This window comes from Lontra canadensis, unplaced genomic scaffold (genome assembly GCF_010015895.1).
Source record: "Lontra canadensis isolate GAN:19392208 unplaced genomic scaffold, GSC_riverotter_1.0 scaffold40, whole genome shotgun sequence".
Taxonomy (NCBI): Eukaryota; Metazoa; Chordata; class Mammalia; order Carnivora; family Mustelidae; genus Lontra; species Lontra canadensis.
In genome coordinates, this window is record NW_022631034.1 from 12,206,727 (window position 1) to 12,350,905 (window position 144,179).

Sequence of the window (144,179 nt, forward strand, 5' to 3'; positions counted from 1 at the left end):
GGAGGTGGTGTAAGATGTTAATGAGTGGTTCCCTTTCTCCCCATCCCTGGTGTCATTAAGGCCCACTTAAGGAGAACTGAACTGCCTTGTCCACGATGCCACACTAAGATACTGTGATACAGTGGTCTGAAGCAGGGATTGCCTCACTCCTGTTTCTATACAACCCCCCTCCCACCCCACTCCAGCATGGTTGCTGAGAATCCACCTCAGGAGGTGTGAGAAAGTAGTAGAGGCAGGACTAGTTGAAACTCCACTTGTCCCACTTTCCTTCTCATGGTTTCTGGGAGTAGGGGTGATGGTGAAGAGGGCCAGTGAAGAAGTGAGCTTCTCCATCTTCCAGCCATCAAGCAGTTTTTGGCCTTGAGTCCTTCACTTCCCACCTCTTTGGTGGTAGCTAAGACCAAGGGAAAGCTGATCTACCCCTCTGCTCAGAGGTAATGAGGTGGTATGAATAGGTGTCCTATATTTAATGATAAGGAACAGCAGGGGCAAGGGGAAGCTATCTTTCCAGCCCAGCTATGTGCCATGAGTGGTAGGAGTCAGGGCCCACTCGTGCAGGAGGAATGCCAGCCAGGCATGTGGGAAGACGGTCACGCACCCACAACTGGCCTCATGTGACACCTCACCTGGGGACTGCCTACTAAAACAAGTTAAATAAGATTTAGAGTCTCATAGGATAATGTCAAGTATTTCTAGAAAATAGTAAAAATATAAAACTGTTCGTCATACTAAGAACCAGGAAACCACTCCAGGAGAAAATACAATCGACAGATGCTAACATGGAGATGAATCAGGTGTTGATGTTATCTGACAGGATTTTCAAAGTAGCCATCAAAAGGTGTTTCACCCAGCAACTATAATTCTTTTGCACAAATGAAAAAATTGAAAAATATCAAGAAAGAAATATCTAGGTATTTATTCAAGCACATATCCATATGAAGGTTTGTTCAAGAATATTTATAGCAGCTTTATTTGTTCTGAGAAACCAGATGTCCCACAACAAGTGAAAGGATAAACAGATTCTGGAATATTCATACAAAGGAATACTGCTTACAATAAAAGTGAACAAACTTTAGATGCATGAAGTACCATAGGTAAATCAAAATGATTAAACCAAGTAAGTAAAAAACAGACTACATATTTTATTATTACTTTTATGTAAAGCCTTAGGAGATGCAAAATAACCTACGGTTTCAAAAAGCAGATTAGTGGTTATACAGGAATGGGAGGGGCAGGAGACAGGAGGCAGGGATTACAAAGGAGAAGGAAGAAACCTTGTGAGGGGGATGATATGTTCACTGTCTTGGTTGTGGTGATGGTTTCTCAGATCATAATGTCAAAACTTATTAAATTGTAACTTTAAGTATTTTCAGTGTATTATTTCAAATTTGCCTCAGTAAAACTGTACAGGTTAGAAAATGGAATCACTCAATTTTGCAAGGAAAAATTGCATATCAATGTTTCAGAGGTCACAAGAAAGATTTCCTGTTATGAAACCAGAAAGCTGCCTTCTCTTTCTGTGAGCCACAAACGTCACACTGTTTGCCCCAGATAATATAGCTATAGTTTTTTTTTTTTTTCTTTTTTAAGATTTTTGTTTATTTTGACAGACAGAGATCTCAAGTAGGCAGGCGGAGAGAGAGAGGAGGAAGTAGGTCCTCACCAAGCAGGAAGCCCAATATAGGGCTCGATCCCAGGACCCTAAGATCATGACCTGAGCCAAAGGCAGAGGCTTTAACCCACTGAGCCACCCAGGCGCCCTTCTATAGTTTTAACAAAGACATTAATTTTACCATTTGCCATGCTAATAGTGGGTGGATTACATCAAAAGATACGCTTGGGACATCTAAAAACGCTATACCTAAACCAGAATAGGACTGCAGTCTAAGAGTTAAATTTTCTTTTTCGATAATTTAAAATATTACATGACCATGATTGTAAACATAAAACAACTATTAAACTTTTCGAACATTTAGGATTTAAAAAGTCTGAAGGGAAAATACTTACATTTACCAAGGGTTTCTTTGTCCTGAATTTGTGCTAGGAACTTCAAGTGTATTATTTTATTTGACTCACACAGAAATCTGAAGTTGATGCTATTATTGTTTACTGCAAAAAGCTGAGAATAAGACCAAATCAGAACTTCAGTCAAGTTAATAAAGGTGGATTTAAAAAAATTTTTTCAAGGCCTTTTGACTTCAGAATTTATCTATCCTGCCAATAGATTTCCATCTTGCCAGTAGTTTCTGTGAATGATACATATAAAGAGATATTTCACAGACTATATGTGTATATAGGTTTATATATATACATTCCACAATTTAAATTTTTATTTTGTAACAATATTTGTGAATTTTCTTAATTTAACCGTGTTTAATATACACTCAAACTTATCTAATCACCTCCTAGATATAAAAAGTAAAATAATAAATTGGATGGTAATTTCAACCACAATGCTCAGGATAACATTGAAAAGATGCAGCGGCTGCGCTAAAAACAAAAGCAAAAAGTAACTCCATCCCCATATGTCTTCCTTTCGCATTTCAAACATTTAAGTTTATAAATAACAAAAATGTAGAGGATAAATAGAAAATCATGCAGATGGAAGGAAGCATCAAACTCCCTCTCTTCCTCCCTTCCTTTCTCTAAAATGCAAGCAAGTAGGACAGAAAAGAAGAGGAAACCAATTCCTTGAAATCATCTTATGATTTCTGCGAAAGTCTGAGGGATCAGGCTTGGTATCTCATAAACCACAGCTCACTTTTGTGGAGATTCCTTTGAGATTCTCTTAATGTAGAAAACCACACCTTGGTTGGAATATTGTCTTTGTAGTTCTAAAATAGCAGAAAGTACCCCAAATCATTTTTGAAGCTTTTAAAGCTTTCATTTTAAAAACCAACAATCTAAAGCTACAAAAAACCCCAAAACAAACACAAACCAACAAACAAAACAAAACTCGCTCCAAGGAACTGGGTGTTTTTACAGTTCCCATAGGTTTCATGATCATTAGAAAGGTTTCATTTCAAATGTTAGATTATGAAACTAAAACAAAACCACAAACCTTAGTGGGTTCTTATAGTATCTGGATTTTCTCTCAAACTGGAATTGAAATAGGAATGAAGTATTGAATGTGAAACAAAACAGAGACTGTAAAAAAACTGTATTTTTTTTAACCACTGTGAATTTTGGAATTGTTCTAACCAAATCTGATCTTCCCTATTTCAGTATTAATAAACAATGAATATACAATATGAAATTTTTATATTTGATTACAGGGCACTATGGAAGTAAACCCTGGAGAACAGAGTAATGGGTAATAATGAGTAAGAAAAAGCTTCCTAGAGGAATTAACAGGTGATGTTTAAATAAGTGTTAGCTACTTTCTCCAAGGAGGAAAAGTAATCTGAGAGTGGGGGGTGGGGAAGGCTCATGAAACCCATGATATTTGTGGGGATATTTGTATAGCGTGGCTAAAGGGGAGGGTGAATGTGGGCAACAGGAGCAGACAACAGAAAAATATGGAATGATATTTTGAAAACAGTTAAATAGTTCACTGAAAGGCTTTCAGCAGAACATTAATTTGACCAGCTATGTGTTTTGGGGGGGAAACCTATTTGAGGGACAGATTTGAGACAAGGAAGCCAGACAAGTTATGAAAATATTTCAAGACAGACTGAGTGTTGGGTTTTGGAAACAGAGAGGAGGAAAAGAGTTTAAGAAGCAGAATCCATACAACCTAATGACAATGGGTGAGCAGAAGGAGAGAAGGAGACAGTGGAGAATAATTCCCTGGATGACTAAGTATCAGTAGATGGACAATCTTTGCTTAGATTCTCAGGAAGTTTTGGGGGAAAGATTAAAAAGCTGAGTCTTGGACATTTTAAGTTTGATTAGCCTGTATGAGTATTAGGAAAAATCTGGAAAGTCCTATTATGACATTATATTATTATATTATATTATATTATGACATAATAGGAAATGAGATAAAATGGTGAAACAAGAAAAATAAAATAAAACAGACATATTCTTTCCTTCATGCAATTAGCTACCCATGGGAAAATACAGGGCAAACAATCATAAAATTAGTGTTAGTGCTGTGTTAGTGTTGCATAGGGAAGTAGAACATGTTATAAGAAGTTCCATGGGTAGACATAACCTAGCCTGAGGCACAGGGTCTCAACTCTTCACTGTGACAGTTATACCTAGTTTGGCCGTGGAGGTGAATGGAAGTTGACAAGGTGATGAAGGATGTGCATTGCACAGAGGTAGAAGCAACTTTGACATGTTCACAAAACAAAGATGGACGGACAGACCAATGACCTTGGTCTTATAGAAACATGGACTGAGTTCTAGAAACTATGAGAAAACTTGGAGGAAATTCAATAAGAAAGTGACATGATACAGAAGTTTAGAGCTCAGAAATATTAACAGTCCAAGTTCATATGGGTAGAATTAGATTGTTAGAAAATATTTCCAGGATAGTAAGGTAAGATTCTCTCCCTCTCTCTCTCTCTCTCTCTCTTTGTTTCAGAGAGAGAGCACACGGGGTAGGGGGAAGGGCACGGGGAGAGGGAAAGAGAGAATCTTAAGCAGGCTCCATGCTTGGCATGGAGCCTGTTGTGGGACTCAATCCCAAGACCCTGTGATCATGACTGGAGGCGAAGTTGAGTCAGACGTTCAACAGATTGAGCCCCCAGGTGCCCCAGATTCTTTTTGTATAAGACAAAGTATATGGTAATCCATTTTGCCAACATTACATACAGAGATGTAATGTTATGAGATGATAAAAATCCATCTAAGCAGAATATCAATAATAAACATATTAAATATTAATATCCATGATATCAATATTAATAACTACATGCACTAATAGGGATAGCTAATATTTATTGACTATAGAGAATTATGTTTGAATCTTGGTCTATTTATGGTGATGAGGTAGTTATCTAAATTCTTTAAGCTGTTAAAATTTAGTTGTTTTTGTTTTCAAAATAGGGATATTAAAAGCAGCTTTGCCATGTGGTTGTGTGACATTAAATACTATGTATAATAGGTAAAAAATGCTTAGAAAGCGCGTGTTAGCACAGGAAGAGCTCAGTATATGTTCTCTATAATTGTTGTTTTTAATGCATACCTATCCCTCAGAGAAGTTTACTCATTAGACTATCATTCAATATCACCTCAACGTAATCTGGTTTATCTGATTACTTCCCATCTTGAAATAAGACCAGAAGCAGAATCTTAGGTATTGCTAAGAAGATGGAGATGGTTGGCATTTGCTTCCTGTGTTGTCATGTGATGTGGCACATGGAGTTCCACCAAGTTTAGTGTTACAGTGAAATTTAGAGCATACATAGGCATGAAGAGCTTATACATCAGAAGGAGTCTGTATGTCATGGAGTCAAAGTGACCACCTGGTTCTCTGCAGCAAGGGTCCTTAATTTTTATCCCTGGAAATATCCTCTTTGATACTAGATACAATCAAAGAAGGAGGGGTGGACTTTGAACATTTATCTAACTCAGAGTTCAGAAAGGCTTAAAGAGACTGGAGCCCATTGAGTATATTCATATAACTCATCATTAGTCTTACATATATATTTTTTTCATATTTAATGTAGACAACAATCTCTCAAGGTGGAAATTATCATCCTCAATTATTCCTGATGAATCAGTGTCTCAGAAATGAGGAAGTTTCCCAGTATCACACCATTGTAACTGCAAGATACTCGATTTAAATCTAGTTTCTAAGGCCTCCTAATAAAGCACACATGTATACCAGCCCCTTTTGTTTCTGGTTTCTGCTGGTTCCCATGCTGTCTCGTCTCCTTTTCCATAGCACATTACTGTATATCGGGTGCTGTCTTGATTCTTAATCCCTCCCAGGAGTACCACCACCATGAGTGTATTTGTGTGTGTGGGGGTGTGGGGAGCAGGCTTAGCTAAAGTTCAAAGATTTGCAGATGTTTCAATAAAGCATGCTAAAGTGATACCATTTTCAAATGTTTCTTGGCCATTTCCCCAACCAGAAACTTGTCATTAACTTGATTGACTCAAAACCATATTAGGCTCTTGGCTCTTCCTTTTTAGTCTCACTCCCCAGTTCCCAAAAGCTTTACCAACAGGTCAATTCAGCCTTGATTTTTCTTTTTCTTCTTTTTCCTTTTCTCCTCCAGGATATTGAAGCCATGTTCATCATGGTTTTTAAAAAGTTATATTCCCAGGAGGAATTTGTCTTTTTCTGTTTGAGACATATATAAAGCATTTGACTAAGCATAGAATAAAAGCTTGATTCTCAGTAGCTTTAAAAATTGTAGGGAAGAAGCTTAAGGATATTGACTAATAATGTATAATTCTAATCCTTCTACCAACCCCTTTTTCTCCCACATATGAATACATGAGAAACTGAAGTGACCTTTTTATAGGGGAAAGTTTCAAGTGGCTCTAATTTATGCTACAAAAAGTTAATTATGTGAAAATTTGAAGGTAGTCTTTTGTGCAATTTTACAAAAGATTATAATACCCGTTACTTGAATAGCACTTTGAAATGTAAAGATAATTTTCATATCTATTATCATGTGTGAACTTTGGCCATTATTATCTTCAGTTGATTTTAATACCAAGGTAGAGCAATGTGTTCATGATTGAACAGCTGGTAAGCAGTGGAGAAGGGTCAGGGCACAGCCTGTGCCTTCTGGGCAGGTGTTCTTTCTTCCACATAATGTGGACCCAGCCAGTGTTGGATGGAGTAGATTGTTGCAAATTTTCAATGAATTTGTCAAAGTGTCTAGCATAGTCTTTAAACCAGGAATAATCTAATAGATGAGATTTTTGTCCCATTTCTGTGAGGCTCTTTATTGAAAGGGTAAGGTTAATGTTGCATTGAATATATACATGGATATTTGAGAAAACTGCTACTAACGGATTGATCAAAAGCTGTACTCAACATTTTAAAGGATTACCAAGAGAAAAGTATGGAAGGGAAGAGTGTCACCCCTAAAAACTAAGCAGGTGTTTAACACTGCTTCCAGCACGATACCAATAGGAAGAGGGAGGAAAAGGAGAGGGGAGAGAAGGCAGACTGGCCGGAGGATGGGAAGGGCTAGGAAATCTTTTGAACAGATAGAGGAGCAAGAGTGATCTTCCCGTTGAATCCTTGAATCATGGATAGACACGGGTAGGCAATGGACAGTCCAGAAGAGGAGAGGAATAAGACTGAAGATATGAATGCTGGCATTCACAAGGATATTCAGGAGGCAAGCAGAATTAATGTGGACTACATGTTAAGTAAATGTAAGCAAAATGAAGTCTAGAGTCATTGTGCAGCTCTTGATCCATATTTACCTTGTGTTCTCTGTTGTATACAGTATCTGTTTTCCCTCCTTGAGCTCCATAGATAATGTGGCTTCATTACCATGGATAATTCATTATCTACACTTCGGTACCTTCTGAGATGGTTTTGAGAAGTGACCTTCCAAGTGGAACTAATTTTAAAACGATCTAAATAAATCTCCTAGGATTCCACTTTTCAACAGTCACAAATACTTTGAGGTTTCATCTGTTCTTCTATAAATTCATGGCAATGCAACTTTTCCTTTCCAAGAGAGTTTCTAAGCACTAACACTGTAGGATAATGACTATTTATGAAATTCTGATTGAGAGATAAAATTGCCGTCAGAAGCGTGCTTCCTGCTCACCGACTTAAGGGTATTTAAAATGTTTTCATTTATGTTGCTCACCCAACAAATACATTCACACGGGTTCTAGAGAGACTTTCTGTAGCTGAAATAACACCCAGGCAGGGCTTTGCTACTAATAAAATATGTAGGGAATATCGCAGAAAGACTAACATTAAAGAGGTATAAAGTGTAGGCTTTTCTAATACAATGATCTAATATGTTCCTATTACAAGTCTTCCTATTATTTAAACAGCTGAACTGGCAGCTTTAAGACCCTTTAAAAGTTAATAGTGGAATTTCAGTGAGACTCTTAAGTCCATATGTGTTTTAATGGATGTTTTAATTACAGAATTTTATACTGGTTCTTATATGTGTCTAGAATTATATGTTTATAACTGATCATATAAGTTACATTATTGTAAATCCTTATGTTTAACTTTTTGCCATTAAAATGGCATTGTATTTCACCTTTGTTATTTTTCAGGATGTCTGTAATGTTTTTCAGTTGTACAATATACAATATTTTCACAGCTTTCTGAACTCACATAAAGAGTCCTTCCAAACACTATGAGCAAAGTGACCTGCCAAATCTTTTAAACAAAATGGTCCCTTCTCTTCTCTTTCCTTTATGGACTCATGCTTTCCTTCTACTGTATTTTGGCTTGAAGGAAAAAAGAAAGCAATCTCTTTTAGAAATGTCTCAGCCATTTTACCAGAATTTTTCAACACATATTCATTTGGTATCTACTGCAAATAAAGCTGTGTTTTCATAGCCTGTTGGCTTTAATGAAGTTGTCTGTACTTTTTATGTTCTGATTTTGTTTTTTAGGGTTAGATTAAACTAACATACATAATCATACTACTAAAGGTATGTGAAAAATCTGTAAGTGATTTTTCTTTTATTTTTCCCTCTTTTTCTCTTCCTTCCTTTCATCCTCCCTCTTTTCCTTCCTTTACTCTTTTCTTCCTTCCATTTTGCCTTAAAATAACAGTTAATAACATGGATCCTATCATCTAGAGTTTTATTTATCCAAGTATCTGCAGCTCAGATCATGTACTTAATGGAAGCACCCTTGATTCAATCTCCAGAAAATTTGAACCCTTTTATAATAGATAAAAGAAAAGAGTTTTAACATCAAAACCTGTAAAATAATCCATTTATTTTAAAAAGAAAGGCTCAGTTTATGGATACTGATGATGATGCTTGTTATCAAAGACATTTAATATGTGATGATCTATGTCAATATAATTATAGGCATCATGCATCAGAAAAGCTGTGGTAACTACATATAAGTAAGTACTGTAAGTGCATTCAGTCAGTGGCTATATTTTGAATGGTACAACATGCATTTTAACCTATGTGTGAAAAATGAACTATGTCTTTTTAGTCATACAGGACAAGGGCTAGAAACGATCTCTTATATAAGGAGAAACCAAAAGCTGTGATGATGGAGAGTTGGGGCACATTCATCAGGTATTGAAGGAGAAAGTACTTACACTTCTGCAATCTAATTTTAGAGCATGAAAAAGGGAAAAAGGATATGTCCAAATTGCTGTAAGTAAATTCGAAATCTAGTAATTGAGATTTAAGTCTTGATATGCTTGAAACCAGAGATGCATCTAGTTGGATTTATCATCCTCCAACAGATTTTTTAACAAAGAACAACTTAGATTTGCACTTACAAAAATAATAACAATAATCATAATTCTATAGAGAACATTGGGCTCTGGACTCTATTTCCTGCAAAATGATGTCACTATGATGTATCAGTATGCCAAGGAAAGAGTCAGTGGAGGGGGCCGGGAGATGTTGATGAAGAAGGTGCTGACTTAAACCTTATCAGCTTCTAAAGATTGTTTGGTCTCTTGTTCTGGTTCCTTCCTCAGGAAACTGAGATATGCATGGCTGTTTCTTAGATGAGTCATCACCAAACTGTGCTGTGGCATGGTAGGGAAGAAACCTATGTCAGGAAATCTGGGGCATGGAAGGACACTCCTGCATGCACAGTTGATTTGGTTCTACACATAATGAGGCTGAGGTCAGGGGCTCAAGCCCTGGATGGACCAATTAACTCTTTTCTCTGTGCAGTTGATCACCAACTGCATATCTAACCTGGGCCGACCAGGTGTTTTGCACATGAGACACTCATAAGAGACTAAACAAGTTACTATATACACAATAACACAACAATTCCTCTTAGTCTTGGAAGAACAACTCAAATGTACTATTCTCACTTTATTGGCACCAATTTCATTCATTAGAGAAACCTGATCAGACTCAGGAAACTAAAGTCATTTTTCACATGTAATTATCATTTTCAATAAAATAAGTACTCTTAAAATCATGTTGTTAAACTTGTTCTCAAAATAGTGGCTTGTGGCTCTAATTTCAGATGGGTAGGTATAATAATTAATATTTTCTCCACATTACTACTTTGAATTAGATAAAATTAAATAACAAAAGGCTAAAATAACAGCCTTTAAGACCATCAATGATCTTTAGAAATAGTTTAGACACCTCTTGCAGAATTGTAATATTGATGAAATTCCATTATTAAAATATACTAAAAGATTGGATTTATCTCTGGTGAGATTATATAGTAGATATGTGTTATGTAAATAATATTTGTATTTTCTTTTGGGAAATTACTCTTTCACTCTTAGTCCACATCTTTATGTAGGAGATCCTCATTTCTGAGATCTGGGAGAAGCCACAGATTTTATGCTGACCATTGAAGTATCCTTTTTTTTTTTTTTTTTTTTTGGAGAAAAAAAACCAGTAACTTTTTTTTTTTTTAGAATTATTGAAAAGAGGGATTTTCCCCTGCCATGGGTAGCAGGATGGAATGTGGAAAATGCCAAGACCACTAGGAGGAAAGTACCTACCTGAAAACAAAGCTAACATGGAGAAAAGCATGGTCCTGGTTAGGGGGGGTTAGGGGAGCAAAAACAAAAACAGAAAGTCCTGATGACTTTTTGAGCCCCTGGATATAACCATATCTGAAGGTAAACTTTGGGACTTCAGCGTTTTTTGAAGTCAATAATGTCCAGTCTCTTTTTTGTACTCCACTCTATTTGGTTATATGTCTATAACTTTCAAACTTCAAAGAGCTAATTAATAGAAATAAGAATCAGAATCAGAACTTTGAGTTAATGCAACAGATGTTTATTGAACACCTGCTTTGGGCTTTGGACTTAATCATTCAGCTCTGGTTTTATAGAATCTGATACAATAATATTTTCATATTCTATATGATGTAAATTATAGTGATATATAGAAAGTGGAAAGGATGATAAAATGTACATTAATTTAAATAACATAAAAAGTAACATCTCCAAGCAAAAGGAATGTGCACACTGATTTTCCTTCTATTTTTGCAACAATAGTTTTGCCATTTTTGTTTAAAGACCTATAATTCTAACAAGGGCAGAGAGGTGTTTTAAAATGACAATGTAAAATTACACATGAATATTGAAGGCCTGGAGGGCTGGATGCTTTGTAAAAAATATCTTTTGTAGCACTGATCTGCCATGTTGGCCAAGCTTGAATGAAGCAGCAAGCTCAGTGAACTCAATCACGTGGAATGTCACATCTATTGCAAACAGATTACGTATCATTATAGGTACCTTTGTATTTGATTGATTTTTACTATGTTGCATGAATGGATAGGTTAGTTCTTAGAGACAGAGGTCACACTGTAGAAAATAACGTTTTTATTTAAGAAACACATAATGTAATGTTCTTGGTGTGGATTAATCATACGGTATCAACATACTCTGTAAATTACAATGGGTCACTAATGTTGAAGACATCAGGATGAAATATCAAAACCACTCCAGGGCACCTGGGTGGCTCTGTTGGTTAAGCATCTGCCTTCAGATCAAGTTGTGATCCCAGAGTCCTGGGATCAAGGCCTGAGTTGGGCTCCCTGCTCAGTGGGAAGTCTGATTCTCCCTCTCCTTCCGGCCCTCCCCTCTGCTCGCACTCTCTCTCTCCCTCTTAAATAAAAACAAAACAAAACAAAAAAAACCAAACCACTCTAATTTGAGGAGGAAATACAACTATTTTCATTATGAAACATTAACATCCAAATAACTTAAAAAAAGAGGGAACTTCAATTTTAGTTTCTTCTTTCTATATTGGCTTCCTAAAATACATCAAATTTGATGAAAACCATAAAAAAACTTAAGAGATGAGGTACAGTGCTAAAGGGTGAGTGGCTAGAATAAAAGTTGAGTATAGTTTTGATACTGCCTTTTGTGTTGTTATTCTTTCCTCAAGGTCTTCTATGAATGAGAACACTTAACAGAGAATAAAGTGGCATTTTTTTTTGTCTCTTCCTTCCATCTTTTACTTTATGACATTATGTCACGTTTCCATTCAAACTTTCCCTGTCAACCTGAATAGTTAGTAATGCAGAAGGTTCTTTTATGTGGCTGCTGGTGGGAGGAGTAGGGTCATAATTCAGATGTTATGTTTTCCTTTGGGTCAGTGCACAACTTTCTTTCCTATCTAACAAACAAATGATGACTCTAGATCAGAGGGATCAAGATCAAACTCAAACACACTAAATGGATGGGTTTCCTTTTTCCTCTTACAAAAGAGGAAATGCCACTTCCCACCCCTTCCTCTGAAAATGCATGACCTGCTCTTCTCCTCCTGGGAGTTGCCAAGAAACCGGGTGGACACAACAGATAGCTCATCTATCTGGCCACGGTGTTTTCTATACCTAAATTAACATGCCTCTTGACCTCACTGATAACCCTTAAAGGAAGATTTAAATCTATTTCCTCAGGGTCCAAATCGAGAGATTTTTGTCTAGAATAAATCTGAGAGCCCTAATGACAAAAAGAAATTGTTCATACACAAACCAATGAAAAACAACAAAACCACCTTAGAAAGAGAATGACCTTTTATCCGATACAAGACAAAAAAAAGTGTGTGTGTGTGTGTGTGTGTGAGAGAGAGAGAGAGGGAGGGAGGCAGAGAGAGAGAAAGAAAGAGGAGAGAGAATCTTGATTTCTTTGTATCTTTTGATAGGTGGATGATTGCCAAGGACAGCAATTGTGGTATTAAAAAACTGTCTCCTCAACCGTGTCATATATGTCTAACTACTTGGTTCATTTTGTTTAGACAGAGTAATCATTAGTTTAAACACAAATCTAAGTCCCATTGTTGTTTTTTCTCCGCTTTGTTTCATGATAGTAGGAGCACGACCATAACAATGACAGCTCATTATTTCATGTGAAATAAAGCCTTCTCATTTCTTTAAACACCAATCATCATCCCCATAAAAATGAAAACTAACTACATTAAAAGCAACTCAAAGAACAAAAGGCAGACATCTCTGATGCACAATTTAGAAATAGAAACCAAATTGGAATCCGACAAATCTGAAGTTGCCTCAAAGTTTCCCGTTCGAATGCCGGAAGCTCTTCATTTTTAAGAAGGGAGAAGAGGAACCATGAGTATTCCATGAGGCAGAGTTATCAACACCTGTGGCTCATACCGTGCACATGCAAAAATGTTAGTTCTTTCTAATATTATTTGAAAAGACTTTTGAAAGTCTCCTATGTGCCAGACACAAAGACTAGCAGGGTGAGTAAGACAGGTGAGGGTGTGGTCCACTCAGAGTGACTGATCTTTGCAAAGCCTGGCCCGGGGTGGGGACACCACCAACTGCTGGGCAACTATAGCAACAGTGTCTGTTCTTCTCTTCTAAGTGAACACTTTCCTCAAGGCTCTGTTTTCTACCCTCCTCTCTCTCACATTTTTTTCCTTCTGTGGTATACTTGTTTATTCTTATCTCAACTCTCTGGAGCTCATTTCCAAACCAAAACTGGAGTTTCTTTCAACTCTCAAAAGCAACTCCATGAGATTATGGATCCTGTAATTGGAAATATAGAAATAGGAACTCATCTTTGTCTCTGCCCAGAATGGTTCCTTCTGACATTGAAATTTTGCTAAGGACTGTAGCATGCATGCCACTCCCCCAGTTAGTTATAAGAAATGAGAGAATTATGGTGCAGTGTTTAAGAGCAAGCTTTATGGGGGAAGGCTGCTCAGGTCCATCCTAGCTGTGATTGGAATAATAAAGTAACTTAACACCTTAATCCCATGTTGCTGTGGTACGGATGAATTTTTATAGTTAATAGTATTATATTGTACATCTGAAAGTTGCTGAGAGAGTGGACCTTGAAAGTTCTCATCGCATGTAAAAAAATTATGATGATTTACGGTGAAGGATGTTATTGTTATGATTGCTTTTCAATACCTACAAATATTGAATCATTATACTGTTTGCCTGAAATTATATGATGGTACCTGCCAGTTATATCTCAATATTGAGATATAACTCAATGCACTTAGGATATAACTAAGATATATGTATCTTGATATACATATCAAGATATAACTTGAGATATAACTCATGCACTTAGGATAGTGCATGGCATATAGTTAGCAAGGTAAAGACAGTTCATATTGTAGTAAACACATTTATTTGCTGTTTTTTTAAGTATACACTCAGTATTTGTACCAGGATGGAATTAGGCTCCTATCCCTTATATTTCTGCCTATGTGATCACCTGATGATCGTGAAATTCTAATTATCATTCTCAAACACCCAACAACCTGCTGACAGCTATATCTAACAGATAGATAAGGTTTTTTCTTCTTTACCCTCAACATATTTAATAATTCCCATGTTTTCAGGACACCTGAGTGGTTCATTTAATTAAGCGTCTGCCTTTGGCCCAGGTCATGATCGCAGGGTCCTGGGATTGAGTCCCACATCGGTCTCCTTGCTCAGTGGAGAGCCTGCTTTTCCCTCTCCCTTTGCTTGCCAGTCCCTCTGCTTGTGTGTTCTCTCTACCTGATACAAATAAATAAATAAGTAAGTAAATAAATAAACAATCTTTAAAAAGTAATTCCTGTCTTTACTGCTTCATGGTTGTAATACTGTTTGTGTACTTAATTGTATCCCTCTTAATTAGTAGATCTTAAGGTTGAGAAACTGTTTCTTACCTGTTTTTGAATCATCAAAATATGTTGTTTTGAATCCTCAAAACAAAACTTTTTCATTGTAGGGACTGGATTGTAAAACTACGTTGAATTGAATGAAAAATATTCCTTTACAAAACATTAAGATTGAATCATTCGTTACTAAATTTTAAATTGGATGTCTGCCATTTCCTTTAGTTGTAGCTGCATAATTTATAAGAGAAAAAAACTATTTGGGATTTTACTATGTTATTGTGAGTGAATACCACTTACTTGAGAATGTGTAGTAAATGGACACAATGAGTTATGGAGGTAAGGTTCTGGGGCACTCATGTGGAGTGGTTGATGAATTACTTAACCCATCAATTTTATAGCCCTATTCCCCCCTGAATAAGACTACTAATGACAACTGGTGACTTGAATTTATTGATTAAGGAATTTAAGTGCATATTTAGGAGAGAGATCCTAGGATGACTGATGTTCTTTGCTTGGTGTGACCTTTATGATGTTAAGTCTTTTTTTTTTTTTTTAAGTTAACACAGGATTGTTAGGGTAGGGGAATATTGCAATGAGTGCTCTCCACTCAGTGTAATATTAGAAAGGATGACAGAGCAGCCTACAGAAGGAGACAGAGAAATGAACCAAAATCTGGCAGAGACAAGTTCTCTGGTATTGGGACACAGAGAATGAGCAGTAACAAAGCTTTCACCAGCACTTCCACTTGGGTTTGTATATCGTAAGAGATACCTGATGTTCCTTCTCAGCTTTCACCACAGCTTCTTATCCTATGGTGGAATCATGTGGTGTTCTCTGTCTGGGGCCACTACCAACTTATCCATTTATTATTTCACTAATTCCTTTTCCCAATATATTTTAGGCACCCACATCGTTCATACATAACAGTAGGTACTGGGGGTATGATTAATGAGATAGGGTCCCTGCCCTCACAGATTCAGAGACAGGATTAATTTTAATTAATTAATTAAAGACAAGATTAATTTCAATACTCTGAGATAGTCTCCCTCCTATTTCCAAAGTAATTATAATTTTCATTCATCCCAAAATGTGAAAAGTGATGAGTCTTGCTTTATGAGTGAGCTTCCTGGTTCTGTAGATGTTGTGTTGGTCTTTAGCAAAAGACTTCACAGACATCGTTTTGTTTTGTTAGATTTTCGGAACTGTCTTGTGTCATCTCATTTTCCATTAACAGTTTTTAAACCCAATAGTTTTTGAAAACAAATAATATCATCTCAGCATTCAAGGATCCTCTCAAAAATTCCACTTAGTAACAAGAGCCCTGCATAGCTTGTTTTTCTTCTATTTGAGTATATCTCAGGACCTACCTGTGGAAATGAGATCTTGGTGTGAGCGCTGGCAAATTTCAAAAGCATGTTTAGCCTCAAATTTGTGGAGATGTTCCTCCTTTGATAAGAGACAGCTGTATGGGCACAGGAACTGATTAGTCTTGAAGTGGCTCTTAATAGCTTCCTTGTTATTTTGCTAAATTTTTTTCAAAGGCTATACAAATTTAGCTTTCTTGGAATAACGGTGGAAGAAACGTTCCAATGGTAGATTTCCTGAAAACACTGTGGGAGATATCCTGATGCTATAATGAACACGTGGTAGCCACAGATCTGGTCACACAAATCTTTTGGATTAATGATTCAGTCTGCATCTTTGCTTATGCAATAACATCCACTAATCCAGAAGATGAAACGGAGAAATGATAAACAGAATAGAAGAAGCAGAAAACAAAAGTAGAGTTTCTGAGCTGTTTAAAGGGAAGTTAAAAACAAACAAACAAACAAACAAAAAGCCTTGTCATATTTGCCACACTGCCAAAACAAACAGTCAGAAAATACCCATAATTTAGCCCAAATACTCATGTCTGGTAGAGTAACTGCACAGTATAGTGTAAATAGCTTAAAAGTGAAAGTGGAATAGAATTAGGTTTAGATTCCTGTCCTGCCACAGCCCTACTTTTGTTGGACATTACTTAAGACCTTCACTTTGCTCAACTGTAAATTTAGAGAACACAATACTTGCTTGTTATAAGTCTTAAATAAGAATAACTATATTATATACTGATGACAAAACACCAGATGTACTTGATAAACAAATGTCATCCCCAATCTCCCAATAAAGGAAAAAAAAAATATAAATCACCTGTAAAGAAAATTTTGCAAAATAACTTTTTTCCTATTAAGATAAATAAAACTGTTGTTTGTGGAGAAATAGCATTTAAAAACTATGCCAAATAATTAAATGAGGAAAATAGTCTTTCTTATTCATTTCTAACTCTGTTCAGGAGTGGATTTCTGAGCAGCAATGTGGCTTTTATTCTATGTTATTCCCCACTGGAATAAGCACACTTTCAAATGTATCTTGTTGATCGGGAATTGTCTTGACTCCCATGAGCAATCTTTTCCCAGCTGTGTCTGTATAAGTAAACAACACAAAGACTTATGAAATTCCTTCAGTTATTAGACTATATCCAGGAGTTCCCTGGCTTCTATTTTGAACTAATATGCATCAGTGGTAGATAGAGAAGGAACAGCTAGGTTAAATATAGCTGTCTCTTAAAGAGCTGACCTGAAGAATTGAACACACTGTGGTTAATGGTGACCCTCCCTGCACTTTGCTATTGGGTGTGAATTTCAGCAAAACTTCATATCCAGTAAGGTCTCCCTGGGGAAATCAGTTCTGGACATTGGAACTCTGCCCTCAGCTAGATGAGGCCATCTTTACAGATACACTCCATCAAGACTCTCCCAACGGTAACCCCCATTTGATAAAGTTGAAGAGCTATGTCCTCAGATCACCCAGTCTAGAGAGCAAAAGAAGAAAATAATAGTAGATATTTGTTATATTGGGAAAAAGTACACACATGTGCCTCATGTCATGAATTCTTGACAAGAATTCTTTTAAAGAGGCTTCACTAGATATATAGAAATATATGTCCATTCACATTTTTCATGTTAAAATTGTTTCTGAAATTGCATCCTTTATTCCTGGGTTGAAGAATCACTATTAGCAACTTCATGACAGTAAATGTTTATATAGCCCTTACTATATGACAGACACTGAATATACAAAGCCCTTAAGTCTATTAATTCATTTTAATTCTCTGCAACCCTGTGAAATGAGTATGATCAGTCTCATCATTTATGAAGGAAGAGTCGGCTGAGAGGCAGAGGAAGAGTCATGTCAAAGTCATTCAACCAGTGTGGTGCCACTGAGATCTCTAATTGTTCTTCTACCCCAAAACATCTTTTCAAAAAGTTACTTGATTCTAAAGTTGTAAAAAAAAGCCTAGGTAAGGTATTCTTCCAATTTAGCAGGAAAATATTTTACCTGGAAAGTTCCTTCTGTAGTCATTCAACTGTTTTTTTAGGTGTATTGAAAGACAAGATAGTGGAGGTTTCTTTGGGCAGTGGGCCAGGGGAGGTGGGAGGGGTGAAGGTGGTAGAATTAGAAAAAGGGTATAATTGGCACCTTTCTGGTTAGAGGCAGTTGGCAGATTGGTTGCCAACATTTTAAATCCTCCCCAAATTACTTAAAAGTAAAACATCATGCAGTTACCCCATCCCCCCACCCACCTCCCTTTCCACAACCCTCAGTTTGTTTCCCAGAGTCAAGAGTCTCACATGGTTTGAATTTAAATAAAAATAAATAAATACATAAAAGAAGCATTGTATTGAATATTAGGACACGACAGTGTCTGTAGACACGGTGACTTCTTTCTAATCAGCACACAGCGATTAACTTTATTTTCCACAGTTACATGAAAGAATTGATCACATAGGTGGGAACTAACTAACCTGGAAGGGCTGTAAGAAAATACACTGTCAACGAATAGAAAATGTGTCTGTAATCCTTGAGGGATGCAATGACAGACCGGAAGCATTTCTGTGGACATAGCAGGACCTGTCTTTTCTATGTTAATAATAAAAGGGGTTATGGACACAGTATTTTGACTTCAAATAAACTTGAAGAGGTAAGAAGAGAATATATATTGGAAAGAGAATAGATGCAGATGTTCTCAGGGAACACCAATAAAGGGAAAATGACTGGCAATGTGACAAAGCAGTATGGCAGAATTTTATTTTATGTTATTTTTTATTTTTATTTTTTTAAAGATCTTATTTATTTATTTGAGAGAGGTAGGGACAGAGAGCAAGAGTGGAGGGGAGACACAGAGGGAGAGGCAACCATAGACTCTCCCCTGAGCTTGGAGCCCATGCCTCTGGGCTCAATCCCAGGATCCTGAGATCATGACCTGAGACAAAGTCAGACAAAGTCAGACTCTTAACTGACTGAGCCACCCAGGCCTCCCCTAAAGGAATAGAGTATCAACAAAATTTAACATTTTCTCCAACTCTTCCTACCAGGACAAAGATCCAAATGCATGTTTTATGCTGTAATTTTGAGTTTGACAAAAGGACAGCTATGTTCTAGCCATGGACTAAAATGCTATAATGACATGTCTCTATTATTTTCATTCTCATGTTACCTTTTAAAAATATTCTTGCAAATATCTAAAAATCATATGTATCATTTAATTTTTTTTCACTCTTAAATACTTACTTCTCCCTAAAATTTTAGGCATTCTGATCTGCTCCACATGCCATTCTGAGACTTCCTATGCCAGAGCCAATTTTTGGTTTTACTTTATTTCCTCTGATGGGAATATTTTTATGCATTTTTATGTTGGAAACTATAGTTCATTTTCACTTCCATTAACTATTTTCAGAGAATTAATTTAGGGTCTGTTCCTAGGTGGGACTTTCAATTGGTCTTTGCAGTTCAGTTCAGTTATTTTTTTTTCTTGCAGAATTTGGATTTTCCTTTAAAAAGATAAAATGTAGTAACAATCAGAATGGGGCAGAGGAAATGGAGAATTTCACTAAAATGTCTGCTCCGATTTGTGCATGCACTTCATAACAGAAACACAAAATATTGTGTTTCTAAACTTATTCCATATTTTTTGAGGAATTGCTTTTTTCACAAGTTAGAAGATTAAGTCACTTTATTTTACTTTTGTATGTACATATTTTATAACCAAATTTTTTGTTATTTTAAATCTTTAGGCTTTCCAACAAAATGCATGCTATGGAGGACAGTCTCTTTTGGGGCTGCCTGCTGTATCCCCCCACACTGACGTATCCCCGCAATGAAAGGTGAACCTTTACCAGTGCATGCCAATGTAATGAGGCAAGGAATGCCTTATAGACTAAGTGTTTTCTGTTCTGGTTTTCATATAAAAATTATTTAAATGAAGGAAATAGTTTTTGAATACTTGGCTTACAGTTTTGACCTTTATATATATCAATGTTCCTTTTTTTTTCCTTTCAGTGGTTGGACAATAACTTCTCCAAAGGCAGAAACTTACTGTAGTAAAAAAGATACGGTTAGAATACAGCATGATTACTATATAGTTTGATTTCCTTGATAAATATGCAGCCAGCAGTAATTCAGTATAATGAAAACAATCTTGGAGACTTTTTAAAGAATGATTACCATACAAATTTGATGCAGTACTTAATTCAAGGAGCTGTGGGCCAGGATAAGTTAGATCATGTATGACAGGGGACTCTAGAATGTTGACCAGTTTGAATGACAATAATGGTAAAAGGTGGAAGAATTGGGTGCAGAAGAGAGAGTGGCCATAACAATAGTATCAGGATGAGTAAATTCAAACCAAGTTATCTTTCTCAAATCTTATAAAACATTCATATTTTAAAGTTTATTTATTTAATTAATCTCTATATCCAGCAGGGGGCTCGAACTCATGACTCTGAGACCAAGAGCCTCATGTTCTACTGGCTGAGCCAACCAGGCGCCGCTACAATTTATTTTTTAATTCATTTATTCAACAATCATTACTGAACCCCTACTTGGTTTTAAGCACCATGCTAAGAGACAAAGTACTAACCAGAACAAACACATTATCTGCCCTCATAGAACTTATAACCTGGACTACTATAATTTCTGAGCCATGATATTTCTGGACTTGCTAAATGCCTATAAATTCACTGTGCTAGAGTACATCAGGGAAATAAAAATGTTCCCTAGACAATTTAATTAAAGCTGAAAAAGTGGAGAGCCAAGATTTATGAGCAGAAACACAATGTGCCAATGCATATTCTGGAAGTCTCCATAAGTCTAAAATCAGTCATCCCCAGGACCAACTATCTCATGGTAACTCCCACGGGACCTATGGCTTAGGGACTTCTGATATTATCTTAGAACAACAGTCATAATTTGAGGATGCAGCTGAAAAAGAAGGGAGGATTACATCATCTGACATCTAAAAAAAAGAAAATAACAACAACAATAAAACTCTAAAACTTGTAGACAAACAACTAGTTCATAACTATCTGTTTCACTCCCTTCCCCATTGTGCATCAGAAAGAGGATAAAAAGTAGTGAAGCACGTGGGCTCTGGCATCAGACTGCCGGGTTTTCAGCCCTGCCCGCTACTTTCCAGCTGTGTGATTTTCCTCATTTATAAAATGAGACTGGCCACACATTCCTCATAGGGTTGTGAGAATTAAATGCATGAATATCTATACCCCTGCTTAGAACAGTGCTTGACACAGTGGTCAGTAGCTTGCGTTACCTTTGTTATTGAAGTTATTCAGTGAATGGACTAAGTTTATCTCTAGACTCAGGTTTTTTGATTATCCATAAACCCCTCGTGTGGCTAGCTGTGCTTTGGAAAAAATGGAAAAAAAACAAAAACAAAAACCAAATAGAAGAACGGTGATTGTCTCACGCAACACGTTTGGGTCCGGTGATAGAAGCACTCATCTTTCCGAAGTCAAAGGAAGTAGAATATTAGTGTAGATCTGCTTCTCTCCATCGTACTGGAGGCTCTTGGACTAAGAGCAAGAGAAAAACAGGGAGGTTCGGGGATTCTCTTGTACAGTGACTTCACTTTGTTGTCGTCGTCGTTTAGAACAAAGCTTTGGTCTTAGTAGCAAACAGATACAGTGTGATTTACTTAGAGTAACGGTTCTTCACCAGACCATCCCCTGGAGGTCCTTCCGGAAATGCGTTAGGGCATTTTGCTGTTATGGCAAGTGGAAGAACACCTCTGTCATTTAGTAGGCAATTAACTGCCAGGGATCCCGGAAGCTCTGGACGTGTACGGAAAAGTCCTGCACAAGGTCTGGTCGAATGTCCCTGTCTGACTTTCTTGAATGCTCCACCGAGTCTCCAGGAAAGGAAAGACCTTTTCATAACCAAGCCTAGGAGAATCAAGTATTTTTGTGAATCATTTTAGTACACGCAGATTTTTTTTTTCTCCCAGTATTGCGACCACTGTTTGAATTGAGGAAAGATGATGGTTGGTTTTGTTAAGAACTTTACCAAGAGTGGTTCCCCATTTCCCGCAAATACATCACCAATGGCATCGTGTTTCTCTGGCTTTTGAAACAAAGATGCAACAAAAAATGAATCAATTTGCATTTTTATCGGTAGCATGCATAGCGGAAATACCTATAGGAGTGAGCATTTGCCTATTTCATTATGACTGCTTGCACAGTCATGTCTAAAATATTCAGATTGAATGTATAATATTCTGTTATAAATTAATTTACTTTTCTCCATTAATGATTTATGTTTTTGAATTGGTATTGATGGATGACAATAACTAAATTTCATATTGGGAGAGTAAAAGTGGCACTATAAATACATTTGTTATATAAGAGAGGTATTGAATTGGTCGGGTCATCTTGTACCCTAAAGGATAGTTCGAGATACTAAAATTTCTAAGAATAGTTCTGTCTATCACATATTTTCTTCTGCAGCATAATATGTTCCAGACATTTCTTGTCTCTGATTTTCATTTGTTTGTTTCTGTGTGTGTTTGTGTGCATTTCCAATGATAGAAAATCAGTGAGACAGTTAACGATTTCACTAATTTAATTTATTGTATTCACAACTTGTTTTGTCTTCACGGTCTTCAAACATGAACTGATAAAAATAGCAAAATACTAGAGTATTTCATTGATCTTAATTTTTAAGATAATTTGAGGGTATTATTAGACATACACATTTGTGACTAGCTCCAGCAGGCAATGATGATGCTGGGAAAACTAGAAACCTGATTATTAACCAGAAATATGATCACTCAGGTCATTCAATATCCATTTATAAGTTTGCTTTATGAAAACAATGCTCCATCAGGAAACCACCATCCTTCTACTCTCTGATATTGTCATGTTTTTATAAACTGCTCTGCAAAAATTCCAAATTTAAATCTTTGCAGGGATATGAAAAGCTCTACAGATGCATTTGTATTTTCAATTCCTATAATAGTTTTATAAATGAAGACAAAGGCAATAAAACCAGCCATAGTATGTTGTGAAGCAATCATTACAGACCTACGGAAAATTGATTATATAGAACATCAAAACATTTTAGAATTGACTTTATAAGAAAAATCTTATTAAAAAACACTATTGACAGAAAGGGAAATATGAAAACAATAGGAATATACATGACGACTAGTGAAATAGAAAATGGAATATAAATGTCATATTAAAATGTGAACTAATAAAACACGATATTACTTGTTTATATTACTATGAGTATCTTAATGGAGAGAAAAATCTTGAAATGGCAAGGAGATGAACTGGATGCCTCAGATTCATTTTCTGTGATTATTAATGAATAATTATATTCCATCTCAGAACCATATCTTTCCCAGTACTTGCTTGTGTGCTTTGCCCTTTTTCCGGTTAAGGTATTTCCCGGCAACACCGTGTGTTCATCAAGTCTCAAGAATGACAGACTTAAAAGCCATAGACCTCAGGCTGGCAAACCACAAATTCTAGCAAAACCCCAAAATGCTTGATGAACCCGTCCTGAAGTCAAGGGAGAGCTCCTTTCTGTTCTGACACTTTTGATCTTTGCCCCAGAGTATTTTCTTTGTCCTTACATGAATCTTTGTGTAATGTTCCTATTTCTTAATCAATAGTTGTTACCTTTACTGTTCCTCCATCATTATTCGAACCCCTGTCTAGAATTCAGCCTAAAGAAAAAAAGAAATCCTGCAATAGGGAAATCACATGGAAGGATCTGGAGGACATGGTGCTAAGTGAAAGAAAATGGTCACAAAAGGACAAACACAGAATGATTCCACTTCTATGCAGGATCTGAAAAAGTCAAACTCATAGAAGCAACGAATTGAAAGTGGTTGCCAGGTGCTGGGGTAAGGAGTTACCCCATGTATAGAGTTACTAAACTACAGGGATACAATTTCAGTTACTCAAGATGTGTAAGTTTCAAAGATTTGATATACAACATCATGTCTATAGATAACAATAGTGTATCACACACTGAAAAATATGTTAAAAGGGTAAATACCAGTGCTGTTACTACAATAAAAAATAAAATTCCATAAACTTTTTACATTTCAACAGAAGCTCATTAAACAGAGAAATTCAAGCCAGTTCTTTTAGACAATCTTAGAGAAAAATATCCACAGAAAATCCTGTTGATAAATAACAACTTCCATAATGCAAAGGGAATAAAGTATCACCATCAACAATAATATATATAATATAGATTTATATTTATATAATATTTATATATGTATATTTATATATATATATGAAGAGAAAGCAAGCTTTCTCTCTTGAAATACTTTATAATCTAGTTGCTCCTGGTGGTGTTTTTACATGACTAAAGCAAAATTGTTCAAGCCATAATTCAAATACTACATTAGAAACTTTATGTTCTGATAAATACTTTTGTTCTATAATAGCATGTGATAGGGAAAATTCCAGTCAGGTAGGCTTAGTTTGTTGACTTGGAAAATATTAAAAAATGCTTTGGAGATTAAACACATAATTTACTAGATTATATTATTGTAATTATGTTGTTGTAGTTTCTCTATTTTATTGATTGTGGTAATTAGGGTCCTAGGACAAAATATTCATGGGAAAGTTTTTTTCCATCACCCCATGTAAAGGGTCACCACTACCCCCTACCCCCTGCCTGATTGCCAGCTCCAGCCATCCTGACTGCTACCTTCATCTACCCAGTGAATGTATCTAAATTTTAACCTCATGACAGAATCAGAAGAATTCATGAGAAATTTAAAAAAAAAAAGTGACTGTAGAAATACTGGAATAAGAAGGACATGGAATATTTCCAAAGCAGGCCTCTCTTCCTGATGCTCTCTGCAGCCTGAATTTAAGGTCAGCCTCCCAGCGGGACTTAAAGGGACTCAAATTCTCCTAACCATGTTTGAGCAATCAATGGTGACCAAACAGCTGCTATGTTTGCCCACATTTTCTCCTGCCCTGGGACCCAACTGCTCTCTCCTTAGGTCAGAAGGAAAGCTCTGATTGATCTCATTGGGAGCTTTGCCGGGGAAAGGACAATAGTATTGGGCTCCAGACATCAAACTAATTTTTTACAGAATAACCAAGTATCAGATTACATTTTCATCAGCATCGTGGAGACTAGAGAGAGAATAAAAACCAGGCGGGTACATATTTGAGAAGAATGATATCCTGGGCAATTAATAAATTGCTGTAAAAAGGTGATACTCCTTTGCATTGCCCCAAAATGAATGTGTTAAGAAAATGCAAAAGTTATGAGAATCGAATCATACCTCAATTATTTTATATGTAAAAATCACTAAGTTTTTTGAGACCATTTTATCTAGAAGAGCAAAGATGTGGATGCGTGGATATGTGTGTGTGTCCAGGACATGTTTGGAAAACTTCGTCTTTCCTGTTTGAGCTGTGGATCCATGAACATCTCTATCCTTCATCTGTACCAGGAAAGTGTCCCCCACTCCCACTGCTGGTGCGCATGATTTGATAGGGTTTGTTCCAGCGTGAAAAACCTCTTGTTTTCACCCCATGATGCCACATACTATTCTGTTTCTTTTATGATGTGGTAAGAGAAACAATGGGGAAGGAGGCTGTTGGGCCTCACGATTTCAATAATGCCTGACGTTTATTTGGCCCCAATAAATGTAACTATTAATGGCTGTTTAGATTTTCACTTGTTCAGAAATTAACATGAAAGAATCTAGAAATAACTTTTCATTCTAAGAATCAATGTTTCTGACTACATGAGGTTCTTTACATTTTGTCCTTGCAGATACATGCCCACATAATTTTATGTAAATACAACACTTAAAGCAGATTTTATACATGTGTGGAACTTTGAGGAGTGTTTTGTTTTCTGTTTCATCTCTTTTTTTTCTTCTGTCCTTTTTTGTATCACCTGACTCATTACCACAACTTATGTTCACAAGTTCATGTTCCTCCAGGCTTATAAGATTAAATATTTTATTTATTTATTTGACACACAGAGAGAGATCACAAGCAGGCAGAGAGGCAGGCGAGCCAGAGGGGGAAGCAGGCTCCCTGCTGAGCAGAGAGCCTGATGCGGGGCTCAGGCCCAGGACCCTGAGACCATGACCTGAGCTGAAGGCAGAGGCTTAACCCACTGAGCCACCCAAGTGCCCCCAGGCTTATAAGATTAAAAAAAAGGGGGGGGCACCTGGGTGGCTCAGTGGGTTAAAGCCTCTGCCTTCAGTTCAGGTCATGGTCTCAGGGTCCTGGAATGGAGTCCCGCATCGGGCTCTCTGCTCGGCAGGGAGCCTGCTTCCTCCTCTCTCTCTGCTTGCCTCTCTGCCTACTTGTGTTCTCTCTCTGTCAAATAAATAAATAAAGTCTTTAAAAAAAAAGATAAAAAAAGTCTAACATCTCTCTTTCTCTCATATCTCTCTATCTATCATCTATCATTGTACTAATCATCTATGTGCAGTCATGTAGAGAAGTTATCTTTGTCATTATTTTACAGACTTGGGATCTCATACAGACTTTATGGGATCGTACTCTCTTTTCTCAGTGCTGGTGTGAAATCTGCCATTTCAGAGAACACCACAGGGGAGGGGGAGTATAAAGGCACAGTAGCTCCACAGAGGAAAGCACTCATCTACTCTTTCCACTGGTGTCCTTGGCAGGAGACACAGGGTCATTCGAGACTATTGTAATTAAGAAATTTGGCTCCAAGGTATCTACTACTCCCAGTGCTGTTTTGGGGACTAAGCTCACTGTAGCTATCTTTTTTTTTTTTTTTTTAATTTAATTTTTTTTTTCAGTGTTCTAAGATTCATTGTTTATGCACCACACATATAAAAGTACAGAAACCAGTTAATCTTGTTTTGAGTATACTTCCCCCCAAATGCCCAGGTCCTGGTGATTGGGCTGGGCCTCATCCCTTGGCAGAGCCCCTGTCCTCTCTTTCTGGGCTTGCACACTATGCTGGACACCAACAGACCCCTTCTGTAACAACCACTTTGGAGGAAGAGGTTTAATTAACATAATGCATCCTGGCAGTAGTCGGTAGCATATGGAAAGCTGAAAATTCCCATGAAACCTGGCCTGTTCCATGTCCTCAGCCTCACTCATGCTCAGCACAGGGGCAGGGAAGGATCCTTCTGTCTGCAGCTGTGGGGGGCCCTGTCTCACGCCCGGTTTCAGTACTGTGAGCACCATACTTCTGGCAATCTGGCCTCTCCCTGGGTTCTTCGCCCCCATCAGGTAATGGGTTTTCTTCTCTTTGATGCACTCTCAGCAGAATAATCCAATCCCTCAATTACCCTGAAGTTGGAAACACACATCACTGCTCTCCCTTCCTCTTTCATGTGCCTTTCTCAAGTGGAAAAACTGCAGTAACAACAAAAACCTTATTGGAAGACACCAGGAAACCTTCTGCCGCTTTCAGTTACTAAACTTTTTGGCTCCCTCCTAGGATTAGGGCCAACAAGGTCTCTACAGTGGTCGTATTTTACAACCAAATATATCATGTCCATTTCCTTTCTATTAAACAAATGTTCTGATCTCATGCAAATAAGACGAAAACGGCATTATAAGGGCTAAAAACAACTGCCCTCCCAAATATTTTCAGGCATTGGTAAAGGAAGATGAGAGTAACTTAGAACGAGAGCATAGAGACACTATAATAGAATGTCACTGAGAGATCAGAATTGATGGAGAGAATTAAGATCCATTCCCTTCAAAGGGAAGGTTGCATTTCAAGAGAAGTTAATAAAATCGGAAGATACTATTAAAATAATACCAAAAGCCCCGCAGCTCTAAGGACACAGATGGCCCACAGTGAAAATGACAGCCACCTGGATTCTTTGCTCTGAGCTATAGAGTATTCCAGTACTTTCCAGGAGCTTACGTCGGACCTGGGGATGACATACGTCTGTTTTATTGAAATGTGATATCTCCACACTCACCCAGCTGCATTTGTACATAGTTGGTTATCAGGCAGATGTCTCTCTAATATGTCTAATAATAATAATAATCCCTGATGATTCCTTAGAATTCTCCCTTTTCCTTCCAAATATATTTTTTCTTTTCAACATATAGATGTTTTTAATGATTGTATTTCCTTATTTATTTTTAACTTTCCCTCCTAGTTAATCAAATTCTGAAAATTAAGTGAACAGGGTTAGAGATTGCAGATTTCATCTGAGTTTATTAAATAATTCAGTTAAAGCTTTTAAAGATTGATTATCTTTGTTGAAATGGACAAAAATGCTGAGAACAACTAGATGATTTAAGAAGGGGTGGAATTAAAACCTCTCTCATGGTAGCTTGCAGAATATAATCACACATTGTCCCCATTCCGGTCCATCCCTTTGCGTATGGGCTAAGGTTGGGATTCTCTTCAGCCCATAAAATCCAGCTGGCATGAGTCATGTGATCCAGGGGCGGGGTGGGGTGGGGTTGGGGGCGGGGAAAGTCATTCTGTAGCTCCAACCATTGCCCTTTATCAGGGGTGGCTTCTGGGCATGTAGCCTGTGAGGTCCTACAAGGGCCCTTCTCAGAAAGGCACACACTTGGTTTAATGCTCTGCTCCTTTAAACAAGGGGCCCCATATTTTCACTTTCATGGACCCTGCCAATTCTGTAGCCAACCTAGCTTTTTGAAGCTCTGAGATGACCATGTTCTGAAGAAATCAATGGAGACCTCTTGAAAGACCGCCTGGGAAGAAAGATTAACCTGCTTCAGCGACCCTAGCTGACCTCAGCTGCTGGTTGACTAATAGTTGAAATCAACTGCATGGGTGAGTCTGTATGGGACCACAGAAAAATTGTTCTGCCAAGCCAGGAAGTTGTGAGAAATAAGAAATTAAGGTTGCATTAAGCCAGTAAGTTTGGGGTGGTTTGTTGCATAACAGAATCTCAAATATTCATAGTAGGAACATCTATAACTTTAGAAGAATGGATTTTAATTAAAATATGAAGATAATTCCAAACCACATCAAACTCTTAGACTCTGTTTCACTAATGAATATTAATGCATTACTTAGGAATGCAAACTAAACAATAAGTGGTTGCTTTAAGTTTAGTTTTAAATGGAGAATACATGGAGACTAAAAATATATAGATTTCAAATTGTGGATTTGTGGCCCGACTTAATGCTTAATTATTTACAATGAAATTCAAACACATTATTATGTTGAAATTTGCAGGTAACACCTGTTTCTGGTGGCGTTTATATAGATTTTTAAAAATATATATATATAAAGTTTATTGAATAGGAGTTCAAGTGGCACTAGGAAAAATCTTTATAAAATATTATTTAATAGCTTAATGAATGAGAGAAAATGGCTTTGCTTTAAAATTGTCATAATTTAAAAAGAGCAAAACGCAAAAGTGAAATAGATAGACATAGCTCTAAAATTGAATGGAGACAGACTGTAGTGAGTTGACACAATTAAGCATTGTTCAAGTAGTGTAAAATCCAAATACTTTTAAACCATTTTTATCAAAATGTGAACACATCCTCGTTGGTTTTTGCATGTTTTCTAAAGAAATTCTTGGTAATTAATGTAAAGTCTTTCCTCAGTTCTTCTGAACCCTTAAGTCTTAAAAATGATATTACAATGATGGAAATAAGAACTGTTGTTACAATTAAAAATTAAGATGGTTAAATTAGGTCAGTCTTTGTCCTGTTAAAAAATAATTATGGGTCTGAATCCTTTCTAATCGTATTATCTTGAGACAAAAGAGGTAATCTAGATGATTCATTAATAGAGGGCTGTCTAGACATTTTAGAATTTCTCGTGTTTGAAAATCAGACTCCATAGTGAATGAAATGGAGTGGAAATATTTTCAACAGAAGTATTTTGGTATTAAGATAAGTCAACAATCAGCAGCACAGGCATCTTCAAGAGCATAGGTCACAAAATTTCATTTGAATATATTGCCTTTAATGTTTCTGAGCTTATTGAAATAATAGCTTCTCTCAGTACACATGAATTGGTTTGTAAAAATAACATATTTGTATCTAGTTAGGAGAAGCAAGACCCATGTAGAATCACTAAGAGATATTCTGAATAATAAAATAAATGTTTAATTTAATTTTACTTATAGATCTTTATGATTATCCATTTAAGAGGCTTTGTTGCACACTTAGAATCTCAATAATGCCTTCTTGGTACAGGACATTAGCCAGTCTCACATAAATACTTCTCTGTATTCTAATTCACACCTAGAGTAATGATCCCAGGTCAAGATGAAAAAGTGAAACGCTAAGGAGTCTGTTTTGATTCTTCTAAATTGTGAGCAAATAATGCAAATTGTTTTTCCAGATTGATAGCACATTGAGTAAGTCTACACAGAATAGTTATATATTATTTAAAAATGTTTCTTAATGTTCCTGGTGACTGAAGCCAATCTATGTTTATATGAACTTTGGTAGTTTTACAGAGTTGTGAAGTATGGAATATGTCAACATAAATACTGTTACATTTGGGGTTTGTTGGCTGAATACATGAGACAAATTCTGAAGCGTGAATAAAATATATGCTGGTGTACAGACTTTTCATTGCTTTAGTAACTCGGAACAGTAAGATATAAAATTTAAAACCTAATTCTTATATCTAGCCAGTATTCAAAATGGTGTCCAATGGCCTAAAATAACATAATATCTATATAGAGGAAAATATTTTCATAAATTGTAGCACAGCCATATAAAGTAATGCAATACAATAGTGAAAATGTTTGAACTGGGGCAATGTATTTTAAAATGGTGAATACTAAAAATATATAATGTTGAGTATAAAAAGCCACTGCAGATGATAAAGAATGTTACAATCACATAATATTTTTAAAAAATGAAAAACAATACTATATTTTGTTTATAGAAAAATAGTTTCATAGTAGAATTATGAGAATGCTTAAGGATAATAAAAATGAGATTGTTGTTATCTCTGGAGTATAGAAAAGAAAGGGAATTTGATGATAAGTTATACACAGAGGCTTCAAATATTTGGAATATTTATTTCTTATGTTGGTTGGTTAGATATACAGTTCTTAATTTTAGAATTACCAGTACTTTATGTTTTCCTGAAATATTTTATAAAAAGTTTTAAAGGTAATGTATCAAACGTGTACTGTCATAAAACACTAACAATCTTAAATCTCAATGTCTTAAAAAAATAAGCATTTATGAAGTGTACAAACTCAGGATATCATTCCTATTTGTCTCATGTAGGCAATTTTCAGGTCCACCTGAGCTCATTCAGGTGTTTGGGGATCAGCTTGATATTACCTGGTATAGACTGGTCTCAGTTTGTAAGACTAGGGGGACTCAGCTATCCTCTGTGTATCTCTAGTCTTACTGAGCATGTCATCAGGATGATGGTAGAAGCTCAAGAGAGAGAAAACAGAAACCCATAAAGCCTCTTGAGTTTGGGTCTCACAGTTCTTTTTGTCAGAATGGGTCACATGGATGAGCTAAGAGTCAGAGAGAAAGATCACCACAAATTCATATGCCAAAGAGTGTTAAGTCCGGAGAGATGAAGAGTTTGAGCCATTATTCAAGGCCATAGTCTGCTCTTAATGTGACAGTTATTCATATCTATCTCTTATGCAAAATATACTAACCTCTCATACAATCACACGTATGCTCCAACTCCAAGATCTTGTATCTACATCAATTTGAATGCAGTGACTTTTAATCTGGAGTCCTATGAAACAAAGAAGACACGTTTTCTTTTTCACTCAATCCAACATACAGGCGGTGAAACAGCAGCAGGGTAATAACAATAAATACTGCTATTTGAAAAGACAAAGACTCTGAGGCTCTTTAGAGGTCCCTCATCTCAAAATTAGGAAATCGCTCTGGGCAATGATAGCTAGGCCCTCTATTCTGGGATTGGAGAATGTTCTTAGGCCCAATTCTGATACCCAAACAAAATTTTTTCATTTTGTTATTCTCTACAGCTTTTGGCTCTGCTCTCTGGGATGTCTTTCATTTCCCATGAGATCCTTTGGTACTTCTAAAGATACTTGGAGTATCTTGCTCTATGAAGATCATTCAAAGCTTATTTTCTGGTCATATAAATTTAGGAATCTAAAGATCTATTTACATTTTGCAAAAGCTCAGTCCAATGTCGATTAGCTGGATTGTCTTTTCACCAATTCATCTTGTTCATGGTGCTGAGGTTGTACAGGCTGTTATGGAACTAGGACATTCATTTCTTAGAAGCCATTTTGCCAGGTGAAAGGGTTTACTATTAACTGCTTAATCCTTTCTGAGGCCCTAGTAAAGGGACTTATTGCCTCGATTTGGCCTTATTGCTTAGGCCATGTCTAGCATGAAATGCTGGAGATGAGAAACAATTTTATCTTCCAATTTAACAAGTTCTGGCCCTTCTATCTTCCTTCTATTTGCACACTTCCAGTATCAATTTTGAGCTCATCCCTTGTAGTACATGTTCATATATTTAATAAGAAATAATTACTGTTTTCAACTTTTTGACTGGAAGTCTCTGTGTTCAAGATTAAATATTTATTAGTTACATTTTTAATCTTGGAAGTTAAAGTAGGCAAGAGATATACTACTTGGTTTTGCAACTATGTAGCATGTCACCATATTTTAGCTTTCCTTGGCAGCTCTCTCACCATTTTCCCAAACTTCTTTGTAGTCTCCTCATTGTACTTACAGCCCTCACCTCCCACTTGGTCCCTAAACCAGTGCCCTATATTAGATTTTGTGTTGCAGCATCACCCTACTCCTAGTACCAATTTCCACATCAGTTGCTTGTTTCCACAATAATCCTCAATGGGCAGCCATTCTGAAAGTGACAGTAACAATCTTACCATTTATCTAATGCGTCTTGTGCTGGCAATTTAGATTTGACTCTGCTTGGAGTTCTTTAGGTTTCAGACTCCCTCCCATGACTGAGGGTGTGCTGACTGTTGGCTAATCTAGATTGGCTCTGGCTGGAGTGACTCAGACAATTCAGCTGTATTCCACATGTCACTTACCCTCTGACAAGCTAATCTGAGCATGTTCTCATGGCAGTGACAGAAGTACAAGTGTGCAAAGAGTGATGAGACCCAGACAGAACTGACACACTTGCCATTTCTAATTGTATTGGCCAAGACTGAGTAATTATAAAGTAACTATGAAGTTACTTGGCCAGAGCAGGGACTTGGGAAAGGTAAAATCTGGGGCTATTAGCTCATTCTATCATACATGACATTATCTTATCATCAAAACTAATTTATAGGTTTACCTTGACAATGCTTATATGAATTACTTTTGTAGAGGGGAAAGCTTTCCCAAATTTAATTTTAAACAAAACCATTATACTTACTCCTATATAACATTTTACCTTCCCAAAGAATTATCTGTACTTCAGAACAGAGCCATAGCTGAACACACTTGAAACATTTAGATAGTTAGGATTGTAAACATGCATTTGTAGACTAGTTACTTCACAACTCAAAAAATTTCCCCATGAAAAGTAATGGTATGAATCTTAAACACAACAAAATTATTTCTTGGAGAATTAACTGCCAGTTTCAAAACAACCTTCACGTAAACGACACCCAAAAGCCCATATCAAAATGTGCTTTTTCTGAAAATGGTTCTGTGTTGTAGAAATGTGTCATACATTAAAAATGTCAGCAGGCTGTTTACTACTTCTCTCATGAATAGGTGGAATGTAATTTTCATCACCTTAAATCTAGTTTGTAGTGACTTCTTGGACCAGTTGAGTGAAATAAAAGTGATATTCTGGGATTTTTAGAGCTATGTCATTAGAAGTCTTTAATTTCCATCTAGATATATTTTTTAAAGATCTATTTATTTATTTCAGAGAGAGAGAAGAAAAAAAAGAGAGAGCTTGTGTGCGCCTGTGCTGCCTGCAAGCAGGCGAGTGGGGGTGGTCAGAGGGGGAGGGAGAGAAGCAGACTTCCCACTGAGCATGGAGCCTGACCCTGGAGCTCAATCCAGGGCTTGGCCAGGGACTTCATCCCAAGACACTGAGATCACAGCCTGAATTGAAACCAGGAGTCAGGTGCTTAATGTACTGAGTCACCCAGGTGCCCCTCCATCCATATCATCTATAATGTACTCTCTCTGGAGCCTTAACACACTATGGAAGAAGTCCTTCTATTCTAAGATTGCTAAACTTGATAGACCACTTATAGGAACCTTAGTAGACAGTTCCACAAGAAGCCAGCTTTCCAAACATCTCTGTGAAGGCTCTGGAGATATGAGTAGCCATATTTGAACATCTAAACCATCTTCTGCCAGCTGAATACCACCAAGTAAATTCAGGCAAAGTAAATGAAGAATTTTCAGAGTCCTGATCTAATTCCTAACCCATGAAACCATGAGATGTGATAAAATAATTATTGTTTTAATCTTCTAATTTTTGTGTTATTTGTTTTGCTGTGATAGATAACCAGAACAGAATTTGGCAGCCAGAAGTGGGAACCTTTGAGCACAAGTTATAGGTAGAAGCTGGAAAAAAATTCAAAGAAATTTTTGAAAGTTGGAAGAGCCTTGAAAAAACTATTAGTGAGGGATTGAAGGACCATAAGTAAAACATTTAGAGGTCAGAGCAAAAAACACAGCTTTTATATAGCAGCAAAGATTTGGCACCTCTGTTATCTATAGTAAGATGGAAAATAGGAAGGTCACTAAATGAACTCATTGATCTCACTAGAGAGATTTCCAGGCAAAATATAGAAAGTGCTAATTGACTTCTCATAGGTCCTTAAGATAAAATATGAAAAGAAGAGTAACCTATAGATAAAATATTTCAGTCTTCCAGTAGAATTTAGAGGAACTATAAAGGGACCACGATACGCTAGACCTGAGATTAAAACTGTTTCTCATTCTCTATTTCTCTTAGTAAAATATTCTTGAAGTAACATGTAATCTTTGGGTAAAGAAAAAAAAAATCAAGAGTAGGGATGAAAACCTCTTTATAAATCATCACAAGATTTAAGGGTATGATTTATAGACCCTCTTCTTTTAGACAAAATGATTTCTAGTAAACTTAAAGATGTGATTTCATAATGGTCTCCTAGGTGGCCAGTGATGGAGAGAGTGGCTTATCTCAAGGCAATGTGTGAGTGTATTTTTTGTTTGAGTGAATTCCAAGGAAGCTTGTAGAAAACCCACAGAATCTTTAAGAGAATTATACCACCAGCTTGGATTGAAAGAGAGACTGATAGTACAATAAGAAAAGTGACTTTAGGATTTCAAATTTCTACAAAAACAAAGCAGGATGAAAAAGCTACATAGTGTCAAATACTGGCTATTATTTTATGGAAAAGGAAAGGTGACTTCAAGGACATTATAAAGAACCCAGGGAGCAGAACCAAAGAATTACTTCCAAGTTCCATTAGGAGGTTCCTAATAGGTGCATTGTCAACATGTGCCTAGTTGTATTTCAGAATTTCTATGAACCATAATGACTGCCGGTGGTTCTGGTTCTCTCTGTGCTCCCAAGAAATAGACTGTTGATTGTAGTTATCCTACGCTATCTCATCAATGGTTTTGGATGTATGTGCAAGGAGGTCAGATAACTTATTTCATTAGTTCACTAGGTTTCAGACTGAATATCTACGAGGGGATGTACTAGGGAAAGCATACCCAGGGAGCCTCATCCACACTTGAAGCCATTTAGATGACAAGATCCTTGAGCCTGAACATTATACTATAATTTGGTAAGACCATAGGATGTCTTTGGAGGACATGAGTATATTTTGGTATTTAAAAAAACGTAAATAGTTTGTAACTAGAGTTGGGACTGTGACAGATTAGACATGGCTACAAATTATTTGACACTTCTCTCATGGGTGTGGTGTGTATTTTTCCATTGAATTTGAGCAGCTTCTGAGTAATAGATTATGGTGGAAGTGACATTACACTGGTTTCAGTTCTGAATCTTAAAGGGCTGGTAAATTCTACTCTCTGTCTCTTGGAATGTTCTTTCTGAGGAATGTCAGCCATTACATAAGAAGTCCAACTATTCTGCCTTGAGACACCCAAGTGTTTTCCACATGGGAAAGTATGGATGACCATTTTCCAGTTTTTCAAAGCCTCCCACCCAAGCACCAAACTGTGAATAAAGAAGCCTTTAGGTAACTCTGTTCCCAGGTCCTGTCTGAATGTTATAGCATGGCAGATATTGAATGAGAAACACACAACTGGGCCCAGGAAATCTATAGAATCATGAGGACTAATAATTATATTTTTAAGTCAATATGTTTTGGGTTAGATTTTATTTTATTTTATTTTATTTTTAAGATTTTATTTGTATGTGTGAGAAAGAGAGAAAGTGCACACAAGCAGGAGGAAGGGGCAGAAGAAGAGGGAGAAGCAGACTCCCTACTGAGCAGGGAGCCCAATGTAGGCCTTAATCTCAGGCCTGAGATCATGATCTGAGCTGAAGGCAGATGCTTAACAAACCAAGCCACCCATGTGGCCTGTTTTAGGATAGATTTTAAGTAAAAAATATACAGCTGGAACATAGTTTAGGCACATTCTAAGATGGACTTGATTTAGTTATCAAAATCCTGGAATTTGAACTTGAGCCCAGTATTATAATGAGATGACAGTTTAGGGGGTTTTGAGAGGGCCCTGAGTGTATTTTGCAAATGGTAGAAATAGAAATAATTGCAACACCAGTCGTCAGACTGTGGTAGACTAGAGATCGTTGCAAATTCTTTGTTACTCTTCCTATTAAGAGAGAGAGTCTAATTCCCTAGTAGAGTGTAGCAAAAGTGACAGTCTACAATTTTCAAGGTTAGATTGTAAGAAGAATTTATCCTCTACCCATTTCTCATGGAATAGCTCCTTTAGCAGTCCAGAGTGATACAGGAAGTTTGACTATCCTGAAAATATATATGTGGGTGAAGCCATGGGTAGATGGTTTGGTGGACAGTCCCAGCTATGCCCCATCTTCCAGTCATCCCTGCAAAGGCTCCAGACATATGACTGAAGCTATTGTGAAGCCTCAAGATCAGCCCATCTGCCAGATGAATAGCATCCTATATTCGACACTATATGGAACACAAAAATCTTGCAATTGATCCTTGTTCAGATTGTTGAACCATTAAAAATATGACAAAATTGGTTATATTTGTCAACTTCGAAATGTTAGAGTGATTTTTAAGTAAGTAACAGGTGACTGATGGAGAACGCAAATTATACAAAAAGTAAGTCAATTCAAAACAGAATATTTGTTTAAAGATGAAATAAGAAAATGAAACCAACTCAGGGAAATTCTAAATTTTCATAAACAGATCCTTATAGATATCACTGGATTATGGAAAGAACAGAGGAAGATAAAATCACATCTTATTTAGTGTAGTTTCTCCTCTTGAAAAAAAGAAATATTGAGTTATATTTCACAACCATTTTGGCCTGAAGCTCTCAACTTTACAAGTTGTCTTTAACACAAATCAGCTGAACTTAATTCCCTAGGCATAGGCTCTCCACAGGCCCACTTGGCTACAGTGTCCTGGGGAAGCTAACTGAATAATCAGTAGACATTAAGAGATGACCCATTAAGATCATGCTCACAGATACTTAAGTGAACTCAGGAGAATTATAATATTAGCACATTCAAAACTCTAATACACATTCTATTACATTAAATCTTCAAGTCCAGTACAACCAAGAGGAAGAATATTTTACCCAAATCCTTCAGAATTAAACCATTTATACCTCTCTGAAATTAAAATCACCCTCTAAGTGATTTTGAACCTTCTGAATTCTTTACTTTCTAACTCTTATATTTAGGAGTTATAAAATCCTATACAGAAAAGTAAAGGAGAATATTACCTGCTTTCAGGATAGTATCACTTGTGAATTTCCCTAGAAGGCATTACTTGCTCCCACCTCTGTGCTCCCTTTGGAGATAACCAACACTTCAAATCTCTACCATGGGATTTATCACATAGGAGCACAATTGTTGACTTCTGTGCTCTTCCTAAAATATATATTATAGAAATGCATGAACCAATGTTTGCAACAAAAAGGGAGATCATTACAGAAACTGTGTGAAACGTATTTTTTCCTAATATCAAAAAATCTTTAAAATTAGGAGAACATCTCATTCTTTTATTTGTAGCGTAGAATGCTACAATTTGGGCACGTAGAGAGCCAGGGAAATGAATTGAAAGCAGAAATTACTTAATTGGCATTAAAAAGAAACAAGAAGGGTAATGAAAAAAATAATAAAGAATTTTGAGTTTCTTGAGTTATCTAAAATGGAGGAAAGGGGACTAAGGGTGGTGGATTGAGGGAAGAGGGAGCTTCTTGGAGCTCCTGAATAGAACTGGTTGTTGGCTACCTCTGAGAGTGCTCCAGGGATCATAACAAGTTTTATTTGCAAGGAAGTCCTGCAGACATTCATTTTCTATCTTAAATCACCAAACAACATTAGAGTAGCCAAATATATCTTTTCTGAATTGTTATTTTCAAGTAGATAGCTTTGTTTTAACACTACGTTTGTGGCTGCCTTCACCACCTTCCCCCCTTTTGAGGAAAATTCATTCTATTGTTAAACAAACTAAAGATAGAACCAACTTCTGGATTCTATCCCAAAACAAATTGATGAAGGGTTTTCCTTCAGTCAGTCAGAATGGGGATATACCAAGTACTCAATGATACTGTGGTTGAAATTCCTAATGGTGATCCGGAATGATACTTTCCTCTAATAGAATGTGCAAGAACAAATACATAATCAACTTAAGGCATTAAATATTCAAAGAAGAATCAAAACAATGCTTAATATAATTTCAGTAGTCAAGACTGGATTATGAAGAACAACTTCTGGAATATATATGAAGTTTAACTCCGGTCTCTGCCATTGGATTGCTGCTGTGCAGCTGGAATACTGCTGAGTTTAGTTAAATGGTTTGTGTTAATTATTATTTCTTTGTAATGCCTTCTGAATTTAAGCCCTAAGCAGAAGCAATGTGATATTGTATGGTTCTACATTTTTATTTTATTTTGTTTGAAAACTGAAAGCATGTGGATTCAGCTACTATATCTTCAAAGTCTGTGGCACATGACATTTCATGCTAAAAAAGCTAACAGTGACTTCAAGTTCAAAGAAGTTCTGCTCTGCATTCTAGATTAGCCCTGGTTTTGAATGAAAGCTAGTATAACCCCTTAGCTACAATGTCCTGGGGAAGCTTACTGAATAATCAGTAGACATTAACAGATGACACCTTAAGATCGTGCTCTCAGATACTTAAGTGAACTCGGGAAAAATAGCTATGCCTTTGAAACAATCAGATTGCAAAATCAAAAATAGCCATTTGGGAAGCCCTCTATAAAACTGAAATTTCAAAACCACTATCTGGACATTATTAGCTGCAATTTGGTGTTCTTAAATTCTGAGTGGGGACAAAGTTTTCTTCAATCTTTACCCATACATAAAATTATTCATGAAATCAACATATAGGTGAGTTTATGGACTGAATACATCTAATTGCCATAGTAATATGTTTAGTTTCTGTTATGAAAATAGAATGAATTGCATAGAAAACAAGTTATTCAACACAATTTCATAGTTTAACATATTAATTTCTTCTTCCACTGGAAGTGTTGGGGGTGGGTGTGTGATTTTACCAAATAACTGATTCTGGCATTTAGAAATTGTGGTTATTACCTAGCAGATCGTGTTTCTTTTGTAGTGACTAGCTAACTATTACCACCCTTCATTACCTTTTACTCTTTCAGAGATCTTTTTTAGACAAGCTCTAATTTAGGATTTTTATAAGTTAAAGCATCATATTAATGGTACCTAAGGTGACAGAGTATCTTGATTTTGGCATGTATGCATATATATTTGCAATAAAAATATTCTTGGGCAAGAAGGGACCATTAGTACATGCTATAGAAAGAAAATTTGTTCTTACTTGGTTTCCTGGGTACTTGAAAGGAAAGGTAACTTGAAAAGGAGCCAAGATATCTTAATGAGTGAAGTATTCATTTAAAAGAACTGATTATTTTACAAATTTTCGGAAATTGAGTTGAACGGGGGACATTTCCCCCTTCAATTTGTAGGAGTTCAGATTGTAAGATATATAGCATTTACATTTAATTATTAGATATTTCCTTTCCAATTATTTGTCATGTGTAGTATATTCAAATATGCCATCTTGAGAATTCACCTTGATTTAAGCAAAGCCAGTATAAAACTCAGAACAATTCTTTGGTAAGAGATTCATAATTTCCCTTAATAAAGAGCATTAGTACATGATATGATTAGACAAATTCAATTTGCGTAAAACTTTCCAGGACACATCTATTGCATAAAAGGAAGGTAAACTTTATTTTATTAATGAATCTATTCTAAACCCTTGATCATTGTTTGGTATGTGATTTGTGTTTTTATTTGGATTCCAATTATTTGGAGAATCTAACATTCCAGAAATATAATCTGCTGCTTTGACATTGTTCCTATTTTATTCTTCAATTGAGCAGTTAGGTGTTTGATTCTCTCCCTATTTTTTCATGGCCTATTATTATCTAGCACACCTGACTAGTCAACGAAGCCCGGGAATTTAAAATGAAAGGTCTTCCACTTCACAAGAGATAAAGTAACATTCTGATAATTACGATCATGGCTCAAACAACGGAAAAATAGGAGATGTTTTCTCTGGATTCCAAAACAAAGTTGCTTTTATGAACAGGCAATAGAAATGGTCTAATGCATTCTCAAATTTATAACATCAGGGTAGTTCCTAAGACAACCATATGCCTGCATAGTGGTTATTTATTTATTTATTTATTTGACAGATAGAGATCACAAGTAGGCAGAGAGGCAGGCAGAGAGAGAGAGAGGAGGAAACAGGCTCCCTCTGAGCAGAGAGCCCAATGTGGGGCTCGATCCCAGAACCCTGGGATCATGACCTGAGCTGAAGGCAGAGGCTTTAACCCACTGAGCCACCCAGGCGCCCCCTGCATAGTGGTTCTTAAATATTTGTTGAATAAGTGGATAATCAGCAGATTTTAAACTTATCCCAAATAAACTTCTGTTGCTTTGTATTTTAACAGCTACAAGCAAGGACTACTGTTTGTTGTTAGTTTGGGTTCTCCAGGGAGCAGACACCAAGGTGGAATTAAAAGTGAAAGATATTTTGGGGATGGGGCTGCAGTGGGGGTGTATGTGTGTGGGAATGGCTTTTAAGGATATAGGAGAGGTACAAGAGGAGTAGGCGGAGAGAGCCTGTAATGTGGGTGTAATATCTGTGAAAGAGGGAGGGCAAAGAGAAGAAAGAGAAGGAAGAGCCCCAAACTATAAGGAGCTCTGAGAAAATCTTAACCAGCCCACTGGGGACTCCCAGAGCAATGATTTTGCCTTAGCTCTGGTACTCCAACATGGTTAATTTATGGGAGTGGCCCAGCAAGAATGTGCCTCATCCTGGACATTGTGGGAGATTCCAAAATTATGGCAGGTTGTCAGCTGACTATATTCCTCATTACGGGTTCTCCCTTCAAGGGAGACTGAGTGACACACTCCTAGGACAGCCACAGTTTGTGTCCTCCAAAATATTTAATTAGTCAATATAGGGTTTCTGATCCCTTGAGTTTCCTGAATTTATGTCCATTTTGTTCTCTGATGTCTTGAAGGTGGTATCTATCTGTTATACTCTCTGTTCATTCTCTTTTCTCACATGGGGCAAACCCAAAATTCAATCACACACTCTTAATTCTGCTGCTGGTGGGAGCTAAGTGTAACAATGTTGTTCCTCCTGGGATATACTAAGTGTAACAATGTTAACAATTGTCTCAGCAAGAATAAGGGCTAGAAGGCACACAGGAATACTTGTGGTTGAGTAAAATGACAGATTCAGACCAGACCATGTCTGTGGTGAAAATAATAAATCTTACTTTTATGGTATTAATAGAAAAGCAAATGATGATGAAAGTTCTTTAAAAACACAGTAAGTAAAGGCCAGAGGGAGAGAGGGGAATGTTTGCTAGTGAGTGGTATTTTCATAGAGGGTGCTCTGGTAACAGGATTTGAGTAAAAGAAAGAAATGCACAGTTGTGTGTGGAGGAGCCATCCAGGCATAGGCACTAGGCAATCAAAGCTCTTGACCTAAGCACATGTTCAGTCTAGTCAGAGAAAAGTGAAGAAGCTGCTGGAAGTTGGACGGAATGGCAATGGAGACAGTGGTAAGAGATGAGCTGAATGGAGCAGCCGTTGTCAGGGTAAGCAGGGAGATTCTCCTGTAAGGTCTTGAATTTTATTCTAACTCAAAGGGCAAACATCACAATTTTCCACAGAAGAGCAACATGCTCTGATTTATGTTTTAAAAAAGAACACTCTGACTGCTATGTGGTAAATGGGCTGGAGGAGATATAAAGGATAGAGCATCATAAGCATCAGGGAGGGTTACTATATAAGAGTAGAATGTCCAATTCACCACGAAAATATAAAAATTCTAAACATATATGTAATTAATAAAAAGGCCTTGCAAGATATGAAACAAAAGATATACACTTAGTATATCCCAGGAGAAATTAGAAAAATTAGCATAATCAAGAGAATTTTAGCACTTTTAAATTAAAAAAATTTTTTTTTTAATTTTAAGAAACAGGCAAGGGTGCCTGGATGGCTCAGTCGGTTAAGTATCTGCCTTTGGGATTAGGTCATGATCCTAGGGTCCTGGGATAGAGACTCCTATAAGGCTTCCTGCTCAGTGGGGAGCCTGCTTCTCTCTCTGCCCCTCTACCCACTCATTCTCTCAATCTCTCTCACTCTCCCTGTCAAATAAATAAAATCCTTAAAAAAACCCCATAGAAACAGACACAAAATCAGGACAAAAAAAGTTTATCTGAAAGATATTAAAAAAAATTTCACATCTAACAACTAGAAAATGTTTCTCAGACCCACATGAAACATGTACAAATACTGATCCTGTAAATAGGCCAAAAAGCAGTCCTGAGAAAACTTTGAGGTTAAGATAAGTATGGGATAGGTATATGCAGATCATATTGTCTGATTACAAAATGATTAAGTTAGAAGTACATAGTAAAAGGTATATGACAATTTGCTGAATAATTAGAAATTATTACTTTACACTGATATTTAAATAATTATACACTGATTTTTAAGTAAATCATAGTTGAAAAAGAAATTCTAATGGGAACTTAAAACTACTCAGAAGTGAATAATAAAAAATACACTACATATCAAAATTTAAACTGAGGTAGGCAAAGCTTTTTAAAATAAAACAAAAGTATGTGGCTGTGGTAAAAGAAATTACATTTTACTATCTTAAAATTATTTTTCTCCCTTTTTTATTAAAAATACTGGGGCACCTGGGTGGCTCAGTGGGTTAAAGCCTCTGCCTTCGGCTCGGGACATGATCCCAGGGTCCTGGGATCGAGCCCCGCATCGGGCTCTCTGCTCAGTGGGGAGCCTGCTTCCACCTCTCTCTCTGCCTGCCTCTCTGCCTACTTGTGCTCTCTGTCTGTCAAATAAATAAATAAAATATATTAAAAAAAAACTAAAGAAATCAAAACTGACTACTTAAAACTAGGAAATACTTAGAGTGCCTATAAATAAAATGAATTGTTAATATCAGGGGTGTCTGGGTGGCTCAGTCTGTTAAGCCTCCAACTCTTGGTTTCTGCCCAGGTCATGATCTCAGGGTCCTGGAATCCAACCCCATGTGGGGCTCCATGCTCAGCTCAGAGCCTGCTGGAGATGCTCTCTCCCCCTCTTCCTCTGCCCCTCCCTGTTGCTCCCTAAATAAATAAATGAATAATTAATTAAATAAATAAATCTTTTAAAAATAATTATTAATACCAGTAATATACAAAGAACTTTGTGGATTTGAGTTTGAAGAACTAACAAAAACATGTGTGGAAAAGATATGAGTCAGCATATTATAAAAAATGTGTGATTATGAAAAATATATCAAAATCAAAATGAGATACTAGTTTATATTTATTCTACTGAAAAATTTTCTAAAAATCTGATAATATTAGGCGATGGAGATACGGATCCACTGACCAACTTCTGTATTTTAGTGGGAATGTAAATTAATATACCCCCTTTGAAAAACAGATACCGTCTTGTAAAATTGTACTTTTTATACCCTACAACTCTAGGCTTGTTTTGGGTCAAATTCCTTTGATAGGAAGAGGCAGGGGTTCTTGAGCAATGCTTTGTTAAGCTTTTGCCCCTAGGAGAAGATTATAAGACAGTTGGGATGCAGAATAGGGAAAGCTGGGGAACTGAGCAAGGATGTAATAGAGGTGATCTTTCTGCAGCCTTTCCTGCCTAAAGGCTAGGTCGTTGGTATTTGTACAATTCCATTGACTCCAGATGCTTCTGGTGGGGAAGGGGTTGGGGAAGGTACATAATCCAATCAACTCAGCTGATGCTGAACTTATTTCCCAAGAGCAATTCTCCAGGGCAGGTTGTAGTCCTAAACTTTTAACCACAACCAGTCAAAGGAATCCCTGAAAATCTGGGTAAGGCAGTCACAGCATCTCCTACAACCTGAGAGAAACTTTCCATATGTACGAGATTGTTCATTCATGCATGGATCACAGTGGCCAAAGACTAGAAGCAGTCTCTGGGTTTATTGATATGAGAGCAGATATATCAACTGTGGGATATTCACATAATGGAATATTATGCAGCTGCCAGAATGAATTAACCCTAGCCTCATGCAACAATCTGGATAAATTTCAGCAACATATCAAGTAAAAAATAAATTTACATATACAAAAAAAGTCTTTTTATGGAGTTAATAAATAATTAAATATGTAATAATACATATTGATGAGTTTAAAAATATATAAAGCTACAAAAAGGAAATGTTCTTAATGGTAATTACTTTGATGGTAGTTACTTTGGCTTAAGAGTGGCAGGAGGTTGGGATGGAGGTTGGGGAACACGTATCTGAAATATCCACTGAATGCCAGTTTTTATATTGAATGATAAGTTCATGAGCTTATTACACTATAAAAGACAAAAAAAATAAATATAATTAAATTTTGAGACGTCTCTGGATGAGTGAATGTGTAATGAATAAATAAATAGGATTAACAAAATTGTGAGCACCTATAATGTTAAAGAAATAAAATTTTCTAACTATAATATACAGTTTCTGTTTAGAAGATGAGTTAGAAATGGTCTTAAAAATTTGCTTTGAACCACTGGAACAATGACTATCTTTTACTTAGGTGGGAAGATAAGAAGGAAAGAAAATTTAGAAGCAGGTAGATAGCGGGAATCGAGATCCTGGTTTTCCGTAGGTGAAGTCTAAAATGCTTATTCAAAACCTAAATAAATACATCAGGTGGGCAGTTGAATTTTGAGATTGGAGGTAGAGGGACGGTTCTGGACTAACAATACTATTTTAAGTTGCTACTATATCCATAAAGACATACAACTGGAGAAGAACACTCAGGTGGTGAATGTGAAGTGTTAAGATCTGAGAACTAATGCTTGAAACACTGCGACCATTAAAGATAGAGGAAAAGAGGATCAAGCATACTCAGGCAAGAAGGGGTTTAAGGCAGAATGATCTTCCAGGAACCAGGTGAAGAAAGCAGATAATTCATTGTGTCAAATGTTGCTGAAATGTATAGTAAGGGAAGGACGAAGGACTGATCATTAGCTCATCAACATGGAAGTCATTGGTGCCCTCAGTAGGTGGTTTTGTGGAGTAGTGGGGTAGATGCAAAGAAGATGGGAAGGAGTGAAGTAGGGGATGGGGGACAACAACCTTAGAAACATCTCATTTAACGTGTGTCTAGTGGAAACAAATTTAAGTTGATGCGCTGGCCCATTTTCTTTCCTTGAGAGAGTCAGCTTCAGTGTTAGAAGTAATTACACATATACAGATTTTAAAACCTAGAAAGCACCCTAGAGATGAATTAATGCAATTCCATCATTTTGCACATGAAATACCTGAGGCCCAGAAAAATAACACTAGTTGCATGAGGACATAAAGCTTATGAGTTAATGAGAGAGCCAGACTGAAATAGAAATTTTCTGAATCCTAATTCAAGGTTATTTATATCTTACTGAAAAAGTCAGCTAGGTTATAATTTTAATTTTTTTCATGCAAGCAGGAGTAAAATGAATTTGATTTAGCTATCAACATAATAGAGAGCTTGGCTGTTGGACTTAATATAAGATTTATTCAACTACTTCATTTCCAGGTTGTACCAAGTGCCACCACTTTCACTCAACCAAGTCCTACTCATCATTCTGGTTGCAGCTTACACATCAGGAAGGTAAAGTCTCTGCCCCAAAATTATGTATCACAAAGCCAAATATAATACAATTTGTTATTATTCATGCTTTTGAATTATGCATGAATTTACTTCTTCTATTTGCAGGAATAATTGAGACGTTATAAGTATATGAGAGCAAATGACTCCCAGCTTCTCTGAGAATCGGGAAGAGCCCTTTTCTCCTGCTAGCATTTTTTTCTTTAGTTATAAAAATGCAAATATAAGTTGAAAAACTTAGAATTGTATTGTTGATTACTTATACACTTAACCTGACAACCAATTCAGTCCTTGTCAAGGGGCTTTTGCAGGGAAAAATATAATATTCCAAACAAATTATAGATAAGATATGTACATTTTGTGAAAACATTAATTTATATGTACATTTGGGTCAGGATACATATCCACTTATGAGGAATTATAAGATAATTTCTCTTTCATGTCAATTGAAGGTAAAAAGAAAAGCTTTTTTAAAGAAATAACATGTCATGCTCTTTGGGTGCTTTCATTCAGAAGAAATTTAATACCCTAGTAATAAAATCCCCTATAGTGTGTGATATGTGTGATATGGCTAATGTCATATCACACATTTCCCTTTCTCTCTCTCTCTTTCTCTGACTCTTTTGGAAGTCATCCAATGAGAAAAGTAGGGATTTGTTCCTTTCAGTGCAAGAAAGAGACAACTAAAGCTTATCCGATATTGGAATTGGAAGTTAATGCAGTTAATTCAGTGCTCGTTAATAGTCCTCAAGGCTAGAAATAAGTATGGGTCCTAGAGTAGACTTCCCTCTGAAGAATGAATGTACTGATTTCATTGGCATAATGTTTAAAAGGGTGGTTATTCGCTAACTCTCTTCATCCTCTTTTTTTTTTTTTTTATCAAAATTGAGGTTTTAGCACATGTTTTAAAAATCTCCTCTGCCTTTAATATTTTTCTTTAGCTCTAGATGTTTGGTGTATTTCAAAGAAAGTTTAATATGCTCTGATTCATTTATACTATAATTTTTGATTCATTTATACTGAATTTTTAAAAAAGATTTTATTTATTTGAGAGAATGATAGAGAACACAAGCAGAAGACAGAGGGAGAGGGAGAAACAGACCTCCGGCTGAGCAAGAAGATGGGTGCAGGGGGCGGGGCAGGTGCTCAATTCCAGGACCCTGAAGTCATGACCTGAACCAAAGGCAGACATTTAACCAACTGAGCCACCAGGCACCCCTATACTGAATTCTTAAAACTGTTAAGTTCTGATATTTAAGAAGACTGAAGAGAACTACTGAAGCCTTTACCCAGTGAAAATAAAAGTGTGTATTTTACCAAAGAAAATATTTGTTAGAATCCTTAAAACTTAAGTGTTCTTAATATAAAAACAAATCCATAAATAAATATGTATTTTATTTTAGAGTTTGAATTTACTTATTTGAGAGAGAGAGAGTGAGAGAGCGAGTGAGAGAGAGACAGAGAGAGAGAGAGAGTACGTGCGCGCACGAGAGGGGTAGGGTCAGATGACAAAGCGGACTCCCCACTGAGCAGGAAGCCTGATGTGGGACCCTATCCTGGGACTCCAGGATCATGACCTGAGCTAAATGCAGTTGCTTAACTGACTGAGCCACCCAGATGGTCCTAAAGATGTATATTTTATTATATATTTTATTACAGAAATTTCACTCCCTTTTCAAGATGACCCAGAAATCAAGGGAAAAAGATAGAGGAAATTAGTAATTTGGGGGTAGCTATATGCACCTTGGTGCCAGGTGCCTTTTGCATATGTCCTATTTAATTCCCACCTTGACAATAATATTATTGAACATATTTATCTGGTGAGGTGACCAAAGTTCAGACAATCTAGGTAATTTTCCCAACAATAAACCCAATTAACTAATGTGCCCACCAAAGATCTCTGAATCTAAATTTCAGCCTTGCTACTATAGTGCTATACCAATGAATAAATTAATGAATAAGTAAATACATTAGCAAAAAAGAAAAGTTCCCATAATCACATTTAGTATAAGTCTTATTGTTTTTGTATCATTATCTAATTAATTGTCTTCCCCACTAGAATGTAAGCTCTTTTTTGAAACACACCTATTTCTGTTTTTCCAAAGAATTTAGCCCAGAGAAAGGAATCTGTCTATCTATGACATATCCATCCATCCATTCATCCACCTATCCATCAATCCATCCATCTATCTATCTATCTATCTATCTATCTACATGAATGATTGACCAATAATCAATGTTTACTCTTTCACCTTCTGGTGTGGAACTCCATCAAGCTTCAAATACTATCTATTCTTTCAAAGTGTTACAAATCTGAACTTTCAGGCTTGGCTGGTCAATCTATCAATTTATTTCAAAAGTAGTATTAAACACTACATTTTCCAATAGTGTACATATAAATCATGGAAAATTAAACTCTGTGTGTGTGTTGTAATACTTAGGATGATCACTCATAGTGTTTTTACATCTCAATTTTTGTTCAACTACATTCTACACTACCACATAGACTTTAGTTCATATCTGTTATGAAATATTCCACTAAATAAATGGTCGTTTTATTTAAATATTCTCTTATTACTAAGTAAAAATGTTGCAAATAACTTTCCTATAAGTCTTTTCTTCAGTATATATATTCCTAGAAATGGATAAGTGAGGGGCACCTGGGTGGCTCAGTGGGTTAAAGCCTCTGCCTTCAGCTCAGGTCATGATCCCAGGGTCCTGGGATCGAGCCCCACGTCAGGCTCTCTGCTCCGCAGGGAGCCTGCTTCCTCCTCTCTCTCTCTCTGCCTGCCTCTCTGCTTACTTGTGATCTCTGTCTGTCAAATAAATAAATAAAAAATCTTAAAAAAAAAAAAAAAAGAAATGGATAAGTGAGACCAAAGCCTGTGAACACTTTGTAAAACTTTTTATAAGTATCACCAACTTGGCTTTTTAAGTTGATTTTCTAAATAATGTTGCCCTTAGAAATATTCAAATATGTCTGCTTTTTTGTAAAGCTGATCACATAAGGTATTACTTAATACCTTAATGTTTAAGTATTAATGTTTAAGGATTTATTATTTTAATATTTAAGTGTTTAATGTTAATGTTTAAGTGTTTTTTATTTTAAATTAGTGAGGTATAAGACCTTCACATCATTTTTTACTCATTTTATTTGTTTTAGAACATAAACTTTTGAACAAAGATAAATAAATTTGTTGTCTCATTGTCCATGACTGAACCTCTTTTGTTATAGAAAGGTATTTGAATAAGTTCAGTAATAATGCCTCCCCAAGAATATAGATTGAAGCAAATTATTTGATATCCAACATATTATCAGAGTTCATGTACCCATAATCAGAAATTCTGATGAATGGCTAATTTAACTTATCCTTAAAAGTCTTCCGTGAAATAACACATTGCGCTTGATTTGAACATGTAAATTGGTATTCTTTGGGTGAAAAAAAAGAATCTTTAGGTTTTAGAAATGACTGTATTCTTTTCAGAAAAGGAATGGAGATATTTGTAGTGTTTTTAAAAAAATAACACATTGCCATTGTTAATTGATAATTGTTAATTAATCCTAAACTAGAACCTACATAATTAATTTATTAGTGACTATTTCTATATCACCAGGGATCTAAGTTACTGAGTTTAATATTTGTAGTGAAGCAATATCTAAAGAAGGGAGGAAAGAACCTGAGACAGGACATAGAAGAACTAACTTATTTATGATCATAGCAATACAAATAACCAGCCATAGAGTATTAGATTTTCTTGCCTAAATTCCGAGTAAACGTTTATGCCCTTTCATAATTCACAAGGATATAAAGGGTCTACAGTGTGGTACTGCTTATGAAAAGCTCTTTGTAATCTCTCACAGCTTAAGTATTATTATTGAAAGAATTAAAATTATAAATTTCAAAGCTTTATACTAGTAAAATGTCAGATAACATGCTTTCTATACTTGTATATAAATTGGTTTTTCTCCTACATCATCTTTGTTAACAAAACGAGCTCTGCTGAAGTCAGTGTTAATATTGAGTTAGAGATGCTTAGAACCTGAGACAACTCCACCAACGTGGGGAAAACAATCAGCTTATACATAGACAACATAGTTTATTCATTTAGATTATTCACTCATGCACAGAATCTGTTCAAATACTATTAGAGCACCTAGAATGTGCACCATTCTAGGGATTGAGGGTATAATGATAAGAAGAACACACATTCCTTTTCATTTCCACTGACAGGAAAAGCATGAAAGTGAGTGCAGCACTAAAAAAGGTTCTAGTCAATTTTATAAGAATATAGCAGAATTGTTTACTTGAAGATTTAATAAGCTTAGCCAATTTGAAATATTTTGCCATTACCTTTAATTGGTAGCTGTGAAATTACCTCCATTCATGGTCCAGTCATGCAACATTGTCCTCTCTCTCTCTCTCAGGTGGAGAGCGGTTTTGATGCAATCATTTGGGGGCTGGGGATTTCTATTTCTGTCAATACATACCATACAAAAAAGGGGAGAACATCCCCTCAGAAGCACTTGATGTGTACTAAAAAGAAAATAAAAAGTACATAGATTTAGGATTACTCAACACGTTGAGCACTGAAGCTGGAGTTAGTCTTGAGGACATTTGCTGAATTTGCTTAACTCAAACTTTGATTGTCATGGATTTGTGGGACACAGGGTGACAGGAGACAATGCTCAGTGCGCCTAATCATGACAAGATGCCTATTAGGAAAACATCACTATAAATGGGTTATCCTAAAGAGCTACACTGTTATCCTCACTATACCAGTGAATAAGGAAAATCCATCCCCTGAGCACCACTTCACCCAAAAGATGAACCAGTACTTGAATCTTGATATTGAGCAACAGAAGAGTCTGAAAAGTTGTAACAGTACGGAGGACCTCCTAGATTTGTAGCCTATATTTAGAGTGTCTGAAATACCTAGACCATATCTGAAGAGACTGGGCAGATTTGCTAAAGGGAGTGAGCAGTTATGATAAGGTGATCTCAGAGTGGAAGTGCCTTGAGTCACTTCCAGGAGAAAATGTAAATCCTCTCTAGGGGAACTCACATTTACAATGTGCCTCATGGAAAATGTGCAACCTGTAATCAAAACTCAGTAAGCACATCTAAGAACAAGGTCAATTTATTCATTAATTTGTTCAATAAGTAGTTATTGAACATGTGCTATGCATTAGGCATTCAGCAATGAAGAAAAATAGTTGAAAATCCTTATTGTTATGATGCTTACATTCAAGTGGGAAGAAAGAACAAGAGAACAAAATAAAATAAGAACAAATCAGAGAGGGAGACAAAACATAAGAGACTTTTAATCATAGGCAACAAACTGACGGTTCCTGGAGAGGAGGGTGGTAGAAGGGGATGGAGGGATGGGGTAACTGGGTGATGGACATTAAAGAGGGCATGTGATGTAATGAACACTGGGTATTATACAACCTGATGAATCACAGGCCTGTACCTCTGTAACCAATAATACATTATATGTTAATTAACTGAATTTAAATTTTAAAAATGTTTAAATAAATAAATGAATAAATAAATGAATGAATAAATAAATAAAAACAGGCATGAGGAAAAAATAAGAATTAGTTCACAAAATATATATACAAATAATTTTTTAGGAACATTCCTTTTCTTTCTCTAGCAGGGTGAATTTTACTCTCTGTAAAAGCCTCAATAAACATTTCTTAAAATTTCTTAAAAAATTAAAAATCTTTAAATTAAAAAATAAAAATCTTAAGATTTCTTAAAAAATATTTATAGGGAACTAAAAATGTTCTCTGAGAGCTATATTATAAAACATATAAAGGATCAGAACAGAGATAGACAAAGAGAAAATCCCAGGAAAATATATATTGATGGTTTTAAAGATAGAGGATGGCGCCATGAACCAAGAAATTCAATCAGCCCCAACATCTATGTATCTACATCTACATCTATATGAATGTAGAATAAAACCACAGTGGGATGCCATTCCAAGCAAACTGGCCAAGACAAATCAGAGCATTGGTAAGGATAAAGTACAACGGAAATGATTGCTCTTTGTGTTAGTTTTATTTTGCTGCTATAACAGATTCTCACAAACTTAAAAGGACATTAATTTATTACTTTACCATTTTGTGGGTTATAAGTTCAACAGGGACTCAATGGCCTAAAATGTAGTTGTTGGCAGGGCTGCTTTCCCTTCTGGAGGCTCTAAGGAAAAATCTGTTTCCTTGCCTTTTCCACCTTCTAAAGGTTGGTTAAATTCCTTGGCTCATGGCCGTCTGTGTGTGTGTCATCCTTCTTCAAAACCAGCTAACGTAAGTTAGATCCTTCCCTTGTTGAATCAACTCTTCTGTCTCCCTCTTCTACTTTCAAGGGCCCTAGTTTATTGAGTCCACTGTGGGGATAACCCAGGATAATCTCCCAATCTCAAGGTTCTTATTCATACATTTGCAAATTCTTTTTGTCATGTAAGGTAACACATTTACAAATTCCAGTGATTAGGACATGGAAATCTTTGGGCTGTAAGGAGCATTATTATGACTACCACTGAGGGGAATGTTAATTAACACAATTATGAAAAAACAATTTGCATTACCTAGAGGAGTTCAACAGGCACATGTTCCAAGACTTAGACATTTTACTTCTAGGTGTATATCCTAAGAAATTCTTTCACATTTTCATAGGGACACATGTACAGAATGTTTTTAGCAGAATTGTTTTTAATAGCACCAAAGTAGAAAAAATCCAAATGCTCATCAATGGTAGAACAGATAAAGATATTGTGAAATATTATAAAACAATATTATACAGCAGTGTAAATTAATGACTTAACTGTAGGCATCACTATTAATGAATCTCCCAGATATGATATTGAGGTGGAGAAACAAGTCATAGAAGAATATGTAAGGCATTATACTATTTATACAATATTCAAAACATTCAAAATTATTCAATATATTCTTTATGGATGTATAATTATTTTAAGTTGTAAATAACAAGAGGATTTTGAACCTGAGATGAGCCCACATACACAAGTGTTTTATTGATTTTTCTTTTTGTTGTTTGTATGCTTTAGTTTATTTTCATTTTTATTATTTTTATTTATTTTACAGAGAGAGACACAGCGAGAAAGAGAACACAAGCCAGGGGAGTGGGAGAGGGAGAAGCAGGCTTCCCACTGGGCAGGGACCCTGATGTGGGGCTCAATCCCAGGACCCTGGGATCATGACCTGAGCTGAAGGCAGATGCTTAATGACTGAGCCACCCAGGCACCCTATTTTTATTATTTTTAAAGATTTTATTTATTTATTCAAGAGAGAGAGATTATGAGCAGGGCGGAAGGGTAGAAGGAGAAGCAGACTCCCTGCTGAGCAAGGTGTCCCATGTGGGACTTTATCCCGGAACCCTGGGATCATTATCTGAGCCAAAGGCAGCTGCTTAACCAATAGAGCCACTCAGACATCCTTTGTGCTTGATTTTACATTTTTCTGTAAATTGTATTTTTCTTTACTTTCTTTAAGGATGTAAGGTATATTTTATAATAATCTTAAAAAAAAATTTGTTGGGATGATCTTAGTTTTATGTTTTTGGTCCAGTTATATCATTGAGTTTCAAGATTAATCATTTATAAAATGGAGATAATTATATTTACCAATGTAAAAACAAAATTAAATAATTCATGCAAATGTTTGATAAACAACACATTATATGAAATAATCCCTTATTTAAAATTGATATAATCAATAATTATAAAAGAAAATTTTTAATTACATATCTGCACATCAATGAACTGAGGTCATTAAATAGTTAAGAGGTAAAAATAGATGAGCTGCCATTATGGCATATCAGGGGATGCTTAATTTTGAGCAAACAAAAAGAATGGTCTGATTGTAAAAATTTTAAAAATTTTTATGCTCCACATTTTTGTGCATTCTAAACAATGGGTCACAGATCTCTGTTAGTCTGAGTTGACTTTCTGCTAAGACATCACACATATTTTCTTTTATTTTACTTCCCAAATATTCGGAGTCTCATTATTAAATTCCATTATCCAAAATAATCCAAATATCCTTTCAAATCATTCAACAACTATTTATTGAATGAGCCATTGTTTCTGATACAAGGGATATAACAGTGAACAGGCCATACAAAGTCTTTGTTCTGATGGAGTTTGGAGTCATTCTTGTGGAAGGAGACAGAACATTAACCTATCCATTATCGATTTGCTCATCTGTCTGTCCATATGCCTGTCTATGCATTCACTCACCCATCAACCCTTCCATATGTACATGGAATTTAGATAGTTACATGTGACCATGATGGAAGAGAATGGACTGGATAATAAGACAAAGAGTAAGAATAGTAAGTCAAGGGTTGGCTAATGGCAACAGGGCTCTGAGGGAGGTTCTTCTGAAAAGGTAAAGGCTGATGAGTTGACTGCAGTGAGGCAAGATAGGATTAGGAAACTGTGTTAGAAGGTGTGCTACTCTTCTTTATCCAGTGTCCACCCCTTCCCACCTGATGTGTGCTTTGGGAGACTGGCATAGACCATATCAGGAAGCACATTTCCCTCTGGCATCCAGTGGAGTTTAGCCAGTGGGTGAAACTAGCAAGAGATTAGAGTGAAGTGGGAGACTGAGGTATAGGGGATATTTTTTTCTTGATTGGACTATGTGAGCTGGCTTTATCTGACTAGAAAAAATCCAAAGTCCTATCAAAGTTCCTAACCACTCCACTTTCCCTCTATTCTTACTCTTTCCGGTCTGAAGTGATAAATTCTTACTCTTTCAGGTCTGAAGTGATAAAATCTACCACTATCTGTATCACTGTCACTATCCCATTCCTTGTTACTTTTCCTAAACCCTCCCCACACCTTTGCAAATAGTCTTCTCAATTAGTTTGAGGATGCCATCTCTTTTCTGCTGTGGTCCTGACTGATGCAGATGCTGTTGAAGTATACCATGGGAGCAAAGCAGGAGAGGGGACTAGAAGTGAATATGGTGGGAAGAGGTCGTTTCCTGTATATATTTTGGAGATACAACCAGATTGATGATAAATTGAATGTTATATCTGAGGGAAAAAAAGAGAAAGACTCCCATGTTGGTTGTCATTAAGTATGTGGATAGACTATTAAAAGAGAGAAAGAGCAGCAGAGAAGAAGCAGTGGAAAGCCGATAAGAGGGAGAGGGGAAGCAGGTTTTACTTCTTGAAAATGTTACATTTGAGATTCTTTGGCTTTCTCCTTTCTGCTCTTGTCTTCAGAGCATGAAATTTTTTTTTGAAAATTTCATATCATTTTATTTATTTTTAAATTAAATTAAAATTTTTTTTCAGTTTTCCAAAATTCATTGTCTATACACCACACCCAGTGCTCCTTGCAATATGTGCCTTCCTTAATACCTACCACCGGGCTCACCGAACCCTCCCACCAACCTCCCCTCCAAAACTCTCAGTTTGTTTCTCAGAGTCCACAGTCTCTCATGGTTTGTCTCCCCCTCCGATTTCCCACAACTCACTTCTCTCCATCTCCCAATGTCCTCCGTGTTATTCCTTATGCTCCACAAGTAAGTGAAACCATATGATAATTGACTCTCTCTGCTTTATTTATTTCACTCAGCATAATCTCCTCCAGTCCCGTCCATGTTGATACAAAAGTTGAGTATTCATCCTTTCTGATGGAGGCATAATACTTCGTTGTATATATGGACCATATCTTCTTTATCCATTCGTCCATTGAAGGGCATCTTTGTTCTTTCCACAGTTTGGCAACTGTGGCCATTGTTGCTATGAACATTGGGGTACAGATGGCCCCTCTATTCACTACACCTGTATCTTTGGGGTAAATACCCGTAGTGCAATTGCAGGATCATAGGGTAGCTCTATTTTTAATTTCTTAAGGAATCTCCACACTGTTTTCCAAAGTGGCTACACCAACTTGCATTCCCACCAATAGTGTAAGAGGGTTCCCCTTTCTCCACATTCTCTCCAGCACTTGTTGTTTACTGTCTTGTTGATTTTGGCCATTCTGACTGGTGTAAGATGGTATCTGAATGTGTTTTTGATTTGAATCTCCCTGATGGCTAATGATGATGAACATTTTTTTTTATGTGCCTGTTGGCCATTTGTATGTCTTCTTTGGAGAAGTGTCTGTTTATGTCTTCTGCCCAGTTTTTGACGTGATTATCTGTTTTGTGTGTGTTGAGTTTGAGTTCTTTATAGATCTTCAATATCAGCCCTTTGTCTGTAGTGTCATTTGTGAATATCTTCTCCCATTCTGTGGGTTGCCTCTTTGTTTTGTTGACTGCTTCCTTTGCTGTGCAGAAACTTTTGATCTTGATGAAGTCCCAAAAGTTCATTTTCACTTTTATTTCCTTTGCCTTTGGAGACATGTCTTGAAATAAGTTGCTGTGGTTGATGTCGAAGAGGTTACTGCCTATGTTCTCCTCTAGGATTTTGATAGATTCCTGCCTCACGTTGAAATCTTTTATCTATTTTGAGTTTATCTTTGTGTATGATGTAAGAGAATGGTAGAGTTTCATTCTTCTATACAGAGCTGTCCAATTTTCCCAGCACCATTTATTGAAGAGACTTTTTTCCACTATGTATTTTTTCCTGCCTTGTCGAAGATTAGTTGACCATAGAGTTGTGGGTCCATATCTGGGCTCTCTACTCTGTTCCACTAATCTATGTGTCTATTTTCGTGCCAGTATCATGCTGTCTCGGTGATCACAGCTTTGTAGTAAAGCTTGAAATCAAGCAATGTGATGTCCCCAGTTTTGCTTTTCTTTTTCAACATTTCCTTAACAATTCGGGGGCTCTTCTGGTTCCATACAAATTTTAGGATTGTTTGTTGCATTTCTTTGAAAAATCCCAGTGGAATTTTGATCGGGATGGCATTGAAAGTATAGATTGCTCTAGGCATTATAGACATTTTAATAATGTTTATTCTTCTGAACCATGAGCATGGAATGCTCTTCCATCTTTTGGTGTCTTCTTCAATTTCTTAATGAGTGTGCTGTAGTTCCTTGAGTACAGATCCTTTACCTTTTTGGTTAGGTTTATTCCCAGGTATTTTATGGTGCTATAGTAAATGGAATCAATCCTCTAATTTCCCTTTCTAAATTTTCATCGTTAGTATATAAGAAAGCAACTGATTTCTATGCATTGATTTTGTATCCTGCCACATTACTGAATTACTGTATGAGTTCTAGTAATTTGGGGCAGAGTCTTTTGGGTTTTCCATGTAAGTATCATGTCATCTTCGAAGAGAGTTTGACTTCTTCTTTGCCAATTTGAATACCTGAATAGACCAATATCTAGTAACAAGATTGAAGCAGTGATCAAAAACTTCCCAAAAAACTAGAGCCCAGAACCTGATTGATTCCCTGGTGAATTCTAACAAACATTCAAAGAAGAAATAGTACCTATTCTCCTGAAGCTGTCTAAAAAAATAGAAACAGAAGGAAAACTTCTAGACTCTATGAAGCCAGGATTACCCTGATCCCCACACCATGCAAAGACCCCATCAAAAAGGAGACTTTCAGACCAATATCCCTGATGAATATGGATGCCAAGATTCTCAACAAGATCCTAGCTAATAGGATCCAACAGTACATTAAAAAGATAATCCACCATGACTAGGTGGGATTTATCCATGGGATGCAAGGATGATTCAACATTTGCAAATCAATCATTGTGATGAAAAAATCAATAAGAGAAGAGAGAAGAACCACATAGTCCTCTCAACTGATGCAGAAAAAGCATTTGACAAGATAACACCATCCGTTACTGATTAAAATGCTTCCTGAACTTCATAAAATCTATCTACGAAAAACCCACAGCAAATATCATTCTCAAATGGGAAAAGCTGGCAGGCTTCCCTTTAAGATCAGGAACATGACAAGGATGTCCAATCTTGCCACTCTTGTTCAACATAGTACTAGAAGTCCTAGTAATAACAATCGGACAGAGCATGAAAGTTTAAAGGAGATGGAAAATGGTGGAAAGGGGCAGAGTCATGGAGATGGATACTGGGCCATGACATTAAGGTCAATATTTGTTTTAAGCCAGGAGTTCAGGGGAGAGATCTTTTCTGTAGATATATATTTGGTCATTGTCAACATATAGATGTTATTTAAGCCAAAAGACTTTTTGATAAGATCCTGTATGAAGAGTCCATGTGCCTATTCCCTAAAACCTGCAAGTTCTTAACAAACACATCTATGTTCTTGGTCCACTGCCACTTAAAAAACTCTCTGGGGCACACGGGTGGCTCAGTCATTAAGTGTCTGCTTTTGGCTCAGATCATGGTCTCAGGGTCCTGGGATTGAGCTCTGCATCGGGCTCCCTGCTCAGCGGGAAGCCTGCTTCTCTCTCTCCCACCACCCTGTGTTTGTGCTCCCTCTCTCCCTGTATCTTCTATCAAAGAAAACAAAAAACAAAAAACAAAACAAAAAAACATTTTCTGTACTCTGTTTAGTTTAGGGAGTTCGGAACTATGGACCTCTATTAGCAGTGAGTAAGTGTTAAATTACTGCTTTTTCTATATCTTTGCTTTCTTTCTTGAAATAATTACAAACAACCTTTCTTCCTACTCACTTGTTTACCTGAGCTCTCAAATTTTGTATGAGTTACTATATTTCTTCTCACCCTTCTTTGTATATTTTTCAACTACTCTCCTTCTCTCTGTTACTGTTAAAACACTTTTTCTTTCAGTTAGCAAATATCCTCAGCCACAGCATAATGCACAATCTTTCTTTAGCTGCCTTCTCTCCCTGAATTCAGATTTGCACTTTCAATTTTTTCATCTATTTTTATGTTTTATTTTGTTAAGCTTTTTTTTTTTCCCCTGAACTAACAAACAGCATCATAATGGATAGGTTGGCTCTAGATTTCCCTTAATTAATTCTCTGCCTAGAAAAAAGGCAATATTTTCCTTCAAAAAAAAAACATCATTCTGAAAGGATAATAATTATTTTTTAACTGGAGTACTACCAGAAACACCATCCACAAACAAAACAAAACAAAACAAAACAAAACAAAACAAAAAACTCCCTAAGGTGCCTTCCATTTTTAAAAAATAATTAATCCTTATTCTATTTCATCTATGAGATGAGCTGGGAAACAATCAATTTGGAGCTTTTTGGTAATGGAATTGCGTCTTTCTTTTCTTCTACTGACTTTTATGGGTTAAATTTAGAAATTCCTTCATAAATTTGGATCTATGGGGGTGACCAACTATCCAAGTTTTCCCAGGACATTTCCCAGTTCTCACACCGCAAGTTCTGAATCCAGTGAAATCCCGTGGCTCCTGGCAAACCAGAATGGTTAGTCACCCTGCAATAGGCCAGACTATCTGAACATTTGAAAAGCACACAGATCCAATGCAGAAAGACAGAACTTGTTTTAGGCAACTGGAATGATTTCAAAGTAACAATTATATACGGACCTGACAGATTTCTCAGCTATGAGGATGAGGTTCTTAGAAAATAAACTATTTTTAATAAACAACAAAATTAATGGCATCTTTTTCTCATGTTTTCATTCTGTTAGATAAAGATAAGTGCAATGTTTTTGTTTTCTGGCTAGGATGCACGATTTACATGGTTCAATATTGTATAGTATTTGGGGTACATAACCATAAAAAAATAACACCTCAACCTTCTTGTCTACTACGTCAATGGCAGATTTACTCATTTTCTCATTCAGGGTTCTAAACCCCCAGTTTTGTCTGCATGTCTCATGTCCTTGGCACTCTGAACACTATTTTTTTACTGATCTCTGTCTTATTATTTTTCTTTTCTACAGCTCTATCAAAATAAATTGTTTCCATGTTTCATATTGCATCATCCTTTTACAAAAAAGGAAAACCTTCATTTTCTTATCTCTATTAAACTTTTTTTTCTTATACTGCCCACCCCTCACCAAGAATCACTTAAATAATTACATATGTTTTAAGATTGTGAGTGAAAATGGCAAGGTTTGAGTAAATTGCCTTCTTTCTGCTACATAATTCAAGCCACAAAATGCAAGTTCTCTTATAAATATGTAATATACTTACTTTTTAATTACCCAAGCTTGACAGAGGAATGCGTAGATATTAATCTGCTCCCTACCTATTGTCCCCTTCCCCCTAATTCAAAGTGGGGAGAACATTTTTTATGAGAAATGTGTCAGAATTTGCCCTTTTTTCTAAAGATAAGATATATTTATCTATGAAAATCTACAAAATACATGACACAGTAGAATTTTTAGTTAAACCCCTTGGTTGTTTTCTCTGCATTGTTCAAATAATCAGAATTCTGAGTCAGAACTGATGTTTGGTTTCTTAGTTTAATCCACAGTAAAATGACATGCTTCTGCTAAATTCTAAATCCCTGTCTTCTTTTTTAAGTGATCCATAGAATATTTTCTGATTAATAACTTAGAGAATATCAGGTATTCAAAGACAAAATATAGTCATGAAAGCCAAGTTGTCTTTGAGGCAACAGGATTAAAAGAAAGAAAGAAAGAAAGAAAGAAAGAAAGAAAGAAACAAACAAACAACAAAAAAGATCTTTGTTTCTTCTTTTGCACAGTCCCTGATATAATGGTGCATGACTATTGGAGACTGTAGGCATTGTTTTCTGCTTTTAAAATTCTCTCTTCCCCTCACAAATCAATTTGCTGCTAGGAAATAAATACATAGTGTATAAAGCCAACTTACAGATTGGTATAATTGAAAGGAGAACATGAGTTTATTGGCAAGGGACCATATTTCGCCTACATGACAGCTCTGGTGGTGGAAAGCTGTTTATAATGTTTGATATATGATCCATTGTGTCTGCTACTTTGTGAAGGAATGAAGATATGGTTGAATAGGACCAAAGAAAAGTTCAGGAATCCAAATCCTCATGCTTCTTTCCCCCATTCACATTAGATTCTTTATCACAGTTTTGTCAAAACTGGGAATTGACTTGTTCTGATAAAAGTAATTTCAGGGGCACCTGGGTAGCTAAGTGGGTTAAGACTCTGCCTTTGGCTCAGGGTCCTGGGATCAAGCCCCGCATTGGGCTCTCTGTTCAGCAGGGATCCTGCTTCACCCTCTCTCTCTGCCTGCCTCTCTGCCTACTTGTGATCTTTCTGTCAAATAAATAAATAAACAAAATCTTAAAAAGAAAAAAGTAATTTCATTATATAAAGCCATTGCCATTATTTTACCAAAGTGCTATTAAGTTTCATATTTGTTACCTGATTTCATTATGATATTTATATGAAAAATGGAAATAATTGATTATACTTCAACATCAAAATAACATTTCACATACTTACATACATTTTTAAGGGTCTCTTTTGTGAGTTCTTTTGTTGTGTTTGTAGCATTGGAGGGCCTCTCTGTGAAGTCAAGGCCAGACAGATGTTGACTTAATATGAGCAAGTGTTGCTTCAACAGTAGATTTCTAACATAGAATTTTAACATATAATGTTGCTTTTTGAAGTTATAGATTTCCTATAAAAGTAAGTGTTTGAGCAGATGCTGGAAGACCCGCTGATGAGCATACCATTATGAAATTTCCACATTGCTTCCAGGATGAAACTAGATGTCCTCAAAAATCCCTTTCAAATCTAACACGCTAACCTTCTCAATAAGGATTCCATAACAGATATTTACCAGTTATATATGACATATAGTCAACCTGACACCAACACAACTTTAAAAATTTGAAGATGATTTGGGCTCTTTCTGTGGAGGTAGATGTGATGACGTTAACCTCTCTTAAACATAGTGAGTAATGTGCTTTTTCTTGAAAAAAAAAAATATATATATAAAACCTGTCTGGGGCTTTTTAATAATTCATGCTCTTTTTCATTACAAAACCAAAAAGTCAACTTAAAAACTTAGTAAAATTTTTATGAAAGCTGGACCTTATAATAACTTTGACTTTTTAAGGAGTGAAGACAGCAACACTGCTTCCTTATATACCTTTTTTTCAATAAAAACCAATTTAAAAATTTACATTTTTCAAGGAGGGATGATTCCCACAAACAAAACATAAGTATGCATCGCACCGCGCCAGGATGGAAGCCTGTCACTCAAATCCCTGTCATGCTGTAAGCTACCCTGATGCAATCAGAGAGGAAAATAGAGTTAGTTAGATGGGTTTACAGAGTGATGTCTGCATGAGTGGCAGATGTTGGTGCTATAACCACATTATGTGCACTCAATTTTTATTATAGAACAATTGCTTCTAATAACTTTTATGTTCATGATCAATGTGTCATAAATTCACCTGAATTTCAAAAATGACCTAAGAAATCGAAAGAATGGCTCTTCAGTTGTTTTCTCCCAATACATTCAATAATAACAATAAAAATAGTAACTGATTTGAACAGGTATTGAACTGTGGATTCCAACAATCTGTGAGATCTCAAATATGTGGCCCAGTCTTCCTGGTTCATGGAAGACCTGCCATTATGTCTAAGATAATTATCAATCATCGGCCGCACAATATTGTCTGCTGTAAGTGGGTAGTGTGATTAAAAGCAGCAATTCAAGCATGATCTGGAAAGCTGTGATTTTTATTGACAAATGAACTGGTGACGCTCTCTTTTCATGTTATTTGTCCTCAATTTGTGCTGCTTTCAGTTATTGATGGAGTCTATTACTATTTGGGTTATGATATCGTTCCACATTATATCAAATCAATAGTAAATGTCACATGAAGCAAGAAACATGTTCATTTATCCTGTAGAAATATCTTAGCCTATTTTTGTCATCTTCAGTTTCATTCAGGAATAAACTGATGGAAATAATCTAGGTTTGATGATCAATTTATTTACATATGTAATAGGCTTTTACTTCATATTTATAAATATTTCTTCCATCTTTACTACAGACTCTAGATTTTCTGCACTGCTGACTCCTTAACATTAATACTGATAGTGACCACATTTTCAGCTGAATAAAAGTGGAAAACAGACAAAATATTATTTTAGGAGTGTACATTTGTTGGCTGTCTTGGAAATCAGCTTCTACCTCATTTTTGCCCTGAGCATATATTGTTTAATCTTTAAATATGGGTTGTATATTTACATATAAACACACATACATTTTGCACTGGTTTCTATTAGAAACAAATCTGAATTAAATTAAATGTTTTCCTGTATTTAGTATGAAATGCCAGCTGGTAATTAGCCAAAATGAAATACAGTGTAGTCAGTAAGAGCACGGGCAGGTGGAGCCAGACCGTTTAGGTTTAAATTCAGTTAAATCATTTATTAGCTATATAATATTCAGAACTGAATTAAGCACTTTGTGTTTCAACTTCATCATCCATAAAATTAGTTGTTGGGAAATAAAATGTATTAATTCATGTTCTAACTGTTTTTGGTACTCAAGTACTGTTAAGTTCTTATTATTAGTGGTTATCCTAGTGAAGGTATCAAAACTAGGCACCTGGTTACACATGTTTGTGTTCATCATCATAAAAAAAGGATTTAGACCTGAAACTGGAGGAGTTCAGGTAGTGAAGAGAAGTGGGCTAAGAGAAGTAAGCCACGACTACATGTAAGGGGTCTGACAGTATTTAGAGATTTAGCCAGAAAGTGAGACTGAGACCTGCTGACAAATATGAAGACACAAGGACAGAATCCTGAAAATCCAGTGCAGAAAGTATTTCAGAAAGGAAATAGTGATGAACTATCTCCATGGTGAAGAGGAGGTGATGATGGTAGGATTAAGAATTGTCCATTAGTGTTGGCAACAGGGTCACGTGGACAATAGCAGTTTCAAAATGTGAGAGTAAAAAAGAAGCAAGGACACAGAGAAGTGATGGTGCTGAGCACAAACAACAAATTCTAGGTGCAGAGAAATGTGCCAGTAGGTAAAAGGGACCAACAAGGTATAAGAATTTTTTTAAGTCGAAATTTGTTATAGAGTATTTATTTGTTAATAGAAATGATTCAGTAGATATTGAAGTCGATGATGCAAGAGATGAAGGGATTGGTTGCAGGAACAAAGTCCTTCAAAACATGCAGAGGACTGAGTTATAATATTTTAATTTACCATCCAGTGTAATTTGTTGTTGCTGTTTATTGTGTTCTTGGCGCCTCAAATAAGACCCTAAGAAGGCATTTTTTTCGTTTGTCCCACCTACAAGAGGGCTAGGAAACAGAAACAGGCATATAGTAAATATTTGTTAAACAAACATAGGCACAAATAAGTGAATGAAAACATAAATAAAAGTAAGCAGATGAAGCAGTGATGTGGCCTTAGATGAGTGGAAGACAATTTTTTTTATTGTAACCGGAGGGAAGTAAAGCATAGAGGAGCAGATGGATGTATATTAGTGGGGTTGTCGATCATAACACATAGGTGTTCCTATCAGTCTATTTCTATTGTATTATGAAATATAATATGCAAAATTTATTTCAAGGGGGAATAATGAAAGATAAAGTTGAGGAAATCTTGCAGAGAATAATAAAAAAAAAATAGTGAGACAATAGGAGAAACCGTATTTTTTGAAAGGATTGGAGATCTGATTTAGAAGGACAAACATCTGACTAATGAATTTCAGAAAGAAAATAGAGAAAAGAGAAGGAAGAAAATTATCAAATAAGTATTACAATATATGTGTTAAAATGATTATTAAAATAATCATTTGAGTATTGCATTTGTCATTAAATTTAATGATAATAAGTTGTCATTAAACTTGCATAATCAAAAGGATTAACTGAAGAGCTCAAAGCTTGTAGAGAGAAGAAAACTAAGATCATTCTTATGCAAAGTTCATACAAAGTCAAGAGACTCTCAGAAGTAATGGTAGTCAGAAGACAAAAAGGGTAATGATTTAAAAATTCTGAGAAAATCTTGTTTTATCATAGAATTCAATAATGGGGAAAATTATGAATTCAATGTGAGGATACAAAAATATATGATCAGATATGCAATTTCTCAAGAAATTATCATCTTTACACATATGATCAGGAATTTACTAACTTGAGAAAGTTAAATAAGAAAGGACAAGAACATGAGATCAAAAAACTGGAAATCCAGCCCAAAAGGTAGGCAAAATGAAGAAACCAAAGTTCCAGGGTAAGAGCTATGTGTAGACCATAGGAATAACCAATTCATATTGGAGCAGGAAGAAATAAGTATTCAGGAGCAAGAGTTCTGCAAATAAATCAAAGTGATAAATTTTAGAAGATATCTGCATATTTGAAAAATTGCACTTAATATAGCTACTGGAAATGATAGATGAATTGACTGGTATAGAAGTAAGTATGCAAAAAAATACAAGGCAATTTTTAATAATAGGAGAAACTACTAATCATACAGGAAAGAAAAAACAAATATGTCACTTGACTTAGCAGTGTATTATTTTTATACATTTGAAATAGTATGAATATTAAGTAAATAGTCTGACGATTACGTTAGAATGATAGGTGTAAAAAAAAATCCAGAATGGGATTATTGGTGTAAAAGGACTAAATTTGTACCTACCATAAAAACGAGTCATTAGATAATATTTAAAATACAGAATCAAAGAGCACCTGGGTAGCTCAATCGATTAAGCAGCCGCCTCTCAATTTTGGCTCAGGTCATGATCTCATGGGTCGTGCAATCAAGACCCATGTTGGGCTCTTCACTCAACAGGGTGTCTGCTTGGGCTTCTCTGCCTCTCCTTCTCTCTCTGCCCCTCCCCCTGCTCATGCTCTCTCCCTCTCTCTCAAATAAATAAATAAATCTTAATAAACTAAAATAAAATACAGAATCAATCAATAGTAATATATGGAAATCATAAACAAATTTTAAGACAAATACAAGAACAAGTATAAGGGGATAATTTTCTTTGGGGAGAACAGAAAGATGGAGCTGCTCTTTTACATGAAACCTTACACTTGTATTATTTCAGTAAAATAAATGGAGTACAGAATTAATTTGAATGTATGCACACATGTGTATAATCACCCCACTGGCTATTGATGGAGACCTCAAAATAAGGAATAAACAATTTTGATGGTTATTTTAGTTTTAGATGCCTATATCTTTTGTATTTAATATAAGAAGAAGGAAGAGTGGTTAAACAAGGATTTTTTAAAAAGTGTGAAACATGTAGCAGTACTGTACAAGTGGATGACTTTTGACAAGTATAGTGATACATTTATATGCTAATTATGATATAAAAATTTTCATCACCCCAGAATATTCTCTCATGCCCCTTTCCAAACATTTCTCACCCTCCCAAAGACAAACATTATTCTGATTTCTACATACATAGTTATACCTGATTTTGAATGTCATATGAAAGGACTCACGTAGTACATCTGGTTTTGTGTCCAAATTCACTTACTCAGATAATGAGGATCAGATTCATTTATGTTTATTGATTAGAGAAGATAAAGAATATTCTGCTCTGAATTTCCCGATAAGAAGAACTCACTGCCCAACTGCAAGAATTGTGATCAGCTGATAGCCTCCACCTGAAGCTCCTTCACGGCCCACATCAGCTTTGAGTCTGTGCTGCGCTTTCTTTGAGGGCTGCTCTCACATAATGGCACATCAAGGCAGAAGTAGGTGAGATCGTGCTGTTATTAGTGTGGCCTCCTGCCAATGGCAGTAAAATTTTCGTGCAAGACATTTACACCCTATGCAGAGCCCCTCCTATGGGAAGTCTTTGCTCATGAGCTTCACACTGAGTTGATAGAGACCTTCAGTACTGTCAAGGCATGAAAAGTTCTGACTAACCAAGTTTTCTCTTCCCTCTTTCTTCAGGCATTATTCTCTAATAATTTTGTGCAGTCCTACCTCCTCAGTAGTTGCTTCCCAATGGACCTAGCCTGTGATCATGGATGTGTTGTTCATGTGATTTTGTTGATGACTAGAGTTCTATTGTGAGAACACATCACAATTTCTTTATCCATTCTCTTGGACTTTGGAGTTGTTTAGTGGGTTTTGGTTATTACAAATAAAGCTGCTCTAAACATTCTAGTTCATATCTTTGTTTATGGACTAATATTTTGGGAACAGAATGACCTAACCACAAGGGAAGTATATAGTTAACTTAATAAGAAATTGCCAGTTTTCTAAAGTAGTTGAATCATTTTACATCCCCAGCAATACGGGAAAGTCCAAATTACACCATATATTTGTCAACATTTCTTATCAAGAATCTTAAATTTTAGCTATTCTAACAGGCATAAAGTGATACTTTGTGATTTTGGTTTGCCTTTCCCCAGTGATGCTAATGTTCTCATGTGGTTATTAATCATTTGCTTATATTCTTTTGTTCAGTATCTGCTCAAATCTCAAACCAAACACTATTCTCCATATTCAATAGGGTTGCCTTTGTCTTTGCTTGTATTTTGGTATTGACTTAAGCATTTGTTCTTTTTTTTTTTCTTTTTAAAAAATTTTTATTATTTTTTAAATTATGTAAGCATTTGTAAACATTCTACATAAAAATCCTTTGCAAGGGGGCTCTGGATGTCTCAGTCAGTTAGGCATCTAACTCTTGATTTGTCTCAAATCGTGATCTCAGGGTCTGAGATTGAGGTCCCCAACGGGCTCCTTGCACTGGGAGTAGAACCTACTTGGGACTCACTCTCTCCCTTTGCTCCTCCTCTGCCCTCCCTCTCATTCTCTCTCTCTCAAAACAAAGAAAAAACAAAAAACAGGATGGAAAAAAAATAGTTTGCAATATAGGTAGTGTGAATAGTGTCTCCCTGTATGTAGCTTGCCTATTCATTTTTTATTACTGGTGTTTTGGTTGATATTTTTTAAAAAGTTGATGAAAATATTTTATCGTTGTTTACTTTCATGATTGTTACTTTTGGTGTCCCGTTTAAGAAATTTTATGGACACACCAGTTGCAAAGATACTCTCCTAAATTTCATTCTAAAAGAAGTTTTATGGTTTTAACATTTACCTTTAACTTTATGATCTATCTCAAATTGATTTTTGTTTATGAATATATATTTGGTATGTTTTTTCTTCCTATCTATCTACTTGTTCCAGTAAGTTTTGTTGAAAGGAATTTTTATTCTTTAGTAACTTGCTTTGGAGTCTTTGCCAAAAATCGGTTGTGTTGTTCTATTTCTACATGCAGAATACTCTTCCTCTATCCTCTTTGCCTATCCTTAATATCAAACTGGTATATTATTATTGGTATATTATTATCAGTGTTAGTCCTCCAACTACATTTTTCTTTTAAAATATATTATGGCCATTCTTGGTCATTTGCACATCTGTATGAATTTTAGAATCAATTTCTCAATTCCTACAAAGAAATAGATATTTATCAGAATGGCATTAAAAGTATGGGCTAAATAGGGAAGAACTGACATCTTAATTGTTTCCAATTCATGAAAATGGCATATCTTTCCATTTATTTAGTTCTTTAATTTCTCTAAACATCATTTTATAATCTTAACTACAGATATCTTCTCTGTATCTTGTTAAATCGCTTAATGTAATAGTAATATTAATGATTTTGATGTTATTATAAATGGAATTTCTTTAATTATGTTTTCTAAATTTATGCTGAAGTATATGGAAATACCATTGTTCTTGGAATATTGCCTTCTAAATCCACTTTTTATATCTGGCAGCTTGATTGTAAATTTACAATTTTATATGAAAAATAGTATCATGTTATCTGTGACTGAAGAGTTTATTCCTAGTGTATTGTTGCATAGAAGTGTGGTAGTGGGCATTCTTGCTTGTCTCTAATCTTAGAGGAAAATATACACAATTTCAATATTAAATATATAATTACAGTGTTGTTGAGGTTTATTCAAGGATGCTTTGCAGATAGAAGACATTTTTAGTTTGCTGAGAGCTTTTCAAAATAAAACAATGAGATGCCGAATTTTGGCAAGTACATTTTTTTTTTTTTAAGAATTTTTTATTTGACAGAGAGAGAGCGCAAGCAAAGGGAGCAGCTGGCAGGGGGAGGGGGAGAAGCACTCTCCCTACTGAATAGGGAGCCCGATGTGGTACTCAATCTCAGGACCCTGGGACCATGACCTGAGTCGAAGGTAGCTGCTTAACTGACCTAGCCACTCAGGCGTCCCAGTGCATTTCTTTTCAATAACACCTTTGTAGTGATATAACCCACATATAATAAAAATTCATGCTGTTGAAATGTATAATTCTGTGTTTATTATATCCACAGCATTATGCAATCACCTTCAGTCTCCAATTTCAGATCATTTCCTCACCCCAAATAGAAATCCCATACCCATTAGAAGTTACTTCCCAGACTTTTTGCTCTAGGGAGGACATCCAGTACCATGTAAACAGAGGACACTGATATCATTGTCTTGTTCCTACAATCAAGGGGAAGGAATCCAGTCTTCACTGTCAAGTGAATTGTTAGTGTGGGTTTTTTGGTAGATTCCCTTTAATAGGTTGACACAGGTCCTTTCAACTACAAGTTTGTTAAGGATGTTTATCCTGAAAGGTATTAGATTTTGTTAGATGGGTTTTCTGCACCCATTGAAGGGATCACGTGGTTTTTGTTCTTTCTATCAACGTGGTGTATTACATTGATCGATTTTCAGATGTAATGCTGATTTACGTTCCTGCGATAGGTTGCACTTTTTCATGGTCTATGTTCCTTTTTATATGTTGCTTTGCAATATTTTATTGAGGATTTTTATGTAATAATCATAAAGGATATTATTATAGTTTCCTTTCCTGATGTTGTCTTTGTCTGATTTTGGTATCATGGTCATTCTGACTGACCTCAGAGAAGGAATTGAGAAGGTTTCCCATCTCTTCCATTTTTGGGAAGATTTTTATAAAAATTGGTATTAATTCTTCTTTAAATGTTTAGCAGACTTTACCAATGAAGTCATCTGCACTTGAACTTCTCTTTGTGGGAAGTTTCAAAATTACTAATTCAATCTCTTCACCTGTTACTGGTTTATAGAAATTTTCAAAAGATCATTTTAAGGCAAAGACCTGTGTGAGAATAATTTATTGTAAGGAGACCTCAAAAGCCACTTATTGGGGCTGAGAAAGGGGGAAAAGGGTATGTTAATGAGTTGGCCACCACTGTGGGCTCTTAAGCCTCAGTTCTTCTAGGAATTTAGGGAGATGGAATAGAAAAGTCCTCAGAATTATCACACGCAGGCCATGAGGATGATGAAGTCTTTATCAATCCCGAAACTCTAATATGTCATTGGCTTAGGGCTGCTCATAGGGGCACTAACTCTTAGATGTTTCTAGCAGAAAGGCTATGCCAAACTCCTCAGGCAGGGTGGACACCATTTGCAAGTCTGAAAAGGTGAGCACTGAGAGGATATGAGTAATGCACAAACAGGGTCTGGCAGATGCTTCTAGGCATAGTGTCTGTTACTATATTATAACTCTATCACACTCTGCTTTTCATTATAGATTCTTTTCTGTAAGACTGTCACCACCAAATTGTATGCTGCTTTAGAATTTTGTGTCTTAAACATTTTTCACATGTAACACCTCCTTTCCATTTTTAAGGCTACTGTCCTAGATAAGGCTCACAATAATCTTGACTGGATGATTACATTAGCATACCAACTTTTTATCTCCCTTTCTTTTCTCAGATTCAAGGGATGATAAGTAGACTCAACTTCTTTTGTGTATCTATCATCTATCTACCTATCTATCATAAACATGCTATGCTATGCTAGTTTCAGGTGTACAGTCTAATGATTCAACAATTCTATACATTTGTCAGCGCTCATTAAGATTAAATGTACTCTTAATCCCCTTTCTCTATTTCACCAATTCCCTCACCATCCTCTCTTCTGGCAACCACCAGTTGGTTCTCTGTGTTTAAGAGAATCAAATTCTTGGTTCGAAGAGTGGCAAATAATTTTTCAGTCTTGTCTTTCTAATTGTCATAAGGGGCATAGCTCACCTGGAGTAGATCACATGTCTTCAAAACCAGCCTCCACATTGCTGAAAGAATATTTTTAGATCCATATTTTATTATTCTCTCCCCATGCCTATGCTCAAAATATTTCAAGATTTCTAATCCATACTGTATATATATAGCTCTGTATGATGGGTCACTGCCTATCTGTCTAGTTCATTTTATTTCTTTCTTCTATGTACTTATACTCTAGAAATACCAAGGTGCTTACAATTCTTACAGTGCTAGCAACTTTTATACACTTTTCTTTGTCTTTTATTTGTTAACACACACACACACACACACACACACACACACACACACACACCCTCCTTCCTCCCTTCTCCCAATACTAAATCTGGGAACAAATTTCTTTTTATGCCAATCCATATAACTAACATGTAATTTTAGTCTGACTATTTCTCTCTGCACTAGATTCAGCTACTGGAAGATATAAATGATGATATCTTTTAATATTTATATCCCCAATACTAAGTGTAGGCCTAACACATGGTAAATTATTAATAAAATATGTGAAATGAGTGGATGAATGCACTTACCATTGTTGTATTTGCTACAACAGTGCCTAGTTTTTCTATAAAACCAGAGAGGGGAGAGGGCGCAAGGGGAGAAGAGTAGGATGTCATTGAAAGAACATACTCTTTCAAACAGACAAAATGTATCTTATGTTCAAATTTTAGTTCTAATCTTTCCTATCAAAGTGACTCAGGGCAAGTTATTTAAACTCTCAAATGCATTTTCCTCTTCTTAGAGAAAGGGATGATCCTATTTCTTAAAGGTAGGATTGGAAGTGCACGCATGCACACACGTACACACATATACATGTGCACGCATGTGCGCGCACACACACAAACACACACACAGAAGGCACAATGCTTAGGGAGCATTTCCGGTTTGGGAAGCAACTAATTCCTCATTTGGGTATGTTACTCCTGCCCATTTCTTGATAGACCTAAAGAGCTGCTGGGTTTGAGGGAGGCCTGGAACAGAAGAGAGATCTGCAGTAGGTCTGGGCGTGCTCCTGCAGATCCAATGGGGCTTACAGTGGCGGTGGCAGACAGGAACGTCCTTTAGGGCCCTTGGGAAGTCCTTGTAGGTGAGTTGTAGCACAGCAACCTAGGAGTTTGGGGCAAAGCTCTGCTCTCCTCTGCAGATAAACAGTTCTTGACCTGTTACTAGGCTCTGAAGCCCTGAGAGTCTTGATAACAGATGGAATTTTGAATGACACACAAGTTAAATAATTTTTTGTATTGTAGACCTGAGTATTTCTGTTATGATGAAATACAGAGAGGAAAACAAATCTGATGAGTATTTTATTGAAGTTCTTTAATTGTCAGAAATTTTATCGATTATAATAACCATGAATTAAATCTTAAGTCAGAGTTATTTTCATATGGCCCTCCAAAATGATTTATGCAAAGTGTAGTATATATTATAGAAAAAGCTAAGTGACATTGGTGATGAATAATTTTTTATCTGAGAATAGAATATGTGATTTGAAAATGGTTGATTCATAATGAAATGAGAGCAAGTCAAAATCCATCTGGATATGGACATGAAATATCTTATTTGTTCTTTGAGATATAGGAACTGGGCAATATTTTATCATACTAGAAAATTTCTTTCCTTCTACATTTAGATGATTTTATCCTCCATCCAAGATTTTCTTTTTATTTCCTATGGTTTTTAATAGGAAGGATGTTTTCTAGAGCAGAAATATAAAATCGGATATTACTTGGAGTATATTCTTGGTAAAATAACCTGGCAGTCTTTGGTAGTGAAACATAATCTCTGCAAGATCAATGAACCCTGTCAAGGCTTTTGGTGATTTTCTTAGGAGACACTACACACTTTATTGAAAGAGTAAATTCCCTTAGGGAATGATTACCTATTAACACTCACCACAGTTTCCCCTTTGAAATGTAAGATATAGACGATACACTTCAAACAACTACTGCAGACTTACTTTATTCTTACAAACTTTTTGTTATCAGCTATGTGATAAGAACATACAATTTCTCTTAATTATGCTATTTGGGCAATTTTTTAAAAAGATTTTATTTATTTATTTGACAAAGAGAGACACAGCAAGGGAGAGAACACAAGCAGGGAGAGTAGGAGAGGGAGAAGCAGCCTTCCTGCTGAGCAGGAAGCCTGTTGTGGGGCTCAATCCTAGGACCCTGGGATCATGACCTGAGCCTAAGGCAGACACTTAATGGCTGAGCCACCCAGGCCTCCCACAACTTGGGCAATGTTTATTTTAAGTAGGAAGAAGAAAGGAAACAACAAACATATATTTTAATTCTTCATAATTGCTTTTCAGTGAATATGTGGTTAATACTTCAAGAAAGCTTTATAAATGAGATAATTACAGAAATATTTATAAAGCATTTTTCTTAATTTTTTTGAATGTCTTTGCATGTTAAAATGATTTTTAAAAAATGCTTAAGACTTTTTCTGAAGTTTAAAAAATGTTAAGTAGCAACAATAATGGAAACTTTCTTTTCCTTTGTCTCCTTACTCTGCACCCCCCACTGACTCCAAGAAACCAGAACAGTATAGAGACTTCTCCACACACAGAGGAAATGTTGAGCAGATCTCTAAGTGAGCTTTGTATACTTTCCTTTTTTGTAAGATGTTGCCATTTCTGCTATGTTATCTTCTATTAGCTATATTTCAGTGAGCTTTGGTTACAAAAATGTGGGTGATAACAAGAAAGAATTTCAGTAGTTAAAATGTTTAAATAAATACCTCAGTTTGTATGCTACCTGTTCTCTCTTGAATATGTCTTCCCATTGCTGCGTAAGTGGGAGTCAAACAAGTTCTAAAGTTATTATTATGTATGCATTGATGTATACATGAAGCTATTAACACAGAAATCTTTGACAGGGCAAACTTGCAATGACTTCCCTGAAGCTGTTATCTTGAACTGTCTCTAAATGTGCCTTTCCTCTTTGTTGAACAGATCTTTTTAGGAAAAGGGCATAACATATATAGAGTCAGAAAACATTTAGATTTTGCCTTTTTGTAGGTTCATAGCAGCCAAACTATTTCATTTAAAAAGTGTGAAAAAAATAATGCTTCTGGGCTCAGTATATATGCCAAGTTTACACCAGCATCACATTTTTTATGGCTGATTTATAAACCTCTCAAAAAGGATGGAAATGCTGACACATTAATAACTCTGGCAGAATAAGTTCTGCATACTTTGGGGAAAAAATAGAGAAAAGAAATAAAATGGACAATTCCAGCCTAAAGAATGGAAGTTCCTTAAAAAGGACAGGAGATATTTTATGCTTTACATAAAGATACATAAAGGATCTTATTTTTATAGTTGTTTGGTAAGAAATAAGTAATTATAGATTAGCTTATTTTAGCAATAAGTATTTACTATATTTTACCTATTCCTTTAAAATAATGCAATATTAGAATGGTATTAAAAAATGTGATAGTTTTAATGCCATTAAACATATTTTTTTCTTTTGAAATAATATGTTTAATTTGAGTACTGTAAACCTTAGATTATAATGAAAGAAGGCAAAACTCTTAAATATAAACATAGTAGTCCCTACATTTTCAAATTAATCTATTAAAATACTGAATATATTTAAAAATTATAATATCCAATGTTCTCATTGATAGAGAAAAAAAAGGTACTATTATATTAATTACTAGAAGATAAATTTGATACTATATGCTCAAAACCCTGCAATTCATGCATGTAGACTCAATCGTTACATTTCCAAGTGCCTATCCTTAGTTTTTGATTAGGAATTTGGTTAAATATTTATAAATCAATGTTGTTTCATATTATTTTAAAAATTGCAAACAACTTTGTGAACAACCATAGAGGAGACACTATTATGGTGCACAAGCAAATCTAATACTTAGTAAATTCAAATAATAATTTTTTTAAAGATTTTATTTATTTATTTGACAGACAGAGATAGGCAGGGAGGCAGGCAGAGAGAGAGGAGGAGGCAGGCTCCCTGCTGAGCAGAGAGCCCGATGCGGAGCTCGATCCCAGGACCCTGGGATCATGATCTGAGTTGAAGGCAGAGGCTTAACCCACTGAGCCACCCAGGCGCCCCCAAATAATAATTCTTAAAAGATAAATAATAAGCTGAGGAAATTGGTAAAAATAAAAAAATATAGCTATATGAATACAATGATATAGATACAACAGGATATAAAAAATTGACATTTTTACCAGTCACTGACATAAAACATGCTGAAATGTTTGCCTTATCACCACATGCATGTTTTCAGTGAAAATCTATAGAATCTGGTCTAAGAATTTCGAGTTTCCTGGCCACTTTGAGATTTCATGAGGGTGAATGAGGAATGATTCTTATGACAACATAACATTTGTAAAGACCATGTTTTGAGTTTCATTCTCTCCTTCATCCCTATGGTGAGATAATTTCTTGCTCTCCTTCATGAAACCTATAGTGGAGATATTGTGGAGGTCCACAAAGAGGGTCACATGTGATCCTCCACATTTAGAAGGCAGGACAAATGATGGTCTAACTCCCACCTACAAACACCTAGTATAAATGTGACTTGACTCCCTACCTTGGTGGTTGATCTGATTGAAGCACCTTCTGTGGGGGAACTCACAAGCCTGGACTTAGATGAAGTTAAGGATGAAGGAGTCGCTGTCAACTAGATGAGGACTATCAGGAACAGACCACGTGCATGGTTTTCATAGGTCTTGTCTTATTGGACTGCCTAGAGGGAAGGCTCCAGTAAGAAACTGGCAGTTAACTACCTAAGAGCTGAGGAATGAGTGCTAAACCATCACTTTTGTCATTTACCTGGGACAAGAGAACTGCTGGAGAGAAAAGTCAGTCAACAGATATCTTTTCCCAGGTCCACAAAAAGGCGAGTTCAATGAAGTCAAACAACATGAGCTTACCACAGTGTTTTGAGCTAATTTTTGAAGGTTAATACTCTAAAACTGCAATTAGTGAAAATTAAAATGATCAACTTGGAGAATGATCAGGACACTTTGCATTGACAGGTCTTACATATGGCTTTGTTGTCAGAGAATTCTACCTCTGAGTCGGGTGGTACCAATGATTAGAAATGAATAATCTCAGACAAATTAATTAACCTCTTCAAACTACAGCTTCCTCATCCATTTTGTAAAGGGGATAATAATGCTTCCTAACTCCCAGAGTTAGAGTGAGGATTAAGTGAGATAATGAATGCAAAACATTTAATCCAGTGTCTTGTAAGTAGTAAATGCTCAGTAAATCTTAATTACATTATTATCATTATATTGCTTGTCATGAAGAGCAAAACACCTGGGACAATCAGGGGGGCTGTGAGAAGGCAAACGTTGCTGAGGAGCTTTCCTCATTTATGGCCGGGAGACACAGATGAACCCATGACATTTTAAGAAGCCTTGTAAACCAAGGCCACATAAATACCGAACTTCCAATGTTTTGAAAGTGCTAACATGCATTTTTTTTTTTTCACTAAAACTCTCAAGCTTCCTACAAATTGCCAACTAGGAAGAAAACAAACAAACTGCCATTTCTTGGAATGCCAGCAATAAATGGAAATTCCACAAAAATATCTATGTCCCCACCGGGAGAATGGCACCAAAAACAACATCCGCTATTTATTCTCGGGACAATTTGTACCTTGCTAGAAAATGACACAGGGACTCCCTCAACTCTCTTCTGTATTATTTAACTCGGAGGGATATAAAGTTCATCACCTCTCCATTTGAACTCTGTTCCTGTCTGTGTCACAAATGGTGTCATCAGCGGGAAGCTCACAAATGTTTATAATTAAAAAACAACTTTTCTCGGAGGCACATGCACAGTCTGTATATGGGAAGAGATGTTTTTCACCATATGAACACTCAGACTCTAGCACAAAATTCAGAAAATTAAAAATGTGCGCATTGTTTTTGTGAAGGCCTGTTAGCGGCTTGTAGTGAGTCTGCATGGTTGAGGTTGTGACCACACGGCTTTGAATCTCCAATCTATAATTTACTGAGCATTCACGCTCCTTTCATATATAAATATTCGGCTTGGCAAATCTGATTTCTTTTACCACCAATCCCTGTGATTCATTTTCTACAACTATGGGCCTGGGCCCCCTGCGGAAAGCCTGATATCGTCCTCCTGCTGCTCTGCCCACCTGTTTAGAATTTACGTCCAAAATTCATCTAAAACATACCATTTTCCCCCTGGAGAATAGCGAGTTAATATATTTACAAATTCCAGATGAATTAGATATGTTCTGAGGGTTTTGCAATTTCATATTTTAGAAACTACACTTTGATGGGGCTGGCAATGTCTACTTTCCAGAGTAAAATCAAAACAGAACCCCCTCCTAAAATAAAGCCCAAATGAAACAGCACACCAAAAAGAATTCCTCCTATGCATGTTTCATGAAACATTCCCCCCGCTTTTCACCATGACATTCAACATGCCAGAACCAGGCACAAATGATTGTATGCATCTTAGCTTAGATTTTACTTAATAAAAACAGACAGAATTAATTTTCATGGGAATTATGCAATTTTTCTGAAGTTCTGGGCTACCTGGCTCCTTAGGCAACTCTCTTTCTATCACAGTTCAGAGCTCAACTTCCTTCTTCCTAGCAAATTGCATTAGCATAGATTACTTTGGAGTGAATATTGTATGGACTTCTTTAATCAACGCCAGGAGACACTTTGTGCTTGTAAGCTTATTCATAAATTTCTCTGTTCTGTTTCTTGAAATATTTTTGATTGAGGGACCCAAGTAGGGGGCAAGATGGCAGAACCTCTTTAATTTAATTTAATACGCTCCTGCTAGAAAGCTCCAGCTTCTGGAGAGAATTCTGAAAAACAGATGTCTCCTTTCCAAAGTGAAAAACATGCATCTGTTTTTTAAATGTCAAAACAATAACAGTAAAGTTCCAGCAGACACACGTAAAGGTTTAAGTGGCTGTCCTACCATGGTAGAGCGGGCCCTTATTTTTAGACAGCTGAGAAATCCCCCAAGAAACACACACATTATCTTAACTGCGCATGCGTGCAGTACCGGGAGCAGGCCAGAGAAAGGAAACTGAGAATCAACGATGTGGGCAGGCAGAGATTACAATTTATGGAAGAGGAATTGGCTTGGATAATAGAGGTTTGTGATGCAATATGACTGTCTCTTTAAATAGCGCCCCCCCCCCCGTTTCTTTCCATCACTCTATTTTAGACTTACCTGAATTCATTTGGTCACAATTCCCCTATCTCTCCATCAGTACATCGTTTGGTTTCTGTTACCTGCATATCACTTTGTTTTCTTCTGAATGCCTGCCTGCGTTTATGGAATGTGGTCAGGAACTGATAGGGGTCCAGAATAAACTGGGTTGATTATTTCTTCCTGTGCAGTGCACAAGCTGGCAGGAAGGAAATCCCACCTTTTTTCCTCTTCAAAAATAGTGTTTTCACTGTTATATAAGAGAGAAGAGATAAAAAGGAGGTTAGCTAGAGTGTCAGTATTTCCTATACAGAATGATAAACATTTTAATGTAATTAAGCGTAAGGATTAATTTGTTAATCCTTATATTTTCCCTTGTCCATTCAAGAGATGTATCTCTAATTAAATTTCCCTTTGGCCACACTAATGAAAAGAATATCATCTAGAACTCTAGCCATAGTCAGCATGTGTGGGTAGTAGCGATAAGGCTGGGTAATTGCAGGATTAATAATTGGCTTTTTATTGAGGCTGAAAGCAATGCACTGTATGGAAACTCACTGAATTACTTGAAATCACATCTGTAGACTCTTTGCTTTGTGCTGTTTGCTTTGTACTGCTTCTTCTAATAACTCCCTTTTCCCTTTTTTGTGTTTCTCTGATTTTTGCAAGCAGGGTAACAATCATGCTATGGTTACTCAATTGTTTCCAGGTCATTCTCTTATTATTGCTTTTCCATAATCCCCATAAGCAAGAAGTGAGATTTAAACGGCAGTAGCATTTCTGTGATTAAGAACACTGACTTTTAATATCTCCGACTCAGTTTCCTTATTTATAGTGCAGACCATCACAGAGTCATTGCTAATGTGGCGGGTAGACAGGCATCCCTTTCAAATCTTGCAGGGATGAGACGTAATCTTACAGCCATCTCAGAGCTTGTTAGCAGGCTGCTAATCCATACGGTAGTATAATTTTGTATCTTCTCCTCGCTGGAACTGAGATGGGGTTTGGGAGGGGTGCTGTCCCGAGGACCCATCATCTGTCTACTCTCTTCCCTTCTGAAATACGGAAACAAAAAACCTTTATGGCTTGGTAAAAATTCTTTCTTAGAAAATCCTATGGACCCGGTCATCCGTCAGGTCACTTTATAGCAGTATCGGAGTGTGCGGGAAAGAACCCTGTTGCCGGGCATTGGAGAGAATGCCCTCCCGAACCGAAGCCATTTGTGATGGCTTGAGCATGATAGTCTTCAAATACGGAAACAATAAAAACTAAATGAAATGGTTGGTTCTACGGTGCTGTCTTGCACGAGAAAATTCGGGAACTTGCCACTCCTTTCATCTTTTGCTCTGTGAACCTGCAAACTAGAAGGTGCCCTTAGAATGTTTCCCAGTAGACTTCACTTTTGCTTTGCGTGACAAAGGCTTCTACTTTCTGTGTAACACGGTCTATTCCCTTGACTTCAGTATTTGCTATCCAGTTATCTAAAAACCGAAAATGGGTAATATGGATAGGGTGGAAGCAAAATCCCCGGAAGCTCCCAAGCCCTACAAAGTACTTTCATTTCTCTTCTCTCTCTCTCTCTCTCTCTCTTTTTTTTTTTTTAAAGAGAAAGACTGGTGTGTGGTAATTTCTATAGAAAAACGCTGATTATGAAAGATGATAAAGTAAACTGTGCCTATGAGAATTAATTATCAGCTGTAACCAACTGAGTCAACTCTTCACCTGGTTAGTTGTCACCACTGCCCATTCTCGTTTTTCTCGTGATTCAAGTTGTAAAGCTTTTAGGATCTACAATTCTCTGCAGGCTCTGCTTTTGTTAATATTTGTAGAGCCCTAAAATACTGAGTGGCTTCCTTGAGAACTTTAGGTATATTAGTATTCTTATTTTGGGCAGCTTAATCATTTAATATTCCTTTGCTATCTTCACATATTAATATTTATTAGCATTATCTACTTAGAGCTTTATTTCATACTTGGGGGATACATTTCCTAACATCATTTACATAGTTAGAGCTCATGATTTCCAATGCACTTAGCAAAAGAGAAGATTAATCTCTGTAAGTAAAATGTAAACTAAGTACAGTTAAAAATGAGGTGCCAAAATTCAAGGGCAAGTGAAGTGCACACGGTTCTTTCAAACCACAGATTAACAAAGTATTTTTTTTTGCATTGTTCTTTGACTACCGTTTGACTTTAAAAAATCCTGTTTGGACCCTTCATGTAAGTGCAACACAAAAGTTCCTTTTGTTTTTATAATCTTTGCTCTTGGTTTACCCTGATGAAAAGAAATGCTCTTCAAAGATTATTTGCTGCAAATTTCCATAAAGAATGTGATTTATCCTGCACTATGTGTCCATTAACTATTACTGTTTTCAATCTGTCAGCTCTTCCACAATCTTTTCCTTAAATTTGTATGCAAAGCTTGTAGAAAAACATTTTATTGACTCCTTTATTATTCAGCATGTTAATTTAATATTTTTTTGAAAGCTAATAAAACCTAAATGCTGAAGGAAAATGGAACTGTTTACAATTCAGTGAGACTGAAATAGATCAAATTTAAGATTTTTTTCAGAGTGTAGGAGATCATTTATTAATATAAATGTTTAAAGATGATCCATGGAGGGGAAAGGAGAAGGACACTTTGCAATAGTAGTTCTCTTGGCGATGGCAGGAAGTAACTTAAAAAACACTAAGTTATTAAAGGAGAGAAGTAAAAAACCAAGGTGGACTGGGGCATTGTAGGTGCTGCAGAAGACTGTATCCAGAGCTATGTGTTATGCTAAGACAAGAGCAGGGCATCTGCTTTCTAAGAGCCTTTAATTCTATGAGCAGAATTGTTAGACCTAACCATGGGCTGGGAGGAGATTATAAGTGTATACAGGCATGCACACATGAACACACATTTGTGAGTGATGGTGGGGGTGGCGTTGAAATTGGTGTACTTCACTGCTTTTTAACTCATTTCATGACAAGAACAATTGCCAGGTTGGATTTTGTCAAAGCAGCCAGAGGCAGTTACAGAAGTAATGCTTGGCAGGGTCGTCTGCTTGTTTAGAATTTGCATGATATGAAAATATGCAGGCAATTTTTTTAGGTGGGCTCTTCATCTAAAACTGAAACACAAATGCACACCATGCATGTGTACGCACACATACACACACACACCACCAGATAAATAAACATAACCAAACAACGGCAAAACAAGAAACAACAACATAAGCCAGCCAATGGGTCAACATATTTTTTATTCGGCTAGAATTTGGTTAATGGTGTTAATAACATCAAAGACATGATGTTTATTATTGTATTGGCTTTTTTGCTTGTCATAGAGAAAAACTGTTCCACAAATTTTGCAGTATCACCAGTAATTTCAATCATCTATGCCTTGAGTAGTATAATCCATAGCCATTGCTAGGGAAAAAATTTCTAAGTCAGGGGCTCTGAGATAATAGTTTTGCTTGCAATTAACAGAAACAATACAAACTGGTTTGAGGAAAATAGAGGATTCTAATGTAAAGATTGAGAAATGTTTAATGGAACCCAAGGGTTGGAGTACAGCAAGTATTCATCAAGAAAAACAGGTACAAGGATCTGAAACTCTAACGGAGGTGAACTGAGGTTTTTCTCACCATTGTCTTTGTTTCTTTGTCTTCATTTCCTTCAGTATTTTCTCTCTTTGTAAACCAGCTGTCCCCGATTCTATCCTCATGACAAAATACAATATGGCTAACCTAGAGGTCAAGAGTCTACATATTATAGTTCCAGCTACACGGACAAAGACTCTGAACTCCCTTCCCACATTTGCTGGAGAGAGAATTTGATGATTCCAGCTTGGACTGAGAACTCACCACTACTCTAATTAGCCAGACTCAGGGAACAGAGTCAAAACATAAACATGACTGCCGAGTGACCACTGTAACAGTAAAAGTTGGGCAGAATCTTTTTATTGGAGTCCAAAGACAGTATTTTATCTCTGAACCCCCAGATGGCACAATGTTGGCATATAGCTTTTAAATGTTTTTGAATAAATAAATTGGGAGAAAAATAAACTCTTTCTTACATTCACTAGTATTTGTATTCCTGAACTAGAGTGTCTCAGGTTTTAATTTCTTTGCCATAACCAGAAATGTCAATTGGCTTCCCAGCATCATGATGGCATTTTGACAAAGTTGTTTAAGACTTTTTGCTGGATTAAGCAATATTCTGGAGTCAAATTAAAAAAATAACATTTTTTAATAGAAGAGAAATATGTGATTATTGCCATGTGCCCATTTTAGGATTGGGATAAATGTGTTATTACCTCTTTCTATCTAGATAGAAGAATGGCCCAATTTTTTCTTTCAGACTCACAGCCTCTTTCGCATTCTGGTTTTTTTCAGATGTTTACCTGAAAATGTAATTGACATTCCAATGTTTTCTACTTTGAAATCCCAGCTGTCCCTAAAAGGTCTGTAGCTGCCATTTTTGTGGTTTGGGCAACCCTTTCTTCTTTCTTTCTTTCTTTCTTTCTTTCTTTCTTTCTTTCTTTCTTTTTCTCATAAGGAGCAATCTATCAGTATTACCAACATTTTCTTAGAAAATGAACCCTCTAATGTAGACATCCTTACATTTTTATCAGGCAGTCCTTGCAGCCAATATACGGTTACACCAGATTTATAAATTTAGGATATTAATACTAGAGAGAGAGATCTCTAGTAAGATTAGAGATCTAATAATTGAGGGTGTCTAAGAAAACTATTAAGAAGTATCTTGGAACTATGTAAAGATAAAAATAAATACAAATGATATTGCCAGAAATCATACTATAAGCTTGTTATATTAAATTTGGGCACCAATCTAGATGACTAGGTTGTAATTATTTTTAAATAGTCTTTACAATTCTAAGCTCTACAAGATTTGCATAAATAAATTCTGTGAATTAGAGGCAATTCTGTGGCTAAGACTGATAAGTTCAAAATTGCTATGTTTTATTTACTAATGCCAGAAAATATGCATATTCCTAATATTAAAGGGCAGTCTACCTCTTCCCAAAAAGGTAGCTTAATATCATAGGAATGTATTTAAAGGTCACATTAGTTTGTATTCCCTTGGCTTCCACCCTATTGAATCATGTAGGAAATTAGGGCAGAGTTCATTTCCTGTAGCTTATGAACAGTCAAAATACACAGCCTGTGCAGATGGTGTTAGCTTGCTATTTAAAAAATCCACTACTCACTTAGACTGAGTAATCAACTCAGGAACCACACCCAGATCCCAGCACCCAGTGTAGAAAGACACACTCAAGGACAGGAACAATCCATCTATTGTTTTACAGAAGCATTTTTTTTTTTAAGTCCTAAGAGTAAAGCATCATAATTAACAAGGGCAGTGGAAAGTATGTTTCAGTATTAATATCTTATGCACCAGGGAATTGAGGTTCTTAATTCTCCCTTGAAAAGAAATAGCCAGATCTCTTTATATATATATATATATCTCCATATATAAAGAGGAAAATAGAAGTTTGAGGTAATTATAGCTTATGTATTCTCCAACTCTGAACTTTGTTGTGCCCTTTAAGAAAAATCAGGTGTTAGTCTTTGTGTTTCTATTCAAATTGTCAGAAATATTTAGAATTTTGAATTATCTTGGTTCTTCTTGGTAGAGCTCTAGAAATTAAAGAGATAATACAATTGGACAAAGCAATAACTTTACAAATCTTATATTACCTGGTGAAAAATGAATCCTGATCTGCTTCTGCTTTTGCCTGGGTGCCCCTGTCATGCCTATACTAAAGGGTGTCTAAAGACAAAACAGAGGGAATAGTATGTACAAAAGCTCTAGACTAGGAGTAGACAAGATCAGAGCATAGATAAAAACGAAAGCATGAAGGGGCTTGATGGCCATGGTGAGACATTGGTAGCTTATCAGCAATTGCCAGTACTGAGGTATTAGAGCATGGGAGGGATATAATCTGATATTTATGTGATGAAGTGGTCTTTGGGTTACGTCAAGAAGTTGAGGGTAGTGGGAAGTGGGAGTAAATTGGTATAATTAGGCTGAGAAAGAATGGATGGTGATTTAGACTAGCATAGTAGCAATAGATGAGAGAAGCAAATAGATTGAAAATATACTTTGGAGGCACAGTGAATATGACCTTTATTCTTAAGTCAGACCATGAGGTATGTGGCAAATACTCTTTATCTTTATATAACAGGTAAGTAATATTAACATATATTTAATAAAAACTTTTTTAAAAACTAATACACTTTGGATAAAATTAAAAAAAAAATCCTTATCAGATCTCGGTCTCTGAACCTAAGTCAAGTTCATAGGGCTTACTTTAGGTAGTATCTTTTCATTCTTCCTAGTCCAGCTGTACTGGACATTTCGTAATTACAGAATCTATTCTATTATCCTTAGTATCCTTGCACATGATATATTTCTGAGTGGAACAGCTTCCCTTCTCTTCAACTAAGTAACTCATTCTTCTACTGATTTTATTCCAAAAACCTTAAAAGTCATTTTCTACCAAAACTTCCCTAAGATTGCTTTTTATATCTTTAAACTACATCTTGTATTTCTTCATGGCCCTTATCATTCATGACTTCCTCAGAAGTCCATACTATATATAGATACATAGAGATATTTGTCATTTTTGCTTCCTTAGTTCCTAGCCTAGTACCTATAATGTAGTGAGAATTTCATAAATATTTTGGTTAAATAATTGTTCATATCCTTCTTTTCATGAATCACAACATACATTAGTCTATTAAAGACTAAAGGACTAAATTCATCATGCATTTACACACATACACACACACATAAATATACACATGCACACACCCCCTATACATATATGAGACACATACACACACAACTATGTTTGTTTAAACCAACATCTCTTGGTGTTTTGTGTTCATGGAGTTCTTTTTTTTTTTTTTTTTTTTTTTACATTGCCTATTATTTTGTAATGGAAAAGTAAAACATATTTGGAGAAATGCCATATTAGATTATGAGTTTCGTGGGAAATCTTATTTTCTACACAGTATTAACCAGTTAATATTAAAGGATGCTATTTCAATTTTCTATGACCTTGCAGAGATTATTTTAACCTCCCTTTTCCATAGTTTCCTCTGGCAAAATGAGGATAATATCAATAATTCTTTCCTTGAACTGTGAGCATAAGTGAGCCCACATATATATGAAAAGAGTTTAGAATGGTGCCCGGCACATAGGAAGTGCTCATTAGACATGAAGTATTTTTATAATAAGTAATTTGATACAATATAATTGTATCTTTGGGGGGATGAGATCTTAAATTATAAATAAACCTATAATCCAGTTTCCCTTGAAATGTATTTTTTAAAAAACAGTTCATAACAAAACAGAAAACCTTGAATACTGTTTAAATTCCAGTTCTCTTTCTTTTCTTCTAAACTATTTTCATCAAACAATTTTTGATTTGCTTTGATTTCTGTGGAACTTAAGACACATACATAAAATGTGCTAAAATATATATTTTTGGTTACCTATGTTACAGTTATTTAAATTATGAGACTAATATAATATTTGATGTAGGAAAACATCAGAAAATTTGTCTGTAAAAAAAGAATCAACTAGCATGGATTTTAATAACATAAAACTGCTGAGGTTTTCATAAAATAAACTTGAAAGTTTTACTCATTCATTTACTCTGGTAGCACTTTGCCTAGTTTAATTAAGCATTACAATTATCATCTAAGTTTGCTGTGATTCATAAATTAATAATGTTAATGATAGCAAGGGAAAAGTAATAATGAAAACATATTCACATTTATTAAATGCCTATATTGTGTTGTATAAAATACAGCCTCTATTCTGCTTTGACTACTATTTGTTCGCATAACCTCCTTGAGGTTCATTTTCATTTTTCTAACACTTTCTTTCTTGTAGTTTAACATGTTTCTTTCTTATCTGTTTTATCACTTATTTCTCTTGTTAAGTCTCCATCTTCCCTCAAAACTTTGCAATTCCAGTGGGGTACAGTTGGAAATATGGGGATGTAGCTCTTGTCCAAAAAAGCAATATAATTTAAAATCCGAAATCATCCAATTATCTCTGGAAAGCAAATAAACCAATTCTTTTCTCCTTTTGGACACAGCATTATGTAATCAATATTGAAGGCCTTTCTTTTTATGCTTATTTCTACAATTTTCACAAGAGAACATGTCCTAATGCACCTTTCTTTAATCTTATCACACTAACCCACCACAACTGAAAATGCATTCAATCCTTTTCCAGTGAGAGACGGCCCAACCACTACAATAAATCCTCCGAGAACCAAACAATTTTTGTGTTTCTTTCATTTTGAAGGGAATGTTTTGCTCAGAGGAAATTTTGTTTCTATTCTGTTGATCCATAGATGAGGACACTAGCAGTGATCTGACATGTAAAGAAACCTGTATTAGTTTGGTAGGCTGCCATAGCAAAGTGCCACTAACTGGATGGCTTAAAACAGCAGAAATTTATTCTCACATTCCTGGAGGCTAAGAGTCTGGGATCAAGATGTTGGCAAGGCCATGCTCTCTGAAGTTTCTTGGGAAGACTCTGTTTCATGCCTTTCTCTTAATTTTTGGTGGTTGCGAGCAATCTCGGCACTCCTTGGCCATAAACACATCATTCAGTCTCTGTCTCCATCCTTCTCTGGTATTCTCCTTTGGGTCTTTGCTCCCACAAATGAAAACCACTCCTCTAGCTGTCTTTGCTCAACATTACATACTCACAGCACTGCTGGTCCACCCAGTCTGCATGTGTGTGCAAGCGTGTGTGTGTGTGTGTGTGTGTGTGTGTGTGTGCTGGAGGGAGGTCCCAATCCAAGCAATTCTCAGATTCTGTGGACACCAGTTGGGTGTCCTAAAATTTAACTGAATTCTATATGATCTACTTGGAGATAGCATCAAATCTCACAGGTTAAGGGCTCAGTCCCACAGACCACATTTTCCTTTTCCCCACTTCAGATGCCAATTGTAAATCTAGGTTATTGTCTATACTTCTGTCCGGCTATGAATCATAGGTTTCTATGACCCCCTCCTCAGGTTTGACTAATATGCTAGAGCAGCTCACAGAATTGAGGAAAACAGTTACCTTACTCAATTACTGGTTTATTATAAAAGGAAGTAGCTCAGGAGCAACCAGAGGGAAGAGGTGCACAGGGCTGGGTGGGTGGGAAAGGGGTTTAGAGCTTCCATGCCCTCTCTGGGATCCCCACTCTCCCAACACCCCCACCAATCCAGAAGTTCTCCAAACTTTGTCCTTTTGGGGTTTTCATGGCAGCATCATTACTTAAGCATGATTGATTAATGGTCATTGGTGATTGAGTCAACCTCCAGTCCCTCTCCCTAACTGTAGGGTTGGAGCTAAAAGCTCCAAACTTCTAAATACCCAGTTGGTTCCCCTGGCAACCAGCCCCAACTGCAGGGGATTTATAAAAGTCACCTCAGTAACACAGACATAGGTGACGTTGAAAGGGGCTTGTTATATGAAAAACAAGACACCAACTTAATCTTATTGCTCTGGAGCTATATTAGGAACTGGAAACCAAGCTAAGTATTATTACAAAATATGCCTCTATGATTCTTATATAGGGAATTACAGTGTTTTGGGAGCTACATGTCAGCAACAGTAGAGAATGACCAAATACATATTTTGTTGACCTTGAAAATAAAACAAGCAGTTATTTTACCACCAAACTGGGTTTATTGGGAAGTGGCAGAGGGATTGCAATTTGGGACATGCAAACTATGGCAACGCCTAGGCAAATCCAGAGAACACAGTAGAGGAATGTTACTTTATAGAGAAAAAGGAGAAAGTTGGAAGAGGTTGCTTTGAATGAAACCTGTTGGAAGAAAGTGAGAGGTCAGGTGGTGACTGTTTCTGATTGGCTGAGTTGCAGTGGTTTCTTATCGGCTAGCCTGCACAGGCATGGCAGACTCCTCCTTCCTCTGGCTGGCGGCTGGTGTAGTAAAGTAGGCTTCTTCCTATCTGAGATGAATTGGTAGGGCAAGAGAGCTCCCCCTATGGGGCCCCTAAATAACTCTATTTTAAATGAGGTTTCCTTTACTCAGTTTCACAATTTCTTATTATAGATAAAAACTTTACAGTTTCTGTGTCCACATTTTCTTATGAAGATACCAGTCATATTGGGGTTATAGCCTACCCTAATCCAGTACGATCTTGTCCTAACGAATTACTAATTATGTGTGACCTTATAATTGAGAGTACCATATTCAACTCAGTACCCAAATCCAAATTCAGAATAATCTAAGTGACTCTAAGTTATTGTTCTAGTGAGGATATATTTCTGCCGCCTTCGATTAATCAAACTGACACCAGATATTCTGCAAGTTTTCTGACATCTAAGGAACTTAAAATTGGTTTCTATTCCAAGAAAACAAAACAAACAAACAAAAAAAACCCTTGGGAATTAAAGAAACCAGGTCAGTGTTGAAGGGAAATACATGCTGTTTAGCTCGTGCCTTGCCTTTTTTTCCATAGTTGCTTTGTAGTGTGCCCTTTAACAGCTAATTGGTCATCTGGTTGAGTGAAGAGGAGGATAGATGACAACATTCAAGAGGGTGTGCCTGGTCACCTGACACCTTTAATGAGCATCTTTAATGAGAATGGGGGATGTGGGTGGAAAGGATTTCATGAGTGAGCACATCAAACACAGTCATGTTCAAACTCCAGACTTATTCTATTCCCTTCCCAAGTCTTGTCACTAATCCCTCAATCTTGTTTATTCCAAGACTGTTAACATCTAATTGAACATGGTCACCTCCCTTTTCAGTAAAGTAGAAAACAAATGAGCCCATCTATTTATGTACACTGCAAGACAATCACTTTCCAGAGTCCTTAGATGCCATTTCTTGGTGAAGTTGCAAGATCTAAGCAACGTACTTCCAACTAGAGTTGGTGTCTCATTTATTGGGCTTTTTCTAAACCTAGAGGTTTTATCACCATCAATCATGCAGTCATAGGAAATTATTCATGGGGCCATATTGTGGACTGTGGGATATGTGACAATATGTAAATATGTAAATACATATGTAAATAACACATGCATGTAAATATGTAAATATGTAAATAACACATATGTAGATTGAGCAACTTCCTCATTCACATTTCTGACTTTAGGGCTAACATGTTGTACTATTGGGAGTTGATCAGATAGCGTTTAGCTTATGCTGGGCATTTGCTGGTGTCCTTGATGGGGCTCAGGATATGCTACCTAAAAATATGGCATATTATATAGCTCAAGCTGAAGGAATTTAAAACAAAACAGCAGAACCAAGAAGTCACTCTGATACCCACCCTCCACTCCCCACCCTTCTTCTCTGGAACAAGTCCTAAAACTCCCCTATGAAAGGTGCTTTCTCTATACCAGGAAGAGGGAAGACATTCTTATCCTCAGAGACAGGGAACTTGAGGCCAAGACATCTGTACAAACCAACCTTGTTAAACTAACCCTTATCTTTTTAGTTACTTCTTCACTATTTACTACATCTAGCCCAAACCCATTTGTCTTGACCATTCACAAATTTATTCTTGGTCTTAAAGGGATAAAAGCTTCCTGCTCCAGTCACTTCTTCAGGTCTTTGTTGTCTTGTGAAGGCTCCCATGTACATGTAAAACTTTAATAACATGTATGCTTTTATACTTTTCCTTCCAATTATTTACAATTTAATATAAGATAATTTATCTCTAATAATGTTAAGTGGAGGATTCTAATATAAAAATCGATACCAGGAGCTAAATATTTGGTAGGCATGTGGCTTCAGGTCAACAAAGGAAGTAGTAGAATATGAGCTAGTATTTCAGTCTTTTGGTTCACTACAATCTAATAACCAGTTCCAAATGCTCCACATTTCCAAGGTTATGTTGCCCATAACCTACTCTTGTTACTGATTTTGATATTCATTACAGTTATTTGATAGCGATCCGAAGCAAGCCCAACTAGCTTAAACAAATTTTAAGATAACTTAAGCAAAAAGAGTAATTTATGGAGAAAAAAATACACAGCTTACAGAGTTGAACAGGGAACTAAAAAACCATGCATGTCTTTAGGCATGACATGCAGGGACAGAAAGAATGAGCATACAGTATACTCCTGGGAAAACTTGCAGAGGGGTGTTTTTGGTTATGGGTCTTCAAGACCTGAATTAATGATTACCTTATGCAAGCCTCTCTCTCATTACATGTTATCAAATTAAATCACAATCTCACTTCATGAACTCTGTGACAAATTTTCCATTATCCATGTATGATTAAAGTTCAGAAGGTTTTCATGAAATGTGCCTGATAAGGTTTTCTTACTGTTATTTGTATATTCGATGGGTAAATTTATGAACATCTCTGATCCCTATTTTTCGACTCTGTACCTACAAAAACAAAGGTGACATTTAATTGTAGCCAATGTCATTTTACCTAATATGCAGGCATCTTACTTTATTAATATTGTGCCAGATTTCTTCCCGGTAATGGTTATTTTGGAGATTTGTTGTTTTGTAAAATGTTACATTTCTCCATTCTACCATTGACAATGAAAACAAGATGGGCATTTACATGAAATTGACATATTTAAATACACCCAGAGAGAAATATATTCTTACAGCAATATTAATTCCACAGATTTAAGAAATGTATAATTTTACATTTTTATATAAAAGCTATATGGCAGATAAATCTAAGTCCTAATTTAAAATATATTCCTTATGGAAAAGCTAGGTTCTTATCAGTCAATGGATTCACCTTTCAGAAACTTTTTAAAAATGTGGTCAAAGTTTCTGTAATAAAATTTATAAATCATTTCTTCATTTTGAGTACTGAAAATGAGATAATGGAAACTGTTCCCCTTCGATCTAATTCTTTAAAAACTTCTGATAAAAAAATGTGCTGATTCTTCCATGGAGGGATTAACAACTTTTAAACTGAAAATTTAATAATCTCTCCTTTCCTAACCCCCCGCCAGATTAAATCTCTTCCAGTGGCTATTTATAAAAGGCCGATCACTGCAAATGCAAAGTAAAATAGTCATCTACTTACACTCAAATTATCTGGATATTTGTGAATATAGATGAAATACTAAATATAACAGCTTTACAGTATTTTTGTTGTCAATATTACTGTGTTCATCCTCAGGAAGAACCAAAAGGCAATTTCTGATTAACAGGTTGATTTAACATATTTGGATTTTGACAATAGAAACATGATCCAGTGACTTTTTTAGGCAAGTAGGAATTTTTTAAAGTTCTTTTTATTTCATATTCTAAGTTCTATGAAAGCTATTATGACAGCTGATGGTGCTTAAATTATTTTAGAGATTAATTTAGGCATAAAGAACTTCCAAATAAAAAATTAAAGATGTTTGGGCTGCCTGGGTGGCTCAGTTGGTTAAACAGCTGACTCTTGATTTCTGCTCAGGCAATCTCGGTGTCCTGAGATGGAGCCCCAGGTCAGGCTCCCCATTCATCAGGGAATCTGCTTAAGATTCTTTCCCTCTACCCCTCCCCTGTTCTCTCTCTCAAATAAAATAAATAAATCTTTAAAAAAAAATTAAAAATAGTTGTGTTCTTTTATTCACTCAGTACTTCATCAGGCATTTATTGTGTCATTAGACCTTTGTGTCAGGCATTTGGCTAGAACTTGGGAGTCAAAGATTTTAAGAAATTCTGATTAGATATAATTTTTTATTTTTATTTTTAGTAGCCCCAATACAGGGCTTGAACTCTCCACCCAGAGATCAAGACCCCTGATATCAAGGGTCAGCTGCTTAACTGACTGATCGCCCAGGTTCCCTAAAATATAATTTAATTAGAGAGATGGATATTACCAAAAGCTTTCATTTTTCTCAGGAGTAAGTCTAAATACTAGTTGATAAATACTCTTCCCAGGTACCACCACAAACTCAGAATGGACATGGGAATCTTCTCTGAGGTTAATTATCATCATTTTAAAGGATATCAATAATTATGTTTGAACATTATATGTCTTTTTATCTCTTCATTCTTAGATATAATTAAGTGTTCAGTTGGAATATATGTGTTTATACATAAACACACACACAGAAGTTTTTCATTCTAATGCAGATTTATAATCTGATCAGTTTATTTATTCTGTTTCTGTTAGAATATAGAAATGAACACAGACATAGATTCTTTCCAGTGGATGCATTGTTTAAAATTTCTGTATTAAAATCAATGTTTTTTGAGTTGAAAAAATTTTACTAGAGCTTAACATTCTAAGATGCCACTACTCCACCCCTCACTTTTAGCTCCAGACAGAATGACTGTTAGCATTTTGTCACGCTTGACAATATTATTAGGGATTTTGGAATGATCTCAGGGAGTTGTACATGTAAAAAATGGTAAATAAAAATAATTATGAATCTCAATAAAATAATTAAACCCATATTTTTCTGAACATTTGAAACTGGGATCTTCTAGTGGAATTCAGATGAGAATATACATCGAGGCCTAAAGGCCAATTTTTAACACCTGCCAATGTTTAGCAACTGGGAGCACTGAGGACTGTGGTGCTTCATCAACTGGGCCCAACATCTTTCTTTCCAATTCCAGCATGTTATGTTTGGTTAAACCACATTTCCGTGTTCTCACTGTAGCTCTGCACTTGTAGACTAAACCACTGCTTTTGCCTCTGACCCACTGGCCTTCCTATGCTTACTTGTCTTTGTCACCTGGAATTTTCATGGTTTCCTATAGTGAATGGGGCTCTGATTTCTTAACTTGGAAGACAAAAAGTATATAGGTCTTACGAAAACACACAGGGTTACAGAGAAAAAGCTACAAGGAATCTTATTTGCATAAAAATACTCTATTATAAGGCCTCTTAGGAAAAAATGATGACGGTTATTTTGGGGTTGTTGTTCAATTCCCTGGACAGACAGGATTAATGTTCTGTAAAGAAAATAAGGCACAAGGCAAACGTCTAGAGCTTACACCTAAGAAAGAAAAGATATGTGCTATGTCAAAAAAAACTATTATTAGTTGAGAGGACTGTCTTTAAAAAATCATATAATAGATTTGCATGGAGAAAAAAGTTAAATGGTAATGAAAAAACAAGCAAGTAATGATATAAGTATGATATATTGCTCCATTAAACCTTTACTCCAAATACATTCTTCAGAGGGGAGCGAAGAAATATTTCTTTCCTTAAACTTTTGGGTATTTCTCTTCCATACTTTAAAAAATACGCGTATTTGCTTCATAATCTGTTAATTTTTACACATGCAATGTAAGATGATTTGTTCATTCACTCAATCCCTATTTCCTCTTTTCTTGAATCTACTTTTGAAAGCTTTATTATTGCTTTAAAATTATTTTGTTGGCTAACTTAGTATAATTGTATACTTGTATCTCTAATGTCCTTTCCTCAAAATTTTTTAGTGACAGTATTATTTTGTTTAACTTATATACAACAGAGTGCACCCATTTAAAGTATAAAATCAAGATACAGAGCATTTTTATCATTTCTGGTGGATTCTTTGTGCAATTTTGCAGAATATAACTCCTTTCAACTCCTTTCCCAGGCAATAATCTGTTTTCTATCATTATATACCAGTTTTCATTGTCTTGAATTTTATACTACTGGAGTAATTTAGTATGTTCTCAGGTCTGGCTGCTTTTATTTAGCAAAATGATTTTTAAATTCACTCATAATGTTGAGTGATTCTTTCCTTTTTGTTGCTAAGTAGTATTCCATATGGATATACCATGTTTTGTTCATATTTTCATGTGCTCATGGACCCTTGACTTGTTTTAAGTGCTTGGCTATTAGTAATAATATAATAATTGGTATTAGTCTGAATGCCAATGAATAGAATTTCTGAATTATATGGTGGGGATCTATTGGATTCAGGAAATTCCAAACAGTTATCTTAAGTGGTTATGCCATTTTTCCTTCCAGTAAGAATTTCAGTACCTCCACATTCTTGCCAATTCTTGATACTGTAAATCTATAACTTTAATTTTTATTTTCTTAATTAATGATATTAAATCTCTTTTTAGGTGATTCTTGACCATTCATGTATTTTCTCTTATGAAGTATATGTTTTATAATGTCTATATTTATTAGGTTATTTTCCTTAGTTATTGCATTATGAATTATTAATAGATTCTCAATATTAAGTTCTTTTTAAAAGTATATGAATTAAAGTATTATGTAAATATAAACTAATAGATATTAGAAATATTTCTGTCATTTTGGGTCTTGCTTTACATTTCCCTAAAAATAACTTTTAAAGAAAAAGTCTCTAATGTTGAGAAAATCCATTGTATTATTTTTCTTTTTTTATTTGTACATATGTCCTAAGAAATATTGACCTATTCCAAGATTGCCAAGATTTTTTTCTAAGAGCTTTATATTTTCAGTTTTTATTATTAGATTTATGATGTATTTTGAGTTAATGATTGGCCACACAACTGTGGATTCCTGGACTCTATTTTGTTCAATAAATTCCTTTTTCTATCCTATTTTCTAATATTAGAGTCTTGACTAATGTATTTAGATAGATAGCAGTATTGAAACATGGTAACATCTCTAATCATCTTTTCTTTTAAAAAGTGTTTTGGCTATTACAGATCATTTGTGTTTTAATATATGTTTTAGATTCAACTTGGTCATTTGTATTTGGAAAAAAAAACACTGTAAGTTTGAAAAGGATTGTGTTGAATCTATAGCTCAAAGAGAATTGACACTTAGAAATATTGAATTTTCTAATTCATAAACATAACAGTTTTTTTTCATTTTCAACATGTGCCTATATTTTGTGTATTTTGTTAAAAATGCTTGAGTAATTCTGTGTTTGAATTTGTTGTAAATTAAATCATATTAAAAAAGATGAAACCTAGTATGGGCATGAAGTATGATATTTAAATGATTTTAAAATATGAAAAACAACATTCCTATATTTTAATTTATAATAAACATGTGGCAAATTTATTTTAAATATACATCAAAGTGTATATCAAATTCAGAACAGTGTTTACTCTTGGAAATAGAAGATATGGATAAAAATAGAAAGAAATAGAAAGATTTTAGCTATATTTTAATCTCATTTTCCTTTTAGATCTCTGTAGTATATATGACAAAATAAATATCTATCATTGTTTTCTACAGCTTTCTGGATGTTTAAGTACTTCATAATTAAAGTGAGAGAAAGAAGGGTGAACAAGAAAAGAGATACAAATTAGATTATGGGAGAGATAGTGCTCCCTTGAACTAATGTGGCAGCTTTGGAACTGAAGGCATTTTGATAGATTCCAGACATCCTTAGGAGAAAGAATCAATAGCACATGTTGTAGGAAGGTCGTTATCAACTGTACGATGTTATATCCAGCTTTTAAAGATGAATGCATTTGAATACCAGCGCTCTGTTGGTGGCACCTGGAATCTAAGAACTAAGGGTAAACTAAGGGTAAGAACTAAGAACTAAGGGTAAAAATGGCAATAAGATAATGGACCCAAGGCTCAAGGTTGATTCCAAGTCTCTGTCCATTTAATTTCTGTATCAACATGGCTGAACGTGCCTGGATAAAAACACACAATTGGGAGGGGGGTTGGGAGAAGGGGGGTGGGGTTATGGACATTGGGGAGGGTATGTGCTATGGTGAGTGCTGTGAAGTGTGTAAACCTGGCGATTCACAGACCTGTACCCCTGGGGATAAAAATATATGTTTATTAAAAAAAATAATAAATATTAAAAAAAACACACAATCATGCTGACAGGAGTAATTTTACATTCATAACCTTAAGTAGGGCCTTCATGCTGTTTGATTTATTTCCTTAGTTTAATAGCTCACTTTGTTGGCTTGTTCTGTTTAGAATTACGAGATGCTAAGTGTAATCTACACCTGGATCCCCAAGACCTCTCTCTCGCTCCCTCCTTTAAAGCTCTTCTGTTCCTCTGAAAAACTTAGCTGAATCAAGTCTTCTAAACAAATATTTTACCCTAATTTCACTTTTATTTTAATAAAACAAGCAAACAAACAAAATGTAGTATTCTGGACTGAACTCCATTAACAAAACATTATTGTTTAACATGTTATATTTCTGCCATTCCTGCTTCTTTATTTGTTTGAGAGAGACAGAGACACAGAATATGAGAGAGAGTACAAGCAGAGGTAAGGGGCAGAGGGAAAGGCCGACAGCCCACTAAACAGGGAACTCGATGCAGGGCTCGATCACATGACCATGAGATCAGGACTTGTGCTGAAGGCAGATGCCTAACTGACTGAGCCACCCAGGTGCCTCCCATTTCTGCTTCTGTTCAGTCTCAGGAGAAGAGATACCATCTCTGCTTCTCAAGACCAATCCCTTTTACCAGTGCTTCTGATTTCCATTCTCTTTCATGACTTCTTTTTATCAATTATTTTTTCTGAGTCCTTTACTTTAATATTTTTTGTGTTGATTATTACATGCAACTTACAAATATTCAAAGCTTTACATTTTTGAAAAATTGCATCTCCTCTAGATTTTCTCTTAAACTTCTTTTCTTCACGTGTAGACTTCTTAAAGAATAGTCTTCTCTTTTACTTTCATTTTTTCACCTCCTATTATCCCTAGGACAATTTCAAGTGGTGTTTTCTCTCAATTACTTCATTAAATTTCTTGAATGAAGGTACTCAGTGACCTAATTGCCTTAGCAAATGGAAAGGACCTTCTGGTCTTTATCTTATTCTATACAATCTTAAATGACATGGTTGACATTTCTTCTTGGACTTTAGGATTCTTCTTTGTCCAACTTCTTCTAGCTATTAGGCTATTGTTTTTCTAATAGCTTTGAAGATCCTTCTTCCTCTGTTTAACCATTATTCAATTATTGGCTCATTGTCTTTTTTGTTTGTTTGTTTGGTTGTTTGTTTTGTTTTGTTTTTACTCCAAATATTCTTCCTGGGCATTTCAATATGATTATCTAAAACTTATGGGCTGTTGACTCTAAAGTCAAAATCTTTGAATTCTCTCCATGCTTCAGATTCTCTCTCCAATGCCACACTACACAGTGGCATTCACTATTCTCAATGTAATGCTACTACCTATTTTAAATTTCCACTTCCTACCTTCAACCTCAAACTCTAGCAAAACAAAAAATGCCTACTGTTTTACGGGATACTACATGTTGATACTGTTAAAAAATAAACTAGAGCATGCTACAATTTTTTTTAAGTTTTATTTGAACAAAAATGGATCCAGATTGACCAGTGTCAAATGGGAAGGGGTTAGAACTCCACCAAAAACACTCGGGAAAAGACTTAACAGAGAAGAGACAGAAGCAAAGCAAAAAGCGATTTGGCTATAGCTTAGGAAGTAGCATTATTTGGGACTGTCTAGTTGTCTATGGCTGTTGTCCTTAGGTTTTGATTTCTTAATCTTGATGCATTTTTAAGATTTATTTATTTATTTTGGAGAGTGAGACAGTAGGGTTGGGGGGGCAGTGGGAGAAGGAGAGAAAAATCTCAAGCAGATTCTCCACTGAACACAGAGTCTTACTTGGGGCTTGATCTCATGACTCTGAAATCACAACCTGAACCAAAACCAAGAGTTGGACACTCAGCTGAGCCACCCAGGTGCCCCAGTCTTGATGCATTTATAAGCTTAGACTTTGGTTTGCTTAGTAGGCTGCTAAGGTACTAAAAGCACCTCAGTCTTAGGGCCTCCTTGTTTAATTAATTATCAATATATACTTCAAGGCCTGTGACTGTTTTCTCTCTTTTTTCTTTTCTCTTATTTTTCTTGTTTTCTCCTTTCTCTAACTTTCAACCTGAATGATGTTTACCCATCCCTGAGAGCATCACTTTTTAAAGAGACTTTCGCCTCTTTAAGTCATGATCCTTCTTTCTTTCTCCTCCTCCAAACTGGATTAATATTTCTTCTCTGCTAAATTATTGCACTCCTTGACTGTTTTTTATTGTGATACTTATCCCATTGCCTTTATTTAATATCTTTACACATACCTTCTGAATTAAACTAAGAGCAGAGGTAAACTCTCTATCTTTTTATCCCAACATAAAGACTATAAAGTGAAAATGAAGGATGCCTTTTGTGATAGGTGGAATTTTAATTTGCTCTTCAATTTTTGCACCCTCTGGTGTACATACCTTTTATAATCCTTTCCCATCGAGTCTGGATGGGACCATGAATATGATCGATTATCACCCCCATGATAAGGTCCCAAATCAGTTGTGCTTTAATTAATCAAAAAGGGGATTATCCTGGATGAGACTTACCTAATTATATGAACACTTAGAAGGAACTGGGCTTTCCTAAAGTCAGAGAAATTTTCCTGCTGTCATTGAAAAAGGAAGCTCCATGAATTCTACAGCTCTAAGGAAATTAATTCTAGTAATAATCTTGTGAGCTTGGAAGAGTTCACAGAAGAGAACTCAGCCCAAGACAACATTTTAATTACAACCTCTTGAGACCTTGAGCCCCGGACCCAGCACACTATGTTATACTTCTCACTCACAGAAACTCTGAGATAACAACTTTTTATGGTTTTAATGTGTTAAATTTGCAACAATGTATTGCACAACACCAAAAACCTAAGACACCTTTTTAAAGGTCTCTTTAAAACTAAAACACATTAAAACAGCTAAAAAAGCTGTAGTTTATTGAATTGGTCAACATAACTATAGTCACAGGAGAAGGCTCTCTCTTCATAGGATTTCTTGTGGTGCCGTGGCAATGACGGCAGTTGGAGGAAAACTATTGGTCAATAACCAACAGCAGTAGGATTACAGGGGGCATGATGATGGATTTCCTTCCATCAATGACTGAGTTAAGGAAAGCAACAGCAAACTGAGACAGCAGCTAAGGAGTAAGAAAATAAAAAAGAGCCATTGTTTGGAAACAGGGAGTATCTTTAACAGTAAGGTAGAGAGGACTAAAGCAAATACCTTCAGTAGTTATCTTTAGGTTCCCGTCAGACCAAGGACCTTTTGAATCTGGGAGGAAGTTATGGCTCTTAATGATATTTTTACTCTTAATGTTAAAAAGTAAGGTTTAAAGAAATAAGATATGAGGGACGCCTGGGTGGCTCAGTGGGTTAAAGCCTCTGCCTTCGGCTCAGGTCATGATCCCAGGGTCCTTGGATCGAGTCCCGCATCAGGCTCTCTGCTCAATGGGGAGCCTGCTTCCTCCTCTCTCTCTGCCTGCTGCTCTGCCTGCTTATGATCTCTGTCAAATAAATAAATAAATAATCTTTAAAAAAAAAAAGAAATAAGATATGAAAAAGTACAACATAGGGTAAGAAGTAAGAAAAGGTCTGGAGTTTGCGGGGTTACTAGTAAGTAGGATGTTGTGCTGGAGTCTTTAGAAGTTGATAGGACCACGTTAAAATTAATTCAACTTATGAAATCTTGTTGTGAAGATACACAGGGGAGTAGGCTTAGAAAATAGAATCATCTATATACCCGCAGCGAGGTTTTAGGAAGATTGGATGTATTTTCAAGGCAAAACAATTCTTCTTACTGTTACCCTGACACATCTTTGGTTTTCTAATTTCTATTTTCTTACTCTCTCTGTATTTAATATTTCCTTCTTCCTTGAAGTTGAATCCCTTAAATGCTTATGTTCCCCCAAAGGAATTTTCTAAACTGGGTAAATCATGATAATCCTATTCCTTTTGCTAGTGATTGTGTTATGAAGGGTATAGGAGGTAAATGATCTGGAGGGATTCTGAAAGGGTTTCCTTGTACTAAAGACAGTATTAGAGGAAATATTATATCTCCTTTTTTTTGGTATTGTTGGCTTTGGAATTTTGCTTGTTAAACCACTGCATGCATTTTGCTTCCAGCTTGAGAGCAAAGCCATGGACAGAACTGAGGCACTGAGAAGTGGACCTGGAGCCTTCAAACATTTCCCCTACACCACGCCTGCTTCTGTTTTTTGTTTTTTTTTTTTTTTTTTTGTTTTTTTTTTTTTTTTTTTGGTTTTTATAATGGGAGGAAATTTAGCTTCCTTGTTATTCTGTCCAGTTTGGGACTGAGTATTTTATTAGCTGCATCAGAAAATATCCCAAGTGATAATAGTCCAAATGGTTTTTGGTCACTAAGCCACTTTACTATCTTTGTTTCTCTGTCTCAGAATTAAAAGCCCTGAGAGGGAAGATATTTATTTACTAGTCACTATGTGGTACAAAACACCTCTCACTGGCAAATTTTTGTACTGGGCAGGATTCATCATAGGTGACTGCCTCTATGTCTATGTTGACATCAGAATTGGATCTCTAAAATAGTCGGAAATAGCCAGATAGACAGAGTCTCATTACAATTCACAATCACTTCCATAAAGGACACGCATACACCTGCCCTGCATAACAGAGGTGGACACTGGGAAAGACGGAATGTTTCAGATGTCATGGCGTGACCAGGAAAGATGTTTCATAGGACAACCCAAGAAATCTGAAGATTAACTTCTCGTTCAGTTGGTTTCTTTAGGTTACCTTCAAATAAGAAACCTCCGAGTAAGATTAAAAAAAAAAAAAATGGTCTTACTCCACTGAGGACTTTAAGATCATCTTTAATGAGATAGAGAAATCTCTTTAAAGTTTGTTTTGCCTTTGATCATAGGAATGCCCCCTCAGATCAGCTATTGTGTTAAAATCTATAGCGGCAGAGTAGAAACACGGAAATGAGATGACTTGTGATGCTTGCGTGGTTACTAAAATTAAGAAGGAAAAACTGCCAACTGATGTGAAATCAAATACAGCCCGCTATTATTATTCTCCAATATTTTCCCTCAGATTTTTCAAGAAAGCTAAATTGCTGAGCAATTTTCACCGATGATACAGATATTTATACAAACTTTATATATTATCTTCAAAACTAAAAGAAACTCAAATTTCTTCTCTAGAAGCCAGGACTTTTTAAATTATAGGAATAGAATAATATAGGGAGCTCATTTTCTGGATTATAGAACAGAGAAAGAGACCCAAGAATAACCTAATCTTCTGCGTGTCAGAATAAGACATTTCATGAAGTAACATCTTTCTTTTTTGTCCTTCTTTTCCTGTTTTTTTTTTCTTTTTTCTTTTCTTTTTCTTTTTTAGATGAATATACTTGACAGAACAATGACTTTGTGAATATGAATGAATTTCCAGTTGGCTGATAAATAAACTCACTACAAAGTTGATCTGATAAATGATTACTCAAAACCCAAGAGATTTTTCATATAATAATAGAGCTCTGGTAAATAAGAATATGTTAAAAGAATAGGTGTTTTCTATGGGAAAGTTACTCTGTTCGTACATTTTTTGTTTCCATTCTTCTTTGGCAAAATAAATGACCACCTGAATACTAAATAGTATCAATTTGGTCTGATGTTTTCTGACAGTTGTATTTGAAAGAAACATTATGTAAACCCATGCATGTTAGTGGGAGATGAGAAAAAAAAAATGATGCTTAGGGCAATCTGATGGTATTCTCTAATATATAATGCTGTTTGTGTCTCTTCTTTGATTATCTTTAAGTCCCAATTATTAGCAGCCACTAGTGCCCCCAGGATAAAGGAAAGCAAAGCAAAACAAAACAAAACAAAGACCTGTCAATCTGCAACTGACAGCTAGGTCTTTGAGGTTAGAGATGGATTTATTAGTTCTCTGTTTCGAAATCTGTCAAAAAGACTTGAACAGTTTCCTGCCTGAAAGAGGCTAAGGACGGAACACCTGGAGGCCTTTAATAATGACGATGGTAGGAAAGCATGATAGTTTTGAAGTTAATTTTCGGTGTGAATTTCTTGAGTGCTCTGGCTCAGAAAGAAACTCCTCTGGTGAGAAAAAGGAAAAATATAACATTTCCTGAAAAGGTTACAAAATGTTTTATTAGATTCTTTTCGTAAAGGGTATCAGTCACCTTAAGGAGTAAAGCCTCATTTAAGCTCCATTGAACACTATGAAATAAGCATTGTTGTCCATTTTATGTATCAATTTTCATGCTCCATTTTAGAGTTTGAAGGACTAAAAAACAACTTTTTTTTTTCCCTTTTCTTTCTTTGTAGGTATGGTATGATGTGATCCTCTCCTATTTTAAAAAATTATCTGATTTTATGGTTTTACTAAATGCAAATAGGATTGTATCATTCATGATTTCTACCTAAAACAAATACCTGTTCATACCCAGCCATGAGTAGTATATTGTGAGTGGTCCTGGAGCTACCATTCTCTGTTTATTACTTTTTCCCCCCAATAACATTGAAATTCTATGTGCCAAGCAGGGTGCTAGGAGCCAATGATTCAAAGTGATCAATATGAACATGATCTCTCTTTTTTTTTTTTTTTTAAAGATTTTATTTATTTATTTGAGAGCGAGACAGTGAGAGAGAGCATGAGCGAGGAGAAGGTCAGAGGGAGAAGCAGACTCCCCATGGAGCTGGGAGCCCGATGTGGGACTCGATCCCGGGACCCCGGGATCATGACCTGAGCCGAAGGCAGTCGTCCAACCAACTTAGCCACCCAGGCGTCCCGGACATGATCTCTTTATGTGTACTTTTTGGTGCTTAAAATCTTTTGAAGGGGGCCAAAAAATAAAAACTAAATAGACATTTATGACAGCGTACTAAGTGCCTATTTGTAGTTGAATTAACTGTGTGGTATTTTTCAAAGCACTTAAACTCTCAGAGACTCAACTACTTCATCCATAAAGTGGAATTTATGATTTATCACCCGGGTGAGAACAATCAGTGAGGAGAAGCTTTTTTCTGGACTCTTGAAACTGTAACATCTGTGACTCAACAAAATAATAATTTTTTGGAAGTTGCTTAAAATATGAAATATACCTTAATCCAGCACTGCACCCTCAAAGCAATCATGGAATCAAATGAACTCACCGATTCTAACCTTATTCTCCCTTTAAGTTTTCCTCAGGAAAGGTCTGTTTGGCCTATAGAGATTCACAGCAAGGATGTGGCAGTTAGACTGGCACAGCTAATATGCCTTAGCATCATAGCATTACTGGATGACTCCATGATGACCCTGGTAAGTAGCAGCTGATGGAAGCTAATGTTTTCTGTTTTATGGATAGGCAATTTGTATACCGAAAAATGATAAAATTTCTTGTGAGTTTCCAGGTATTTATATTCTCCTGAACATATTCCACAATGCCATGTAAAAATGACCAGGACAAAAAAGTTAATAGAGTTCTCTTGGTCATGTACCTTATGAAGCTTCCAAAATTGTTTGTGGAAAGAAAGAAAACTGACATAAAAAAAATTGAATACATTTTCACAGAGGGTACTACTAACTGACATTGGTAGATTTAACATTTTAGCACATGTCAAGTTTTGGTATGAGAGTTAGCAGAATATGGTATGAGTTCCATGCATTTGCCATGTCTTCAAATAAAAGATAGCACATGTATGATAACTGCCAATATGTTACAGCATCTTCATCTTTTAAATTTTCTAATTTACATTCTCTTCCTCTAATTTAAACTGTATTCTAAGATCATGATTTAAAAATCTTCTGCCATATAGAATAGAATATCGCATATCTGGAATAATTGACATGGACTGCAATATTACTGAGACAGAAGAACACTGACTAGTTGAAGTCAATTTTAAAGTTAATTTGAAAACCATATTAAGCATTTTAACAAAAGAATAAGATAATTCAAATAAGTAATGTGGTGTCATTATCATCACTATTATTATAGAAATAAAGAAATTGAAGTAGATGATAACTTAGGTCATTTCTAGTGATAATAGCTTTTGGTAGTTCTTTCTCATAATGCGATAAATTAAATAAAGTAATGTATGTAACCATGATTTGAAAATTACAGTGTTTTGTTTAAGTGTCCAGTTCAGGCCTTCTGATGGTCAGTTCTTTCTTAGTTGATCAGTTAAATAAAACAAATGCTCAATTCAGTCTTTCAAAGCAGTTTTACTTCTTTCTCATAAAAATGATTGTGCGTGTTACTGCATTGACTGATTTTTAAGATATTGCAAGGGTACTGCAATACCATTATTTTGGGGGTCAGAGCTGAGTCTTTGGCTAGATCCTGAAGGAACTAAGCTACTTCCATCCCTTAGTGTTCTTTGGTAGACAAGCCAAGCTATGATAGAACAGTTGGAGAATTCTTTGACCTATCACAGAATGTTCATTGGAATATATGCCTGGCCATATTCTTAAATTTACATGGGATTATGGAATTTCATAGAAGAGAACTTGAATCATATCCATTACTACAATTTTCATAAGTATAAACTTAAGTGAGAGAATGGACACAGATAAAAGAAATGAAGCTGGCCAGAGAAATAATGGGTCTTTTTTGGGGGGGGATATATATCTATAGATATGTATCCATAGATACATATCTGTATATCTCATGAGTGTGGGGATGCATCTGACCAAGTGGACTAAGCTAGCAACAGATCTGCTTGGGTGAAGGACTGGTGTTTCTAGGCACAGGGTCTCCGGGAAGGAAAGGCCAGAAGAAAGGAAGAAGTGACCTCTCTGCAGAGAGAATTCCCTATGAAAAGAGCTGGTGATCCGAATAGGTGGCAGTTTCTGACTGACTGAGAAAAGAAAGAAACATACAAGGATGGTTTAGAGTAGAGATAACATTGGGTCATGGTTATTTTGGAGTTATATTTGGGAATCTAGCCATACCACGCAGAGGATCATTTAACTAAACAAGCCATCAATAACTTTCCTTCAGATATATATAAGCCACAAGGAGAAAAAATTGTCATTCCTTAAGTGTCTATTTCGTGTCAGGCATCTGTTTATGTGTTATCTCATTTACTCTATCAATTATTTAACCAATATGTACCTATAATCAACTAGGCATAGTGTTCAATGCATTGGAAGTACAGCACTGAGATAGAAGAGATCTTATTTTTGTGAGGTTTACGATCTAGTACAGTTGAAATTAGAAACAAAAGAGTAAATTAAGATCATTTTTGATGGGATAAATGTTAGGGGGAAATGACAACATAATGCTATAGAATTACTGGGGGATCCCTGATTAGGAGTGTCAAAAGTTACATTTAATTCAGATGTGAGGAATGAAAAGTGAGATCAGAGCAACATCAGAAGAAAGAAATGAAGGAAGGAAGGGAAAGAAAGAAAAAAAGGACCCAACTGTATCAGATTCTACTGAGAATATGCACAAGACAAAGAGAAAAAGTGTCATCAGATTTAGTCAAATAGAGGTCATGGCTAACTTTGACGAAACATGATTGAAATTGAAATAGAATAAAGGTAGAGTGGAGAGAGTTTATAGCATACTTTTAGTGTTGCTATGATAGAAACTGGGGTAGAGTAGTAGATGAAGAGAAATTGTGGCCCAAAAGAAAACTTTTTTTTTTTTAAAGATTTTTAATTTATTATAGAGGGTGGGGAGGGGCAGAGGAAGATGGAGAGAATCCTCAAGCAGATTCCCTGCTGAGCAGGGAGCCCAAGGTGGGGGGCTTGTCCCAGGACCCTGAGACCATGGCCCCAGCCAAAAACGAGAGCCTGATGCTTTAACCCAGTGAGCCACACAGGCACCCCAAAAGGTAATTTTTTAACGTTGGGAGATTAGAGTTTAATGATAGACATCATCTTGAAGTAGTAATGTTACAGATACTGACAGAGATGAAATAATCACAGTGCTGGTTTGTAATCTACTAGGTGTTTTTCTAAAGGATTTACCTGAATTATCTAAATTTATCCTTACAACATTCCTTCAAAGATGTTTCTATAATGAACTCTGTTTTACAGAGAAGAAAACTGAGAGACAAAGATAACCTGCTTTGCAAGGTTATACACATAGTGAATGCAGAGCCATAACTTGAACCCAAAACATTTGACTCTAGAACATATTGTTGAAATTTATCAAATGCCTCATCTATATCAGTTTGTCATAATTTAAGTTTTTATTTTTGTTTAATCAGTTGACATTGTAGACCAAGTTAACTGATTTCATAGTGTGAAACTAATATTATTTTCCCGAATGCTTTAAATTAAGCAATGCCAAATTATTATCATTATTTTTTTACATACTGCTGAATCAGATTGCTAATATTTTGTTTGGAATTTTTCACATCTATATCCATGAATGTAATTTTCCTTTCTCATTCTAACATTGTCTTGTTTTGCTATCACGTCTATGCTAGCCTCATAATTTGAGTTGGAGAATGTTTTTATTTTTCTTTTAGCTAAAAACAAGCAATCAAACAAAAAAAGTATAAAGTTTCATTTACTTCTTCTTTTTGTATTTGATAGACTTCGTCAGGAAGATATTTGGATGGAGAACTTTCTTTTTTGAAAGTTCTGAAATTACTAATTTACTTTGCTAACTATGAGGCTGATCAGATATTTTAATTCTTCTGAGTCTGCTTCAGAATGATTGGTTTTAGGAGCTATTATTGCCTCCATGTTACACTTAAAGAATGTGGGCTTGGAGAGTTTATCACTTCCCCAAAGGGACTCTGGTGGCAGCTTGCAAAGGCAGAATGAACCCAGGCAGCTGATTCCAAAATCCAAACTTTTCAAACTTCCATGCAGCACTGCCTGCTAAGTTTTATATTTCTAGAAATTTATCCATTTCATGTTAGTTTTCAGGTTTTTAAAAACAAAGATGTTTGTTTCATTTTTAAACATTAATGACCATGATAATAATTTTATTTTTATTACTACTTTTGCATGTGTACCTCCTTCCCTTTTGTCTTACTCACCTAACTAGAGACTTAGAGTTCTTATCAGTTGGCTCAGAGAATCAACTTTTGGCTTTGTTCTACTGTATTGTGGGTTATATTCTATTTTATTGATCTCTGCTGTATCCTTGTATTCATTCCATCGTCTTACTTTTATTTTGCTGTTTTTTTCTAATTTAAGTTACAAGTTTAGATCACTAATACTGAATTTGCTTTCTAGCATAGGGAAGTTTTCACATAAAGATTCATCATCTAATTTAGTTCTATTTTTTAAAATTTCCATTTTGATTTCTTCTTTGGTCAATGGATTATTAATAATTTTTTAAAGGTTCTCCTAAAAAGGTTTTCCTATTTTGTTATTGTTATTATAGCTAGTTATTTTTATTTGTATTTTTTTGTTTATATTTTTAAAAATTATGTAACTAAACATGTAATATCAGTAAAGGTCAATTCAGGAGACAGAAAGAATATGTTATTTGAGTAAGGAACCTTCAAAATGAAGAATTATTTGCTTAGGACAAAATGATTAGCTATCAGTGCACCTGGGGGGCTCAGCCAGTAAAGTGTCCGCCTTTGGGTAAGGTCATGAATTCAGGGACCTGGGGTGGAGCTTCACATGCCTATATCCCAGTTCCCTGCTCAGCAGGGAGTCTGCTTCTCCCTGTCCCTCCCCAGGACTTGTGCTCTCTCTCTAAGAAATAAATAAAATTTTTAAAAATTTTTTTTAAAAATCTCCAAATAATTAGCTACCAAAGTAATAAAAGAAGACTGAAAGGTGTCCCTTCACACCAACTAAATATTGCTGCTTCTCCTGAATGACACTTTCTCAATGAACAGCATCATCATTTACCCTGAGGACCAAGTTAGGAGCTTCCAGTCTTTTTTGTAAATCACCTTCTTCATCTCATCAAGTCACCACGTGGCGAGCATTTGAGGTCCATCTAATCTACTTGCGCTCTGCCACCTAGGTAATATTTTAGAAATACAAATTCAATAAGTTTTCTCATTTTATATTTCCATGCCTCTTTCTTCACTGGAGGATAAAAATCTTTAATCTGATTTCTAAGAAATCTTTATTCTTCTGCCCATCCTGATTTATCATCCACTTCCTGTCTTTTTTACACTGAATTACTTGTAGTTTACTAATTCACAATGGGTTTAGACATCTACTTTCCCTATATTCTATCTTATACAAGATTTTTAAGTATATTTGTTCTTTGTACTTGCTACATTCAACTTGGAACTGTCCTACTCTTTCCCCAACCTCCTTCAGATGAATTTATACTTGAGTTATAAAATTCATATTAACTATTACATCAATTCATAAGTCTTTCTTCTCCTCCTTCTGGGATAGGGATTAAACGTTCTCTCTTAGTCTTATCATCATATCTGTATTATAGAATTTATCATACTGCACTCTATTATTATCTCCAATTTACTGTAATAAAACTAAGAATGAGAGAAGTTGAGCTGTTTACTCCAGGTCATTTAGCAAGGTATAAATTAAATTGTACTGCTTAGTGTTCTTCTGTTCTTATTATATTACTATCTATGGAACGAGAAAATCCCAATCATAGCATGCATAAAGGTGATGTAATTCTAAGGAAATTTTTAGCTGGGAATTTCAAATGTTTTAAAAGAAGCACAGCACTGTTTTGGAAAAATTTGAAATTGTACTCAAAAACTTACCATGTAACATCCACTCCTCTCCACAGCTTCCTGGGCATAGCAGTTAGAAAACACCACCCTATTTGTTTTTCTTGTAGTATCAGAAACAATACAAACCTGGATGTCTAACAAATCATCTGTGAGATAATGGCAAGGGGGTAGACAGCTTAAGAAAAACAGGAAACAATCCCCAAGGTACTTTAAATATTAATCAAAACAAGTTTTCCTTGGGAAGACTTATGGTGAAGCTAAGATCAACAGAATGAGTCATTTCCAGTCCAGAATAAGCCAGGGGGAGGGGAGAGGAAAGTGTCAGTTTAGGATTCATTCTGCTATTGGGAGAAAGGTTATACAATTATAAGAAGTATAAATTATATAAAGCACAACAGAATCATATGACATATGTTGTACAAACTATTCACAAGTTCCATGACTTTGTTATTCAATCATATTTATTTCAGTCTTATGGGGTTATTTGTCCACATACTTGAAGCCAGTAAAAACAGGTGACATCAGTTGTAAGGCGTTCTGATTTTGAACTCACATTATCCCCACCCCTCTTTCAGAGAAGCCTTTGTTTGTAATGTTTAAGAGGCTACAATTTACAATGAAGTGAATATAGCTTCAAAACTCAATTCTGCTATTTACCAACTGGTGACCTTTGGCAGTTTGCCTAACTTCACTAAGGTTAAGTTTCCTCCTTCTATAAATGTAAATAATACTATCTACACCATATAATTGCTGTGAAGATAAATAAAACTACATTTTCAATTATGAAGTGACAAAGAAGTGACAAAAAACTCAAAATAGCTTATAGAAAAGGAAATGTGTTTATTGACTTTCATAACTCTTAGGTGTAGCAAAAACTCTGCTTCATGGGAAGCTTGATCCAAGGTTCAAGCAAAGTTACTAGGTTATAAGGTTCTGGTTATTTTCTCTCTATATCCTAGCACATTCTTTGGTACTGGTGCATTCACAGCCTCTTCTTCCATTTGTCATGTAAATATGTTCTTGCAGATCTTCATATCCCTTTCTATTTATCTAGTAGAAACTTCAGTATTAAAGATAGATCTTGGTTTTGGATGTATTTACCAAAATCATAAGATTCACTATTTTAATTGAACTGTCTTAGATTATATGCTGTCCTTAGAGCCATTTATCATCATGAGGGGAATGCAGTAACCTCATCAGCTTGGGCCCAAATCCCATTCTCCATCCTAGAGCAAAAGGTTGACAGGTCTCCTTTCTGGAAGTCATGAGCCAAGATGGAAGGATGAATCTCTAGATAAAATAGAAAGCATGGAGAGTCATTCCAGAACAAGAGTGAATGGGTTCCTGGGACTGGCTGCAGAGTAACCAAAATTCAACTCTTTCCTAGAAAGAGGTTAACTCTGTAATTGTATGCCTAAAAGATATCAATGTGCGAAAATATGGAATAACAACCAACTGAATAAATAAAACCGCAATCCTTAAGACTTCCTTCTCTCCAAGCTTTTTGGTGTCAAGAATCCTGGTCATAAACAGCAGAGTTCTTTAATTTTGACTAGAATTTTATTGAAGTTTTTCTTGTGGTTAGTAGGGTAACATTTATGATTCTTTTCCTTAAACAATGAAGTGATCAAATTAAAAAAAAAACAGAAATTAAAAATAAAAAACCTTCTTTTCTCATATGTTAGAAATAATCCATTACTTTTCTTAATTATATTGGATCGAATCAGTAAAGAAGATGAAAGCAGATACTTGTTGGGGATTTTAGGTAACATTCAACTGACAGAGAGTGCCAACAGCATTACCAAAGTAGGACACATTCAATGGGTGGAAGTGTCTTGTCTGTGTTTAGTTCTGTAAAATAAATGAAAGTTAAATCTGTCTTAGTACAATGGTGGCAAGTTGTCCTGATCTGTCTATGAAAGGACAATCATTGCTAAGCTGAGGCTTCACTGCACTGCCTTTCCTCATGTGTTTCAATTTGTTATGACATTAGACAAAACTTGTTCAGTTCACACAGGATTGCAGACAGTTCGAGATTTTTTTTTTTTAAAGATTTTACTTATTTATTTGACAGATAGAGATCATAAGTAGGCAGAGAGGCAGGCAGAGAGAGAGAGAGGAGGAAGCAGGCTCCCTGCAGAGCAGAGAGCCCGATGTGGGGCTCGATCCCAGAACCCTGGGATCATGACCTGAGCCGAAGGCAGAGGCTTTAACCCACTGAGCCACCCAGGCGCCCCAGTTCGAGATGTTTTAACTTAGTGTTTTAACTTGCCACTTGTGACTCCAGTCACAAATGACAAATGACATGGTTTCTCCAGCTTTGTCTCTAACTCTCTGCTCCAAAGACCCCAGACCAGTTTCTTGCAAGCCTGCCATGATGTGGAAGTAATACAGAATGAGGTGTGTTAGCAGAAATATTTTTAAATCATCTGGACAGGACAGGTGGGCTGAGTATGTGTTTCTACTTGCATGGTGGAGTGAGGTGCTGACTCAGCTGAGACTGCTGTGTAAATAAGTTGGCATGAATTGAGCCGGTATTGGTACTGGGTAATTCACCGAGTTGGTTGGAGACTTAGCTCCTGGGGTATTTGTCGTTTGTAAGTACAATAGTGTTATAATGGAATTTTAGTTCTACTACTTACTTAGAATTGCACAAGTCCATCCATAACGAAGAGGAATTAGCCGACATCTAGACGGAATTAGGATGCCTATATGGATAACATAATTCTCAAGGCTTTTAATGTTTCTTGCCTTTGGTAGTAGGGAAGAGTGGGAAATATTTTCTGAATTTAAATAATTTGGGATGTTGTGTTTTGGGACCACCTCGAGAAGGATAATTTATCCTATTTTGACTAAAACTTAACTTCTGAGGGAGAAAATGTATCATGATTCAAGCCAAAAAGATAAGTGGCAGGAAAAGGTTCTCACTTGTTATTTTTGTGAGATAGTTTCTTAAAGGAAGAGCATTTCCTTTGATTCTGAGACGTGCACATCAAACACCCTAGGACAAGCTATTGGCTTGTGTGTATGAGAGAGAAACGTGATGGTTGTAACTTTCAGTCACTACATTGATGGGCCAGGTTCCTCTCGAAGAGGGTTGAGAACAGGACCCTACTCAGGCATTCTTTTGTGGCTTCAAAGGCAAATGATAGCTAATACATCTTTTTTGTCCAAAAGGCTGGAACCGTCACTGAGTCCTGTTCCAGATAGAAAATAGCATTGAAGCTTTCAGGCATTTTCAGAAACGTAAATGTTTCTTCAGTGTCTTTTTTGATTTGACCACAACTTCAACATGGAGTTTTAGTTTTGGAAATTTAGATCAACCACTATTCACCGTAAGTTTACCGGCTTCTACACTTTGTACACAAAGATTTCGCTTTTCTAGACCACTGAGGAACAGTTCAGAGGAATTATTTCATTTGACACAATGGAGAGTACTCTGGAGAACTGGAAACAGAAAACTACCTCACACGGTTGAACACTGTGTGCTCAGGGAGTCATTGGCTCATTTCAGCCCTCCAGGCTCAGCCCACATCTAAGAGGTTATCTCATAGATTTATCAGTTAGTGATAGCAAAGGGCACTGAGGAAACTGCTACAATTAAATTAGAATTTTCTAATTCAGCCTGGCCAATTAAAACGCATTATAATATTACCTTGTGTTTTCATAAAGGTTTGTGTCTAAATATATTAAACTATCCTTTGAGCATTAATTAAAGAACACTCACAACTTGCTTAAGAGTTACCATTTACCTTCTGTGTTATTTGCCTAAATGAAAGCGATTCTGCTTCTTACTAGAATTAAAAAAAAAAAAAAAAGAGTTACCGTTTCTTATGCCTGGGTTGTTATTTTCATGGAGAAACATGAAGCAAAGGAACCATTCATTCATCCACTCATCACTGGTGAGTCACCAGTCAGGGCAGAAATAGGACTCGGCTGCAGATTTGTTCTGTGTTGATGATTTGAGCCAGTCGAAACCATTTCCTTATAGCCTAGTCTTGCTTTCTGACACTGGGGGAAAAAAAAAAAGTCAACAACCATGCCGTTGACTCATAATTAAAAGTCTAAGTCCTTAAAATCACTCCTTTAAGTATTTTTTTTAAAGATTTTATTTATTTATTTGACAGACAGAGATCACAAGTAGGCAGACAGGGAAGCAGAGAGAGAGAGGGGAAGCAGGCTCCCCACCGAGCAGAGAGTCTGATGTGGGGCTTGATCCCAGGATTCTGGGATCATGACCTGAGCTGAAGGCAGAGACTTTAACCCACTGAGCCACCCAGGCTCCCCTCACTCCTTTAAGTATTAAATGTATTCTTGTTTTACCTTGATCATTAAGAGTGACTATTTTTAAATCAATCTTTCAGAACATGCTGTCAGATTGACCATCTCAAGGTCAAATGCATGGATGAAGGTTTAGAAGAAAGACCCTCTGCCTTGAGTACCTTTCTGCCCCAGACCCACAGCAGTCCACACTGCAAGGCGGAGGGGACAACCGTTCCTTCCCTGTGACTAGTGCCCCAGCTACTGAGTAGTAAGAGAAGCACTTAAGAAAGATGAAAAGTGGTTCTGACATTTGATGTTGATTAACCGCTAGAGACAGTACAAATAAAAATGTTTAATAACAGTTTTAAAGGAGCAGTATAAATACAACACCATCTGACCTTTGGAAAAAAGGGGGAAAAATGACCAAATGACCTTTACAAGTGCGCTGTTTTTACCTTTATCACAAAAGCCACACCTCTTCCATGTGTTGTGTGTTGGCTCTAGGCCAGAATAACTCTCTTCCTGCTGGTCTCCATAAAAATATAAGAGTTGAGTTTTTGTGACAATCCATTTTAAACACAAGAATGTACCAAGGAACTCTAATGAAATATTTTTATATTGTCTGTTAAAAGTCACATCAAACGTGCTGAGAAAAGTTCTATTTTTCCTCAGAAACTCCATTATATATTATTGGTCCAATATGAAAAAAATATTTAAATGACTCTCTATATATTGACTGCTAAGATGGCTTACTGTGACAAACTTTATAATGCAATGGCTTAAAAAGTAAATTTAACTATTTTTTAAAAACTAACGTACAAAACAAAACCTTTTGCAGATTTTTAACTACCCCACCCATCATTCTTTATATCTAGAGTTAATGACTTCCCCAATCCTTCTCATGTCCTGTTCTCCTCCCATAACCTCATTAGTGGAAAAATAGAAGAAATGATATTTTATTGTTTTAGATCTATGTATTTCAAGATGCAGTCTTGTCAAAATGCACACTAAGAACTATTTATCTGCCTCTGTAGAGTTAGTTGAAATGTGTATATAACCATTGTTAATGACCTAGCTCTCTATATGCACATGAAAACTTGAAAAGAACACTTTCCCTAACCCCCAGTTGCCAGAAGTAGTTTTTCATGACAGCTTTTTCCCCCCAAGATATAGATTCAAGACTTACAAGAGTGAAATTCACTCTCCAAAATGAATCTTACAAAAAACTCCTTGCAATTAACATATAACTCTAAATGTCAGTGAGCCTTATTTACCTAAGGTCTGGTCATCGGGGTACCAAACAGCAGTCTAGTTAAAACTGTTTTATTAAACTGCTTAATCTTAGAAAAAGGGACTTGTTTCATAAATACCGCTTCACGAACGTAATTCCCAATTACAACTTAAAAGATACACAGAATAAGCAGTTCTATTAAAACGAATTTAATGATCACATGCTGCTCTTACTCCAAACTGGTCTATCTAGTAAAACAAAGTCTGATTTTATTCAAGGTCTTGTTTTAACTGTCCACCCCAGCTAGAAATGGAATCCGGAATGGGCTTTCAGACAGAAATCTCTGAACGTAAAAAGGTTAAGATTGTTCATAGACTTTATTTACAAGGGAATCTCCATCTGGCAGGTACCATTCCTCCCCTTAACATCCCTGTTGCTTATTATCTCCATTCTCATCCAAGTCACTGCACCGTGGTAGGCTTTTCATGGGCATAAGGAGAGGCAACTGTCTGTCACTAGCTCAAAGCTATTTAAACTTAGTAGTATTCACAATAACCATCTTCATAAAGGAGCCACCACTCTTTTCCAATGTGTGTGTGTAATGTGATTGTTACAGATGAACCATCTGTGCTATTAGGTTAAGAAATAGGTCTTGTGGCTAAAGGATGCCTTAAAACCCCTTAGGTGAAGGAAGAAAGTGTGAGAAAACTTAGTGGCTGTTTTACAACAGCATTTTGGGGGAACTAGGTATTGATGGGGAAAGGGAATGGAAGAAAATGAATATTACAATCACTGTTTAGAGAGAAGTATTTCTTTTATGTTCTTCACCATGAATATTGATTCAGGATAGTGCTCTTATCCACAGCCAGTATCACTTGTTCCAAATCATTTAATGCAGAAATCTTCTTCCTTGTGACATCTGGATACTTTCCGTTTCTCGCACGTGGACTGCCCTTCTCCTCTCTCTGTCGCTCCACTGCAAATGCTACTCTGAGAACAAAAGGGACTGATGATGGGTGTTGATGTAGGACGAGGGATATGAAGGTATTTCTAGCAAAATGAAGGGAACAAGAGCTTCAAGGTTGGGAAGGCAGATTTTCCTTGGAACTTAGAGCATATGAAACTAGAGACAGTGTGGAAGGATCGGTGGGCGCGAGGACCCTCAAACCCAGATGGCTCTGATTTAACCTAAGCAGAAGCAGTCTGCTGCTGGGAAGGAGCCTGTTCATTTTCCACTTGAATGGAATCTGAAAGCAGAGAAATCTCACAAGAAACTTGAGTCTCACAAGGTTTCGAACCAAATTTTGCAGATTCAGGAGTGAAGTCAACTGAACTTGATAAAATTGTGTGCTTAGGTTTTTTCCCTATCTCTACAAATGAACCATCTGTGCATTATATCAAGTATAGGGGAGGAATCACGTCTTAGTCAACCTATCCCTGATCCCTAGTTAGCAATAACCATAGGCAAAGGCATTTCGATGCATTCGGTGGAAGGTGGGAAATGACATTTACCTCCTTCTCTGTTCTCTCTCACCCGTCTCTTGACCTCATAGAGGCTGATTACCCCTTGATAAGTGTCCTCTTTCTCACTACTCCCTGAGACTGTGTTAAACGGACATGGAGCTTGCCAACTTGTTGCCTCAGGAAAAGGTGCCATGTACTCGTTGACACTGGACGTGTTAGATGCCATTTGATAAGCTCTGAGGCTTACTCGGTCGCAACTGGCAGGTATTTCAGAGAACCATGGGTATAGCACCAAGTCTGTGCTGGAAACATTTGTTGTGCCTCGTTAGCAGGGCACTCAAATGATTCTTTTTGCCTTCAGTGAAACCCCACTGGATTCCTTTCTCTCCATTTTTTAAATGTCGGATTAAATATTTAAATTTTGAATGCATCTCAGTATGATTCTGCCCTTTGTCTTAGCCAAAAGAGAAATTATTTGGGGTTAGATGATCTAAATACTTAAACATTTCTTTTCTTTCTCTCTCTCTTTTTTTCTTTTGGAATTTGCTATGATATAATTATTGTATTTGGTCAGTAAAGACATTCAACATGTTTAGGTGTATCTACCATAAAATAACTTTTCCCTTAGCCTCCCCTCATCGATTTCCTCAGCCTTTGCACGTAGAACACTATAGAAGTGGTGTTAAATAAATAAAAATATTTGTCGTGAGTCAGACATTGTTTTAAGCCATTTAACATGTAAGTCATGTAACCCTTCAAAACACCTAGTAAATGGGTACCAAGGTGATTCTCCACGTGGAGGTTAAGTCATTTGACCCTGCTAGTGACAAGAATTCCATTCAAGCAGCTCAGCTGTAGGGTTTGTGCCCTTAACCACTGGGCTATGCTGCCTCTCCAGTCCTGTGACTTCTTTCAGGAATAATTTATTTTAGCATGTTGTAGAGCGTTCTGAGCAGTTTTGGATAGGAGTTGTTACAGGAGCATACAATCCTCTTGTGTTCTTTTAAATGGCTGATTCCACTGGAACTGCTTCTCTGTCACTGAAGGAAATGTCTTAAAATCAAGTGGTAAGGGAAAGCTCTTGTCACAAACACAATCCATTAAAAAATACATGCACCAGCTGCACTTTCACAAGCAGCACAATATGACTTATTTTCCCCCAGATCATTTTAGACAGGTATCAAAATCAGCAAGACAAGAACTAAGCTGACAGACTCAGAAATGGTTCACATGGAAAAGAAGAGAGGAAAGTATATTTGGATTGTATAATCTTCATGCAAATAATTTCTGCAGCCTTTGTTGTTGTTGAAGGAATGTAGGGGAAACAAGTATTTCAGACTGGGGTGTTCAAATTAAGTTTAAGATCTTACTGCCTTGATTGCTCTTTCTACGATTTTTGGAAAAAGATAATAAATGACCACTGGATCTGTTGTGATTTCATAAAGATACTTGCCTTTGATCTGTTGGTTGAGTCCCCCACCTGGTGGCTGAACTTTCCGTGAATGCTGTGGCTGGGAAGAGTCTAGGTCTGACATTAGCCTCCAACAGGGCCTAGACCTCCAGGCCTTTAAAATAAGTGCTCTTTTACTTGGAATTCTTGTTTAGAAATAGTAAAGGTTTTTCTTTCATTTTGGCCTTAGTGAAAAATTAGTTCCTAAAGGATTGAAAGTTTATATGTCTTATACCATATTGCTGGGCTCTCTTCACAAATGTTTCTCAAATTGTGGTCTGGGACCAACTCATCAACTGGGTGACTTACACAATGAAGATTCCTGGATCTTGCCCTAGACCTGCTTACTCCTCTGAGACACATCCTCTGAGATGAAACTCAAGAACCTATATTTTAAATAAATGTCACAAATGGGTTTCACATACTAAACACTAGAGAATCTTTGGAAGGGTCTTGTCCTCTTCTTTTCGCTATTACTGTTATTATTCTGAGGAAGGGGAAAACTTTAAATGCTAAATAAATGATAATTAGTACATAGACATCAGCAAAGAAAAAGGTTTTGTCTTCTCAAAAGGATCCTGCAGATAAGAATGTTGTTTGTCCTTGTTCATACGTCATTACATCTGATATAACTTCTTTGATATCCTCTTTAGACATTTTTGGAGGAAAATTATAAAATTATACACATGTACACACACACGTACACACACACACACACACACACAGAGGCAGTCTTTTTATTTATTTATTTTTATTAATCACATTAATCCATGCCCTTTTCTGGAAAAAAAATCTGACAACTTTTGTGGACCTGCTGTCTTGCAGAATAGAAAATTTCTCCCCAAAGAATACTGTCTTTCAAAAAAAACCCAAACCCAAATGTGACCTTTTCCTTTGAATTGTTGCTTCCTATTTACTGGTACTGACAGCAGGCGACATATTTTGTACAGGATGAAATGACAGAGGCTGGCACGAACCTGGTAAACCCCGCACAGAGCGTAGGATGCAAATCCAAACATTTGAGAGGAGTCTGCCAATCAAAAAATCTTTTGAGTATATGAACAGATAGTCTTTTTCTCATCGAATCCAGGACCTGAGCACTACTTGTCTCAGCTGGGTACCTTTCCTTGTTTCTCTTATATGATCAAATTGTAAACAACAGATACTTTAGGGTAATGAAAACACATTCACATCAATGTGAATTAAAAAAAAAAAAGGCTTTCCAATTTCCATCTACCTGTTTCCTAAAATCATGCAAAAGAAAACATAAAGATGCCTCAACCTTTAACAACAACAGCAGAAAACCAGAATTACACATTCTTTCTTTACTGCCCTTATTTTCCAATCTGAGTAAAACATTCCTTTAAAGCTTCGTCAAATAATATTCTGAGTTAAAAATTTTTTGGCCAATGCTTCTGCACTGGAAGTAGCTGATTGTATCAGGTTTTTGAAATCTAGGTGTAGTCACATCACTATAAATTCTCCCATTGTTTGTTTACTTTTACCTTTTGCAGACATGATGGGATGAATTTGATTTCATGAGTATGGTATTTGAAATGAAAATTTCTAAAGACATGAATATTCAGGTTATATTATGTTCAAGGCTTAGGAAATGAATCAGCTACTGAGTAATTTATAATTAATATTTATTTAATTTGACATTTAATGGTTAGATATTCTAACAAAATAAAATACTACATAAAAATAAAACTGGATTATTGAGGATTTCCCAGACTATGAGCTTCTTGAAAGATTGTCTTATTTATCTTTGTTTATCCCTGTAGTAGAGCGCATTGTCTAGAATTCAGATTATAGAAATAGACAAGATGAGTTTGTAAACTAGTTCTGCTACTTATGATATCTGTTTGGTTAAGTTACTTAAGTTTTGTCATGTACGTAATGGGGTTAATAATGTACTTACTTCATAGGGTTAGTATTGAATAACATAATAAATGTAATTCTTGACATTCTTCTTCACATGTTCTAAACTTCGGTGTTAATTATTGTTACTTACCAGACAGAATAAAAAGGGTTAATATTTAAATCAAGGATTAAGACTGTCAGATACACTCTAATCTCTTTTAGCTCTGGATTTTCTCAAACTGTACATTACTTCCACGTTCTTTTGCTCACCTTGATCTTTCTGTTTGAAATGCTTTTTATCACTATTTACTGGTACCCATTATCCAGGAAAATTCTTACTGTGGAAACATAGAGAACAAGAATTTTTTAAAAAAATAGAGAAATTATATTGTTATCACAAACTCTAACTTGGAAATCAACACCATGTATGATAATAAAGCCATACGGGGTTACCTTAAAGGTAGAGACTAGTTCCTTGGTCAACAATACTTGAGGACAACTTAATGATCCCCCCCAAAACACAATTTTGATCTCAAGGGGTTATTTGGCAATGTCTAGAATCATTTTTTTTTTTTTTGTCACAAGTTGGGAGAGAGGCACTCTAATAGGCAGAAGCCAGAGAGGATGGTAAACGTCCTAAAAATGCACTTTACAACCCCCATAACAAATAAGTCTTAATCCCAAACTGTCAATAGTGCTGAGACTGAGAAACCTTGTTCTAACCTGATAATACAAATAAATCTGAAGATGAATATAATTTCCAGAAAATATATTTATAAACCATGGAAGTATAGAAAAAGAGAATCTTGGAGGCAAATATTTTAAGTCTCCAACCAGAATTAGTTTGTATGGTTGACAAAATTTCTTTACCCTCCTGGCAGCTGTTCCACTCCCATGGAGAAGTCATCATTTGAATTCTAAGATAACTTTTTCTAATTTCATACTCACCAAGAAATCTACCAATATGGCTTCTTCTGTAGTTTGTGCTGGAAAAAGATGTCTTTGGTAGCTTGTGTCTTTCAAGAAATTGGACCATTTCCTATAAGATGTCAAAGTTATTGGCATAAATTTGTTCAAAATATTTTCTTATTATCCTCTTACTCTCTGTAGAATCTGCATCTACAGTAACATCACCTCTCACATTCTTCTCCATATTGTAATTTTTATTTTTTTTCTTGATCGCTCTAGCTAGAGTTTATCAGTTTTACTAATTTGGTTACATTGATTTTCCCTATTTTTTCTTTTCCTTTTAAAACATCTATTTCATTGATTTCACAATTTTCTTTCTTTCTTCTACTTACTTTGAAGTTAATGTGCTCTTTCTCTAGTTTAAGGTAAAAGCTGAGATCATTGATTTGATCTTCTTCGATTATAAGAATCAGTGACACAAAATTTCCTCTAAGTACCACTTTAGTGACACCCCACAAATTTTGATACACTATGTTTTCATTTTCACTCAGACAACATAATATTTTGTATCTCTTTCACTTCTCTGACCTGTAATTATTTACAGTATGCTATTTAATTTGAAAATATTTAAGAATTTATCAGAGATCTTTCCATTTTTGATATCTATATTATCAAATGTAGTCACAAGGCATGCTTTTAATAGCTTGAATCGTTTTAAATGTATTAAGACCTCTTCTGTCATCTGAGATATGATCAATCTTGGTAAATATATTGTATGCGCTGGAGAAGTGTGTATATTCTCTATTGTTATGTAGCATATTCTATTAATGTCAATTGAGTAACATAGTGAATAATTTTGTTCACTAGTCACTGCAAAACAGTGAACTTGACAAGGTAAATATTAAATTGTACGTTCCTATCTAGGAAGCCACTTTGCTTTGTCTAGCCAATCTCTTCTTTTTTAGTATTCCCCATTTTGGGAAATTCTAGTCTAGCCTTCCCTATGATTCAACTAAATGTTAACTATTTCAAGAAGCCTTCTTGCTTTCTTCTAATAGTATAAGAACTAATAGTATTGTTTATATTGATAGCATATTTAATTTTGTATATATTTATTTTCATGTTTCTGTTGTATATTGAAAATAAAGACTAGTTCTTATATATGTGCATATTCTTAGCAGATGTTAGAGAACTTGGAATATTCATGTGTTCCAACGGTGCTGTGGAGTAGAATTGTTATCTCTTAAAGCTTTCTGTTTATCGTAATGCATTTGCACAAAAATCGATCTCCTTTTGTTTAAATAGATTCCTTCTGGAGTATTCCAAACCAGTGACCAACCGTCATTACTTTAAACACTTCTAATCATTTGCAGCTTGTTATTCCTGGAATTAACATAATTCATGCTTGAAGAGTTCTATTAACATTTCTTTCTTATATTAAAATCTGCCTTGTTGTTATTTGCACCTGGGAAAAAGATGCATCTTCTTGTTTTGTTTCTTCTTCCTTGATTCTCTTTATTTTTACCTTTGTCATGCTAAGAATTTTCAGTCCTTTTTATCCATTTCTTCTCTATGACATAGCTTAGTGACCATCACCATCGTAGTTATGTTACACCATGTGTAGACGCATACTTCAGATTGTCAGAGTATACTCAGAGGTACACAAAAATGTACTCTGTTTTCCATGTCTGGTGTGATCATAAGTTCTCTTGTTCTGAACATAATGCTTCCATATTATAGTCACAGAAAAAGCAAATAGTGGGAAAGATGAAGAAACTAGGGGCTGTCTACTTTTCTAATAATCTGTAGCTACCATATCTGTTTCTGCAGGTTGCCCATTGCACAAGTGTGTCCAGCTAAGGGAGAAAGTGAAGAATAAAGCCAAATTTCTACTCTGCAGTCAAGTTTTTTACTTTGTTGTAGGGTTGTGTCTGCCCAGCATAAAGAATGCCTTCTGATCTAACCAATCTGTGCTCTTACTGTCTGCATGCATCAGGAGAGAGACACCTTTGGCTGATTATCATAACAGTGCTGCATATTCTCATCTCAGCCCTCTTCGTATCCACCCCTCACATTACAGATGACAAAAAATGATGCCTAAAATGGTAAGGCTTCTTTACCCCAAGCCATACAAGTAGTAAATATTTTGCATGAAATGCAAATGCTGATGAAACTTCTTACTTCAGTTTTTTTTCCCTATATTTGCTCCAAATGCTCATTTAAGCAAGACTTTATGAGCTTAGATGATGTTTCTTATAACATGGGTCCAATGCTTTAAAATAACCTCTAATCCTAATAACTTGAACATGAAGTTGTCAGATGGGAAAGTGTAGAACATAGATATTATAGGAATAAAGGGTACACATGATGGCTTGAGGCAGGTTGATTCATTGTTGTGGTTAAATCCATATTTCATCCTAGGACAGCTTCACTATTGCTAGGTTAGTGAACACAGATCATACGCTGTAATAATTTTTACCATAGGGTTCATAGAGACATCAGAATAAAAGTGGGCATCACATCATACTCAACCAATAAGTTACAAAGTAAAATGTATTAAAAATTAATTTTCTGAAATCCATTGTATTTGCCATATTAGCTTTATGTATTATTTCATTTTCTTTCTGCTATAAAATTCATTAATTTTAATCCAGGATTAACACAATAAGAAGAGGAGAATTGGTTTTCTGTAGCAACTTCCACACTCTAAGTATCCTAATGTGCTTTATAAATAATGAATGAGATGCCATTAGAGTAGGGATCTGCAGGCAAACAGAGTAGCCATTGTACAAAGTGGTGATAACACTCAAAAAAAGATAAATACAAAAATGAGAGCCCTTTCATGCCATCTTTTGTTCCTTTAAGTTTCGGTGAAACTTTTAAGTAAGTTGTTACCTGGGAGTAAGTGTCATGTCTAAAGAGAGAGATCAGGGAATGGCTATTGGGAAAATTCATTAATCACTGTTGTATTTGTAAGTCATGATAATGTATTTATTAGCCTTAGTAAGGCTCCTAGGCTTTTTCACTTCATAAACTTATCCTTCTACAAAAAAAAAAAAAATTAAAAAATTATAAAATTAGCTGAGATTGAAACCTCTACCAAGCAAAGCAAGATAGTTTAGAGCTCCTAGAGACCTGTGAAATTCAAACATATTGTCTTTTACTACAAGCAATAATATGAATATTAAACAAAGGTGAATTTATGCCCGAAAAAATATTTTTTAAACTGAAAACCGGACTCCATCCTAACCAAAATGAATGACTCTATGGATAGCAGTTTCCCATTTATAAGCCTTAGTATGTTTATCTTTAGTATAAATATACAACAGATTGAGAAAATATGGCAGGAGCTTGAACACCGTGATGAATGAGGGAGCCACAGGTGATCTTGGAAAAAGTTCCTTTCTAGCCAAAATTCCCTGAATCCTTTAAATTTACTCTCTTCAAAGGGACCCCACAAGTTAAAGAAATTTAATTTGCCACTTCTTCTCTGGAAACATAACTCAACTGTTTGAATCCTGTCTGCTGCTCCAAAGGAGAAAAAAGTCATATGGGGAGGGAAGATTAGCCAGGACGATGTTTTTCTACAACTGTGCGTGTTAATTTAGAAAGCCAGGGCATTAACATTCAGTACACCTGCCAGAGGCCTCATCGGAGGGAACAAGTGAATCTAAAAGGAATTCCAGCTGTGTGGGCTGAAGGGGAGTAGAAGCTAGACTGGGCCAGGCTTGGCCGACATTCAGACGAAGGAGAGGAGTTTAGTCCAAGGGGTGTACATTACTGTTGAAGAGAGTGAGCGACTGGAGGGCTTGTAGAGGAATTGCCTCAGAGAACACGCCCACGGGGCAAAAGGGAAGTCAGAGAACTAGACGGGATAAGGGTTTCAAAGCTGAGAGGCTCAGAACCAGATCCTGAGGCAGGTGGGGAGGCAACACTGAAACAGTGTCTAAACGATGTGGTCTGACGGGTTGCAGTGCAGAGGTGACCTAGGGTCAGCAAGCTTTCTGTAAAGGGCAAATGAGTACTTGTTTTATGCTTTGTGAGCCACAGGGTCTCTGCAGCATCTACTCACTCCGCCGTTGTAGTACCAAAGAGGTGGTGGATAATGTATATAAGTGAATGGGTGTGGCTGTGTTCTAGGGACACTTCACCTACATACAGAGGAGATGGTCTGGATTTGACCTCCAGGCCTTAGATGGTCCAACTTTGATATGAACAGCAGTGCTGATTTAAAGTAATCTGTAGCTGGACGGCAATCGTGTTGTAAGGGCAAGGGACACAGGGCGCATGTGTGGTCCATATAGAATCCTGAGGCCTGAACATTCTCTCCACTGAAGCAGTATTTCTGAAACACTTAACATTGGGGCTGGTCTTTGGTAACTAGGAGGTCTGGTATGGTCTTCGGTTACTAGAGACAGGAATTTAAAAAGATTCAGAACGTGAAGTGAAGAACAAGGGAAAGTTGACTTATTTGAAAACTTTGTTCCTTACCTTATGGTCGTTTATCCAGATAAGCACTGAGAACTCTTGCTTAATCCTAGGGAATGTATGAATACAAATAATGTCTTTGCCACTGCGATGGCTGAGACTGTTTTGCTCTTTATATTTTAAGTTTGGATAGCTGCATGCATCTTCCTTTTGGTTAAGCTGCTCATCGACAGAGCTCCTAGCATATTCTCTAGTATATGTATTCTATTGGTGCTATGAGAAGGGTTATCTGATGAAGTTGTGATAGATACTAGTGACAATTTAAAGGAATATATTGCCTGACTGAAAATAGAAACCTTGTGCAAGCCTACGCGTGTTTAAGGGGTATGGAAATATGCAACAAACCTTTATCCATTGGAAAAAAAGAATCACTGCTCAGAGAACAAGGAGAAAACAAGGACCATTAATAAGCCCATCAGTCTGTATCTGAGCCTTAAAACAAACTCCAAACAGGAATAACCAAATATATTTTTTGAGTCCTGGAGGTAAAGAATTTTTATGTTGAGATCTTTTTTTTTTTTAATTTTTATTTTTTTAATTTCTTTTCAGCGTAACAGTATTCATTGTTTTTGCACCACACCCAGTGCTCCATGCAATCTGTGCCCTCTCTAATACCCACCACCTGGTTCCCCCAACCTCCCACCCCCCGCCCCTTCAAAACCCTCAGATTGTTTTTCAGAGTCCATAGTCTCTCATGGTTCACCTTTCCTTCCAATTTCCCTCAACTCCCTTCTCCTCTTTTTGAAAATACCAATTTTGAGTTGTTGTTAAAATATTTTTTATTTTTAAAGATCTTTGAGATATTTGTGCTTTGTTCATAGAACAGTGCCTATATTTATTCTCTTCTTTATTTCTTTTCTTTTTATTTCTCTTCCAGTTGCAATAATTCTCCGTGATATCTTAAGTCCCCTCATCCATTCTTACAGAATTATATCAAGGACATAGAAAGAAATGTAGATTTTCTTAAGGTCTTTCTCACAAATTACATTTCTACCTGGAAAGAAAACTTCCTTTAGTATGTCAACATTTTAGTTCATTCCATGTACCTGATTTTAATTTCTATGAGTCAACATTGCCATTATAATCCTCATCATCACTATTTATCAGATCCAACATGGGTAAAGCACCTTATACATTATGTCTCTTAGTATTTATAATGATTCAGGGAAAGGGATGAGAACACTACATTTAGAGAGATTAAGTATCTTGTCATGGTGACCAGTTGGGATGTAGCAGAGCTGGGATTTGAAACCATTTCTTACTGACTCCCACAATTATTATACATAGCAATATAGAAATACATATATAGAGAGAGTATAACTAATCATAAAACTGTAATATTAATGCTAATTGCTAACATTTACTGAGCACTTACTCATTTATTGAGCTAGAACTCTGAATCTGATGCTTTTTCTCTCACAATGCAATCATAAATCATCAGCCCATGGTATAGAAAAACTCTACATCCTTGCTTCTGGTTTTTAAAACTGCATTCAGTGTCAGTGATGAGTGTGTTGTTGAGCACAGTACAAAATGCTTCTGGCTTAATAACTAAGTCCCTACTTTATTCTCTACTTTATTTTGCTTTTCAGGCAGCAAATAGGAATTTGCTTTTAGTGAACACTGAGCCGTGTTTCTTGAGATAGTTAGTCTTCATTTACCATTTACCTTCTATAAGGAAAGATTATGTCGGCAATAACCTTTCAATGCTGTGAAAGGAAATCAGCCGGCTTTCTTTGAATATGATTCTTTTCTCTTTTATGTTCATTCATTCATTCATTCATTCATTGTGCTAATATTTCCTGAGCATATATAACATGCAAGATGTTATTCTAGGGACAAATTGAGTAGTGAACAAACAGGCAAAGCCCCAACTCTTACAAGGTTTTAATTTGGGGCATAAAGAGAAATGATAAATAAATTAATGAATAAGTACTATGAAGAAACAAAAAGGAAGAATGAGAAATAGAAATTGATAAAGCTGGATGGAGATGTGATATTTTGTCTATCTTGCTCCAATCCCCTGATTTACTTATATAAGATCTTGCATACATGGGGTCTAAATAAATTCAAACTGTCTTATCTGTGTTTCTCTAGAGGCTTCTTAAACACGCATTTCTTTCTCTGTAACCTTTTTCATGTCCCTCCAGGACATTGACTTTGGAATGTTGTGAATAATACAATTTAAGAAGGAACTGCGTATAGGGAAGTAGGACAGAAAATCTGCACTGTCCTATAGCTGTCCAAAGAAATAGACTTTTAACGGCTTTTCAATGCTCATAAAAAATGAGTAGCCAGGGCATCAGATTTCCCCATCTAGAAGTTACATGATTGAGATCCCATGTTCCCACACAAGGAGAAACTGTGGTTAAAAAATGTCATGTATGTACGTGTGTGTGTATGCGTTATGTGGCTGACTCCAGCTGGAATATAGATTTGGTCCTAAGTCAGAAGAGAGCAATGAGATTGTTTTAAGGTTATTGATTTTAAAGATGGCAGGGGAGAAATTCTGGGCCATTATATCCTCGAGTCCTAAAGTGAGAAACCTGTCGTAAGAAAATAGGATTCAATAGTATCTGAATGGGTTTGGAGATTGATGGAGGAGTGCCTAGAAAACTATAAACAGTAGAGCATGGAGGTACAGCTAGGGATGGCATTTGAATGGTGCCATTAATGTGCAATAATCTATAAGTAAAGGACCGAGAGCCAACATTAACCATAATGATTCACAGAAGTGAAAATACTCATGTCCAGGTGCAAAATTGACGTTCTTTAAGAAATCTGTTGAGTAACTCCAGATGTTTGTATTGAGGTTCTCTGGTAATTAATGTAGCTTTTCCAGTTTTTTAAAAGCCTTAGACCTCATATGGCCTGAAAGCAACTTAGGATGTCTTGTTGGTTCTGAAAAATAGTGAATACCTATATCTAAGCTAATTCAAATTCACCCAATAAAGGTAAACGTGATGTGTTGAGATTTTTATTAACTTAAAACATTTGAGCTTTTAGTTTAAACCAAAATCATGGAATGTAAATTAACTTGTATTCAGAAAAAAACATTTCATATGATTTCCTAGGAAAATGGGTTCTATGGGAGAAGGATAGAAGGGAATTTATAAAGACACCGGATCTCCAAGGATGTTAAATTGCCATAATATGAAAAATTAATAGTTAACAAAAGAGCATTATTTTAAAATACTAAGGATATTAATTTTTAAAAACTCTCTCATTCCTGAAATATTTGGAGAAAAATGTTTAATGCATAAACTAAGCAAGGGTACATTTGTTTCTATTTTGAATGTTCTCCCATGGAGATTTGGCCTATCTTTTACACATACAAATATAAGCTGCCGGGAATCCTTAGGCATTAAAAAGGATTCGATGTACTTCAACATGGAGGTGAAGCTTATAAATATAAGACATTAAAAGTCTTGAAACATATATCACTGGAATCCAATGGGGGGGACCTAATGCCATATAAACTTAGGATTTTTCATGAAATCCTGAATAGTAGAAAATTATTTACAAAGTATATCACCTCCTTTTTTTTTTTTTGAAAACCTCAAAAAAATAATAACTAAAACACATAAATGCACAAAACTCTATTATTGTCATATTCTGAAAAATGTGGAAAAGGAAAGCCCCTCAGAATGTAACATTGGCATCTTGTTTCATAAAGGAAAGCACTAGAAATTTGTTCTCAAAGAATATTTTTTAAGGAAAGCTTATATTTGAAGGAATTAAATTTAAAAATGTAATAAAAGAGAATGGAAAAGCTACTCTCAGGTTTCTCTTCAGAAGCTTGTTTTAACCAGTTTGTAGTTGATTTTATGACAGTCATGCAAGCTTTCATTTCTCTAGTTTTTGACTAAATTCTTATGTTAAATAAGCTGTTTGTATTTAAAGGATAACTTTGCTAATTAAGCAATTTTATATGAATATTGAGATAATAAAGAATGTATTTCATAGTTAGAGTGAAGAAATAATACTTAGATTTTTAATTTTCTTTATAGATTTTATTTATTTACTGGAGAGAGAGAGAGAACGAGCTGAGGGGAGCAGCAGAAAGAAAGAGAGAAGCAGACTCCCCGCTGAGCAGGGAGCCTGACAGGGGCTCCATTTTGGGACCCCGGGTTCACGACCTGAGCAGAAGGCAAGTGCTTAACCGACTGAGTCACCCACACTCCCCATAGATTTTTAAAATGGAAATAAAAGAAGAGGAAGAATTAGGTCTACAGTTTAATGTAAATTACCATCAGCACGCATCATCCCTTTTCCTTGATTTATTGACTCATTAAAAATCTATTTCTTGTCAGTGTTCCAAAATTCCTTTTTTATGCACCACACCCAGTGACTGAAAATAAATAAAATAAAAAAAAAATGGAAAAGTTCAATTTCTTTTTTAAAAATCTATTTCTAGCATTAACCATTTTTTTAAAATCCAATTCCAATATGAGAAAATTTATACCAGCAGGTCTGTACCCAGAAGACCTATAATCTTGGATGAAAGGGGAGTACTAACAAATACTTTTTATTTTGTTGGCAAACGCTAAAAGATTGATGACTAGGGACCTACAGGAGCACAAAGTTTGGTATACTAGCTTTGCCTTAGGGATATCAAGGAAGATTTTATGTGGAGGAGGTGATACTGAGTTGAACTGGAGATATGTCTAGGGACTTCGCCAAATGAAAGAGGGGCAGACAGGAATTCTAAACAGAGACAGAATAGTAATAAAGCTAAGAGCAGCAGATAGCTTCTTTTCTATCTTGTCATGTTACCGTATAATTACTCCAGTTCAACATTAATTATTCTATTACTGAGAGAATATTATATTATAAATATTATAATATTTACTGAGCATCTAGTGTGGGCCCAGCACTTCGCTGGATGCTGGGGAGGTAGAGAGGGTCAGTAAAATCCTGCCCCTATTAACAAGGAAGTTAATTACTGAATGGAAAGAACAGATCATTTCAAGACAAGTGTTAAGAATAATCAAGGTGATATACCATCAAAGCAACTGAGACGTTGTATCCTATTGTAGTGAAACTTTACTGGATTACAGGAAGATATTTCTGTTTATGCTTTAATAGGCAGAAGATGTTTGTTTCCCAAGTTTGATGTTTTGTTGTATACCCTGCTGATTTACAATATGAGAAACATGCTCTGGGTTTAGAAAGCAACTTGTAGTTTGGAGCTGGGGGAAAGCGTTTTCCTACCTCACTTGGTACCTTTGCTGTTTACTTCCTCCTAGCTTGCTGCCGAATTCCTCACAATATTTTTGTCAAAAAGTCTCTTGGAACCGAGATGGATCATGTGATAATTCATGATTTCTACCAAAGAGTCGTTGTTCGAAAAACAAACCTAAGTCACCAACGCGATACTTGAAACAGCTCTGCCATGCAGTTTGGCACTAGAATGTGTGATCTGGTTGGATAGCTGGTTTCTTTTTATATTAGAAATGTGAAAACACAGACATATTCTTTTTTTTTTTTTAAGATTTTATTTATTTATTTGACAGACAGAGATCACTAGTAGGCAGAGAAGCAGGCAGAGAGAGAGGGGGAAGCAGGGTCCCTGTTGAGCAGAGAGTGCAATGTGGGGCTTGATCCTAGGACCCTGGGATCATGACTTGAGCCCAAGGCAGAGGCTTTAACCCACTGAGCCACCAAGGTGCCCCACAAACATAGATATATTCTTAATCTCTTCACTGGCTAATGGGTCGATCTTATTATCACACCTGCTTGTTAGGTATGAACACACTGAAATCATGACTTGAATATGATTAAATAATTGTTACATTACTTAGATAAAAGTATCAATCTTCTTTGTCAACCACTGTCATTATTTGAGAGGCCTAGGAAAGTTAAATTACGAACAGAAAAAGACACAATTCACACCTTGCATTTTTTTTTAGTCCTTTGGGTTCTGGTAAGGTGGAGTGGTCAGTTGCTCTGGCTGGTGGATATCAATGACCCCACTGGAAATTGTTGGATGATGAACAAATGTTAAGACTCATATCTTTTTCTGGATGTGATAATTGAACTGAGGTGAATCCCTTGAGCAAGAAGATTAGATGGGCTAGAACTAATAGTGAAGGAAACTCTATTTTCCAGTTTATTCCAACTTAACTCTAGGGACATAAAACTTCAATTTACTGGCTGAGCAAAGGTCACATGAGGTGATGCACAAGCAATGTTACAGTCGGATGTCAAGGTGTCTAGAGTGGGTATCATTTAGAATCCAAAAGCTTAGGGTTAGAGTAGGATAATTTCAAGTATCAACAGCAAATTTGTACCCGTGCTCAAAATTCGGCTTGGAAAAAGCAGTTTCTCTAGTAAGAAGTCTGTAAATAAGAGATACGCACTGGGGACTGATGGAATATCCTGACTGATAACTAAAGTTGATGTCTTTTTTTTTCCCTACTGAAGCTAATTTTTATTTTTACAAACTTAATTGGAATTAATCACAATTACTCACATAGACTTCTCTACAGTTTCTCTCATTTGATCATCATTTATTCATCCATTCATTCATTAAAAATACACTTACTGAGTCTCAATTATGTAAGCCAGAGCTGGAGATCCAGGCATTAAAAGACAGGCTCAACCCTAGCCCTCCTAAAGCTCATATTCAAGGAGAGCACGTAGACAAAACAATTAATTTCATAAATGGTCATTAAATTACAATTGAGATTGGAGGTCCTGAGGATGGCAAAGGGTGCTCGGAGCATAACTGGGGGATTCTGATATAGTCTGAGATTAAAACATGGTTCCTTGAAACAAGAAATTCCATTGATCCCTAAAGGATGGAGAGCTGTGAATAAAAGAAGTAGAAATTGTTGGAAATAGTGCTGTATAGAAAGCAGCATATGCAAACCTTCCAAAGTGGATGGTCTGGGGAAGGCTAGGGTCTCAGGAGGTGATAATAGAGATAATGGAACACCATAGGCTGGTAAGGGAGCTCCCATTCTGCTCTGTTTTCTATTAGCACACAAAGGGCATGACCTTTATTTTAACAACAATAAGAATATATAAAAGGGTTTTAAAAAAACATTGACATAGTCATATTTGCATTTTAAAAAGAGTGATCTGGGGACACCTGGGTGGCTCAGTTGGTTAACTGTCTGCCTGCAGCTCAGATCATGCCCCCAGGGTCTTGGGATCCAGTCTCGAGTTGGGGCATGTTGCTCAGTGGGGAGCCTGCTTATCCGTCTCCTCCTGATGTGCTCTTGCTTCCTCACTCTCTCTGTCTCTCTCAAATGAATAAATACAAAATCTTAAAAAAAAAATGAGTGCTCTGGATGCAGCAGCATGAAGATGCTTCTGGATTGAAAATGAGGAAAGTAAAGAAGACTAGTTAGGAAACTATTTCTATAATTCAGAGAAACCCTAATAGAAGCTTGAACTAGAGTGGTGGCAATATAGTGGGTGAAAAACAGAGATGGGAGACATTTAAGAGGTAAAATGGACAGGATTGGGTGACTAATTGAAAATGGGGGTGGGCAAGGATGTTTTGGAAAAATGACTTCCTTTTTTAGGGTCTGTGTAATTAAGCACAGGGGTACTATTTATTGATTAAAAGAAAACACTAAAGAAGGAAGAATTTTGGTAGTAATCATTGATAAATTTGAATAAATTAATGATCCATAAACACATTACATTCTAACAAAGTAGATGAAACAAAATACCCATGTTTTGATAACACTTTTCTGTCATGGTGGCATGACCAATATGTTTTAACACAAATACATCTCCTTTCATGGATAAAATAAATGATTATAGCTCTGGAGAGAAAAAAGTTAGAGAAAACTAATTTTTAGTAAGCAACTATTCCAGACATCCTTTTTGGGCTATGTATCTTACTTCACTGACTCTGTACACCTATCTTAGGAGAATTAATTACTATCATTCCTATTAAAAGACAGAGACTAATGAAACTCATATAAATTTTCTAACTTTTCACAGTAAATGGCAGAGTTAGTCTTTATAATTCCATGTCTCTTCAGCTGTAAACCACAAGCTTTTGGAAGCAGCAAATGTATCAAGTGCCTACAATGAGAACTTAGTCTTCAGTATGAGATATAGACCTATTAAGGAGGCAAGTACAATTAGTAAGAAGGGCTAAGAAGTTTTCAGATGCTCAGGAAACATTAGGAGGATAGTCCCTAAGGCCATCATGGGGGTATCCATTAAAACTTTCTGAAAGAATTCTCTTCAAGTATAAGACCTAAAGAATACAGAGAGTCTGGAAGTCTTTTCACTGTACCTAAATTTATTTTCAAAATGAAGGAAATTGAATATCTTTATTTCAAGTTATATAGATAATTATATTAACCATCCATATTGCCTAAATTTTCACTTTCTGCTTCAATGTCCACTCATGCAGTTGTGACTTCAGAAATTGAAGTGTTACAAAATGAATGATCTTACCACATGGCAGAGAACTAAATGTAAATTGATTTTATAATGATATTATTTACCAGTAAATAATATTCAGCTCTTTTGTGTAATCATCTACATGTACTGATCTATGACATTTTGATCAATACCTTCCATGGTTTCTCTCTTTATTCAATATATGTGGCTTTTTCTGTCTTCCTTTGTAGATCACAGACTTTCATTTTCTATTTTACTTTTCTGTGTAACAAGATTTCAGATTACTTTGTCTTTATTATATCCCAGAATCATATAAACACAAAGTATATAAATATGCTTTTGTAGTTTCAATTTTCCTAATTTGGATTTGTGAGTATTGTTGACTTCCATCTATATCTCTTCCACCCACACATTTATTTTGAAGACCATGTTATAAATGAGGAACATAAAATTCTACTAAGCACCTAACTACATTTCTGGACTTGCTTGGTTATATCCAGTTAGCTTAATCTTCATGAATATGAAATGATTCAGTTTTTAGAGTGAAGTATGATGATACATTGCCAGATACATGACAGTTAAAACACCCACAGATTTTGGCAGGGAATAAATCAGTGAGTGTTCATATGAGTGAATGATGTCTTAACAAGGGAACCATATGTGTTCAATGAAAGGTTTCATGAAACCAGAACTATATATGTTCCAATGAAAGATTTTACAGAATTATATACGTAATTAAAAGAGTAAATACATATAATTAAAAGAGAAAAAGTGTATTAAGAAATTTCTGCCACCTGAAAACTTAGATTTTTTTTAGAAGGTGAAAGCTACAGAGCTTCTTTGATAAGTAAGGGCAGTCTTCCTTTATCTCTGATGGCTATCTTTGGAGTGGCCTTATGTCCACATAAAAACTTTCACATGTAATAGCAGCTTTCTCATAAGTGCCAAAAACTAAAAGTGACCAAGATGTCCTTCAATAGCAGAATGGATAAACTCTGGCATATTTACACATGGAATACTATTCAGTGATAATAAAGCAATGAGCTGTCAAGCCATGAAAAGACATAAAAGTAAGTTGCTAAGTGAAAGGAGCTCATCTGAAAAAGCTTCACAGAGTATGAACAGAACTACAGAGACAGTAACTGTATCAGTGATTGCCAGGGGCTTGGTTATGGGGAGACTGGAATGGGTGAAACAAGAGAGATATCTGGGAGTGGCAAAACTATTCTTTGTGACACTATAATCATGGATCCATGTCACTACACATTTGTCAAAATTCATAGAATTGCAGAATATAAAGAGTGAATTATTCATACAAATAAAAAAATATTTAGGAGATGATGTGTCTGTGGATGGAATGTAGAATGTGGCAAACTAATCAACCATATTACAAATGTATGAAACAGCTTCACTGAAAGAGGTAAAAGAAAAAGACACTGACATAAATAACTCTGGAATCCTTGAAACTAAATCTTTGAAACTTACCTTTGAAACAAAAAGGCAATAAACAAAGAAAAAAAACAAAAAACAAATGACAAAAAAAACTAAGTAAGCACTGTACTCTAGTTGATATCATTTTGAATACATATTAGAATTGAACAGCTCATTGATTTGACAGCAGATGCTGCAAGATTACATATCAGCAAGGAGGGGGGATATAATGCCTCGTATGGTAAGGGATTGAAATTGGAGACATCAATAGGAACTTATTTTGACAATACAGATATACATTGTTACATATGAAATATTTATAGATATGAGCACATGCATGGGTTAATACAAACACACACACACACACAGACACACACACACACACACGCATTTCTGTGTTTTGTCAAATGAGAGGGTTTAGAAGCAAAAACACCCAAGTCGCAATGAGCATACCTATGCTCAAATCTTGATTTTTAATACCATTCTCCAATAAAAGGAATCGAGTATCCTTGGAGAAAAGAATGATTCTAGAAATGGGTCAGAAATATACAAGATGAGCTTATTGCATCTTGTAGTGACAGAAAGTAAGGAAATTAAAAAAAAATTATGGGAATATGTGAAAGGGACATAGGAACTATATTGTTAACTAAAGAGTTCCCAAATGGTTAAAACAGGAACAATTTGAGGTACAAAGTAAAGTCATACTGGATTGTAACCTAAAATATAGAATAAATATCCATTAGTCCAAACTTATTAAATAATTCAGTAACTACATTACCAGGGGATAACAGACGATTTGCCATGCAGAAGAATTCCAAATAACTTATATAGATAATTTGTCCACAAAAGGTGGTGCAGGCCACACATAGTGAATTCCTTCCAGAAAGTACAATCTGCAAAGGGTTAAAAGAGTAACTTTCCCATGGAGAAACCTGATAAACTCTTCTTCAGTCAGGTGATCAGATTCAATATCAGCAGTGATTCAATATCAGATATATCTTTACTGTATATACTCTTGATATGCTCTTGATATAATGTGATAAAATGGTACTTTTGTTCTGTGGTCTTCTTCCCTTAAACTCATTAACCCAGTCTCATCATGAGGAAAATATACACCAAATTGAGGAACTCTCTACAAAACACCTGATCAATATTCCTCAAAGCCCTCAAGCCCATCAAAATCAAGGAAATTCTGAGAAACTGTTGCTGACAAGAGGAGCCTAATGAGATACAACTACTAAATGTAACATCCTTGTTGACAACTTGGAACAGAACAAAGTAAGTAAAAACCGAAGTAATCTGAGAAATATGGACATCAGTTAATTTAGCCATATTGGCTCATTAGTTGTAACAAATATACCTTTATAATATATGATGCTAAAAATAGAGAAAGTTGGGCATGGAGTATAGAGGAATTTTATGTATTAGTTTTGCAGCTTTTTGGTAAATCTAGGACTACTCTAAAAGAAAAAGTTTATTTAAAAAATAACCAATTCTTTGTCATCTGAAAACTTGGACTTAGAAGATGACAGGTACAAAGATTGAGGAATAAAGGAGGATTTTCTCTTTTTACTGAGGTCTACCTTGAGATAGAGATCTGAAAGAAGAAGGGTAATGTTAATTTCTATGTTTCATATATACAGATATATGTGTATGTTCAAGTAAAGAAGAAAATAATCATGTGATAAATAATATCTAGATAGCTTCAGTCTTTAATTCCTGAACACAGTAAACACATTCCCAAACCACTTATTTATTCATTCATCTTTCTTTCCACTCAGCAAACATTTACTCAATGCCAAATAGACAGTCTGTGCTATTCTAACATCTGTGTGAAAGAACCCAAGCAAGATCCTTGCCATCACAAAACTTAAATTATAATGAGGGAAAAGGGATAATCAACAAGTAAATATGACTTTAGGTTTTACATTTCAATGAAGGAATGCATAGGATGTCAGAATATTTTGGTAGTCTGGAAAGATCATCTTGAGAAAGTGATATTTCAACTGAGACCTGAAAATAGAAAGAGTGAGGCAAAAGAAATAACTGAAAGAAGAGTGTTGGATACAGAAAAACACAGCTTAAAAAAGTCTTGATAGTTGGAACAAGATTGATGTGTTGAAAGAACAGCCTATATCAACTAGAGTAGGTGGTAGCTCTAACTTAACACCTCTTCTCTGTTCTTGCAGTACATCAATCTTATACATATATGAGACAGAGAGAGAGAAAGGGGATGAAAGAGATGTAGGAAACACTGATGATTTTGAGGGTAGAAAGAGTTTTGTTACAGAGTATTAAGAATTGTTTGAATGACTGAAGAAAGACTTAAGTTCTAAATTCTAGAAATGATTCTCAAGCTACAACATGGAACCCAGCCACCATGGGGATGATGCGTCTTCTAAGATCAGACAACATGACTACAGAATTCCATTCTTACTGGCATGTTTCAGAAGAATATTACTGCTGCCAGATCTGGAATCAAACTTTTCTGACACACTCTACAAAAAACAAAAAGAAAAACAAAAAACAAAAACAAAAAAAAAACAATGGACATTCACTCTTGAAACCCTTGAGTATAATGGCTGGCCTTTGAAAACTCTACCAATGGTTCCAGGGCAAAAGCAAATCCTCTAAAGATTCTGACTGCCTGGAAGAAGCACCAAAAACTATAGGAGTTCTGCCCTCCCCTGAGTTTTGCTGCTCAATTCACATGAGAAGACATTGATTTGTTCAAAACAAAATCCCATTTTTAATCACAGGTTCTAGGAAGTCTTAAGCACAATTCTTGCTGTACACACACTCCATTGTGGAAAGCACATTGGAAGTAGAAAGGGCTGATGGTTTCAAGGACAGCAAGTGATTGCATCAAATATTACTAAAAAAAAATGGGGCTGGAGATACACCAATAAATTAGAAGATAGAGAGCTCATTAGTCCCCTTGACAAATGCAGTTTCTGTTAGAATCATGGGAATAGAATACACTAGTTAAGACATGCAAAGAAATGCACATGAATTAAACTGTAAACTAAAGCATTATGAGAAATCAAGGATTAGGTCCTAACACTCAACTCATTGCTTCCAAGCAGACATTTAATGTGAAGGCTATGAAGAGGTCAGTTCAAAGACCATGGAGTCAAACCGATGGGCTAGAGGTGGCTTGCCTTCAGAGTATGGATATCAATGTTTTATTAAGCTACACAAATTCAGAAATATGTTAAGAATGGGATATGTCTTTATTTCCCCAGCTGGCCAGATTGAAAGTGAGGATGTAGATAAGCATCAGGTCTAAATAATAAAAGATAAAGTTTCAAAGTAGATAAACAGTTTATTTAGGACTTTTGGAGCCAAATGGAATTGTTTCTAACAAAGGTGTGGAAGAGTTTCCATATGAGGATCACGAACCGATAGTTTGTATACCAGGGCTTTCTCCCCCACCATGAGGGTGGTGCATGATCCAGAAGTGAGCATGATTGTGGCTAAAGATACCTCTGTTTTGGCAAAGAAATATGAAATGATTAATTGTATGGTTGATGTAAGATATTTTTTCCTTCTCTGCTGCCTCTCAGGGTGGGATAAATAAATCAACAAGGGACTTCAGTTCAGCTTTGGTCTAATAAAGAAGTTATTCGCACAATTCTACTTCCAAACATTCATGTTTTACCCAATGGAAAAGAACTTTCCAAGAATCAACATATCATGCTGTCTTCCTGACTCCAAAATAAATAGAAACATGTCTACATCCTGTAAACACAAATTGTGAATTGATCCTTCCCTTTCACTACATAACACAAAGTTTTCAACCACTTCTTTATCACTATCCTCCACTAAATGACTTGCCCCACCCCCCCCCAAAATCATCATTTGACTTTAGAGTTCCTGTTTGAGAGAAAGCGGAGTGTAACCTTCACGTGACAACTTTTCTTGGTTTCCTAACTTATATTATGGGTGGCAGAAGTAGCATCATACTTTCTGCTTATTAGACAATGTAAACAATGTTTCTTTTGTTTCTTTTCTTCTCCCCCCATCACCCCACATTTGGCTAGTTCATTCTTTCTTTTTAACTCATGGGCATATGCACCTCTATGAAATTTTCCCCTATCTCTCTTTCACTCTAACCTCTATTAGAGTGTTCTTCAAATAGTGTTCTATCCTCCAAACAGATTCTTTATCTTCCCTCCTTCCCCAGTGCTCTCCAAAGTCCTTCTCTTTCCTTACTTTCCTGCTCAGATGACATTTCTCAGAGCTTCTATCCAATATCCTGAAGAAAAGTGTGTCAGGATAACTTCTCATTTGTGGTTTGGTTCCCTTCTCCCCTAAAAGTAATGTCGTAGGATTTGTGAATGGTGAAGAGATCATTGATATAAATCTACATAACCAGTTTAATTTCTGTGATTTGTATCTTTTCCTAAGTTATATTTCATTCCCAAAATCAAGTTTCTAGCATCTAGATCATAATGAATTTTTTTGTTTATTCCTTAAAAATACTAGCATACGATGCTACCAATAACCACAATAACTGATTTTTCAGGGACAGTGAAATAGTCATTTCAGGGCTTAGCCAATAATGAGACTTATAACCTGAATAATCTTGATTTTTCCTGTAAGCATTTAAAAAAACCTCTTTTCCATAAATAAGATAATTTGGGTATTTCCCCTAAATGATTAGGGTGGTTTTCCTATTTATTATACTATATCAACTTACAGATATGCAATCTTTAGATTATTATTTTTTTGTAGTTTCTCATTCTATAGTGAACTGTGCTTAAAAGAAAATCTGTGATTGGCACATTTAAACATGACTATATTCTGTTTCTTTTCACAGGTTACCATCTGCAATGGGGTCTTTTGAGTGTGACATTCAGAGTACCTCATTACAAAGTTATGTTAATGTAAAATTAGTTTTCTTTCAACATAAGTATTCAGTTATAATTATAAATATTAATTCCTGTGTAGCTGTGGTCTCTGGCCCTCAAATTTATATAAGAGACTGTAGAACCCACAGATATTAATTGAAAACTCCCCTCCGCCACTTTTTAAAAAACCCCTCAATGGAAGAATGCAAATAGAATGTTACAGTTAACACATCTGGAACAAAACTCTGGATATCATTTTGTAGCTGGTCTTTGAAAGGTTTGTCATATAGTCAGGGTCACCTAAGCAAGAGGTGACATAGCCATTATCCTTCAAAATACTCACTTTCTTCCCACTTTTCTATTGTTTCTAAATTCAGTTTTGAGGGCTGACAGGTATATAATTGTCAAGAACTAGCAAACAAAAATAAGGAAATGATTATATTTTGAGTGACAAAACTGTTATGAGTACTGGTGGAAATTTCCTGAAGGCAACAGACCACACTGTGCTTTTCTCTCAGCTTCCTTGTGCCCTTTGTTTTTCTTCACTAAGTGTAACCAATATCCTGGTTCACTACAGCAGAACCTTGAGAGGACTGTAGCTGTCCCCAACCTCCCCACCCTCCCCCACTCCCACCCCATCCCCTCTTTCTTTTTCTGTCTTACCAAAATTGAAATTTCAGAGCAGCATATCCACACTCTCAGTCATTCTGTCACCCCTGTGATCCTCTCCCCCTTTCCCTCAGCAAGTTAAATTTTAGGAGTCTTGCTCATGTAACTTTTCACCAAATAGAGTGAGCATGAGAAAACAAAACAAAACAGTGAGTGACTCCTTTCCTAACTTAAAAAATTTATGTGAGTCCATGGAGAAAAGGTAAGTGGGCTGGAAAACCAATGTCTGAAACCCACCCGGCCGAGGAAAACCACTTGCATATTACTCCTTGAATAGTACAGATTCTATTGATCATTGCTGGCATCATTGTAGATTATTTTGTTTTTCATTAGCTCCAGATGCAATTTTGAATTTTCAGTTTGGTTGCTGGTTTATTCAATGTAGACATTCTTCTGAAAGGTAAATTATGGTGTGTGTGTGTGTGTGTGTGTGTGTGTGTGTGTGTTTCTATGTCTTTGAATTTAGGATAAGCACTGCAAAGTGAATAAAGCCTTGAGGATGCTAATTGCCATCATTTGCAAACATGTACACATAAATGGTGAATGGAAAATAACAGGTAATTACATGGAAAATAAACACGTGATACTATGTGGAAACTTGTATGTCAACGGAAAGAAAAAAATATACAAAAGGTAAAGAAAAACCCAAGCCCTAGATAACCGGCTCCTCTCTCAATGTGAACTGCCTCTCACTTCTGTGGTGAGCCTGGGCGCATAAATAACAAGAGCATTCTGGTGCTGAGAAATAACGTGTCAAGAGCTCTGGGATAGGCATCAGACATTGTGGGTTTAGCGATATCTCCATAACATTTTGGTTCTGTCGGAACCTGGGCAAGACAATGGACTCTTTCCAGCCTTGGTTTTCTCATTCATGAAAAAAAAAATGCAGGTTGAAATCATTTTGTAGGTTATAAATCTATGATGATGTAACATTATTTTTATTTTAATAAGACCAATCCATTGACTAACAAATACAACTCCCTTTAGTCTCTATACAGACGCTCCTCACTTGAGATCAGAGGGAGAAAGAAAATTAGCTCAATCCCCAGGAAAAGTGGCTTAGCTTTCTTGGCTGATGTTTACTGTAGGAAAGAGGGCTGACTGGTGTTTTGTTTAAAGGACACACTTGGCAGGCATTGGGGTTGGCATGACATCTGGATGTGCTTTGTTTTGTTTTCATTAAGCCCACACTGTGCTTCAGAGGCCATGTGAGTAGGTAGCCTTATCCTTGGTCATAATACAAGCAGCTTATACCCACAGTCCTTATACTAGGCTTTGTGACACTCTCATGTTGACTGGCCACCCCCTTTAGGAGGCTGAGTTTGTGACCTCTTCTTTCATCAAATATTTATTGTCTCTGTGAAAAGCCCCAGACATTCCAAGGCACCAGAGAACAGAAGAAAAAGACTAGATATATGTCTTCTTAGATTTGGCTAATGCTCTGTTGGGGAAGCAAAATTAAGTAGGAAACAAATAGCAATATACAGCAGTGTTCGATAAATTCCATATGCATTGTTAAGAGAATAGTGCTGTGGGAGCAATTTTATCCAGCCCAGGTGATGAGGAAGAACCAGGGGGAGAAGAAAATAACTCATACTTGAAGAGGGGGAGAAACTGTGGAGGGTGGGGAAGGAAAGGCTGAGAACAAGAAAGGGCACTGAACACAGAGAGAATGTCAAAAGACTCTTTGAGGCTCTTTGAAACAAATTTACTTTCTAAATGCCTTTGTGTTACCACCAGACCACCTTTCTATTTTTACATGGCAAATCACAAATAAAATACTCCAAGGGATCAGCTGATATTAAATGTAATTGCTACAAATAAAATAACATACTAAAATATTGGGTCGTGCTATTATTATCTATGCTGGTATGGTTAAATATGTATTTAAAAACAACTATGATTTAATTAAATTAGATTAATCAGAATGGCAACAGTTACTTACATTACTATCTGTTGTATTACAGTAAGAGTTATGATGCTCTCAGTCAATGACCATGACAAGTCTATTAAAAAACTTTCAATTAAGATTTAGTATCTGCAACATAAAGAAACTGAAAGCCCAAGGTACTCTTTTCCTCAGCCAGATCATATTGTTTGGTTAAGACTGATGGTAAGGAGAAGTAAAACGAGTTCTGAACAAGAAACTACAAGACCTTTGTTTTGTTCTCAGCTCTGTCCTTATCTAACTGGGAAGTTTTGATTGTTGATTCCTTGAGAACAGTCTGACACCTTACTGATTAAGTGGACAGAAAGTGAATATAAGCCTTGAAGTGCCATTCAAAAAAGGGCAGGTTTGGCAATGGAACCAGAACTTTCTGGAAAGCTTGTGACCATCTCTCAACCAGGAATTCACCAACTTTGTCTACATTGTTTATACTGAAATTTCTTGCCTTTCTAATGACACAAAATTGGCATTGGGTTTGTTTACTAAGCACACTGTTTTGGCTTCACGTGAAAGGAAGGCGATAGAAAAAGCACCAAGTACAGGAGAAAAACTATGGTGTGTTACAACCATTGGAGCGATGTCTCTAATTCTCTGGGAGTTTGAAGCCGACTGTGGCATAAAGAATTACAGGAAAGGGATCCATCTATTTGACAATTGTTTGGAACAGGACGGGTCACATGCATGAGAGTGGCCCCTTTTCTGTGGACTGTAATCACACTTATAAGATACAGGGCCACGCTGCTCCATGGAATCTTAAATGATGTTGTGTGACAGGCAGGGCTTTTCTTGCAGATAGCAGAGTACATTCCAAATAGTTTAAGCAGGAATGAATATACTAATGCATTTGAGAATTTATGGAACATCAGGAAAGTCAGAGAACCAGACCGTGTTTCATGGTCAGGAAAAATGCCCTACCGCACCATGGAAATCTTTTAGGGGAGATGACTGTGAAGTTGATTCCCATTCTTAGAAATCTATGGCTGGCCTGGATGCCCGTATTCCACCAGGCTGTCCAGAGCGTCTGATTTTCCTTCGACCAGTTGTTATGTTATGCAGGTGCACTGATTGGAAGAAACTCATCACAGTCTTGCAGCCTAGCTGGAAGGGAGTCAATGACATTTGTTGTTAACTTTCCAGCCTAAATAGTAGAGAAAAGGAAACTAGACTAATATTGCAACATATGTTAAGTGAGCCAAATATCAGGATCCAATACAAGTAATAGCAAACAATGGTAATAATAATAATAACAACAACAATGGTTTAAATGTATTTAGCACTTACTGGCTACAAAGCCTTGACCTAAGCCCACTAGCTGTTTTATAAATTCAATCCTTCGGAACAAATTGCAATGTAAGTATTCATCCACATTTTACAGAAAATGAGGTTTAACAGATATAATTAGTTGTCCCAGGTCAAATAGCTGCTGAATGGCTCAGCCAGACAATGGATCCCGGCTACCCGGCTCCAGAGGCGGTGACCTTAACCACTACCACGCCCTATATCTCATGCACAGAGGAGGACATCCTGACAATGAGTGAAGGAAGGAGTGTGGCAAATGTTAACTGTTAAATAATCAAAATCAGCCCAACTTTAGTGGCTTTATTAAATCGATGGGCTTTGATCTAGAATTTGACCCCGACCTGGACTGTGACTCTAGGACAGAGAGCAAAGCTACTGAGTAGAGGAGTTTTTCTCTTCTAGGACACAGTAAAGTTGTGCAGTTTGGCTGTGCTGTGCAAGAGAATGAGAAGCGTTCTGGCTATTTCTATTCCTTCCAGCCTTGCCTTTTGCTTTACTGACATAAGAAACCTTGACTGGTGGCATTGGCAGAGTAATGTGTTTAGGAAAGGTCAGGGGAGATTGTGTTCTGCCTCTTGACATCATCAAGAAAATCTTTGGCCTCATTGTAATTACAGATCTTTATCAATGGCCAGGAGAGGAGACAGTTAGGATGCAGTTTGGTTTCCAAATCCCAGGCCGATTGTGGAACATAAAAATTGAGAAAAATCATCTCTGACTTGTAAACAGAATATCTGAAATGGAAATCAGTGAGAAAAAACAAATATTAACTCAGTATATCAGTTTTTATAACTATACTTTAAAAATGCATCAGACCAGATTTGCTAGAACAACAGTGCCTGCCCTTTCGTATTTGATGTTTTTATGGTTTGATTTTGATGTGAAATTTTTGTCCTTTGATGTCTAGATCGTCAGGACACATATGCTTGTTAATTACTTTATTTAGAAATACCATTGTTCAGATGTTAACATGGCTCGTGTTTGGACTTCCTGGGGACAGTAAGGCTCTCTAGGGGGTACTTTGCCTGATGAAATGTTGTTTCTGAATGATCATTCCTTCCCTGCATAAGTCTGCTAATAAATACCACTAATGAGCATATTAAATATGTTTCTTCCTTCATTATGTGCTAGGTCACCCCTGAACATATCACAGATTCATTTTACTTATAAAATGGAGCTGTTTGTTGACTCTTCAGGCAAGAGATTTTCTGCTTAAAGGCCATTTTATTTTATTTTTTTTTCCGATGGGAAGGCT